Source organism: Astatotilapia calliptera, chromosome 7 (assembly GCF_964374335.1).
Source record: "Astatotilapia calliptera chromosome 7, fAstCal68.1, whole genome shotgun sequence".
In the NCBI taxonomy this organism is placed as follows: domain Eukaryota; kingdom Metazoa; phylum Chordata; class Actinopteri; order Cichliformes; family Cichlidae; genus Astatotilapia; species Astatotilapia calliptera.
Genome location: NC_137428.1, coordinates 67,346,622 through 67,490,800, shown reverse-complemented (window position 1 = coordinate 67,490,800; position 144,179 = coordinate 67,346,622). Strand labels below are relative to the sequence as shown.

Below are 144,179 nucleotides of genomic sequence, written 5' to 3'. Positions count from 1 at the left end.
TCTTTCAAAGTGAGCAGATAAACTTCAAAAGCACGGAAAAAATCCTTTTTTAGGGTAAATAAACAGCTGTCTGTGCCAACAGTCTCAGCGGGGTGATGCTACGAACAATGAAGTGCTGCATGAGCACAAAGCCGGTGCTCTTTAAACAGTGTTCTTATTGCAGGTTTTAAACATCCCATTTTGAAAAAGGTGATCAAAACTGAGTGAAATCCGATGACATTAGGAAAGCTGCTGCTGTGTGACTGTCAATCAAAGCAGGTGTAAACACATCACGCAGGCACGAGGCAGCAGCTTGGATGAGTTTTTGAGTGTTTAATGCTTGATAAAGTCAGCCTGTAATGTGTCACAGCAAAGGTTCGGGTGTAGTAGGTTTTACTGGTTACAGCTGTTTATCAGCACTCGAGTTCATCCGTTTGGACCAAAATTTCAGTGGTTCCCGGGAACGTAATGGCTGCCGAGCGGAAGGTTAAACGAATTTCATCGTGTTTGTGTTTCAAAAAATAATGACTTTTGCATTTTCTTCTCTTTCATAGCATTTTCTCTGCTGTAATTACCTTTGAGGGAGTCACTGGTGGATTGAATCTTACTTGGCATCTTTGTGTGTTTTCCACTGTGGCACAGAAAGCACAACAAATATTGGGCCGCACCAAGTTGGAATGGATTCGTTCGTGCTGTGCGCCAATGTTTATACTCTATAGTCCATAACATTTAATTAATCGAGCACTTCAGTGAAAAGAAATGACACGAGAGCATTCGAGGAGGAGAGAGACGCAACGCAGTGTTTTGATGATGTTCTGGAGATGCTGATTAGCACCCTTTCAAAATCATAAGCTGCTATTTAGTTTTACGCTTTCTGATGTATTTATAATAAAGTGCAACATATCAGAGTTTAAAAGTGCTACGCCCCAGCACTTATTTCCTCTGCTGTCCCTTTTAACTCCCTGTACAGAGAAGGACAAAAGGCTTTTAAATCTCAGGCCTTATCAGAATGAATTAAAACGTGAAAATACCACAGCCGCCACTCTCGGACTTTCCTGGTCACTGTGATGTGTAAAAAATGGATTAGCTTCATTTGTAAGGCAATTTCCTCCGAACGAGGAACAAGAAATGAAATGCCCCACTGCCGTGCGCGCGCACACGCACACTTCACATCTAGGGATGAAAAAATAAAAGGAGCTTCTGAATTACTGAATTATTTTTAGATGAGGCATGACTTTCCACAGCAGACAGTTTTGTAATCAATCGTAATTAGGTTCTCTGCTGGGTTTTTTTTTGGAGGGGGGGGGGTATTGGCTCTAAGATGTGTCAGACAACGGAGCAGCGCAATATTGAACTGGGCTGTGAATCCATTATCAACATGCGCAGGGGCTGGAAATGTGACAAAACTGCAATCTGATTAGACAAATATCAAGACTGGTCTGAGCACACAGCGCATCAGTGACCTGAATACTCGGAGCTACATTTGGCTTCAAAAAGTTCTAACCTGGAATTTTACTGCCAGATCTTCACCCCATCATCATCATCATTCTCTGACTTTGTTGCAATGACATGTTTAGTAAATCGCGTTTAATTTGACTTATTTTGACTGCCGCACAAGAACTAAACAAGCGAGCACAAGAAAAGTCGAATCTTTGCTTCCTTTTTGCAGTTTACTTAACTTTGAGGTCAAACACTAAGAGACAAAATGTTTTTTGTGGGGATTTTGGAACGTCGCCTCCACAACATGGAACAGGAGCAGAAAGAAATTTTTCAAAATAAACACTTTGCTGGACATTTTGTTCCAGCACTTTGTCTAAACAGACGCTTTGTTTGAGCCAGGAATCTTCACTTCAGTGGAGTTACATCAACCAATTTTTAAAATGTTTTATTCTGTTTTTACAGACTGAGTGTGCTTATGTTGTTCATAGCTTCATTCATAGAACATTTTATTCCCAAGAACCTGGCACTTTTGCAAAACATTGATTTTTTTGGCTGGTTGTTACCTGCAGTTTGGGGTTTTTGGAGTAAGGCTGTAGCTTTACCCAGGAGCAAGAGTCTCCGCTTATCAGAAGGTCACTCGTTTGATCCTGGGATCCTCCAGCCTGCACGTAAAGACACCAAAAGACGTCTGTGGGAATGGGTAAATGCGCTTTGAGTGGTTGAAAAGTATGGTGAAAGCCTCATAATCCCAGTGCAAGCACAACCCGTTAACCTTAAAAGAAAGTCTACCCAGAATCCTTTGTGTAAAACTCTAATATCAACAATCTGAAACCAGAGTTTTCATTCATTTTGATGCAGTTCTCTCCCAGGATCTGTTGGGGTAAAGCATGCATGCAGATTAGTCCACACTTACAGTTGTAATAATTAAACATACGCTGTCAGAAAATGTGTCAAACAAAAATAATTATCTTGATGCAAGTAATACGCTTTTAGGGCTTTACTGTGATATCTATTAGCTGTTGTTTTAACCCCACCGTCTCGTCTCCTCTTCAAACAATTAGAAGCCTTCAGATAGACTCGCAGCGTGAACCGACTCGTCCTCGAAACATCCTCCACTGACGAGGTTTGTATCATTTCATTTAGAGGCAACCCGGCGTGTGCGCAAATCAGGTTTCAGAGCTGTAGCTGCTCGCCACATGAGCAATTTGTCCTCTTACTCCAAGGGGAAATACCTGACTGACTACTTTTAAAAAGTCATTACTGTAAGACATCATTTATAAAGTTCGTAATTAAAAGCTAGTGGACTTGGACTGCTGCGTGCACAGTGCCATTGGCCACTCCTGGGCAAAGGTGACTCAAAAAAACCCTTAGCTTCCAGTGTCAGGTGTGGAGTATGTTGCTGTTGTTTCCGTGGCAACAACCACTATTTCCTCTATTGGGAGACAGAGGGATGGTCCCCACGCACATCTGTACACAGAGACGTATGCGTCTGCTACTGCCACAAATACCTCCAGAGACACTGTGTCTCAAGGGCATCCCTTAAACAACTGTCCTTTTTATGCTTCCTTATCCCCCCCCCCCCCCCCCCCACAACCGAACACCATCAATCTAGCCATTTACTTTAACTTTATTTCTCACTCCATTAGTTTCTAGGACACAGAGCGGCACAAAGAGAGAATAGGGTGGGGTGGGGGCTGGAGGAGGAAGAGTGTGAAAAAAATGAAAAGAAAGTTTGGCTCCTTGGAGAGATAAAATGTAATTTCACAGTCAACTTACTGTGATATATTATTTCACAACAATGGGGTGTGGGCTGATATGAGCCCTGCTTGGCACCTGTACAGAGCACTTAGAACATCAGCGATGGTTCTCCGGAGACGCTGGTCATATGTAATTGTGTGTGTGTGTGTGTGTGTGTGTGTAGGCGTGGGCTAAATTATCCCCAAAAATCACCTGAATGGAGCTACCAGGAGGGTCCAGCCCACTGGGTTAAAGCGAGCACAGTCAACTGGAAAATATAAGCAGTTGTAACAAACGCGCAAAACAAATCTAATTTTTTTAGTGTTATTTAATGTGAAATAATATTTCCAGTCTGTGATTTCATGTCGTTGTGTGTTGAGCTTTAGTGGGAATAAGCAGCAGGTGTAGATAAACCCAAGCGCAAGAAGAATAAGAGACAAACTCTATTTCTACCCCATCCTTTGACATATTTGCAACACGACAGTTCAGCCAAATGAAAGAATCCAAACATCATTTATTCCAGTAGCTGCGCTCCCTCGTTGCTCGCACTTTACACAGAGTCTTATCCAAGAACATGTTACAGCAGTGATGGATGCCTCGTGCTTCATTAGCTGCAGTCTGTCCTGGGAATCACTTACACAATATCAAACAGCTTTGGCCAGAAATCTAATGAGGCAAACAGCAGATGGCGAGAGTTACGTCACGTGAGAAATGCTCTCATTTCAATTCAAAACATAATATCGACTAACATCCGCTCAGCGGTTCTTCTGGAGCTGCTGGTCTTTGAACATTTATTAAACACGCCAAGTATCGAGGACGGATTTAAATGAAATTCTCACAAATATATAATCGATCGAAACAGCAGAACAACAGAACGGGTGGGCGTGTCCCCATCGCTTAATCACAGTTTGCTGGCCTTCTGAAACTGGGACACGAAGCCGAGCACCTGATCTGACGCTGCGATGACCTTATTCTGAAGGTAACGCGCGCTGTTTTTAGACGTCTCGTTCAGGAAGTAACGATAGTTCACCATGATGCCGCAGGAGTTGGCCACACCCCTGGGGCTGGTGTCGGCACGCCAGTTGAGCCGCCACATTGTAGCGCCATTTTGCAGGTGGAAGTTAGCCACTGGATTGAGAGCATAGCCGCGCCGCTTCTCCCCGTACAGGTACCAGGCGCACAGACGCATCAGAACAGGCTCCAGGACTCCGCACAGTCTCTCTGAACGCATCCACTCGTTAGAGCTGAGGAGCTTGCGAAGGGAATCCACGGTCGGGGTCCCCGGGGTCGAATCGGTGGCATGTTGTATCTCCTTCCACTCTTCCTCAGAGAGCAGATCAAATGCACGGCCCTCCTTCCTGCACTGGCTGAGCAGGCCTTGAAGCCAAGCGGAGAAGCCTGGAATGGGTGACAGGCTGGAGAACTGGGCCATGACAGGGAACTCGCTCTGGAAGGCAGAAGAGAGGCACAGAGTTATACCCATGACCTATTTACATCCAGTCGAATTTCATTCATTCAAAAAGGCCTGTGCATTTCAGGCTGCAGCACTGTTTTTACAGTATGTACAATCATGTGCATTAATGCAGTAAAAGCCGTAAAATAGCCTCAACTTTTCCAAACAGGCGGAAAGAAGAAAAAAGATCATTTGAAAATCCAAACTGGGGATGCAAAGAGGAAACAGAGAGACCACGTACGAGGCAGCACAGATCTTATCTTTACTACAATGTAAAGGTCACCAGTTTTACAGCAGTGGAAAAAGGAGTGATGAACACTCACCTCAGCATCAAAACACCCACCAAAAGAAATGTTTGTTCCCAGGCAGCTGCTCGGGCCTTTAGCTCCTCAGAGAGGGACAGCACTGCAAATCAGCTCCTCTGCTTCATGATCCTGCCCTCCTGATGGAGATGGATGACCCTCTCTGTCCTTACCTCCCTCTTATCCTCTGTCCCTTGCACCTTTAATACCTGTCCTTTTCTTTCAACAGCCGCCCCCGCATGTCTCTGCCTCCTGTTGTCTGCCCACACACGAACCAGTCACCCACCCACTCACCCATCTCACAAGTCCTCTTCCACCCCACTACCTCTCTACTTTCACAAAAACGCTCCCCCTCCCCTCCCCTCCCCGGCCCATCTTCGCGCTTCGGCGTCTAGGTTGATAAGTGACGGAGCAAATGTGGCAGGCAGAGAAGTGAAAGGCTGCCGATGAAAGTGTCAGACAAACCCTGGAGGGACACGTCGCTGTCTGTGTGCCTTGTTCTGCAACATTGTTTCTATTCCTCCCTTGATCTCGACCCCCTCGGCCCCTTTTACACTAAAAGCCAACCTTCTCACTCTCAGCGTCCTGCTGCCTTTGTACTTCTTTGCACTTCCTTATTCTAACCTCTACTTTTAACTACTGCCTGTTAGGAGTGGGCAGTGTTTACAGAACAGGAAGGTACCCGAATCAGGACAGAAACAGTAAGAAAGGAGGAAAAAGAAACTGGGAGGATAGAATATAGAAGAAAGGATGGAGCGGTGCCAGAACTACGCGCCAGGGTCCAATCTACAAAGACAAGCAGGGCGTCCTCTTTACCTTAAATCACCACGGTGACCTTTTCTTTTCCCCTCTGTCATCTATCAGTCATCAGAGTGCTCCCTCTGTGCTACGCCGCTCCTCTCTTCACCTTTACAAACGCTAAAGAAGCCAAGCTGAGAAACCTCTGCCACAGCTGGCTTTGAAGTAAAGCACTGCAGTCACTCGTCAGGGTCACGGGTACGATTCCCATTCATGGAAAACTGTCCAGAAGATTTCTTGAACCAAACAGAAGAATACATTCTGCCTCCCTGAAATATCATTCTATGTTAAAGCCTTTTATAGCATGTTGGAAACACCGACTCTGGTCGAGGAACCACGTGCAGATGAAACCAGTGCTTTCACGCTCTGCCCTGAACAGGCAAACACACGTTTGTGGTTTTTCTCCCTCTTTTCTGCCATGAAGCAAAAATTTCAATACACCAGAGTAAAGACTCCTCCTAGTTTTAGGAGACGACCTGACAAACCCTCACTCGGGCTTCTCTCCGCCGGCCCTCCGTAAGTTTTCAGAATTCATTTTGAGATTTTGCTTTGCACTTCTAAAACACATCTAGGTCTGGCCCCGAGCTACGTGGCAGAAATATTAACCCCATAAGAGCCCGTCTGCAGCTTTCAACTCCTCAGTTAGAGCTTTTCTGGCTGTTTTAAGGCAGCGGCTTAAATCCAACCGTGCTTTTGCCACCAGGGCTACTCAGCTTTTTCATGACCTGCCTGAGGAGATAAGGAGTGCTGAATCTGTGCCTTCTTTTAAATCACTTTTAAATACATTTTGTAGAGACTTAGTTTATAAAGTATTTGGTATATGAAGCAGTTGATATTATCATGATGATAAATAAAATCCCTAAAGCTAAAGACAGCTAGAGCTAAAAGCTTAAATTAGCTCAGGAGGGCAGTATGTATGTACTGATATTAAATTTTACTTAGTTAATTATAATTCTTGCTGTATACATTATTAAACAGCAAGATAAATAGCATAATTAGCCAATTGTGCCACCCACGACCCTGACAAGGATAAGCGGAAGGATGGATGGATGAAACGATATATTTTTAGACATAAGTTGTAACAGCCGCCGTTTTCTTTGTGAGTATTTATTACACGGCCTGCTGGGGGAAAAGCCTGTTCTAACGTTTGAGTCTAAGGTTTATTTTTTAGCACCTGAGGCCCTTTTTTTGCTTCTCATCCGTAAACACTCTGCATACTCGTTCATGGGATTCAGTTTATTTTGAAAAGTCTCAACAGGATCTTGAGCTTTATTGTGAAAGGTTTATGTGGAAAATAAACAAGCGGATACGCGATGGTGTTACCGTCGTTGTTGCTAACGACAACGCATAAAATCAGGCGCTTGTCTGTCCGCAGTGTGGTTATATTAAATATAAGAGAAAGAGAGAACTTTAATAAATGAATATAGCCACTACAGTCACCATCAAAACCATGAAAAAATATTACCATAAACAGTTTATTTTGTGACACCACGAAACAAACGATAGACGTTTTTATATATATCGTTATATCGAACAGTTATGAGATAACTAGTTACAGTGACACTGTAACTAGTGTCACTGTAACTATGGATTTAGAAATAATTTGGAACTTTTTTCGCTCTGTCTGATCTGTTGTCTGTTACAGTTCACACTAGGGCTGGGCGATATGACCCAAAATTCATATCTCGATATTTTTTAGCTGCATGGCGATATAAGATATATATCTCAATATTTTTTTTTAAAAAGCCATAAGTTAAGAACAAAAAGAGAGTTCTTAGTCACACTGTGTCCCAGATGTCACACGGGCATTTTCTTTACATACAGCGTAGATGTACATGAAGAAATTACTCATAAATAAATTATCAGCATTTATTAAATAATCATGGTCCATAAATAAAAGAAAACAATGTTGTTTTTGTGCATAACAAAAAGCTCACAATTGTGCAGTCAAAATGTAAACTAATAGACGCTGAGCACAATAACAAAGAGACAGATTTCACAGCTGCACCACGTCTCTGAACAGGAGCCGTTTGTGGTCCTTATACACACACAGTACGGTAATATTACGTTGAAGCACAGTACGTATCACTCCGCGAGGCGGCTCCATCAAGCGGTGCAGCTCCTTAGCTTAGCAAAGTCATATTAAAACATTTTTTGACAGATTGCTGAGCGCTGTGCACCACATAAAATCGGTTCGCGGTCAGTAAGCACAACCAGAATTCATACATAAGGCGCACTGTCGAGTTTTGAGAAAATGAAAGGATTTTAGGCCGTGCAGCCCCTTCGGGCTGCATGTCGTTAGCGCGGTTAGCTCGCTAACACGTTGACGCCGTCCAGCCCCACGCACGGGGCGATCCGCGGTAACTCGCTAACGGAGATTTTCCGCTTTCATCTTGTCATTGCCTGCAGGTGAAGCTATGGGGGAGGGGGAGTTGTGTTCAGTGAAGGAGAGGCGAGGCCGAGTAACGTTGCGTAGAGACAAAAGTGGACGAAAGAGAGGCAAACCTGCGGCTCCACAACGTAACATAGACTATATCGATATAAACGATATTGTCACATCTTATATCTCGTATGAAAATATATCGATATTTTTAAAAAACTCGATATATCGCCCAGCCCTAGTTCACACCCACCTGCTAACTTCCACCTGTTCTTTCTAATAATGCTTGATCTGTTATTGTTCAGTATGTTTAATAGAGTATACAGGCAGGCAAAGATGTATACATCTATAGTAGTTCACTGCTATAAACATACAAGCAGTTATTTCCTCATTTAAACTGCCAGCTCTCTTCTTCAACGTTGCTTCGTTGCTCTGGAACGATTCCAAAGCTCAAGATCTTTAAGATTGCTTAGTGTGAGTCCCGTTCAGACCACTTTCACTTACACTTCTGCCACAGTGGCTGGACATCCTTCAGCGTGTCAAGTTTAGATTTTTCCTCCAGGAGGAGGGACTGTATCCGACTGCCAGGGTGGGTGCTGAGTCAAAAAAGCCCCCACACAGACCACACAGCCACCATCTCAGCTCCCGTATTTACAGTAGAAGGTCAATAAGCAGTATCATTTTGCTAATCAACTTTCGTGTGCACAACCCTGTGAAGACCAAAAAACCACCTCCTGACCTGAAGGCCTGCATATCTGCTCGTATGCATGCGTGCAAATAGTCAGACCAGCACTTCCAGGTAGACATTTATAACTAATAGCAGCAGGAAAAGTGGTCAAGAGGAGATGAAAGGACAGAGACAGGTGTCTCACAACTGTTAAGCTACTTTCTCTTTGCAGATAGAAAGGAGACAGAAATCTGCATTAGGAGGCTGGAAGAGCTATAACAGCACAAGTCAGAGGAAGTGAAAGAGTCTGTGATGTACCGTTATTTATTTTGTTCCAGTTCCTGTTTCTTTCGTTTCTTTTGTTTCTTTACTTTATTAAAGTCTCATTTCTCTTACACGCCTTCACGAATGCAGAATCCGCATCTTTAAGGCTTCTACAAAACAATGCAATGTAACATCGGTGACGTGCGACACCCAAAGCCTTACTGCCGACGCAGAAAACACAAAACCATATCTGCGCTGCTCACTCAACCGTATGCTTCCATTAATAACAATGACAATAAGCAAACCACTTGCAGACATCAAAACAGTCACTTTGTATGGATAAATAAAATGAAAACACTTTAAACCTGATTTTCTTTTTTTATGAGGATACGCTATGAAAAGCTATTTCCCAGCTGTTGATGAGAGAAGCTTTTGATCTTCCATTCAGTGTTCCAATCGTTTAACAAGTGCGAGCTAGAGCGGTCCAACACAAAGAGCTCTTCTGTGCTTATTGAGAGGGATGGATGAGATGTTAGTACTGCCTGTCAGCTGAGTACTTCTCTCTTTATGTATACATGCATTCAGGCGCTATTGCAAGTGGGAGATTTATGATTCAGCACTAAGAATAAAAAAAAGGATGCTAAATGTAAGAAAGTAGGTCAGCTGGACAACACCTGAAGAAAGGGAGGAGCTCTGTGCTATGTGTGCGTTCACGATAAGGCGTTATTATCTAGCTGTAATGGAAAGGTTGAGAAGCGTCACTGATGTGCCTCGCTACATCCTGGTTATATTTAGATAACACATGTTTACTTAACCTTCCTTGCTGCATCTCTTTCATTGACACTTATCTGGAATGTCATCGGTATTTTAAACAGGTACCGGCAATTTAATTAGCAGAATTAACCAAAAATGTTTTGCTCTCATCCCATCAACGGGAACACTGAGGCATTTCCAAATAATTCGATCATATCCTCAAAGACAATTCAAGTTCTAGTAGCTGCAACTGAGCCAAGGTAAACTCTGTCAGGCTAAAAATGTGAAAATGTGATTGTTTGTTGTATATAAGCACTAGGGGTGCAACGATACACAAAATTCACGGTTCGGTTCGATACTTTGGTGTCACGGTTCGATATTTTTTCGATACAAAAAGAAATTTTCATGCCTTTTTAATTTGTCATTTATTAAAATTATAAATATATATTTTAACTCAAAAGTACAGTTTTTAAATTTAATGTTGCTGAAACAACAAAGTAATAAAAAAATTAATCTGATGGAGAAATCCCTCATCTTTGGAAAAGAGAGTTTATTACAGAGAAACGTCTCTTTCCAAAATAAAAGCTCTACTATACGCTTCTTCTGGGCTATATTCTCAGCAGCATATTAAACATATCAGGTCCCCATAAGGAGAATCCTGTGCTAACGGCTGTCTAAATGACTCGGGTAAAGTTTGTAGCATGCGTGCTTGTTGTTTTTGTCTGCTTCCACTTGTCTTTGCACTAGGATGATGTCGGCGTAAATGTGCAGTCATATTAATTTTGTTCCCACTAGTGCTGTCAGCGTTAATCTGAAATGACGTTAACGCCACAACACGGCAAATCTCCGTTAACGAGCTACCGCCGATCGCCCCGTGCGTGGGGCTGGACGGCCAACACGTTAACGAGCTAACTGCGCTAACACACTAGCTCCCACCCATGTAATTGAGCATTGCATGGCACATCCAACATACTGTTTTACTTTAGTCCATGACTCGCTTACCTTCAGGGTCATACGTCACATGAAAACCAAAATAGTTCCAAAGGCCAGATCTGAATGAGGGTGGGGGAGGTTCAGTTTGCTATGTTGCAACGAGCTTAGCTTCTGTCTCGCTAGCTTGCGCTGCGCTCAGTGAATCTGCGTTCGACTACTCTGCCTAGGCTGCACTGTCGAGCGCAGATCCACTGAGTGCTCCACACAGACAGCATCGTCAGAAGGAAAGTTGATAAAAATAAATTACAAATGTTGTATTGTTCGATACATATGCGTACCGAACCGAAAGCTCTGTATCGAACGGTTCAATATCGATACGAGTATCGTTGCACCCCTAATAAGCACCTGCAGCCCACATTCGCTTACCTGCAATTCACGCACCACCCTCTTGATGAGGACATTGCCCAGTTCCACCCCTTGCAGGCCAGCTTGTGTTGAAGAGATCGAGTAGAAGATAGCTGAATTGATCTTATTCACGTCTTCGTCTGAGTCCAGGGTGGCAAACTCACGAACAATACTCTGAGAAAAAAGAAAGAGAGAAGATCATTTTTTCTTTAGGCTGGAGTAAGGAAGACAAATCCTGCACTACTCATGCAGCTGTAAACCCATTTTCAGTGTTCTTAGCTGCTGAGCTGCTGTCAGGGCAAGTTTCACTACAACTATTTGAGAGCCGCTGGGGCAGAACTGTGGAAATCATTGCACAATTTTACACTGTGAAATATTCTTGGATTTTTCTTGATGTTTCTTCATACTGGTCACGTGACAGGAGGACCGACACAGTAAATCCCAGACGTGTAACTGTCTTCTACGCTTTAATAAAGGGACACAAACCGTTACAGCAGCCTCCGGCTACTGAGTCTAACCTGTATGTTATCAGAGATGTCTTCAGTCAGAGCCACGTGGAGTACAACCAAGGGCTCTCCCGGCATGGCAGCATGGGTGAAGGCATAGCAGCGTCGGTACGGTCCCACTCTGCGCTTCAGGTCGGTCCAGTTTCTTACAGGGTGCACTGCCTCATACCTGGGAGAAGGCAGGCTCATGGTTAGCTCCAAAGTCCTTGGTTACCGATATGAAATGTTATTAGTTACACGCCTCCAGCTTAAATAATCACAGCAGCTTAAAAAAACTCAGTGTCCTTTTTGCAGCACAGGATCCTTCAGCTCAGACGGAGGTCGACAAAAGCGGCGTCTCATTCGGGCGGCTCAAAGAACCACCACAAGTGGGTCTGATTAGCTGCGTCGAGCCAGTTAGCTTTGAATGACATTTTCCTCATTTTTCATTCAAAGATAAAAGTGTTGTGTTACTCAATTTCAAATATTACGTTTTTAATTGCAACGGTTTGCAAAAGACCTTCTTTTTCTGCTATTCTAACATAAAATAGCCAAATTAATATAAAGCTAAATACAGGCGTTACAAAGTTTTAATCAAAGTGATTACTAACATTTGTGTTTGCAAACTTTTACATCAAACTGGCTGCTGTGAAAGATCTTTATAGCAATAGCTTCACATGGGGCGCTTAATAGGGCTCCTATTTATATTATATTAGAGTATATCGTTGATTATATCGAACTTCCATCGTTGCACCATCGAGAGCATCCTGACCAACTGTATAACAGTCTGGTACGGGAACTGCTCTGCCTCGGACCGGAAGGCGTTGCAGAGGGTCGTGAAAACTGCCCAGCGCATCGCCGGAGCACCACTTCCTGCCATAAAAGACATCTACAGGAAGCGGTGTCTGAAAAGGGCTGGGAAAATCATCAAAGACCCCAGTCACCCATCACATGGACTCTTCACCCTCCTGCCCTCTGGGAGGTGCCACAGGAGCCTCCGGACTAAGACCACCAGGTACCGGAACAGCTTCTTCCCCACAGCTGTCAGACTCCTGAACTCTGCCTCCTGACATCTGACCCACGTTAAACTCATGGACTGAACATACACACCCCCACAATGGACAACTGTACCCTCAAACACAATAATAACATGGACTGAACCACCACTCACAACCACTAGCACTTTATATAGCCTCTGTAGGAATTATATCTCACTTATCTTAACTGCACTACTGTATAGCTCTGTGTAAATAATCATTCTGTACATTCGATAATTTTTAATCCTACAACTGTTTACAACTTGCATAGTTCCCATTTCTGTATAACTGTATATCTCAGATTCTGTAAAGTTATTTATTTCATATTCTGTATAGTTTTTCATATTTATATCCTGTTCATATCCTGTACATAGCTTGTACTCACTACAGCCCACATAGAATATAACTATAAGTTATATTCTATAACTTATAGTTATAGAATATTCACAACATACCTCATACCGTGTACATTATAACATAATAGACCCATTTCTGTAATATACTCACATATCTATATTATTGCTAATATATATTGTAATATATCTATATCACTAAAGCACTTCTGGATGGATGCAAACTGCATTTCGTTGCCCTGTACCTGTGCATGTGCAATGACAATAAAGTTGAATTCTATTCTATTCTATATAAACTATGTTGCGATCGTGGCTCAAGAGTTGGGAGTTCGCCTTGTAGTCAGAAGGTTGCTGGTTTGAGCCCCGGCTTGGACAGTCTCGGTCGTTGTGTCCTTGGGCAAGACACTTCACCTGTTGCCTACTGGTGGTGGTCAGAGGGCCCGGTGGCGCCAGTGTCCGGCAGCCTCGCCTCTGTCAGTGTGCCCCAGTGTGGCTGTGGCTACAATGTAGCTGCCATCACCAGTGTGTGAATGTGTGTGAATGGGTGGATGACTGGATATGTAAAGCGCTTTGGGGTCCTTAGGGACTAGTAAAGCGCTGTATAAATACAGGCCATTTACCATTTAGCTAATTTCACTGCAATATTTTGAGGACTGTCTCACCTGCTACCTTGTTTACCCGCCTTCTAAAGTGCACCTGATTTCTGTACAGTGGGAATAGGAAGTGAAATGACTCCCCCTAGAGCCTGGAGTAAAGCTACAGTTATATTCTAATACTAATCATTTCCAAAACCTGTAGCTGAATCTTTAGGTAAAGATAAAAGAGAGAAATGCACAGCTAGTTGGGCTGCTTTAAATACATTAATCAGCTGTAGCACCTTCTCCCAACAAGTACTTCAAACTTGTGTGTGCAAGCAGGTGCATGTGTGTGTTTTTACCTCCCTCTGTCATGCTACAGCAGCCCTGTCCACGTGTTTAAATGCTCATGAAGTTCATTTAAACACGTGGACAAGCCCGCTGTCCCTATGGTTACAGAGGAGGGGTTAAGTAAACAGTCATTTTTAAAACTGTGCTGTCTAATGTGCTTCAGGGAAGAAGAAAAAACAGCCTGCGATGCGATTCTACAGTTAAAGATGAGGAACAACACTGGGTCGCAGTGATGCCCTTACTGGCTGATCTTCTGCAGGATCTCGCAGGGGGACTGCCAGGTGATTCTCTCGAGTCGCAGCAGACCTACAGAGAACCACTCAGACAGCAAGCTCTTCAGCGCACCATTCAGGTCCTGTGGGAGAAAAAGGGGAGCGTTTAGCTGTAACAGCCACATCCAGCTGATAATTGAAACATTCGCCACATTCTTTCTGTTTCAGAGAGCAGCTCAGCAGCTGCTCTGTCAAGTAAATATAGTACAAGAAAAAGAAGGTCATCCACAATATTGAGTAATGCAAGCACTAACTAAATGTCATTTCACTGTTGCAGTGAAAAGCTGGAAGTGGAAAATAAAATACTGTCTTTTCTATTCCTATTAAGAACTGGATAAATACAGGCTTTACAACCCTGTGACCTGTTTTATTAGGAACTCACAAAGTAGAGCAGCGCAGCAGCTGAAGTTTGTCTGTGGCGATGAACAATTCATGGCCACATCTTGGACACTGTGCCTGGATGTGTGCTCCTTTGGGCGTCGGTATACAGTTTGAATGTTTTCACATTATGAATAGTGATTTGTTCGAGCTTGCAATAAGCGTAGAAGGGCCACTTCAATAAGCAACTTGCCATTTGAAAGCAGGCCTGTCCTCCAACAAAGGTCAGACTTCATTTAAAGCAAATCTCTTGCAAACACACAAACAAGCTCACAAGGTGCACACACTCAGGCACATAAATAGAGCTTATATTGGCTGTTTCATAGGATGGCTTCTCTTCAGGCTTACTTTAATGCCAGCTTGTCAATCATAATAAAAGCTAATACAAACAAGCACAACTACAGTCACGGTGTAAAAGCCAGTGGCTGAAATTCTCCACGAGCAGCGATCGAATCCAAAGCTAACAGCATTTGAAATTCATCCCCACATATAAGCATCATGCCCCGCATTATTCAGCTGTACGGTTGAGAAGTTTCAGACTAGAAGATTCTGTTGAGCAAAGAGCAAATCAAAAGTAACCCTGAAATACAATTTTAGCAAAACTTCAATTTCGACTTATTTCATAGTATATATGTGTTCCTCAGACTTCACAAGCTGCCAGAAGGGAAATAATCTACGATAGCTGATACGCACATCAACAACGCCGTGAGGGAATAGCAGCCGCTGGCTTGGGCGGCCAATTTTCACCCACACAAAAGAGAGGTCAAACTGGGATGTGTATTCCATTGACCCAGCAGAAGATGGAGTCTTTAGAAATGGAAGAGTGCATCACTCAAGGCCTCGAGTTAGGAGAGAGGGAGAGAGGGATGGCAGAAAGAAAGGGAAGGGGTAAAAAAGAAAATCCTGCAACCCATTAAAAAGAAAATGAAGCGACACTTTTGACACCGGAGCCGTATCAATGCAGCCGAGCGCGGATGCTGTAAGGTGATACAGCCTCTGCTACAAGCAGCCTCTCTACCTCGAGCTGGAGTTATTTTGTGACTATACAGTGAGCCAGCATGAGCTGCCTGCACAAGGCCAGATGACCACTGACTGTCCAAGTGTTTCAAAGGTCAGTCAGAGCCTGCCAGTACCTTTGCTCCAGCAGGGCGCGTGCCATTTGTAAGCTTGTGCGTTGAAGGGGAAAAAATAGTCCCGCTGACACGTGCACCCCCAGGGAGCCAACTAACACGATATCCTTGACATGTCCTAACCAGTGTTGGGCAAGTTACTTTGAAAAAGTCATTAATTACTTGAAAATTAACTATTACGTTACTTTAAAAAAAACGTTTAACCCCCTGGGCTCCAGGGTATAATTGGCCATTTTTCACTACGTTTGATTTTCCCTCCACATTTCACCTTTAAAAACTATTTCCTTTGCCTTGTTTATCATTGTTTTCAGCACAACCTCACGTGTCTGAATTTACAGTCATGTTTTCATTTTGACAGACTGTATTGATCTAAAAATCAGACAAAAAACATAAAATCCGAGTAGAAAAGGTGGATTTTTTACTGTAACAACCACAAACATGTTTAATGAATCATATTTCATAACTTTAAATGCAAATATAAATTGTCAATTTTAAAATCTATGTACAACCTATGTACAAGTTTTGCAAATAACAATGTTATTTGCAGCCATTTACCTTTTATTCCTTTTTCAATAAGATGTCACAAATTATTTGTGCCACTCCAAAAACATAATTTCTGTCCACTATAAAGGAAACATCACAGCCTGATACCTGCAGGTCTGACAGCAGCAGGTGTGTCACTCCAGTTTCTTCCTGGAGACAGCAGTCGCCTCATTGTTCTGACACACAACACAAAACTATCCACAACACTACACACTAACTACACAAGACAACACACTAACTACACACTCCAAACACGCTAAACGTCACAAATCTCTCACATCTCAAAACTCGCTCTCTCTCTCTCTCTCTCTCACTGTCACTCCTAAAACTTCTGCCTCTTCCTAAACAACCAAACGTCATGTTTCCATATCATTTCTTGATTGGTCGACATGGTGCATTTTTCCACCAACACCAAAGGGCTGTTTTTTGTTTTGTTTTTTTATTTGTTGCTCATAAGCAGAGAGGTCTCGAGAGGCACCTTGTTGCCTTGTCTTTAAGTGGCCATGTGATTGGCTTACCACGACTACTTTATTCTTCCTCAGTCAAACAGCAGCACTCATGCAATTGTTTTGCCCCCTGAGCTCCAGGTGTTGTGCCAAAAAGTGATGGTCGAGCAGAAAGTGATCACCGTCCGCGGGAGCGCGAAGCTGCTTAAAGCTGCAGCGCCCAGATTACTTACAGCTACTTCCTGCAGCTGATATAAGATGCAGTAAGCTGAACACAGCTTCACCCGTCTGCTTGTTGAAAAATAGTAACACGACCGCATTTTCTTGTTAGTAACGGTAACGGCGTTGTAACGATAGGAACAGTAATTAGTTAGATTACTCGTTACTGCAAAAAGTAACGCCATTACTTGTAACGCCGTTGTTCCCATGACTGGTCCTAACATCTTCCAGTTGCAGTTTGGGGCAACACAAATGAAAGGGCCTGAAGCAAAAAGGTGAGAGGGAACATCAAAAATCAATATGCAAATCCAACTAATCTAAATGAAAGAGAAACACAGCGACTCGGTCTTGGGTACATTTAAAAAGTGAATGTACCCAAGCCTTGTATGCTGTACTGTAGTTCTACAGTCATTACCATATTCTGATTGCAAGGTCTCCCTTGGTATGCACATACCTTCAACGCAGGTACAAAAAGCTTCACGTAGGCTGTGACCTTTTCTCATTTTTTAGCTCAATCAATGCAGGCGGTAACAACAAGCAAAGATTACGAGGCACCAACAAGACCAGATACAGTGCTGAGAAGAAGTCGGTACTCTGTTGGCAACTTAGACCTTTTTAAGCTACACAGGCTCTCAGTGGTCCTGGGTTATTGAGATTAAGCACATCTGAACCACGTTAGAGCAGGAACGGTGCAATCGGGGTCTTTAAAAAACATATCAGCCAGTAGCACTTAACACATGAAAACACATGATTGCAAGGTCAAAGGCATATGCACTTTCAGTGCTTTCCAAAGCAAAACGTAGAAGCTGAAGATGACTAAAGTAGGCTTTCATAAAATAGCTGCTTATGATACCAGAAAAAGACATTTTAGTTGAACTATAATAGCTTTTGATTGTGGTTTTCTAATTTTGATTCACATATTTCAGCACAAGAATTTTACAGATCAGCAGCTTCCTTTTTATGTAGTATGTTGGAGAATCGGGGGGGAAATCATTTTCATGAGCATAAAGAAAAATGTAGGTTTTTAACACAAAACTAAACAGAGATGTTAATGAGGTTTTATCAAATGTTGAGACTGAGAAAGATTTGCTCATTCTGAGCTTGATGCCAGCAAGCCAAACTTATAAAAGAAAAAGTGGAACTTATATAAAGGCTGGAAAGACGTGCAATGCTTAATAAAGAAAAAGTAGAAGTGAAAGAAAGTACCTCAGCGTGATGGCTTATTACTGAAAGGCATCCGTCTTTTAGCCCTTTAATAAATATAGTGAAGTACACTCACAAAGTGCCAGTACTTTCATTCCCATCTAGAGTTCTTTAAAATAGCACCTTGTGCGCCTTCAAAGACTTGGAGTTGAGAGCACTGCTACGCTGTATCTTAAAGGAAGAAAAGCACCTGTTGGAACATGATTGGATTAAAAAGGTGTCCCGGAGAGACCGTCTTTCATAAGTGAAAATGTGGAGAGGTTTACCACTTTGCGAATGACTGCACAGGCAAACAATTCAGCTATTTTAGAATAACCTTTCTCAACATAAAATTGCAAAGAATTTGCGGATTTCATCATGTTTGGTACAAAACCTGAATATAACAAATAAAAATAGGGTTGCAAACTATCAATTAATTGTGATGGCTGACTACAAAAACCAGTTCAAACTCAGGAAAGAAAAACGCTGTGCCTGAGCTTGTTTAACACAGACTAAAGTTAAATGCATGCCTGCGGTCTGAAATTTTATCTGATTGTATAGGCAGGCACTGGTCTACATCTATACCATTACTGCTGAATGATATATGCAGGTTTACTTCAAGACAATATCTTTCTTCATTGAAGACGTATGCCTGACCCAACGTTTTGGAATCTGCTGCTGGCATCAAGTTTAAAATGAGCACAAACTTATGTGACATTCTGTCTTTGGAATCCTGTAAATGAAATCCATGGTTTACGCAGTTTGAGCATGATAGCATGCTTACATAACACCAGTGGGTTATTTATAACTCCACTTTCACATCTAATCAGTCTGGGTCCAACATTGAGATCCAGCAGGCATAAGGGAACGCAAGTCAGAGGCTGACATGAAACCAACAGAAAAGTCATCCTGTAAACATACTGCAGTTGCAGGAACTGCCACATAAACAATGCATGTATGCAATTACCAGTACTTGTAACTAACAAAATCATTTTTTATGTTTCTGTTATGTTTAGTTCAGCAGCATGTGTAAGCTCTTTGATCAAGTTGATATTTTCTATGTTTAAATACGATTATTGTTGTAGTTTGAAATAAAAATGTCATCACAAATGTCAAACATTCTCTAGTTTCAGTTTCTTGGTAATCAGAATTTCCATCTTTACTTTTTCCACACCTGACCAGACAATAAGAAAAAGATAAAGCCGATGTTGTAACTGTGGAAAAATCATGAAGAATATGTTACTCTGACAATGTAAATATTCTAAAAAATGTAAGTTAAAAAAATCACAACTGCTTTATTTGTTTACATAGCACTAAGGTTCAGTTGATAGACTTTCTAGCACATTACACTGAATGACAGAACAGATATCAGAATCAAACCACTTGTGGTAATTTTATTATTGCTATTAGTATCAAATATGGGGCTTTAGATGTGAATACCTCTACAGTGTTAATATCTGTACTCTCAAACTAAGTGCACGAACTACACGCTGACAAACCCACTTAAAAATATTCCACTGTTACCACTTACAGCGTGCATAAGCACTGTTACACCCTAGTGTGAACTGAAAGGTGTGATTATATTGACGCCTGAATGATGAGGCCTGTGAGACTGCCTTTATGGTTAAATGCGCTGCCAGAAATGTACCATTATAAGTGGGCAAAGAACATGGGATCGGTGTAATGGGATCTTTAAGGGTTTCTTTCCGCCGCCTTTTCTTTAAAGTCCGTTTTAACTGTCTTCAAAGGATGCATTCAAAATATTGATTACATGCCTGATTAATATTCAGTTCTTTCCCTTTGTAGCTACGGCAGAGAAGTTCTTATTCAGCTATAGAATTAAAACATTTGATAGTCTTTTTTAAACACGAGAGATTTCCAACAACAGTGGAAGACAGCTCTGATCAGCTGAGCTGTCCATCCAGAACACGCAGGAAGTCTGAAGAAAGCTCTGAAATTGAGCTTGACAGTGTTTTTGTCCCAAACAAGCCCCCGTCTAATCAATATGTTAAACAATCATACACTAAGAAGGAATCAAAAAGGACTCGTTAATCACATGGTTAGTAAGGGGGAGTTAACTGGGGCAAAGGTGCACTGAACCCGTGATGAAATATGAACCGGGGGGGCAGCGCACAGGCTGCAGTGTGCAGGCGGCTATACTGTAGCTACCGTTGGATGCTGTCAGGTTATGTCACATGCAGTGTCTCTATATTGGCAATGTCAAACACATAAACGCGAAAGGTATTTCTTGAGCTCGAGTCAAGCGAGCACCCGTAGAAATGTGAACGAATATTACCCTGATGTGCGGGCTGTCGCTAGCTTTGGACGAGATTATTTCGAGCACATCCGCTCGCAGATCCACAAGAAACTTCACTCCCCCCTCGACTCTGCTTATATGACTGAACAGCTGTTTATAACGGGGAGTCAAGGTGTACCGGAGTCTGTCTTCAGCTAGCAAAATGGTCGCCAAGTCCCGTAATTGAGTGTCCAGTAGCTTCAGTGCGAGCTCCGAAACACTTTTGTGGTCCACCCCGAAGTCTTGTGATAGCTTCGTTAGGAAACAAAGTTTATCTTCCTTATCGAGACTTTTGTAGAAGTACATGAACTCCAGGCTGTTAGTTTCGGGTGGGGGCGGGGATTTGTCCCTCGTTTCGTAGGAAGGTAAAGGTGCAACGACCCTCGATAGTATCTCCTCCATACTGGAGACACCGCCGCGACTATGTGTAGAGTACCGGCGCCTGCAGCGGACGTCTGAGGCCTCCAGAGCCACTCTGAGAAGAGCCCGGTGTCGCCAGCACCTTACACTGCTCCGGAAAGCCAAAATCACGGGATGGGATGTCATTACCGGGGGGAGGTTAAGCTGTCTGGAACCCACGACCAGTTACCACACACAGGAAATCATTTCCGGGTCTCTTAAAGAGACAGTACAACAAATAAAACGCACTAACCCGGTGTTGTGCCAAAAAGTGATCCTATGGACAGAAGTTCAGTTTCTGATGGCACAAAGTTCTGCCTATAGTGACGCCTGCCAAAAACTGATGTCATATGTTTCCGTGTGTTTGTTATATGTGTAATATCTTTACTTATGTTGGTATTCGGTGGACTTCGGTAATCAGGGTTTACAAATGGGTTATATATAAATTACCTGTTTTTCAAGTACCTTTGTAACTCTATGTTATTGTACTTACATTATAACCAATCCGGTCCTTTTTGTCCACTTTAAATATGTTTACAGAACTATTATTATATTTGTTGCAATGTCTGCTGTCCTCTTGCCCAGATTATTCTTTAAAAAGACATTTTTAATGTCAACGAGATTTTTTTTTTAACTGCGTAAATAAAGGCTATATAAAAGTCACTACCAAAAACTGATTGCGGCTTGTACCTTCTTACAGGAATGTTGTTTGTGACTCAAGATGACTTGATATCATGAGGGATACATCTGACATATGTTTCACATATTTTAGAGCAGAGCTTCCCAAAGTGTGGGGCCCGCCCCCTAGGGGGTGGAGATATTAGCTCTTTATACAGTAAAGTTACAGTGAGATACAAATAACATCAGGCTGATCCTGCCATGATTTGTTCCCTCGGTTCAAATCACGGACAAACAGGATCCCACAGCTGTTTTTGTTTTTAAACCCATTTTGCACATAGAGACATTTTTTGAAAAATGTATTGATAGCAATGTTGAATATTATTACACAGGAAAAAAAAACAACTACACGTACAATAATCACACCGTGACGCCTCTGCCTTTCTAATGGAGGGAGAGTAACTGTGTGTATGTAAGCGTGTAAAACCTGAAGATAGTCAGATTAACAGTAACAGTATTTTGTCTCTATTTGCAATTCATCTCATGTAAACAATAACGTGCGCACAGCGTGACGTGAAAAAAGGCACATACCTTTGACTTGCCTGATGAACTCTGTATTCCTCGTCCACACGTAAACACAAAAAAGGAGTTTTAAAAGATCTCCATTTTCAGTGATTCTAAACGTCGTTTACGTGTAGCTGAAGGACCCGTCCCATCCAGGCAACAAACTGTTCCAACTTCTGCAATCTGGTAGAAGGTTCCGCATCTTCCGGGCAAGGACAGAGAGACTCAAGAGGAACTTCTATCCCCAAGCCATCCGGGCCCTAAACACACACACCCGCCCTCTCACATCATCTATAATTGACTGAGACAGGACTCTTCCAGACATTAAACCAAGGCACAATGTACATTTCAATTCCTTTAATTTTAAATATGTTTATATTGTCTATCCTGTAAAATAGTCAGATGTCTATTCATATTAATGTTCAGAATTCACCTGCTTGCTGCTACTACTGCACATTCACCCAGTGTATATACTATATATATATATATATATATATATATATATATATATATATATATAATGTTCTTCCTCTACCCCCCCCCCCCCCCCAAAAAAATTTTTGCACATGTCGAGGAGCGTGTCAGGCTACATTTCACTGTGTGTTATACTTGTATATGCATGTGACAAATAAAGAACCTTGAACCTTGGACCTAGCTGCATTTTCAAAAACACCGGTGTACGTGCGGACGTAGCGTAAGAGAGTTAGCAGTTTAATCTCTTACTACCTGTAATTTATTGCAGGTTACTTGTATTTGTTTAATTGTTTACTAAATGTTTGAGGTGTGAAATAAACCGCAATGGAGCAAAAGATGGGTGTGTGTGGCTGGAGGATGTGTTTGTGCGTGTCCGTGTGCGTGCGCGCACTGGGGGGGGGGCAATATTTTTCTTGTAAAACAAAGGGGGGCCCAGCAAAAAAAGTTTGGGAGCCACTGTTTTAGAGCAACAAGTTATTTATAGCACAGTGACTGGAACACAAGTGAAGAGAGATGTAACATCATACAAGACCATTGTTTCATCTGCCTCCATAATGACATCTCTCACCTTATCAACAAATCCAAAGTGTTTTGGATGCAGTGATTAGAGCTGCAAAGGGTTCATCTTTCACCATCTTACAATGCTTTGACTGCAGCCACTCCCCAGCTCTCTGTGAATGGTGCTCATGGCCATTGATCAATAGTCATCGAACAGTGGTCGCTGATCAATAGTCATGACAATAATGAGCAAGAAACTGACCTCACAGCCTGTTGTTGTCAGTGGTGCTGCTTTCAATCATTGTGCAAATGTCCTGTTTATAAGGTTGGGAAACCTGCAGTCATCTGAGCCTGAAGACGTCACCTGGATGATGACGAAACGTTTCTCCCACTGAAAATGTCCAGATGAACAGAATCAGCGTTCTGGGATTTCCTTACCTGGATGACTGAGCTTGTAATGACATTTCTGTGTCAAAAAACTATCCTTGTTTTCTTAGAAGACATAATGATACCATAAAAAGTTTTACTGTGTTTTTGTGGGTATTTTGTCGACTCCATTTACATATAGGGGATTTTCACATATTTCACTGAAGAGGCATGTGCCACCCTGCCTAGACCTCTTGCCCCTCCTTTGTCCCCCCATGTAAAAAATTCTACAGCTGATTCTGCTTTACTGCTTTGAGTCCAAGACTTGGCAATTAAGGGGATTCACAGGAAAGAACATAGCCACTGAGAAGTGAAAAGATTAATTTTAAAATTACTTTTATCCATCACAGTCAAAGGAGCTTGCAAAGAAAAGCGTCTGGACTTCTTTAAGTTGCTTGAAGACGTTTCACCTCTCATCCGAGAAGCTTCTTCAGTTCTAAGGTCAAATGGTGGAGAGTCCCAGATATAAACCTAGTGGGAGTTTCCCCCCACAGAGGGACAAAAGGACCCCTGATGATCCTCTAATCGCCTGAGCCAAGGTGTGAAACTGGGCGTGGGTCCCAATCAGCCAGAGTTTCGGGTGTGTTCATTGTGAAACCTGGCCCCACCTTATCATGCGAATTCCTGAGGTCAGATGGTCCAGGATGTGAGTGGGCGTTAAGGCGTCTGGGGAGGGATCTCAAAACTGGATTATAGATGGCAGAGAGTTGGTGTCGTAAACCCCGCCTCTGTTCAAAGATGGTCGCTCACAGTGGACATAGATGCTTCTTTCACTCCTCTTTCAAACCATCTGTCCTCTCTGTCCAAAATGTGAACATTGGCATCCTCGAAAGAGTGTCCTTTATCCTTAAGATGCAGATGGACTGCTGAGTCTTGTCCTGTGGAGGTGGCTCTTCTGTGTTGTGCCATGCGCTTGTGAAGTGGCTGTTTGGTCTCTCCAATGTAGAGGTCTGAGCATTCCTCGCTGCACTGTACAGCAAACACCACATTGTTAAGTTTGTGTTTTGGCGTTTTGTCTTTCGGGTGAACCAGTTTCTGTCTGAGCGTGTTGCTGGGTCAAAAGACTGTCCTTTATCCTTAAGATGCATTTATCCTTAAGATGCATCTTAAAGAGTGTCCTTTATCCTTAAGATGCATCTTAAGGTCAAAGGTCACTCTTTCGAGGATGCCAATGTTCACATTTTGGACAGAGAGGACAGAGGGTTTGAAAGAGGAGTGAAAGAAGCCATCTATGTCCACTGTGAGCGACCATCTTTGAACAGAGGCGGGGGTTTACGACACCAACTCTCTGCCATCTATAATCCAGTTTTGAGATCCCTTCCCAGACGCCTTAACGCCCACTCACATCCTGGGCCATCTGACCTCAGGAATTCGCATGATAAGGTGGGGCCAGGTTTCACAATGAACACACCCGAAACTCTGGCTGATTGGGACCCACGCCCAGTTTCACACCTTGGCTCAGGCGATTAGAGGATCATCAGGGGTCCTTTTGTCCCTCTGTGGGGGGAAACTCCCACTAGGTTTATATCTGGGACTCTCCACCATTTGACCTTAGAACTGAAGAAGCTTCTCGGATGAGAGGTGAAACGTCTTCAAGCAACTTAAAGAAGTCCAGACGCTTTTCTTTGCAAGCTCCTTTGACTACGATGACCTGGATGACTGAGAACCTTCACAGACTTTATCCATCACACATTCCTAAGCAAATTCAATCTACAAAAATGTATTTATTTGTATTTATTTATTTTACTAATTTTTAAACATTTAAAATAGAATTAACCAGTACTCTCAATATTTGGGTTAAATTAAATGAATAAAGAGAAGGTTCATATATGTTTGAGGGGTTTGCCACATATTAATGTATAATTTCACATGAACTGTGCTGTTTTGAGGTATTTGTGTTTGTGTGGCTAATGGTTCGCCCCCATCATGTAATATTTTTATTGACATTGTGTGTGTGTGTGTGTGTGTGTGTGTGTATGTGTCTAACACCTGGCTGTGACTATATGTGGCCCTGTCAAGAAAGTGCAGCGACAGCCTTCAGCTGTCTGCTTTCACCGACTTCTGTGGATACATACCATTATTGCTTTTTCCAACAGTATTTTAATGCAAATTCATGTCTTCCTGCAGTAACTGTATCCTTCATTCAAGCTGAAAACATGTTTTAAAAAAAAAAAAATTTTCAAATCATATCCACAAAGGTTCAGGAAACACAAATGATATACTCTAGCTATTTGCTTCTGGGTTTAACACAAAGTAATACATCCTTGTGTTAGTAAAGGATGGGCTAAGAAAGCAAAGAAAATTGATTGGACAGAATAGAAAAATAGACTCACAGTTGAGATATAATGATGCTGCAACCATGTGACAAAACCAAGTGTCAAGAGGTTAAACGGCATCCAAACTGGAAGATTTAAATGTGAAGTAGCTTGATCCTTACTTACTTAAACCTTAATTAGGTGCAGCCTCATTAAGGTTTAAGTAAGCTTAATCTTCAGTGAGTGTAACTTTTTTCTTGTAGTTTATTCAGATACAGTTCATAGTAATATATGGTAGGCTTAGTGCACCATGGATGCTTTTATTTTCAATGCAAAGCACCAAGAATTTCATTATTAACATGCCACATGGCAAGTGTCACAAGGCTTTGCATATAGCATTTTAAAATATTACATATTCATCTGTTACTCATCACTTTCTAATCATCTCGATTGTTGATGCTTCGTGCCATCCTTTCCAGTGTTGTCAGATCAAATAATGTCAAAGAACCCCAATGTTCTAACTCCAGGATGGGAACATTTTTCAAAAACACTTATCAAAGACTTTTAAGTAACAAAAAAAAGATACAAAGCTACCTTAATGCAAGAAAGGGCAGGGGGCAATACCAAGTTCAAAGTTTGTACAAAGTTGCAAACACTTAAACTTGTGACTATTTTAGCTACAGCAAAAACCATAGTTACATGTTACCAGCAGGCAGAGGTGGGTAGTAACTAATTACCTTTCCTCAGTTACATTTACTTGAGTAACCTTTTGTAAAACAATTACTTTTAGGAGTAGTTTTACTTTTTACTTTTACTTGAGTAATATTATTATAAATCGCTACTCTTACTTGAGAAAAATTGCTGGCTACTCTAGTCAGTGTGAGTAACTTCACTGAAACAACAAGCGACACTTGTTGTTTGTACATAAAGTTTGTTGATTTAATTCTATTCTATCTGCTGAGCCTGTTGTGCCATTTGGAGATCAAATCAATTAACACCATATATTGTCACTGGGAGTACTTTACCCAATTTTAATATATGTGTGTGTGTGTTTTATATTGAAGAAAAATTGATTTGGAAAAGTGTTTCTTCTGCTTAGATGTATTATTTTGTAATCATGTTATTTATATGTAGCGAAGTTGGGCTAAACTTTATATTTTTGTCTGTCTGATTGTCTCATTTTTGAACATTAAATCAGATGTTATGATCAGTTACTCAGTACTCAAGCAGCCCTTTTTTACTAAATACTTCTTTACTCTTACTTGAGCCATTTTCTACTTTTACTTGAGCAAAACTATGTTGAGGTAGTGCTACTAAAGAATACAATTTTTGGCTCCTCTACCTCTGCCAGCAGGTAAGGTAGGCTGCCCTGTAAAGAGAGTTCACAGGTGTAGCGTCACCAAACTTCGTCACCCAATCAGAAGTCAGCTGGGTGTGACGCGAAATAACCAGGCGAGATTCAGCGCTGTTTGTTGAGACCGCGTAAAATGTTTGTAGCCTACTGCACACGGAAAGCAACCCGTTATTTCCTAAAACTACAAGTGCTGAGGAAGTTTATTGATAGTACGAACTTCTACTGGCTTGTTATTAGTTTCTGAAGGGAAAATTCGCTGTAAGCTAACAAATGTATTCTTAAGTTCACCGGCGTTGCTGAAGCTTGCTAGCTAACTGATTAACTTCAAGGCCACGTTTTTACAGAACGACTAAATGTTGTAAAGCATGTTTTTTTCCTGGTCTATTTGTTGCAAGTATGCTATTTAATGTTCTCTGTACTCTGCCAAAGAACGTGTGAAAGATGGGGCGGGAGAAGGACGCTAAAGAAGACGAGAAGGCCAAGCACAAAGCGACGAAACTGAAAAGACTGAGTGACAGTGAACGCGCAGGAGCTGGGGGAGATAACATCAAGAAGAGGTGAGTGTTGCGCGTGTCTGCTGGAAAGCTATATATACACACGTATATGACAGGCACAGTTTAGCGAACACTTTATCATTATTCCATCATGAGAGACTGAGGGGCCATTATCAAATCAGCTCCCCGAGCCACCGTGTCCTGATTGCAGCTCCCTGATGATATATGCATGTGACCTGACTGAAGCACGTCCAACATCTGTTCAGCGTCGACACAGGGACCAGATCAAAGCTGTTTTTCGCAGGGAGCTTTGCCTTTCATGTTGTAGAATGTGGAGACAAATTAATTTGGATTAAAAAATGTTAATGAATAAGTTGAGCCATATGGCAGTATGGGTGCCGCTAAATGGGGGGAAACAGTGTTACTGGAAGACTGCTGTACTGGCTGAGCTGTCACGCAGGCTGATGCCATTGAGTGCATGCATTAATTTCACTGTGTACAGTGGGTACTCCATCTTCATATGAATAAATTAATTTACTTTGATATCTGATGCGTTTATTAGCATGCATATGTGAGCAGACAAATGAATGTGGAGTGATCTGTCATTGGCTTGTGTAATTGATGAGAGCAGAGAGATGAATAGACACCTGAAAGCGGCACTGGCAGCAGAGCAGACGGCTTTCTGTGACAGCTAGCCTCATGTTATTTCATGGCACACTGACTGAATTACTGATAAAGGATCAACTTATCCTTCTCAGGTACAAGACTCGGGGAACTAATTTTCCTGAGCAAGTGGCTCCTGCTTTAACTGGCGAACTGCCTCATTCAGATGCTGAGGATTTGTAATTTAAAAAAGAGAGGAGTAATTACAGCTCAGTTTCATTTGGCATCCTGCTCTGAAGGTTGGAAAGGTCACAACTCAAAAAAAAGCAGGCTCAGGGCTGTGGGAGGCTCCTCTGGGACACTGCTTGTCTGATTGGTGGCATTTTGTAGTGTTGTCTGTCTAGAATAATCGTATCTCGGCGTGGACACAAGTCTAACATCATCCTAATATGCCCTCAAGCCTTCACTTGATAACAGCATAGCTCTAACTGTCTGTTAATGCAGTGCTTCTCTGACTTGTCTTGTTTCAAAGACGGCATCATTAACAGCATTTTTCTTTTCCTTTCGTCTGTCATGGCATCCCGATGAACAGCCCAAATCCAACTAAAGCCACGGAGAACATGGATAAAAGAAAATCTCATAAAAAGGTAATTTTTAAAAAGCGGCCTATCAGCCACTGAAATGTGACCCAGTGGGGAGGGATCATTCGTGTCCGCCTATAACTCATGCATATTCCACATGAACAAATCCCACTCCATTGTCTAACTCAGTGGTTCCCAAACTTTTTTTGCTGAGCCCCCCTTTGTTTTACAAGAAAAATATTGAATCAAGAATGTGGGATACTGTCCGTGATTTGAACAGCCCAGCGCTGCTCCCGACGAAGGGAAAAGCAATTCTGCAGGGGAGACCTACCTCGGCACTTGTGCAGGTGAAGCCAAAGGGAAGATTTGCTTCACCATATTTTCTAGACTTTGGCTTAGAATGAAGTTGGTTTGGAAACATATTCAGCGATGCTTCATCTCCTGCTTTGCGTTTGTGTGGGCGCCCCGTGCTAGCAGTGTCCAAGTGTTTAGTTTTTTTTCTCCTTGGCATACGGGGGTGGGCCCCACACTTTGGGAAGGTCTGGTCTAACTGTTTGCATATTAATAATAGTACTTTGTATTACAGTGTGTAACATAACCCGATGCTATCCGGTCGTTAAGTGATGACGTGACGAATCCTACTTCCGGGTCTAAAGTAGTCTGCGTTTAATATGGCTTTTGTGTTGTTAACATGTTTAATGTTTTGTATTTTCTTCTATTTGATCTCAAAAAGCTCCTAAAACAGTCAGTGATCCCTGTTGACCTCCCTCGGCTTTTATTACCGCTAATCATTTATTTAAGCTCAGTTTTTAAAACCTTAGGATGTAACTACAGCCCAGCCCATGCAGCAGTATATGAATGACTAACCTCGTATTGTGGATGGATTATCTCAGTTGTTCTCCTGGCTGAAGTTTGGTCCTTTTACAGCATCCTGCCATGCGATTACATTTGTTCCTGACCACCGAGAACACTCATGTTAACTTTTATCGAGTGGAAAAAAGTTAGCTTGTTTATATTATGCTAACATAGCTGTGTCGCTAGCGGTCACGTAGCACATCATTATATACCAGCTAGCCAAACTTCAGTAACCCTACAAACGTCACTGCTGTTTAGTTTTCTGTCTTCATTTATGCTGGAAGTGATAGCAGAGCTGTACGTTTGAATTTGTTTCCAAAACCCCGCAGTCAGGACATGCTATATTGTATTTAGATAGAAGCTAGCGAGCTAACTTCCTGCTAACTTCTAACTCCGTTAAATGTCATAAATTCCGTTTTCATGGATGCCTGGATGTTAAACTCAGTTGTTACACCTGGTAGAGCAGAACGCTGATCATTTTATTAAAGATGAAAGACTTTAGACAGTTTTTCAACTCTCAGTAATGCCACAGTGATCGTTTGATATATGGACCTGCAGCGGAGTTTAGGCCCAGACACGGCTAGTGACGTCAGACTTAACGACCGGATAGATTTAAGGACTGTAGATATTGTTTCATTGTAAGGAATCTTGATTATTCTCGGAAAAAGTTGCTATTTAAGAAAAGCCCAAGCTTGTAACCTTGAGGTGCAGCACTGTTACAGAGATGTGAAAGAAATGAGTCGCACTTTTTTTTTTTTTTTTTTTTAACACTTCTGGTGCTTTGCATGAGATCAAGGTCCAGCTGTCTGTCCTTGAGCTTTAATCTATGTTATTCCCTTAGGTCAAGACACCAAAGATGGAGAATGTTGAATCATCCAGCAGCATCAGGTAGGGTAAAAGTCCTGCTACCAGCACTGGATTACTGTTGAAATGCTGAGATGATAATCTCACTAAGCTTTGGTGTAACTGTGCCAGAGTTTTCCTTTTTTTTTCTTCTCCCTCCCGAGGTGATGAAAAATTAATTCTTGTGTTTTGATGTTCAGGGTCCCTGGACAGAAGCATTCCCATTTTCTACAGTGTGTTATGTTGTCTTTCAGAAAATTAATTTTACTGTGCACTGACGACAAATATCTTTGGCTTGTCTGCAGTGAAATAAATGAGACTGCATAGTTTGAGTAGTTGGATGCTCAGCGGGGTGTTGCCAGGATGGCAGGCTGTGGCCGAAGGCCCGCTGCGTCAAATCTGTTTCACAGCAGTGTTTCCATAGAGTTGTTAATGGATTATTTCCCAGATGTGGATTTAGCCCAACCCAATGTTCTGAGTGACATTTCAAAGGAGATGTCATATGGAAAAGCGTTTTGTGAAATTCTGGCTTTTAATGTTTCCCTTTAGGGTTTTTTTTTTCTCCCCCCACAAAGGCTCAGGTGGTAACTGTGCTAGTTGAGTGGGTTTCGTGCAGAGAGCAAAGTTAAGGCCTTGCAGCAGAGTTAGTGAAGAAACATAAGGCTATTAGAACCACAGACCGTAAATGTCAGTGCACACAGAGACCCAACCTCCTTTTTATAGCTTTTTATGGATTTTGCTCAGTAGTGCAGTATACCACTAAAATATAACCGTTTCTACTAGCGCGACGTTTTTTTCCTTTCATTGAGCAGTTGAACTGAACATCTTGACCTCGGTACTCTTACGTTTGCAAAGTTTGACTGAAAAGAGAACAGAACGACAGATAAAGCGTTTTCCTTTCATCGTCTTTTTCCAAAGTGAGCATATTACACGTTACATTAAAAATCCCTCACTTCCTCCATAAAGCCTTACACAGAGTGAACCTTCACTAACTAATCTATTCAGCTCGGCTGCATTTGGCTCAAATCCTTCTCTTCCTTCTCATGACTTCATGTTAAGCGATGTTTCGGCTGTGAGCAGGTGGGAAAAAATCTTTGGGAATGATGTCTTGTTTTTATTTTTGTGATTTTAATATTGTTAAAATGTAGGAAAAGCTCATACATCATCTCTGCTTCAATGCCTGGCTTCCTTCTGACTCATAATAGCCAATCATTAAATTCACTAATTTTTAGTGCAACAATGAAAATGACTGTAGTGTCTGATTAAAGACGTGATGGACCATAAAGGTCAGTAATGACATATAAAGGTGTCTTATTGTCTACAGCGTGTACAACAACTGAAACGTCCATCCATTCGCTTCCGCTTATCCTTTTCAGGGTCGCTGGAGCCTATCCCAGCTGTCATAGGGCAAGAGGCGGGGTACACCCTGGACAGGTCGCCAGTCTGTCGCAGGGCCAACACACAGGGACAGACAACCATTCACACTCACATTCATTCGAACATTCACACCTAGTGACAATTTGGATTATCCAATTAACCTATCCCCACAAGCTGCATGTCTTTGGACGGTGGGAGGAAGCCGGAGTACCCGGAGGGAACCCACGCAAACACGGGGAGAACATGCAAACTCCACACAGAAAGACCCCGGCCTGGTGTTGGACTTGAACTCAGGACCTTCTTGCTGTGCGGCAACGGTGCTAACCACCGTGCCACCGTGCTGCCCACACAACTGAAACGTTACTGTAGAAATTAGCTTTGCAAATATGCCTAAAGTGTTCCAGTGATGTAGCTTCTGATTTGTCAAAGTAGCTACAATAACACAACTTATCATAGTAAGACTCACTAATACTAATGATGATAATTACTGGTTGTGTTCTGTTTCAGTGTTTCTGAAACTCACAACAGTGTGATAGGTTGTCAGGCACAGAGTCCACTTTTCTGTCACATGTTGTGAGCTGTGTGGATTCTCTCCAAGTACTCGGCATTCCCACAGTCCAAAGACGTTAGCTTGGGTTAATTGATTCTATATTTGTTTTATTCTGTGGGGTATACTGGTACTTTATTCTAATTGTATTGTAAAACAGATATCTTTGTTTTTCTGCCTGAGTTCATACAGTATTGGGTGCAGTGACCGGATGGAGTCATAGACCTGAGAACCCCAGGAATAGCTCATTACCTTCAATCTGAAAGCATCAGGGTCCTGCTGTAGCAGAAAGAACATTATCCTGATAAATGCACAGTGAATAGTTGCTACTATAGTGCCTTGTAATTTGGATCAGTAAGCCAATTTGGCAATTATGTGCTACGCTGCTTTACATTTTCCACATTTTGTTCATTTCCAGAATGTTGTGGGAGGAAAAGGAGAAAACTAATTTTTATTAGCAGCAGTGACTGTAATTTGTTGATTTCTTAATTTGGGCCATTTCTCTACCCATCAAATCTTCAGTCTGCAGGGAAATCCAGGCTTGCACTTGTGTAATTACTCCTTTTTTTTCTCTCCTTTTTAAAATCTCTAAACGCTGTCATTATGTCATTATCATTACTGTCGATAATTTTACTCAATTACCACAATTATGCTTGATTTCTTATGGTCAGTGAGTCATCACGGTGTGCTTAAAGATTTTCTTTCTACGCCAAACAGGAGGGCAGCAGTGAAAAATAAGGCATCAAGCTTTTATTCTGCATGTTAACTTTATTAAGTTGATACAAAACCATCTACTCAAGTGAGATTAAAAATGAATAAAATATAGAACACTTGATAAGAATTCAGAAATGTGTTAGTCTAAGTCTTAAAAAACTAAAATAAGGTCCGACTTGGGTCCAAAAAAATTAAAATTAAAAATTGTGAATTAAATTTTGAAGGCTTGCTGTTAAGACTAGAGCTGCACTTTGGAATGAGTATTTTAATAATTATGCTAATATGTCAGCAGAAATGTGTAACTCTGATGCTACAGAGTGGATACATTTGTAGCTAAAACTGTTCATTTTGTCGTTCAGTGAATCTGTGAAACAGGAACTACAGGATGATGCTTTTACAGCAAAGAAGAAAGGAGTGAAAAGGAAAAGAATTAAAGATGACCCCAAAGAAGGCACCAGTGATTCTGCCAATTCACCCACGTAAGTCTGACCAGGTCTAGAAAAAATCCTTGTGTGTCCTTCTTCATGTAGGATCACTTTTACTGAAAGCTGCTGCAGAAAAATGTACCTTTCATGAGTAATTCACTTAGTTTTGTATGCAAGCCATTAGTTTCTTTCATTCCCATGTTGCATGCAGCCTGAAGAAGAAGAGAAAGCAACGTCATCTCGAAGAAGAAGGTGATGGAGTGGCTCAGACAAAGACGTCAAAGAAGAGAACACAAAAGGTAAACTTCTGTCTCCATCGGGGTAATCTTGCACCTACAACAAGTTCAGCACGAGAAACATGGTTCATGGTGAGTTTTTTTCTCTCTTCTGCACAGATGGTAAAGAAGGAGGAAGAAGAGCAGGCTGTGTCAAAAAAAAGTAAGAAGACAAAGGAGGAGATTGAAGAAGCAAGACAGCTGAAGATCAAAAAGAAGGAGGAGGAGGAGCAGAATCGCTGGAGATGGTTGTGGAGTGCTCTTTTCATCTGGACACTCTTCCCACCCACACATACAAACACAAAGTGCAATTTTAACTTTCACTGATGCGTCTGTACTTTTTTATCATCTTGGTTTTTGTCAGGTGGGAGGAAGAGAAGTATGAAGATGGGGTGAAATGGAAGTTCTTGGAACACAAAGGACCCTACTTTCCCCCTGAGTACCAGCCTTTACCTGACAATGTTCACTTCTACTATAATGGTCAGTTGAGTGTGTGATTGAAACAAGGGTGACGGGTACAGGAGCTCTACTTTTGTGTCTTACAGATACTGTTGAGACAGTGTTAAATGATTTTACAAGTTAGATGCACTTCAGTGTAGGCTTCTCTGCTTCTATACAGCGCAGTCAGACATTACCGACATCATTTACTGATACGTCTGCCTCACTCTAAAAGCCAGAATCAGCTCATGTACGAAAAGCATTGTGTGGGTCTCATTTATGGAGAGCGTTACAGTTGTCCTAGAAAAATTATGAATAAATAATTATACAAGAATTTCATTTTATGCCAATAATTTACGTCATGATTGTCTGTATTCCTAATCTAGGATTACCAGTTATGTATCAAATCAATAAAAAGTAAGAGTGAGTTCAATCTTAGACAGAAAAAAGGTTCAGTGTCGATTCAAGAGGCTGTGATGGATAGTCTGTTAATGTTTCTTCAGAAGCTTTTAAAAAGGTTTATTAAACTTTCTTTAAGAAAGATTTTAGACTGATTATCAAACCTTCATGAGTGTCCTTCCAGAGCCAAGGCCAAAGCTCCATCCTCTTTAGTTTAAGTGCTGCTCTGGTCACGGCTTAGTTTTGTAGAAGAGCAGTCCTTTCCAAGAAACATCATCAGTTGCTGTTGGAAAAAAAAATAATGAAATGTTACATTGCAGTTCTGAAAGGTATTCATGCAGTCCTGTGAAATTTTCTTTATGCAATACAGATATTTAAACCCCTCACATTCACACACCCAGACTTCAGGCCTGCATCAAGATCACGTGTAGAAATGAACACGGCTCTCACACTGATACAAAAAAGGAATCCCTCCCTGCTCATGAATAACCTCCACTGCCTGTGATATCCATGTATGGCTTCCAGATATTCACAAAGTGCCGTTGTTTGCCCATGGCAATGTATGAATCTGTGATTTCCTTCTTCCAGAGTCCCATGGAGGCTGCATCCATACTTGTCCAGCATAGTGCAGTGGCTCCTCAGGCTCGAAGCAGTCCATAGTCCAGTGATTTAGTCTGCTTTATCAGTACACAGTTTAGCCTTTAAGGGGATTTTAACCTTAAACACTTCAGACAAACACTTGGTGACATCTTTCCAGAATTCCTGAATTTTAGGACATTCCCATAGACAATGGAGAAGAGTTCCTTTTTCTGTATTTCGTACAAATGTCCAGAATGTCATTGGACATATGATGGAGCCTGACGGGTGTTATATAGGTTCTTATGAGCCATTTATATTGCAAAAGTTTAAAGTGTGTGTTTGTTTGTTCAGGTTACTTTATAAAGTCGCTTCAGCTCATTGGGCATAAAGGTGCAGCCACACAGTTTCGCTCGGGATGAGGTCTGAGCTTGGACTGTAATTTTAAGACAATCTTGTGAACGCTAGCGTACACACATCCTGACTTTGTTTGCTCACACAGAAGACATAGCCGCACGCTATTGGGCCTTTAGGATTCAAGACGTGTTTGAAGCTGGATACTGATTGATGGCTGTAATTGTTTTTGCTTTGTTTAGCAGTCCAGCTGCAAACGGGGTCCTACGGGGACTTGGTTTGATCTGTTAATTCCTGCACGTGCATGTTTTTAAAGGTTGGTCCTAGCAGTGGACTTGAATGTAGATCACTGTCCTTGCCTCTAATCCTACCTCCCTCTATCCACGGGCTAGTCTGACAGCCTGGAGGAGCTAAGGTGGGGGTGGTACTGGGTGGTGGATCTTCAGAGGACCCCGAGCTCCCAAAGGCTTGTGTTCTTGACTAGTACGGCTCGATAAACGTATAGTTCTGACAATAAGGCTTGGTTGGTTTAATGCTGTTAAAAATGATCTCAGTGTAAGTGATGCTGCTTGTGTGCAGGTAAAAAGGTAAAGCTGAGCCTGGCGGCAGAAGAGGTGGCGGTGTTCTTTGCCCAGATGCTGGATCATGAGTACACCACCAAGAAGGTGTTCCGCGAGAATTTCTTTAAAGATTGGAGAAAGGTAAAGCCAAATGCATCATGGAAGTTGGAGTAAGTTACCTTTAGGTGTGATTATGAGTTTAAAATGTGCTGCAGTAGACTGGTGGCTCCAAAGCCAGCTGGGGTTGGTGTCACCACATCTGCAAACTTTGTCTTCATGTAACAGTTTTGCAAAAGTTGCGTATGTTCAAGCCTTTTGTTAGTGTGAGTGCATCATAAATAGATTGTATGTGTGTAAATACAGGACGAGTGTGACTGGTACATGCTCGCTGGTGTCTGTCAGGGTGTCCTCTGCATGGAAAAAACACCGTGCCAAGCCCCTAGGCATATCATGCAGAATTAATTTTGCGCTGCTTAGTGCTCAATGCACTTGAAAATACGATTTATGTGAAGGCATTGATATGCTAATCCAGACAACTAGCTCTCCTGCATATGAACAAATCCAATTAAACTGTTTTATTATAGCCGGAAAAAACTCTCCTCGGTCCACTGCCCTCAGTGCCCGCCCACTGTCGGGTGTCATTCATGCTTAGACACGCAGGCTGACTGCCTGTCCACGCTGTCAGTGTTCCTGGAGGTGTGTGTGTGGTTATGTGTAGGTCTCTATTTGCATCTCATCTTCTATGACGGTAGATAACAAAACTGGGCTGTATCAGTTTGATGGATGAGAGTCATTTCCTTTATTCCTAAAGTTTGTGCCCATGATGGATTGTGTGTGTGTGTGTGTGTGTGTGTGTGTGTGTGAGAGAAACATTTAACCATTTTGTGTGCATTTCAAATTACGGTCAGTATTTTTGTGTGATTATTACTGCACTGTTTATAAAAAGCACCTCTGTGGCAGTAAGTGACGACTTATTAATACACTTGATCATTAATTATTATTAGCAATATGTCATGAAATACAGATTCTTTCCCTACAGCTAGACAGCACATTGAAAGCCACTGATGATATTTCAGCATCACAACAGCTTAGAGCTGCAGCTGAAACAGAGTTGCTTTGCCCTGTTGGTCACCTCTGATATGACCTCTGGTGACCCCTTGTGAAACAACTTTTGGCAATTAAAGTTGAAACTCAGCTGCTCCGCCTGGCCTGTCAGGATTCTTTATTTAGCCTGCTTAGCAGTGACCTTACAGTGTTCACACTCATAGCTACTGTAGTTCTGGGAGTGATGCGGTGTTAAAAGTGTTAAATACTGGAAAGCTGTAACATTTTCTTATGTTTCTGTGATGCAAAACTGCAGCTTTGACTGTCCCCACTTTTTAAATGGCTTGTTAGGAGAAAGTACTGTAGCCTTTTATGACAGCACCAGTTGTTTTTTTTTCGACTCTGCTTCACCTCCGTAAAAATGAGTAATTAAAGGAAAGGTCGGTGATCTGTTTGAATCCTCCTCATCTAGTTTTTCTTTTGTTTGTTTTTAATGATGCATTATTGCGTTAATTTGTTATATGAATAGACAAATGTTATGCACTCTGTTTTCATAGCTGGTCAGTAGGGCTGCCACGATTAGTCGACTAGTCGCGATTACGTCGACTATCAAAATCGTCGACGACTGATTTAATAGTCGACGCGTCGTTTGAAGCTTTGTAAGATCACAAAAGACGCAGGAATAAGTGGCAGGATTTAAGAGTGTAATAACGGACTGAAACAGAAGATGGCAGCACTGCATGTACAAGGATGCCAGCTGCCGTTAAACTCAGAAGAAGAAGAAGCTGTGTCCCAGAATTCATAGCGCGGCCCAGCTCAGTTTCCAACAATGGCGGCAGCTAGTTAGTTTTAATATTACTCTTATGATTCTTTCTGGGTCACAAAATAAACGTTTAACATATTTTCAGGCGAGAATGTAGCTGTGTAAACCTCAAATATCTGCTCAGTTTATCAAGACACCACATACTTTCAAAAGCGCGCCGACGTTTTCGGAGATGTCTGTTACCCACTAGCTCGATAGCTAGCCGGGGGCTAGGCTAACTAGAGCCGTGAGAACACCGGACTCCCGGCAAATCGTTTTCAAACCCACCGCAGTCTTTTGCTACTCAGGTTAAACATGATATGAGTCACTTAGATAATTTAAACATGTTATTGTTTGGCTTTTTTTAGTATTTTATTTGTTCCTGAGTAAATCGGTTTGGCTGAGATTATAGTTTTTACACAGCTGAATAAACATCAAGCAGACAGCTGATTATCAGAAGTGTGAGATGCTGGACTATATACTATCATGTCTTTATTTTTAGTTAGCACATACCGTAAACACTTAAAGCTGTAAGCTAATGATAGTTATATAAGAGCAGATGCTGCTGGTGCAATAAGCTGTACGTTTTACGTCCAATGGATGCTGATCTGATTAGTCGACTAATCACAAAAATAATCGGTGAATGGTCGACTCAAAATAATCGTTTGTGGCAGCCCTACTGGTCAGTGAATATAACAAAGCAATGCTCTGTACAGAACTCTTAAGAGCTTCTTCTGCTGACTTTATCACAACACCGTCTTTGACCCCTTCCTCATTTCTTATTTTTTTTTGCATATTTGTCACACTGACATGTTTCTGTTTTTATTAAAGCTACATTCTAAATATAAAATTTAGCTTTTAAATGAGTTCATCTATTCAGGTGATGAAAAAACTATCCCAACCTGCCTGGCCTAATGTGATTAAGTTACGGCCCCTTAAACCTAATAACACAGTTAGTGATGATTTCATTTATTAAAGGCAGAAAAGCCCAAACCTAATCTGAAACTGCTTGTGGCACCGTTGGCAGCGAGAACTGCAATCAAGGGTCTAACTGTCAGTCTTGGTGTGGAGGAATTTTGGCTCTTTTTTGCAGAATTGTTTTAATTCAGCCACAGTGGAAGGTGTTTGAGCACGAGTGCCAAGAGCATCCTAACCGGCCTAACGTCCGGACTTTGGCTAGGACACTTCAAAACATTCAGTATTTTATTTTTGAGCCGTTTTGCTGTTATGTTTCCAATCATCGTCCTGCTGACTGTGTCTTTGGTTTTGGGCATGATGTGTTGCTATGTATTTTTAAACACGTCTGGCAGTAATCTGCAGTGGGTGTGGTCAGTGAGACTGAACTCAGCTTTCCAAAATTGTGGTTAATCAGATTTAACAGGTGGGTGTTCGTCTTCACAAGAAACTGGTAGGTGTGGATAGTTTTTTTTTTTCTCCTTTCATCAGCTAAATAATATAAAAAGTGCAGTTTTTAATTGCTCAGATTATCTTTCTCTGATATTTGTTTGATCTGAAATGTGTGAGAAACTAAATGGATAAATGGAGGTTGTTATAATTTTTACAGCAGTGTAATTGCTGTTTGCATCACTAGAGGCGAAGACACACGATCAGTTTCTGCAGTTATTCTATCATCACTTTAATTGGAACCATTTACATCATGTTAATTTTTTCCTGTAAATATAAAAATAAAGAATAATGCTCACTACAACTTCCAGATTGTTTTGGTTAATAGCTTGCGTGTTCTTTTTGTTGCTGCTGATATTCTCAGACTTGAAATGAGACTGTATGCCTCAACACACTTTGTGCTTGTGTAGGAAATGACCCATGAGGAGAGGTCACTGATTCAAGATCTTGATAAGTGTGACTTTGGAGAAATCCATGCCATGCATAAAGCCAAAACAGAGGCAAGGAAAAATATGTCCAAGGAGGAGAAACAGGTAAAGCTCGCGTTCCCTTCTTTGTATTTGTATGCTGCTGTCTTCATAATGTGTAGCGTAATAACTGGAGTAAGTCCAGAGGAGCACCCTGTCCATTTCTGAGGTAACGCGATCTGTATCTGAAATCTTTTTGTAGGCTTTGAAAGAGGCAAACCAGAAGATAGTGGATGAATACGGCTACTGCCTTCTGGACCACCACAAAGAACGCATTGGCAATTTTAAGATTGAGCCTCCGGGGTTATTCCGAGGTAGAGGCGAGCATCCCAAGCAAGGCATGCTGAAGAAGAGGATCCAACCAGAGGACGTCATCATCAATTGCAGCAAGTGAGAGTGTGATTGTGAAATCAGTGTATAGTTGAGTACAGCTTTAGTTTCAGTCCCCTCCGTGTGCCCTTGTGGCTCAATGCAGAGCAGTGACATTTTCACTCAAAGAAACAAGTTCTTAATACACAAACTGTTTAAATGTGTAGAATCACAGGCTTGTTTTGTTTTTTCTGACAGTGTTCAAATCAACATGACTAATATTATTTTTTTTGTTACTTTTTTTTAGGCTTAAATCTGTATTTGAGCTGTGCATCAGTGCTGGTCATTTACATACTGTATTGCACTTGTTCTTGCTCTGGCAGAGAATCTCGTATCCCCGCACCACCCGCTGGGCACCACTGGAAGGAAGTTCGACACGATAACACCGTGACATGGCTCGTCAGCTGGACTGAAAACATCCAGGGCTCCAATAAGTACATCATGCTTAATGCCAACTCAAAACTGAAGGTGAGCTATCTGTTGCATAATGGGGGGGATGCACATACAAGTGGGTACAAAGAAACATGCTGTCAGAGCTGCAGACTTTGGGTTCAACAAAGTTCAGACTACTTTGGCAGCACAGTTCTCAAACTGGTTTTGGAAAAAACTAGTATCTCAGATTATTAGAATATTGTTAGATTTGTCTGCCAGTCCACAGGTGGTGGTCCCCATCTTTAAGAAAGGGGACCGGAGGGTGTGTTCCAACTACAGGGGGATCACACTCCTCAGCCTCCCTGGGAAAGTCTATGCCAGGGTGCTGGAAAGGAGAGTTCGTCCGTTAGTCGAACCTCGGATACAGGAGGAACAATGCGGTTTTTGTCCTGGTCGCGGAACACTGGACCAGCTCTTTATCCTCTCCAGGATACTTGAGGGTTCATGGGAGTTTGCCCAACCAGTCTACATGTGTTTTGTGGACTTGGAGAAGGCATTCGACCGTGTCCCTCGGGGTGTCCTGTGGGAGGTGTTGCGGGAATATGGGGTGTCTGGCCCATTGCTACGGGCCATTCGATCCCTATACAACCGTTGCAAGAGCTTGGTTCGCATTGCCGGCAATAAGTCGGACTCGTTCCCGGTGGGTGATGGGCTTCGCCAGGGCTGCCCTTTGTCTCCGGTTCTGTTCATAGTTTTTATGGACAGGATTTCTAGGCGCAGCCAAGTGGCGGAGGGCTTTCGCTTTGGTGGCCTCAGAATCTCATCTCTGATTTTTGCAGATGATGTGGTTCTGTTGGCTTCATCGGGTGAAGGCCTCCAGCTCGCACTGGAACGGTTCGCAGCCGAGTGTGAAGCAGCGGGAATGAGGATCAGCACCTCCAAATCTGAGGCCATGGTTCTCAGCCGGAAAAGGGTGGAGTGCCCACTCCGGGTCGGGGATGAGTTCCTGCCACAAGTGGAGGAGTTCAAGTATCTCGGGGTCTTGTTCGTGAGTGATGGGAGAAGGGAGCCGGAGATCGACAGACGGATTGGGGCTGCAGCTGCAGTAATGCGGACGCTGCACCGGTCCGTCGTGGTGAAGAGGGAGCTGAGTGTAAAAGCGAAGCTCTCAATTTACCGGTCGATCTACGTCCCTACCCTCACCTATGGCCACGAGCTGTGGGTAGTGACCGAAAGAACGAGATCGCGGATACAAGCGGCAGAAATGAGCTTCCTCCGAAGGGTGGCTGGCCTCTCCCTTAGAGATAGGGTGAGAAGTTCGGCCATCCGGGAGGGGCTCAGAGTAGAGCAGCTGCTGCTCCACATCGAAAGGAGCCAGCTGAGGTGGTTCGGGCATCTGACAAGGATGCCCCCTGGGCGCCTCCTGGGTGAGGTGTTCCAGGCATGTCCCACCGGGAGGAGGCCCCGGGGCAGACCCAGGACACGCTGGAGAGATTATATCTCTCGGCTGGCCTGGGAACGCCTTGGTATTCCCCCGGATAAGCTGGAGGAGGTGGCTGGGGAGAGGGAGGTCTGGGCCTCTTTGCTTAGGCTGCTGCCCCCGCGACCCGGCCCCGGACAAAGCGGATGAAGATGGATGGATGGATGGATGTTAGATTTGTATTGTTGATTGTCATTTATGCTTAGAAATATTTACTTATATACTAAGATCAATTCATACATTTAAAATACAGAAACATCCAACTTCTGAAGCATGTGTTCAGTCACTGGTTGATGATTCTTTACCATAAATGACTTCATTGTGTGCCGCATGGAGTCGATCGGCTTGCTGCTTCACTGTTATTGGCTGCTTTGATAACAGCCTTTAACTTGCCTGTTTCTCATTTTCTTTTCTGACTAAATGATAAATTCTCTATCGGCCTCAGGTCGTCTGAGTTATCTGGTCTATCAAGTACAGCAGTAACACCGCTGGTGTGTCACTGCATCAAACTAAACTGAGATAAGCAGGATCAACATAATATTTCATTTTCTCAAACTTGAAATTTTTTTCACAAGCTGTAAGTCAGATTAAAATGACAAAGGCTTGAATCATTTCACTTTACATGTAATGGACATGATATAAATAAATTTTTGAGATGCATTAGTCAAAGTGCTTCAGTTCTGATATTTTCCTAGCTCGCATTATGCCATTTTAAATAGAAAAGAATAAATAAGTATAAAGATATTTTGCTGTGTGTTTCGCTCATCTTCTACTGTTGTTCATGTGGTGAGCAAACACTTAGCCACTGTCCTTCAAAGATAACTTGATAAATGTTGGAATTCATCATTCAGAACATTCAAGCTTTGTTTGATCTGTCACCAAACATCTCTCTATTCATTCTGTGGACTCCTTCAACCAACATTGTGAATGCTTTAATCCCACATTAAAAATATGAAATGTAACAGAAGCGTCCCGTTTCCAAAGGATTTACTTTTTCTTTCCCTCTTGAACGTAAGAAGCAAAACCAAACCGACTGGAAAAGCAAAAAAGCAGAACTTCAAAACACCATTTTCATCATCACCAAAAACTGCATGTGCACCAAACGTTTGATATAGAATATTTAAAGTGAAACTCCTAAGAACCTGTTTACAAGTCATGGGTGGAACTACATGTGAAATAAGTTGTGGCTTCAAAGTGAGTAGAACTGATAAGTTTCTTCATTTGAACTAGTTTGATTCTGCAGACTGCAAGTTTGGGGAAAAAATGAAAAAGAAGTTTGTAGAATTAGCTGCTCGTGCAACATCCTCCTCCAGGCTAGAGGCTGGCTGTAAAATTAGACGAACTGTTGTGCTGCAGAGTTGCGTAGTAAGTAAATCAAGAATCAAAACCTTACAGAAAGAATGCAGGGGAATGCAAATAACATTATAACCAAGTTATAATAAAATAAATAATTTCAATGGTTTGCATTTTGTCAGTTCAGCTCCAGATCTGCCAACTGACAAATGGTTGTTGTCCTGCTTCTGATATTATTCACAGAGCTGATTTAAATGAAACGTTAGCATAAACACAGCACAGATTTACAAACAAATCACAAACCTGGACACTTTTACACATTATGTTGAGCTATAATGCATAAAATGTATATTCTTAAACAAAATTACTTTTGCACAGCATGTCTTTTATCCCGCCTTCCTTCTCTCGCCCCGCCCCTCCCTGAGCCGGAGGTTTCTTCCTGTTAAAAGGGAGTTTTTCCTTCCCACTGTCGCCAAAGTGCTGCTCATAGAGGTCGTATGATTGTTGGGTTTTCTCTGTATTATTGTAGGGTCTACTGTACAATATAAAGCGCCTTGAGGCGACTGTTGTTGTGATTTGGCGCTGTGTAAATACATTGAATTGAATTTGATAATCCAATATGAGTAAACCTTTGCAACATGTTGTTGTTCTGTGCTCTGTTTGCTGACTCGTCTTCCTTTCCATCTTTCATGCATAAAGGTTAAGTTATTCCGCAGTTCTCCGTGACTGTATCGGCACGTTGACTGATGGAGGGTTTAATTGTATGTAGATAGCAATAAATAACCAGAAGCAAACAGCAGACACAGAATGTTGTCTTATAGTGGAAGATCCTGTGTTAGTGATTGTTTCAGGGCTTTTAAAGGAAAACCACTTTTTCATCATTTTATTTTATAATTGTCATCACCTGTCACTTTTGCTTCGTGTTTCCGTTTCATGTTTAGTCTTTTCTCTCTTCCTGCTTATCTTGCCTTTCTTTCTTGCAGGGAGAGAAGGATTGGGAGAAATATGAGGTTGCTCGGAAACTGAAATCACGCGTGGATGACATCCGTTACCAGTACCTCCAGGATCTAAAGTCCAAACAGATGGTTACACGTCAGAGAGCTGTGGCGCTGTATTTCATAGACAAGGTTTGGGTTGCACAACTGATATTACAAATTGTTACATGTTCACACAGCAGAACTAGAAAGAAACTTTCACACGTGAGCTTCTCTGATATCTGTCCACACGGCCTCTGTCGTAGCTTTGCTTGTGATGTTTGCATGAATGTCGAGAAAAACTGACGACTGCAGTGGCCGTGTAAATAGGCTGGAGCAAAGTGAAGATATTGGAAATCAATTCAGTATGTCTTGATTGCCTTTTCTGTTTTCCAACATAGTTGGATGAAAATCTTTTGCAAAGTAAATGGATTACATGTAGCCATTTTCTTCCAGAGACTTCAAGCTAATTATCTCAGTCTGTATGAAGTGAAATGATGGATTGAGGACGTGATTGCTTTTGGCTCATGCCAGAAACTGTTTCAGTTGCCATTTTTGTCTTTCGTTTGTCACGAAGGTCTTTTTATTAGTACGTGTATATATTTTAACGGTTGTCTGACTCGCATGCGTGCTGTGTACCTTGTGATGGAAAAGCTCGGCGTGTACTTCTGCATCTGTGGTAATCTCTGTATCCTCTGACCCAAAAAGCTGGCCCTGAGAGCTGGCAATGAGAAAGAGGAGGGAGAGACGGCGGACACGGTGGGTTGCTGCTCGCTTCGTGTTGAGCACATCACTCTGCATGAGCAGCTGGATGGCAACGAATGTGTGGTGGAATTTGACTTCCTGGGTAAAGACTGCATTCGTTACTACAACAAGGTTCCTGTCATCAAAAAGGTAAAGGAAGAAATGACATAAACACGTTGGCACTTAAACGGGTGGATGCTAAACAGTGTTCTCATGGGTGCACAGTGGTCAGCGTGATCGCTCTAAGATCACAAATGGAGGCAATTTTTAGCCTGGTTTCTCATTAAGATAATCATGTGCGCATCTTTGCATAAACCTGTACTTGTAACACACACAACCACACAATGTTGGCAGCTCTTTCCTCTTTGAAATCATGGATGTGTGTGGGGAGCAGCTACACTAATCTCATCATCAGAAGAAGGAACAGGAGGGTATCTTTGTTGATTTGATTTTAAACTGGAGCTTAATCTATCTTAGTTTATAAACTTGTGTGTAGGGAATTTTGAATGGAGGAGAGACGGCTGAGCCGCTTTACACACAGCAAACAAACTGCCTGAATGACTTACTGGACTACAGACCCGAGCCAAAACAGAGCCAGCCAGATGTTGTGACAGATACTGTTTTAATACTTTATATGGTCACTAATTATGGTGCTTATGAGCAATATCATTACCTTAACAAGTACATGCACTTGTTAAGTGCACCTGCAGTGATGATTATATTGATTAGAGGTGCTGTTTGTTTCAGTAGCTAACACTCTGGAAACTCTGGGTTTTCTCCTCCAGAGAGAGTCAATTACTGGGGAAAGACTCAGGTTTTCTCCCCTCTGACCTCTGCTTCTACTGCACCTGAACCAGCTGTTTTATTTCGTCATTCATAAAATTGCTATCAAACGGCACAGCAGAGCGAATTCATTTGTAGAAGTTTTAAAACCCCTGTTAGCTGTTAGTTCACTTTTTCCTTGTCTTTTTTGTGTGACTGCTTTTATAGTTTATCAGTACTCAATATAAGGATAGAGATCAGCTTAGAATAAACTTTGTAAGTTTCTAATTGTGTGACTGTGATGCAGCTAACAGCTAATTCCTGCACTGGAATCACTGCCCGTAATAACGTTTCTCTGTAAAGTTGTAGGCGAATCATAAAATCAAACACTGACGTCACACAGATAGAAAAATGACTATTGGGATCCTGGAGATGATGAATAGTATATAATATTTGAGAAAAGTTGAGGAGGAAATCACTTTAAAACAGAACCTAATACATTTTAAAATCACTTTTTAAATACACGATGCAGGAGGTCTGATTGTAATTTGATTACATTTCATGTTGAAATGTGTTCAGATTGAGATTTAGTCCTTGTACAGTTTCTGAAAACTCAACATAGTTTCCACTGAAACTCTAAATCAGAACTGGATCCGCTAACTGTCCAGTTTGGAGTCCACATGCATGATTGTTCCAAAATGGGTCAAGATTACAAACTGAGACTGGATCATACCTGGATCCAGTCTGGCTCCGGGCATTTCCAAGTCTTATCCCATCAGGATCCATTCATAGTGGCTTATTTAAAACGGCTCAGCCTTCGTCCAAAACTGAGCTGAAATGTCTAAAATCTAGCCGATCAACGTGTCGATGGCTCTTTAACAGCCCGGACACTTCTTATTATTTATTTGTTCATTCTGCGCCCCCCCCCCCCCCCCCCCCCCCCCAGTTAAATGAGAAATAGTCATTTTGAACTCTCGCAGGCTCCCAGTTCTGCTGTCTTACAGCCCTACCAATCAGCTATCAATGAAGTTTGCTATTACATGGTTAAATATTATTAAATATTAAGTGGTTATACTGGAAAACATCCAACATTTCATCCAGTAATGACAAAGATAATGAAATCTTCTGTAAGAACTTGAGATTGTTAAAGATTGTCAGTACATTAAAGTTTACTAAATAATGTTTGAAACTAAATTTTAAATGAATACAATCCTCAGCGCTGAGACATGTTCATATATTTTGATCTGCTTGATTAAAACGGAGGCTCTGCTCTTTATTTACCCGTTGCCATGGTGATTCATCACTGCCTTCGTCCACTCGTGCACATGCTCGGTTCAATTAACTGTGTTTGTTCACTCTAACTCTGCTCAGCTGCTCAGGAACCGAAAACTATTACAGAGATTATCTTAGTCACTCAGCTCGGTTTATTTTTAAACTCAGTTTGTTGAAGATGTTTCCTGGAGCAGCGCCCTGAATCTGCAGTTTGTAAACAGTAACGCTGTTTTGGAAAAGTCTTTACTAATGTAGTTCATGTGAGGCAAATCTGTCCATTCTCAGTAAGACAAGACATCAGCAAAAGCCACTGAGTCCAGTTTATATCATTATAATAATCAAGGTTTTGCCCTTTGGTTTTTGGCACAACTCACTGTGGAGAAGGTCACACGTGTCGATGTGTGCAGAGCCCCAAGCGCAGAGGGAACTGAGATTTGTCCGAGGGATGCAGTTGTGGATTGGATCGCTGCGTTGGTTTAATTTGTCAGGCTGCTTGAGTAGTTCAGTCTGCAGCTCTCGGATCCAGAACCACAGCACGATGCTTACATAAAGTGCTGCTTCTGTCATCTGGACGCTGCACTGATACGCATGTAGTTCTGGGAAATAGATGGTATTGCAAGTTTAAGCTTGTGTTGCCATGTATTTACAGATAAAGGTGTATTCAAGCGATTTATTATTGTGCACACATACAAATGCTTTGTTTTCAGGAGAGAAAATAGAAACTGAAGGCAGCAGATAACCTGTACTTTTGCTCCTAGTTCAAAACACTTGGTATTACATTTGCTACAACGTAGCTTAATAGGATCTGTCAGCAGACCTCATTTTTAATGTCACCTCACATGACTATAAGTCCTTTTTTTTTTTTTTTTTTTTTTTTTCGAGCCTTCTTGATGATAAATCAAACAGCTTACTTTCAAAGTCACCAGAGAGCCGTTTTACAATGTAGCGACAAGAAACCTGCTCAGATTGTTTCCAGTTCGCTGTCCTGACACATAACAGGCAACGTTTGTGAGAGAGCACTTTAGTAAAATAACTGAAACTCACTTCTGATTGATTACAGTTAAAAGAAGGTTCATCATGTTTTGTCACAAATGATTGCGAAATTAGTCTCGATGTTTGTTTGCTGGACATTAGTGCAGAGAATTGAGGGGCTGCCTCAGACTTGCAGGACCTTGACGTGTCTGTATCTGATGCACTAAATGATAATGCAGACTTAATGAGCAGGTTAGCAAATATCACAACAGAAGAACAAAATGTGACTGAAAACTTGACAAAAGAAAGAAGTCTAGAGTCTGTCAAACAGCTGTCTCGTGCGGATGTGTGTGTCTGTGTGCGCACACGTGCATATATGCATATGTAAATTTTTAACTCCTCCTCTGGTGTCAGCCAGTGCTATCATCTGTTGCAGAGATGGGAAAAGAAATGTTAGCACCTGACAGCCAAAGTGTTTTGTTTCTTGGCAGAATGTATAATTATTCAAATGAGTGCATTCAAAAGCATCACATGAGCTAGAATTAATTAGTCCCTGCATATTTTAGCATCATCAATTCCATGGAAAATCAGTAAGATTGCTGCTAAATGTCACCAGGAATAAAATGGAACAAGAATGGAAGAGAGGAATGTTTAGTTCTAATATCTGGAGATATCCCAACACATTGAATGCTGTCATATGTATTTCACTTATCCTGTACATTTTGCATTGACAGTTTTTCTCAATTTTTTCGAGTCATAGAAAAAAGCACTGGAATAAATAACCGAATCATTTTAAAGGGAAGTCCTGTATGTTGTTCGTTAGCATCAGGCTGTCAGTGCGTGGCCACCGCTGTATCAACTTGGACGACGGCCTGACTTTTTCAAAGAACCCAGAGTGTGAGGACACATGTGGATGCGTAAATACAGACACATACTGATTTACATCTCACGCCCAAAGCATCGGTGCTTTGCTTTTTATATTTGCAGCTCGTCTTTCAAAGGAAACAAAATTGACACACAAATCAGCCGGTGAATATGTCAGCGTGTTTTATGAGGCAACACATCTGTGGCTCGTAATTGGTGTCTTGCATATTTTAGTAGTTTATTTGGGGAAAGGATGCATCTGTGAAACCCACAGAGTCACTTGAAATGTCAGATTTAATTGTGCCAGTTTTAATCCTCTGGCTTTGAGATGGACAAATAAAGCGAGGCTCCAAACGTGCCCCACAATTGCACTCTGATGTGTGTGTGTGTGTGTGTGTACCTGTAGTTTTGTGGTATTTTTAGACCTGTCAGAAAATATTTTCTGTTTGGTTTTTTTTAATTTCATCAGTTTTTTTCAGCCAGAATCCACCAATGAAACATAAACCCAAGAAAAATCTAGTGCAGCACCTGTGCAGATGTATTAAATGTTCTTATTTCTCTCTATACATGTTGATGTACTTTACCTGCATCTCTTTTCAGGTGTTTAAGAGTCTTAAACTTTTTCTGGAGAATAAACAGCCCGGAGACGAACTCTTTGACCGCCTAAATGTGAGTCTGTCTCAGCATGCATCTCCTCCAACATGTTGCACCTTTTATATGATCATTGCTATTAATGTGTCACAACATGGGACATTATGGGAGTTTTTTTGTTCACATTTTTAGCTGCTACACAAATGTTGGTGTCAAAAGCAAGCAGCTGATTTGATTTGAGTGTGAGGTTGTTTAAAAAGGGTGAGGAACCCCCCCCCCCCCCCCCCCCCCCCCCCCCGAGTAATATTTTAAGAAAACAGAAAAAAATGGTGGAAGCAAAGTAGAATTACACTTTTTATATTTTCTAGGGACAGAAAGCTGCAGTGAGGGGAAAAGTAGGGACTAAATTGTGAGGTGTAAGAGATGAGATTGAATGAGGATGAGCCGTTGGTGTGGAGAGATGAAAGGGCTAAATTAAGGAAATGGGAGGTGCAGAGAAGGGCTCGAATATTGGAAGCAGGGGGGAGACTGAAAGCAGAAAGGGAGTTTCAAAAGGGAGAGGGGATGGACCCTGGCAGATAAAAATGAAACTGTGCGCGTGAAAATTGAGAGTGAACATGTTGGGCGGATGAATTTCCACACATCAAAATGTGGCATCCTCTGAACCTTCTCCTCTAGCTTCAGGCAGACGGCAAAGCCTCACAGAGTGCTCGGCTTTCTCGAAAACGACCTCACTCATCTGTTTGAGACAATAACCGATTTCTGAAAAATACCTGACTTTGCGATATGTTCAGAGTAACAGTGTTGTATAAAAACATACAGAAGAAAATGCAGATTAAGATTCATGTGCAAGATTAGAGAGCCAGTCACGTGTTTGGCATATTAAGACTGACAGGCAGGAGAAGGATGTTGCAACACAGGACAGGAATGTGAGGAAGAGATGAGAAAGATGGAGCAATTGAAGGAGGGAGTACAGTGCTTCTGCTCTCTGCCCTCCTGTGTGTGTCAGGAAATGTCAGTGTCTGTTGGAGGTGGAATGGTAATGGCTGCAGAGGGCAGGCCTGATTGACACCTGGAAAGGCCAGGACACCGAGAGAGCAGAGGCAGAAGAGGTGTGTAGTAGTAGATGAAGCAGTAGAAAAGTGCCAAATGGTCCAGTTGAGGGGTGGTTTAGTAGAGAGGGTGGATGATTGGTAGAAAAAAGGATGGGGAAGGTGGTGGGAGGGCAATTTGGAGAGGTGACAGGCAGGCAGCTGAGAAGAAAGGGAGAGTGGGGATGGAAGATGGGTAGAAATGTAAGGAGGGGGGAGATTCTGACATATACCCAAATCAGCTTGGCTCATAAGTTTGCTGTTCATTATTGCAACACTGATGATATTATACCAGCACGAGTTTTCTTCTTCTATAGAACACGCAGCCTAAACAAAAGGGCAGAATAAGAGCATTGAAGCAGCTGCATTTGTCGATTAAATGATGTATTCTCAAACACAGACTCAGGAGTGCTGAGTTGTCAGCGTCCCCAAAACAAGCTAGTTAATGTTGTGTAGTTCAGCCGCATGGCGAGGTAAAAGTGTTTGTTTTGAATGCTGCGGCAGACGGCTGGGTGAAAAGATTTCTATGGCAGAAATGGTGCAGATCGTGATAACGACAAGTACTTTTTTGTGCTTGGAAAGTGCCTTAGTTGAAGCCTGCAGGCACAATTTAAACTTGTTTTTATCTGCTTTTTTCAATTTTAGAAAAGCAGAAAGTTTATTTTTCTACATCTGCACTCAGCTACACAGACTGGAGGAAAGACATCAGGAGACGAGGCTTATGAGTTAGACATCAGTGAAGATGAATTTCAAGGAGTGTGTGTGTAGCTGCCATCACCTGTGTGTGAATGGGTGGATGACTGAATGTAGTGTGAAGCGCTTTGGGGTCCTTAGGGACTAGAAAAGCGCTATACAAATGCAGGCCATTTACCATTTGCACACTGGTCGTGGGTGACAAAGCACATTCATTATTTCATTATTTGGAGATTTTGTTTAAAAGCTGCACATATTGATGGTGAAAGAAGAGCTAGAGTCTCAAATAGGACAAAACATCCTGGGCAGATGAACTTAAATACTTTATTTCAGTGTTTTAGTTAAATGCATTCACTTAAAGGAATCACTGTTAATTTTGTGGAGGGTGAAGCTGAAGGAGAACAGGATGAGTGTTTCGGGTTTTTTCATCGGCCTGCTCCTTCTTATGGTGCTGCTTTGTAGGCCGTGAGATTTCACATCTCTAAGCATTCAGTGTCGTGTCTCAGTGAATAACATTTTAGAGAAAGACGAGGAGAGTTGATGCTCATCAATATGATTGCAGAATGCCTCGCTAAGGTGATTGTGGGTTTTATGAGCATGCACACAGATAAACACACACATAGACAGACATTATGTTAAGGTCTGGATGTCTGATCTGTTTTGAAATTGCAGGTATTTTCAGCTTCTCTGGAAGCCTCTTTACTGAACTCCACATCATTCAGGTTAGCTGTAATAACTACATCTTACAAAGATGAATTAAATTACAACCAGCAGTGTGTTGTGGTCCTTACGAGCTCCTTTATTCGGTACATTTTCCCTCCACTCTTTTGTATCATTTACCCATCTATAGGAACCGGTTTTGTTTTTTGGCCGAGGAACCGATGCACGCAAATTAGACCCAGTGAGAAATGAAAAGCACCTCATCATAGGCGGTGTAGAAAGGCAATAGTCGATATTTCCCTGGCATTAGTAGCCATCACAACAAATTGGATAGCAGTATGTTAATGAGAAAGTCCAGTATGTTGCATCCTGTATTATAGATAGGAAATTAGAACTGTGGTAATGACGCATTTTAATAACGCCTTAGGAGAAGACATGGATGACACACACACACACACACACACACACACACACACACACACACACACACACACAGCGCACCATGCCGAGGGAGTTGGGGGTGTGAGAGGTATCGTACTCGCCCCATAGACTTGCAAACTCCTTCATTAGCATCGTAGGGCCAGAGTTAGGTAGCTCGTTAGCAAGGCAGCCACAGCAGCAGATGCTTCTACCTGCGTGCTCGTGCTCCAGCACACGCATGCACACATACACTATATGTATACATGGAAAAACACCCACTCAGCTTGCAGTGAGACACAGTGATACAGGCCTGTGGCCCCAGTAGGTCCTGATCCTGATGATTAAACCAGCATCATTATTATAGACTATCAGAATTACTTCTGCTTCACATCTGAATGCTTTCATCCATATTCAAAATGCATGTGACGCCTTCCTCATCAAGTCTATATTTGCACCTGAAACTGCCGTGTGTGCATGAGCATATGGTTTTTGCTCTAACTCCAGTGAGTCCTCTCACACTGTTAACTCTGTTTCATCTGTTTTGTAAAGACTGCTGTTTCTCAGGTGTTAATGGAAATGTAAACTAGCTATATACAACTTAAACTTGTTATAACACCTGCAGAAATGTCAGTGAGACATAGAATTATGATCTGTTTTATTCTCCCTGATCTAATGGATGATGATAATGAAGTCAGAGATTCTATTTTGATTTATTTGTAAGATGGAGATTCTTTGCCACCGCAGTGGCACATTACCACAGTGCCACCTAGTGGTAGATGGCATGTGTTGATTTATGTGTTTTCTTTCTTGTTCCTGTTTCTCGTTGCAGACCAGCGTTCTGAACAAACACCTGAGTTCTCTAATGCCCGGTCTGACTGCGAAAGTCTTCAGGACATACAACGCCTCCATCACTCTGCAGCAGCAACTTAAGGAGCTCACAAACAGTCAGTCACACCTGCTCGCTGCACTGTAACAGTCTAAATTGACTTTAAATGCTCTGCACCACACATGAGCATTTTAAAGCGGTGGCTCGTGTTCCTCAGGTGCTGGTGCAGGGCGGTTAATAATGTAACTTGCCATCAGTTCAGCTCATTGTGTCACAGGGTCCAGTGAAAACAATGCAGTGACCCTCTTTTATATTTAGCCGGCTTAGTTCAAGGTATCCTGATGTCAGTCGGGTTTCTCAGTTATGACAGGAGTACATTATCACTAAACCCAGAGCCGTGCATCTCGGTCTCGCTCTTATCAGAGTCCCATTGGCTGCCTCGGCCATGATTTTTCCCTTTCAGAGATAGAAGTGTCATACTCGTCTCATTTCTGGCTTGCCACTGAGAGCCAATATGCAGGCTGACATGTGGTTGCAGGCAGTGTTGTGTGAACCACAGGAGGAATAGATGAAGTTAATACACGTGTATAAATGAAATAGGAGAATGTAATTGTATGAATGTGACTTGAAGCTTGATGTTTTGTCGCTGTGTGAGGTAATGGCATTAGGCGTGTCAGCGTGAGTTTCTCTTTAATAGTTTCTGTGCATAATTCTGGTTTGATATCTGTTCTCACTTGGATTTTTTTCCTTGTTTAAATACAAATTACTTTTTTTTTTTTAAATTCCTCAGAGTCTGACAATGTGGCAGAGAAACTGTTGTCCTACAATCGAGCTAACAGAGCAGTTGCTATTCTGTGTAACCACCAGCGGGCGCCGCCAAAGACCTTTGAGCAATCCATGGCTAACCTTCAGGCAAAGGTAAGGGCAGCTTGATTGAAAGTTACTTTAGTTTATATTTTATTGGACACAGTAATTTAAATTAGATTAGAAAGGTCAGCATCATACTTTTTTGTATTCTTCTCATTGTTAATTGACTGAAGAACAGATGAGAATTCAAGTGACAGTGGATCCACAGCCTGTCCTGTCACATTTTGAATTTAAATGTGGTGCCTGTGTGAGAGCTTGTATCCATATGTTCTCCACCCAGATTGATGCCAGGAAGGAGCAGCTGGCCTTAGCCAAGACGGAGCTGAAACAGGCCAAGAAGGAGGCCAAGACGAAGGGGAGTTCGGACCCGAAGTTGCAAGCGTGAGTGTCAGTAGTGGTGCGGCGGACAAAAGAGAAGCTTTGGTAACATTTTGTCCTGTCCATGCGTTGGACTGAGGGCTACCACGAAGTAGCTTTAACCATTTTGGCAGATACCTGATATCCTCTGTCCTGAACATTTTTTTTCTTTAATACAACCAAAAAAAACAAGAGCATGAAACTTTACAGGTGTGTACCCGAGATCAGAATAAAGGTTTTAAAATGGTTGCGGTGGAATCCACGGTGCACTGCTGGAGTTACGTCATCGTTCTTTCCTTTTTCTTGTATGCCTCCTATTTTTAGAATATAATTCATTCATTCATTCGAGTGACCCTCAGGCAATGAATGGTTTCATGATATCTAATATTTTCATCACAGGGTAAATAGGAAAGCGCTGAACAACTTTGAATGCGTTTGCAATGACAGCATCAGATTTATTTCCCCCCCAGTAAAAATGTTTGTTTTCGGGTCTTTTCTACTATTTTCAAATATTTACACAAACTCCTCTTTAATTGTTACACTGTGAGAGGAAGTGATACAAAAAGGTTCTTCCATCCACACATATCTGTACCAGTGATGATTCCTTCTCTGTCAGGCTGGTGGAGCGGAAAAAGGCAGCAGTGAAGCGTTGTGAAGAGCAGCTGCTGAAGCTGGAGGTCCAGGCAACCGACAGGGAAGAGAACAAACAGATCGCTCTGGGTACCTCAAAGCTCAACTACTTAGACCCGCGGATATCCGTGGCCTGGTGAGTGAACACTACCAGCTGTTAAATATATAACACAAGATGTATACTGATATTTTCCCTCAGACTCAGAAGTGATAGCTGGTTTGTTTCAACTTTACCGTCTGTGTACCTCTGTTTCTAGGTGAAAAGATCTAAACCTGAATAAAGACGTTTAGGCTCATTTTTAATATTCCTCCCATCTATTCAGGTGTAAAAACATGGAGGTACCTATAGAGAAAATCTACAATAAAACCCAACGGGAGAAGTTTGCCTGGGCCATCGACATGACAGAGGCAGACTTTGAGTTCTAACCTAAAACTTGTTCAAGTCTCTCGTCTTAAAAGGTGACATAAGCTGCAATTCAGGAACCACTCCGTTAATTTTACATACAGTACTTTAATGCTGCATTTATTGTATTTTCAAAGACTGCCCATGTTGTACTTATAACTGTGTGGTACGATCGAGCTGTGCTTAATGTGCTTTTGCTTAGTGGTGTTTGTTTTTGTTCAACACTTTCTTTGGAAAAACTGCTGTTATTTGCTGTTTGTATGTTTTTGTTTGCATTAATCTGAATAAAGGTTCCCATTAGGCAGTAACGGGCCAAAGAAGCTGTCACGAGTTCTTAAACACCACTTTTGGGGAAGTGTTGTTTCAAATGCATAATTCTGCTGGTGTCGGTTTGCATTAACAAAGACAGTTTGTATAAGACTGAGGGCCAGTTCATTCTAAACACAGTGCTTTAAAATTAACAATGGGAAACACTGATTAGAATGCAAATAAAAAGGCAGTAACTTTAAAATCCTTTAAACCCCATATTTAATTAAAATGGTACAAAGACAACAGATTTTGCTTTTTGGAAAAAATCAATGAAAATATATGCATGCGCTGATTTTTATTTAAGGGCAGAAATACATTTAAACAAACTTTTCTGACCGGTGTTTTCCAGCGTGTTGCGTGACCTCTTCTTGAACTGATGAGACTAAATGTTGTAGTTTTTAAAGTAAAAGTTGCATTTTCCAGTTCATAGCACACTAAAGTTTACAGTAGATAATTTCATCTGTGGATGCGATGACAGAGTCTTTAATGACAATAAGTGCTTCTGAGCCCAGTGACTGAAGATTCTTATTTTTGTGCCGTGTCACTCCATACATCTGAATATATTATGCACTGTCCATGATGGGCTCACATACTTATTTGCTGTGTCATTGTCCTTATTAATTCTGAAACCCTTGGTGTCCCTGTGGTGCTCATGATGAAGTTTCAATATGCAGGGTTTAAATGATTATTTACATTTTACAAACTGTCCTAACCTAAGAGGTTGATTATAATTTCATTACATTATAAACAATATAGATTTAAAAACCATGCAACACTGAGACGTTCCACAGAATTTGCATCTGAAAATACGATTCTGGTTTAAAAAAACAAAACTACAGAAAAATGCAGAGCACCTCGGAGTTGGATGTATTGTTAAAAATTCTGTCAGCACCAGAGGGGTATGCTACGAAGAACATTCAACACAGGCAGGCTCTCTTTGCTGTAGCTGGCTTGACAAAACGTAAAACTCCAGTAAGAGATTTGTTTTCAGCTCAGTGCGCGCTCGTGTAAAAAGGGGTTTCATGCATCGTGACTCTGTGTCCACGCAAAATGATCCAAGTGCCATCTACTCCAATCTCAGACGTTATCAGATGGTGTAAAAACTGGATTTGGTGCATAAAGTGGTAAACATTAGAATTTATTATGTTATTGCCGAGTGTAATTTCAGTGCTGTCACCTTAGAAATAGTTCTGAGTCTTTTAGACTGGATACATTAAATGTGCCTGATGTAAAGGAAATGCACAAATCGCTTTCATTTGTCAGCAGATTGCAAAATGAATTTCACATTAGTACTCTTTGTGTGGGTTCTGTATGCTGGACTAAATCAGGGGTGTCTAACTCCAGGCCTCGAGGGCTGGTGTCCTGCAGGTTTTAGATCTCAGATCTCACCCTGGGTCAACACACCTGAATGAGATGATGAGGTCATTACCAGGCCTCTGGAGAACATCAAGAGATGCTGAGAAGGTCATTTAGCCATTTAAATCAGCTGTTTTGGATCAAGGACGCATCTAAAACCTGCAGGACACCGGCCCTCGAGGCCTGGAGTTTGACACGGCTGTACTAAATAGTTGGGATAGGCTCCTGCCCCCACACACACATCTTAACTGGATAAGCAGGAAAGAGATGGAATGAAGTTTAACATTTATACTTTTTTTTTTTTGCTTCACTAAAATAAACATGCACATACATAATGCAATTTCCTGACGATGATTTTAGTGGTTCCACTAAAGTGCAGCTTAACAACTTGTGACACATAAAACTTATTCCCCGAACATGCGTATAAATAACACTTTTTAAAAATGCGATGGATAAAAAAAAAAAAACAAACTCTGAAAATATGGATTTTTAAAACAAACTCTGAACATAACCTGCGGCCGAGCGGCTTACGTCTTCAGGTTAAGTGACCATAGTGACTTAGGTTAAAAGAGCCGCTTATCTTAAAATCAGTTTTCATTACAGAAAACTGATTTTAAGTTTGACCAACTCCAATAACTCACTGATCTGACTTCATAGTGCACCCCTCTTTCCAAGTATTGACCATACATGACAAACAGCCGTGTATTAAATAGCTTTAATAGAAGACTATCAGGATTGGAATGCATCCCACACAATGGTTGTAACAGTGCTCACTGTGAAACACTGCTAGCTTTAGAGATTCGCTGCACCGTGTTGGTGCGGACACTGGGTTAGAGGTTTGTACTAACCTGTTAGCCTGCAAGTTTTAGTCCTCGTCAGAGGCTAGGGCAAAACCAACACTGTCTGCTTTCGTGTCAAGGAATTCAACTACTGATATACATGTATATGAAAATAACCTCCAGGTTAGTACGCTAAATCTGCAATCCTGCACATGAGCACTTGAGGTGCTGAAGGGCATGTCACACTACTCTAGCTTACAAGTAACGTTCAAATTTTCAAGTCATTACATAACCATTTCACAATATATAAAAAAGCATTTCACACAACGACACACCAAATCAATATTAGTCATTTTCAGAATGGAAAAAGTCTGCTGCTCCTGAATACAGGACCGACTTCACGCCTTGTGATTTAGGAACCTGTGGGACAGATTTAGAAAAACATTCACTATTAAAGCTGACATTCAACATATTTACAGGAAAACTGACAAAGCTAGATGTGCCGACTACTTGATTACCTTCATTATGATCCTTGACCCTCTTTAGCTTTTTCTGGTGTTGCCTCGATCTCCTCGACACCAGCCTGGGTCATCAGGTCAGCAATGTTTTTTTCCAAGTCATCAATACGTGTGCTCATTTCATCAAGTGGAGAATTAGTTAAGGCTGGTAATTACAACTGGAAATCACAAAGTCAGCTAACACGGAACAAATGACCCAGCCTACAATTATTAACTTTGATGCATATAATCAATACAATGTTTTAGATGATTATTAGGATATTCCTTCCAATGATCTGGTCTGACATGGTCTGGAACTTGTCCTGCATCTGTTGCAGCAGAGTCTGAACCTGTGGAGGGGAAAAGAGCAGAAATTATAAATGAAACTGGAGCCACTTAGTAGTTAAAGTTTATGGAGATATAAAGTGAAGTCATAACACTGCCAGATACAAACACTTAAGCATATGGTCTGTGAATCTGTTTCTATGCCAACAACTTAAAAGCTTGACTATGGATCTATGATTTACTGTAACAAGTACACCTGCAGCGCCCCCCCCCATCTCTTCATTCTGCATCTCCTTCACATAACAGTCAAGTTAATCCTCAGCTTCTTTAAATCTGTGTGAATACGACTGTAGGAAACTAGGTAATGCATAACAACAAATGACTCAAACTAGCGGAGGTGGTTTTTAAACGTTTGCGAGGTTTACTGAAGCTGAACGTCTCTCACTGACCCCCATCTCTATGGCAACACTCAAACACTGCCTACGCAGGCTTTGTCGTATAGGAAACACTAAAAGAATCATTAACATATAATCTGTACATTTTAAGGTCTGTGTGAAACTGCGCGATATTCAGTAGTCAGACACTGATAAGGGAAACCTACTATATATAAGTGCCAGGTGAATAAGGATAGAAAATGTACTGCAGGTAACTTTTACATAATTCTGTGCAGTTTACTCGTTGGAATTTGGTGATGCCATTTACATGACCGGTTGACCATTACATAACATTCTGGAGCTAAAGTCTGGGATTGTGGTTTGAATGCAACAAGCTCAACACACACTTTGAATCTAGAGTTTTACACACCAAACAAAATCCAAGAAACACCGCATAAGTGCTAAAATTTGCTAGCTCAGATAGCTTGCTATCGTTAGCATTGTTATTGGCTTTGCTAGCTAAGGCTAAGCTACTGTGGCTAAAGCTAGCTTGCCTCGCGATCACGACTCACCACATTGGTAAGGTCCTGCACCGATTTGGGGTCCGTCTCAGCCATGTTGTGATGTAAATGATTATCAGCGCCTAAACAGCACAAAAATTCAAACCGCTATCTAGCGACTGTTTTGCTATCTACTCGAAGTAAGCAATCTCGCACAACACCCACAGCACAGTCAGCTGTTCCAAAGCACAGAGAATCTCGCGAGAGCTGCTCCAAAGTACAGCGAGTTTTGAATGGGCAGTACAGAGTTGTAGATTTTATTTACCCCACGTAGCTTCATAAAACTCCTGACATTCAGATATTTGTTCAGTGCAGTAGTCTGCCTCATTTAGGCGTCCGGGTCATAGAAACATGCACACAAAAGCCTTTGTTAAATCTGTATTAACTAAAACAAAAGATAGAAGTCGATGTATCCGTGCGAGTGCGTGTGCGCCTGCCTGCGAGTGCGTGTGCGCATGCCTGCGCGCGCACGTTTCTCCTCATCTGAACGAGCTGGATTTGAAAGTTGGAGCTGCCGGGAGCCCGGTGTGTTTTGACGCCGAAGAATTCGTGTGCGGGTTTTGTTTATGTTACAAACGGGCGGAAAGTGAACGACGAGGCTTGGTAAGTAAAGCTTGAAGTTTTAAGTTAACTCTTAAATTAGGGAACTTACTGGGGTATAAAATCCTTATAAGGGGCGATACAGAATCAGCCCCAGTGAGCTCGCTCTACTATTATAGAAAACGGTAGACTTTCTTTGGTGATTTAATTTTTGCCCTTAAAAGTTCTTATTTGCACAGGCTTATACGAAACCTTCATCTGTTTATAACAATGTAACCACTCGCTGTGAATGCTGGGCCTCTGTGTCTTGTTACTCTGAGGCTGGCACAGTAGCCTAAAATTGATGTCTGGAAGTTCAGGCATGTTAGCCCAACCCAAAGAAGCTATGCTTTGCTTACGTAACAAAGCTCGTTGTGTTATCAGATGTAGTCCATCACATTTGGGCTGCTCTCATGTGATGGTTAACTTCTACAGCAGGCGGAGGGAAGTAGCTGGAGACGCCTTGGATTGTTAAATTTCCTGAATAATATTTAACTTTGGAAAACACGTAGAAACCTTTTTATGGAATGTGTTAAAGGTCTGCTGCAGGTTTTCATTCACTTTGCATTGTTAATCATCACACCTTTAAAATGCTTTCTGCAATGTTGGTGTTTTTTCAGCCGTTATGTCCTTATTACAAATAAATGCCCTCTGATGTTAATCAGGCTGTACACAGGAGATTCCACTCAATGCATCTGCTGTTACGTTGAGGAGAAAAGGTTAACAGCAGCAGTCTTACAAGAAGAGAACCTGTTGGTGAGGGTTTTGTGTTATCACGACAAAAGTGTGTTGACCCAGTGCTGACTGGATTTCCAGGTTTGACTGATTCGTCAGCTGAGCCTTGTGACCAATCAAAAGAGCACATTCATTCTAGCGCGTTTCAAGGTTTGATAATGAAAATATTACACAGTCATTACTGAACAGGAACACAACAGTACCCACAAGCATGATGCCACTGCTCACTGTTGTTCAGCATGTGTAGGTCAGGGTTTTGTGTACACAAAATACGTTTGTTTTTGTTTTGTTTCTACTGAAGAACAACAATAGGGAACTGGAGTTTTAGGGAACTGTATGAAATCAAATTTACTGAAACATATTGTAACACTGTTTGGAGGGAAAAGAGAACTACTGTGACCATTTGTAATAAAGTAAAATAAAATTCACTTCCTGCTGTGACAAAACAAATTTCCCAGTGTGGGACTAATAAAGCTTATCTTATCTTATCTTATCATGCCAAGTAGTCACAGTAGTCACTTTGCATTGCTAATAATAATATTAATTTGAAGATTTAATTTAAGAAAACATTTTGAATTACCAGGACCTTTGTTATGAAGACAGCCTGGTAATAGAATATGTTTAACTAAACATTTAAGCTAAGAAGAAAAAAGAAAAGCTGGTGTATGCAGTTTGACAGAAGTCGGTGCAGATATGCATTTTGACTTGTTATTTAAACAGTGTGGTAGATCCCATACTGGTCGCCTTAGTAACGCCCCTAGCTTCACCAGCCGGTGACTGTTTAACCTCTCCTGGCAGTCCATGTCCTCTGTTGCTGTACATTCCCAGACCTTTGACTCCCACTTGTGATCCCTGTTCTGATATGTGGCCACTATAAAAGACAAGAAGTTTAAATAATAGAAAAGTAGTTTGCTACTTGTCTGTCCTCCTTGACCTATTTATGTAATGAATTAAAGTACAGTATACTATTTCCAGACAGTCATGGGTCCATTTATTGTAACTGTTGGGAAACCTGAATAAAAATGAACATTTTCTTTGCTGCACCTCTGTTTGGAATCATTACTACGCCTGCCTGTAACAGCAGAGCTTGCCTAAGATGTGTTATTGAATGATTTTGATTGATGGAAATGGATGTAAAACGATTAGAAAAATAAGATAACTGCCAACATTTAGAAGTTGTATTTGGACAATAATGAGCCTTTTGTACTTTAAAAAAATATAAAAAGATAAACATTTAACAGCTGTTTTTGACTAATCAACCAGCAAATATGTGAAACTGTAACAGACTATGCAACAATGACATAGTTGTCTACTTCAACATTATGTTCTGCATAAAGAAGCTTAAAAGCAGTATTATGCCTGCCTTGTATGTGTGCATTGATAGGCCAGAATCAGCTGACTGAGATCATTTTGGCTCTAATATGAAAGTATATTGCTTCATGTTTTATGTAAGTTTGGTTGTTTTGGTCATCATGCACGGGCTACTTTCCTGTAAGAGATTTAGTGCTGGAAATAAACATGAAAATTGTGATGTGAGATATAAGAATGAGGCATTTAATTGCACTCGGGCAATGTTAATCTCTGGTTAGTGACTCTGGGCGCCTCATAATGCCCATTAATGATAACGCTGCTGACCTCCCATTACTTTGGCTCTCTGACAGTGGCCTGCTGTCTGTCAGATCTCCTACTGCTACTCATCCACCTCCTGAACACTCGTAATATTCCCTTGCTGTGATGGATGCCGAGGTGGTTCTCCAGGAGGAGGACATGGAGGGCTCGTGGACGCTGCTCTCCTGGCTGGCATCATTCGTAATGGTGTTTGGGGGAGCCCTGCCTTATGTGCCGCAATATCAGGAGATCCAGAAAAGCAGCAACACTGAGGGATTCTCCACCAGAGTCTGTCTGGTGCTGCTCATAGCTAACATCTTGCGTATATTTTTCTGGTAAGAAAGCATTTGTTCTTTACTCATAATTTTTATCCTTTTGCTTTTCTGTTTTATTCCTTTTAAAGGTGCTAACCTGTCATGTCGGCCTTGAGGCTCTGTATTTAAATACAGCTGATCCTACCGGACTACATGCTGATCTATAAGAGCTCTGTATCTAAAGTCCTGATTGATTTTGGTTGCCTTGGTCTTGTTCTTGCAGGATAGGGAAGCAGTTTGAGCTGACCCTGCTGCTTCAGAGTGTGGTCATGATTCTCACCATGTTTGCCATGCTCCACCTTTGTTGCACTGTGCAAAACGCCAACAGAGTAAGCACCAAGCAGCATCGCCTTTCAGGTAACCGCAGCTTACCATGCAATCACTGTCATGAGCATTTACAATTACAGCAAGTGACGCATCCAACATTCAATGCTTCCCTGTGTCAGCAGTTTTAGGCGAGAACTCCTGCTTCTTTCCAAAAGAGGGAGCTAGTGGAAAAGCTAACATTGCAAGATTGCTGTTCTCAAAACACCTTACCTATGAGAGCTACTTTTTTATATTCTGACTTGTCCTCTGTATATTGAATTCTTCTTTTCAGTTTCCAGTGTGACGAATACGCAAACACACTGAACACAGTAAAGCTTGAAATATCATTAAAATATCACGTTAAAGAATGTGTAAGAAGTGCAAAGCCAAACAGAGACCATCCACTATAACTGCAAACCCTTCTTTAACCTTATGGCATAACCTGAAGTGCACCTCCCTCAAAATGTAACTACATGTCATGTTCATGCAGCCTGCAACTAGTTTTTAATTTATCAATAATCACTGTCTCAATGTAAAAAAATGGAAACTAATATAAAAGCAAAATTCTGGAGTGAGATCACTGAAATTGTCCAAATTGATGTGAAGGGATGAACAAGGCACTTTATTTGTTTCTATTTGCTGGCACTGCATGTAAAGCACCAGGACTCAACCATAAGGTGAATATGCACCAGCACAAGTATAAATGTCGGCAACAACGTCGACCACTAAACGTAGGTTACGTCGTAGACGCTACCGCAGACGTCTAAAACAGCCATTAGTCAGTTTGTGTGGAAATAAGCCGGGTTACATGGTGGCATTGTGACAAATATGTCTTCATAACATGAATTATAGAGTACAGCAAGGTAAAGATTTGATTTAAGGTGCACAGGCAGCAGGTCTGCAGAATGTCGGCCCATCCCACCCTGTGAATTACAGGATATCTCTTCTTAGAGTGCGTGTGCACGAAGTATAAGAAATGTGATGGAAACACAAGCATGTGAATGTGTTTCTTAGGAGGCTGTGGATGACGTATTGGTACAGAGTGAGAGCAGATGATGTGAGCTAAGATTAAGCGCACCAATATCAGTGTCTCCTCTGAATTGTGTGTGTGTGTGTGTGTGTGATGCCAAGACGGGGAACCCAACCAAGATTATTTACAGGGTCTATTTTTATAGGCTGCTGTCTTTTATAGGTAATTGTGTTTTTTACAGACGCTCGAGTTGATTGGCAAATATCCTGACAGAAATTCAATCTTAGTGCAGTTTTTCTTTTTTTGTTTTATTAGACAACGAAGTAAAACTGAATAATGGAATCTTGTAATAGTCTGATCATGCAGAGCACAACGTGTTATTAAAGACATAAATCACGATAACTGATTTTAGGTTGATGGATATGAAACAGGGAGAATATTTCTTTGTAAAGACGAGCAGAAAGCATGTCTGTTTGTTAGGCTGTCAGAGGCAAATCCCTCTAAATGAGTTTTGATTGAGGAACTACAGACTGAGTGTGTGTGTGTGTTTAGACAGGAGAGTAATGATCATCTTTATGTTAGACTGTGCTTCTCTTGCCTTTACAAAGAACTGATCTATTACTCATCAGCAGCCCCCTCCCCCCTCTGTTTATATTATTTCAGCCTACGCCAAACAGTTTTTGTGGTGAATAAAATAGTTTATTGTAAGTGGAGGTGGATCGTCTGATTTCCATATAGGCTGTTTGTGAACGTGTAGCAGTGAACAACAATTCTGCCTGCAAGCCACTGAGGCGTAAACTGTTAATCAGAGGAAACAGAGCGATTGATTTAAAGCGATCTTTATTTTTTAATCACACTATCAGATAAAACACATCATGAACACTCTTTCACATTAAGCCCCTCGCTCTCTCTTAAGGGCAGCTCTGAGGTCCAGTTGCGATGGGGGATGGTGGGGTCGGGACAAGAATAGATCAGAACGGCTCTTCTCCCCAGCTGCCTGCTCTTCCCTCCACGTTTCTTGTGCAAAGTCTTTCCAACAGATCAGGGTCATCTCTATGTAAAATAGTTACTTCTAACCATGATGCATGTCGGCGTGGTTTACAAACACGGAGCTATTTTTGTGGCTCCTTCATTTCTTAGCTCCTCGCTCAGAAGTCCTGACTGCTCTTTATTTTTCTCTTCTTCTTTTTCTCACACCTTCCTCCACTGTTCTTCTACTCTCCCATCTCCTCCTCCTGTCGATCCTTCTGTTGCAGTTTCAAGGGCTCCCACTTCTTTTCCTTAACTTCTACTTTTATGAACAGATATCTGAGACTGCCAGAGTCCATGCTGAGGTCATCTCTGATCCACTTGCTTTAATGCCAACTTCTGTCATCTGCCTACTAACCTCATTTCCACTGCCTCAAAGCACACTCGAGCAGAACATAACCTGACTGACTGAGGCCAAACAGAGAACTGCATGTCTCCTGTGAGTGTCATTCTCCCACAGTTAAAAAAAAAGATTAAAATTTTGCAGTGCTGAAAGTTTTTTTCTTTCTTTTCTGTTGGCTATACCAACACATTGTTGTTGCGTTCCTAAATACATTAAGATATAGTGAAATGTTTCTTTTATAACATTGCTCTTATTACAATATTACATAGTCCAGTGTATTACTTACCTTTTTACGCTTTATAGAAAGTAATTTATGAATTGCTCATTACATTACTTTTTGCATTACTCCTCAGCATCACATAGGAAGCACTGTCACTTAATTGCCTATATAATATGAAACTTTCCATCTACATGTATATATGGATATCCTGACAGTGAAGACTTATCAATGATCTCCTTTCAGTATTTAGTTCTTATCACAAAGCTGAAAACAGCTGGGAGCACTCGACAGCTGCTTCGTGTGTTAGCACGCTGCCATTGAAGCTGGATGCTGAGATTTGATATCGTGCACAGGAGATGAGTTTGTTTTTTCTTCTGGATTTCACAACCTTGTGTCCAAAACATTAGCATAATGTGCATATCTCCACCCCTGAAGATCTGTAGACCACTGTGCCATTTAGGCTATGGTTCACTAATGATGTTTTACTCAGAGCTGACTCTGGTCTTCTCAGCCTTCCTGTCCTTTTGGATCTGAGTTCAGCCTTCGACACGATCTCTCCTTCTAAACAGACTTTCCTCTCTTGGCGTCTCCGACACACCCCCAGCCTGGTTCCAATCATATCTCCTTGACCGCTTCCAGTTTTTTAAACTCAAATCATTCCGCTCTCGTCTATTCCCGGTCAGTTCTGGTGTACCCCAACGTACAGTCTTAGACCCTCTTCTCTTCATAACATACATCCTCCCTCTTGGTACCATTTTCCATAAATTTCATCTTTCCTTTCACTGTTTTGCTGATGACACCCAGTTAAATCTCTCCTGCTGGCCTGATTCCTCCCTCCCACCTTCTCTTATAGAATGTTTATCGGAATTAAAATCCTAATTTTCTAAAGCTCGATGAGGATAAAACTGAACTCCTTCTTGTCGGCACTAAATCCAGCCCACTGAAGGCAAATCATTTCACTCTCACTGTTGATAACTCCACAGTTTTCCCTTTTCCTCAGGTTAAGAGCCTTGGTGTCATCCTAGACAGTTCACTGTCCTATAAATCTCACATCAGTGATCTCACCTGTTCTGCTTATTTCCATCTATGCAACATTAACCGATTACGTCCTTCTCTTTCCACCCAGTCTGCGTCCATTCTTGTTTAATAGTCTCGTTACCTCCCGCATTGACTATTGTAATTCTCTCTTGCATGGTCTCCCCCAAAAATCCCTCCATAAGCTTCAACTGGTTCAAAACTCTGCTCCCGGCATTATTACCAGAACCCCCTCCTTTTTTTTTTCTTGCGCCTGTCCCGTTTGGTTCTTTTGCCATCAGAATTATTGTCTAAAGGCAAAGAAAGATGCCCAACGAACTTCCTCCTACAAGCGCATCACCTGTCATGTGATTACTGAATTAAGGAAAGTACCACTGCTTATGAGAATCACAGTTAGGCTTCTCCAAATAGGTTTGAAACTGGTGACTGGGAGTTCCTTTTTGTGTTTCTGTCACTAAGATGTGGTTAATAGTAAAAATTTGTAATTGTTTTGTCCTCAAAGGGTAGGTGTAAAGCCATTGTTGCCCGGTAACAGTGCCTCCTGCTTTTGTATTGTATACGTGAAAACAGGTAATTGTATAAAGTTGTTGCCAGAATGGCAGGGACAAAGAGAAATGTCAGTCAGATGAGCAAGCTCGCTTCTTTCAAGGATGAGCTTGTTGTGCAAGTTTTATGCCCACACTTTTTTTTACTCCGGCTTTCTTATAAACAACCAAAGAGTGCCAGTAACTACATCATGGCATGTGAAAAAGGAAGTGCTGTTTTTGGCTTTATGCACAAACTGTAGCACAGTCTGGAAGTTTCTTCAGACTATCTCACCAGGAGTGCTCAGACTTTAGAAGTGAAGCCAAGCTAAGAGATAACAAACACAACTACACAGCCTGGATTTTCTCGTCAGGTCACCTTCATTATTATTTATTGTTTTTGTACTAGATGTGTAAGGTGTGTCTGTGTGTGTGTGTGTGTGTGTTTGCATCCTATACAGTAGCTCTTTCTGTCTCCTTAATCCATTGATGATGCAGTGATATCAGGATGAAAAGTCAGCAGAAAACAGAATCTGTTTTTCGTCTGCATCAGCATTGTTACTCTGCCCATTTTGATGCCCTCTGCATAATCGTTCATAGAGGTGAAACTTCATATATTTGTGGTTAAAATGTGTTCTTGAGTCTTTGTCATAGTCTCTGCCTGTGCTCACTCAGAGTTATGACTTTGCAAAGTCTTCAGTACCTGCCCCAGGGTGCCACATTAGCAGTCCTGGCCTTATAATGCAGGAGTTTGAAGCCAGATAGAGGAGTAAGGGGTCTGAATATATTCAAAGACACACGTGACCTCAGGCTAAGTGTCAGATTGGTGCAGACAGTAACTCTGAGTATGTGAAAGAAGAGAATTCTGGGGCTGGATAAAAAAAACTTGATTTAAAACAAGTCAAGAATATCTAATGAAGTGTAATTACTGAGCTACTGTGAGGTCACTGAAAGTGGAACACCATAAAAGCTGAACAACATCCTCCTCTGTTGGCTGAAACGGGTAAAGCACACACATTTAACGTTGTACTTACAGCTTACGTTTGTGTGAAGAAAGCGCGTTTGAAAGTTAGCAACAGCTGCTGTTTAACATTCTGTTTGTTACCTTACCTCACTATAAACAGAAGAGGCGGGGCTCTTGATAACTAGCGTTGACCCTGTGGTCTTCCCTAAAAGCATTATCACTCAAGACAGTGGAAGCATGATAGGAATTGTTGAAGTGTTCACGAATCACCGTCTCTAATGTGATAAAATGAACTGCTACTCTGTCCTCTGTTGCCTCATAAATTCAGATCATAGCTGCCAGATGCAGCCGCAGTTCTTTGAAACAATACTGCTAACTTGATTTTAGAATGTAACAATTTCAATGAATTAATAGATAGAAATTAGACACGAGACACACCTGTGGGTTCAGCGCATCAAAATAAAAAGTGAAGGAAGCTGAATATTTGACTTATTTTTGAATTTCCACATCAAAGTTATGGTCGTGTTGTACTTAAATTGCTCGTGTTAACATACTAATATTAATTCAAGTACAACTTTAACATATACTCATAGTTTCATACAGTCCAACAGCTCAGCTTTTGCTGACAAAGGTTTTAATGAAGTTATTGATGAAGGCCACAGTTAATGAGACTGATGCACTGTTGTCTCTCTAATAAATGAAGTGTGTGTGTGTGTCTTTGTTGTTTTCTAGCATCTGTTCATCAGGTCTGCTGTAGAGCTGGGTGAGTGTATATTTCTGTTCCCTCGAGGAAGTGCACTGTTGAATTTAAATTATTTGGATGAGCGGTCCTTGTATTTTAGCCAAAAGCTGTTATCCTGTCACAGCAGTTAGACACAGGTCAGACTTAGTGTACTAGTAAGCCTGTGTAGCGTCAGCTTGTTGTACACTGTCTGTGTCCAAAGCTCTTCTAATCTCCGTCTTATGTCTCTGCTACATATCCAGCTCATACTGTGCAGCTCTTTCTGAACTATATGCAGATTTGTCACTTGATGTGAAGTCGCTGTGGATGCTATCTGTAGTTATTATCAGCTGTCCAACAACTGAATCACTGTGGTGGTTATCTCAAAGAAAGAGACTAATGAGGGCTGAGGTTGTGTTTGATATCAGGAGTAAGCTTGAATAGTTTTTTAAAGTGACATCAAACCTTTGGTTTTATTTTATTTTTTTAACTAGCCACACATATAGTCAAGGTAAAGGTACCAATGTTTTATGTATCAGGACACAATGATGAATCATGTGGTCCTTAGTGTGTCTTAAAATAATTTCAATAAAAACCCAAATGAACAACATTTGAAAACTAAGGCTAAATACAGAAGCAGTATGGGAAAGTTGAGCTTATAGAACTACCTTAAGCAGCTTAAGCAGCTTATAGAACCACCTTAAGCAGCGATAAGTTGTTTTACAGTTTAGAGTAAAATTTCAATCATATATATTTAATCTCTGTAGTATTCTGGATAAAGCTATTTCTTATATTTTGTAACTTTGTAAAATATTGTATTATTTACCCCAACTGGTCACAGCAGATGGCCCCGCCCCTCCCTGAGCCTGGTACTGCTGGAGGTTACTTCCTGTTAAAAGGGAGTTTTTCCTTCCCACTGTCGCCAAAGTGCTTGCTCATAGGGGCTCATATGATTGTTGGGTTTTCTCTGTATGTATTATTGCAGGGTCTACCTTAAAGCGCCTTGAGGTGACTGTTGTTGTGATTTGGCGCTATGTAAATAAAATAAAATTGAAGTGAATCGAATTGAATTGAGTTCAGTCTGTTGGAGCAACTGTAACCACATAATTTCCTTAGAGTAAAGTATTCTGTATGACTTCAACAGTCTCTCACATTGTTGTGGAGGCATTTTGGGCCACTTTCCTTTACAAAGTTGCTTTAGTTTATTGAAGTTTGCAGGTATTCATTTATAAATTGCTAGTTTTAAGGTCTGGCACAGCATTTTAATAAGTTTGAAGTTTGGACTTTGACTAGGTCATTGCAGCTCCTTAATTATTTTCTCTTTCAGCCAATCTGTTGTAGATTTGATGCTGTGCTTGGTTTCACTGACCTGTCGCTTGACGGCTAAAGCTCGGCCCATTTTGGTGTGCAGAGGAGTTCAGCGTCAACTCTGCAAAGTGCCCAGGTCCTGTATGGCTGCCAAATCATCACCTTTCCACCACCGCTGTGTTTGACAGTTGGTGTGAAGTGTTTGTGCTAATATGCTGTGTTTAGTTTTCCTCCAACTTGGCTCCGTACATCATGGCCATATATCTTCACTTTGCTACTTTATCAGTGTCCAAAGGACATTGTTCCAGAGGTCTTGTGGTTTGTTTAGGTGGAATTTTACAAGCGTTCACCACGCTGCCTCGTTCTTTTTAGAACAAAAGGAGACTTCTCCTGACAACCCTTCCACACAAGCCATGCACATTTAGGCTTTTTCTAGTTGTACTGTCATGAACTTTTACTTTTTACATGCTAACTGAGACCTGTAGAGTCTCAGTCTGCAGCTCTTTTTCTTTTGCAGTTTCTCTGAGCATTGCATGTTCTGTCCTAGGGGGGGAATTGTTATGATGTTCACTCCTGAGAAGACTGGGAACTGTTTTCCACCTGTGAATAATCTTTCTGACTGTAGAATGATGGACTGGAAATTGGTTGGAAATTGACTTGCAATCCTTCCCAGGCTGTTGGGCAGCAACAATTGCTCATGTGAGATCACTGCATTGTGTTAACACACAGCCGGAACGCTCCGGACCACCAAACTGCCAAAACGTCTGTTTTAAAAAAAGGTGCTCACACTTGCTCAGGATCAGATAATCATTAGCAAGCACGTTCTGTTAACAGCAGTTGGCTGCTACTTAACATCCTAATTGCTATAGAAACAGACACTGATTCTATATTTTGGCATAAACAATAATAATAATAAAAATGATAATAATAGCACAATCTAGTATGTCTTATGTTGTTGCAGTGACCTAACTGTAAAACCTGCTACAGACCAATTTTCTGTTTGTTTTTCTAATGTACTGATATGTGAAATCCTGGATTTGAAAGAATGCATACTTTATTTATTTAGCATGACTGTAGACACATGTATGGGTGGGCTCAATGTTAGCCTGTGCATGAGATTCATCTGGATGCCCGTTCAAGAGCAGTGCAACTGAATTATTGCAGGTAAAAGTTGGCAGCCCTATTCCTCCTGCAGTAAATGACTTCTGTTCACTGTTCTCTGGTGTAAACCCTCAACTTGTTTTCATTATCATATTGAGAAAGTATCTTTTTTCAGATAAAAACTGTGTGGTCTCAAGACTAATTCTACTGTGTACTGTCTTTATTTTCCTATGTTCGTTTTTATTCACCTATAAGGGCACACAAGCTGAACGACCAGACACCGTCCAACGATGGACTCTGTGTGTCGTTCAGTATTAAAGGTGCTTCACATGATGTGCTGAACAAATAACTTGCAGTTTCAGGCTCTGCCCAACATACCACAACAGTAACACACTCACAGAGCAGTGCATTAAATGAAAACCGCTGCTCACGCACATCTGCATCACTGCGGTGGCACAAATCAGGTGTAACAAACATTGACCGAGATTATGTGCAGCCTAAATTGAATTTACATATCCTGCAACAGGAAAAAAGTGTTTTGCTCACTTTCAAAGTGATGTATTTTAATTAAAGCCCCGATAACAGCTGAGTTTTATTAGCAAGTCAAATGAAGTCAGCTAGGTGAGAGGTGTTTTATTAGCAGCCAGGCATACTGGATTACTCCAACAGGATAGATAAAAATGCAAATAAAACGAGGGGGGGTATTTGCAGTGATAATTTTTGTTCCCGGAAGCTCAAAGGAAAGTAGCAATGAGAAAACATTTTTGAGACGAGAGATAAGTGTTATAATTAGTTTTGGATTTGATAAGGCTTTATTCATTTATTTTTATATATTGCATTTGCAACAGGAGCAGTAGGTTTTTGGTTGGTAATAAAACCAGAACATTGGCGACTCTTCCATTGGTCTCATGGACCAGGCGACGGTTCATCCCTCAGGGGCGGTTTGTTCCCAATCATGCAGCTAGCATTTTTCAAAGTTTATGGGCTTTTTAGATTTGTACCATGTAACACATAAACCTAGCAGGAACAGTACTGGTGCAACAGGCTTTTTCATGGGTCACATGTGCACATAAGAAAGTCTTTGATAATGTGGCTCTTTCAGATCAGTGCTGTGATATGGAGCCTGGTGGCACTGTCGGGAATAATCATGCATTCATATGGCTTCAGATGATTCCATTTACAATATTGGCAAATTGTCTGTGACAGTGTGAAGTTTTTTCATACTCTGGGGGGAAAAAAGGATTGGTTCACCACTCAGGACCTGACTTTTTCTGATTATTTCACACCCATGTAAAACTTTTCAGCTGCAACAGGCAAAAAATGTTTTTGTAGCTCTTTTATACTCCAGTTGTACGCACGCATTAGCCTGCTGTCCGGTCAAATTGTCAACACGTCTTACGCGGCATCCACTCTGAATTTCTTCCGAAGAGAGGATTTGGTTCTTCTAAACCAGGGGTAGGCAACTCCAGGCCTCGAGTGCCAGTGTCCTGCAGGTTTTAAATCGCACCCTGGGTTAACACACCTGAATCAAATGATTAGTTCATTACCAGGCCTCTGGAGAACTTCAAGAAATGCTGAGGAGTCATTTAGCCATTTAAATCAGCTGTGATGGATCATGGACACATCTAAAACCTCCAGGACACTGGCACTCGAGGCCTGGAGTTGCCTACCCCTGTTCTAAACCAACATGTCTGCCCATAGCTGTGCCTCAGTGTAAAGTTTACAGCAGCTTGTCAGCTGGTTTGATTCTGCCCATGGAGCAGCTCCATCAGTCTTCTTTTAGAGACGTTTTCTGAAACTTGGATCGAGTTTAAATCAGAATGCATGTTTTAATTGAACTACCTGATGCCCTGCAGGGCTTTGCTAACAGAAGAGAAACCCCTCTGGTCTGTCCTGATACCTTGTGGTTATTTATGGATGTGGGTTAGTAATTCACAGAGTTGTCTCTGACCCTGTTGACCTGGTTGTGTCAGTCAGGACAGGGTGTCGCCTCATTAGACCAACACTACGGAGAAGACCTGACAAACAGATAGCATCCATCACATCCGTCTCCACTACATAACCTGACAAGTGTGTGTGCCTAAAGAGAGGTTCGGACATCTACCCATCTGTTAGTGTGGTCTGCTACGTGTGTGTGTGTGTGTGTGAGAGAAGGACAATCTCAGGGGGTGTTGTACATCTGTGAGGGTGTGTGTGTGTTATGTCAGTGACGACCTCCATCTATCAGTCCAGGTAGATGCTAACTGAAGATGAAGGCAATACCATGTAAGTTAGGTAAATGAGATGGTGCTCTATGAATTACAAAGAATGAAATATAAAATTACCACTCGTGTAAATGTTGTTTGTTCTGATTTATACTCAAGAAAGAACTGAAACCACTTTTCTTTATCATCTTTTTCCTTCTCAGTTTTCCGTCATGGTGCTAGCTCCTGATACGCTCTATGCTGTGTATCCTGATCAGCCAATAGCTCTCATCTGTCTGTCTGAGATGTCTGGAAAGAAAGATTTGTTTTAGTGGCTCGTCTGAGTCAAACTGATTATACAGATATAAACACACCAGACTCACAAATACAGTTAGCTGGAAAATTATTTTTCTGTACTCGATTTCTTATTTTTTTGCAAATTTGACTATGAAACAAAGATATCCCAAATAAAAAGTTTCAAAATTATGGTTTATGTATTAATGAATGCATTTCTGAATGAATTAAGGGAAAAAGCAACCCGAGTCTACCTGGCTCTGTGTAAGTAATTCCCCCCTAAACCTGATAACTGGTTTTGCCACCCTTGGCAGCAACAACAGCAGTGGTGTTTGTGATAACTGGCAGTGAGTCTTTTGCATCACTGTGGAAACATTTTGGCCCACTCTTCTTTGTAGACTTGTTTTAATTCAGCCACACTGGAGGTTTTTCAAGCATGAAAGTCTGACTCTGACTGGGCCTTTCCAAAGTTTTCATTGGTTGTTATTTTTTCTTTTTTAGCCATTTAGAGGTGGATTTTCAGGTGTTTCCAAACTTTGTCACGCTGCAGTACCTGAGTGCCTTCGAATTTCCAGGGTATGAACTGATCGCTGCTCATTCTCCTGGTATAAAATACATTCATGGTTTCATCAGTTACGGGAACTTTCAGGTCCTGAAACAGAAAGCAAACATCACACTATCATCAGTGTCCACGCTACCATTCTGAGATCATGTGAACTGAAATGAGTGAAGTATCCTTTTCAGTCATCGGTGTGCTTTTTGCCTTGGAACTCTCCTGTGGATGCCATTTGGCTCATTTTTTCCCACCTTTCTTTAAGACTGATCTTAACTGAGGCAAGGTGATGCCTGCAGTTCTTTTGTTCTTGGCTCTATTTTGGCCTCCTGGATCCGTCATTGATGTGCTCTTGGAGTAATTTTCCCTTCCTGTGAAGGTTCACCGCTGTCCCTCCAGAGGCTTTCTCTCCATTGTGGATAATGGCTCCCACTGTGGTTTGATGGAGTCCCAAAGCCTTAGATGTGGCTTTGTAACCCACTCCAGACTGATAGATGATGCTGATAGTTGTTTTTAGTTAGTGGCACGATGTGTTGCTTTTTCGAGATCTTTCCTCCTTCACTTTGTCAGACACGTAATGTCTTGATTCATCATGTCTAACAGTAATCAGATCCAGCCAATTGGAACTCAGTTTTATAATAACAGTTACCGGTAATTCATGATTTTAAAAGGGAGGAAATGACTTTTGCACACTGGTCAGGCAGCAGTGAAATCGTCATTTAAAAACTTCATTTTTTGTCTTTAGTTGAACGATATTTGTTTGATGGTCTGAAACATGTAATTGTGGCAAATACGCCCAAAAACGTATGACGGGGGAAATGCGTCTTCATAGCGCTGTACATTAAAAATGCTGATCATGGACAGCTGGCACCTCTAAGAATTCCTTCTATGCTGCTGCTACAAACACCTCACAGTTCTTCGTGGGTCCGTATTAGTGTTTTAGTCATTTGCTTCCCAAAGACAATGATGCTGCGTAATAAACACTGATTGCTGTGAGGTTTAAGCTCATTATTTCCTCATCCAGTTGTGCTGAAATGCAGTTGGCCTCAGCCGTTCCTCCTTCGCGCTCTCACCGCTCAGGTTTTGCGCTCTGATCAGGCGTGATCAGAGGGAATATGAGTCAAATTTTAAAAGCCCTCAGGCTCTCTCATTAGAAAACTTTCTGCCTCTCACTAAGACCGAACCTGCTTTTACTGTAGCCCTGAACTTTTTTTGACATTCCACTGTGGGTGTGAGGACGCAAATGTCTGGACATGGAGTCGTTTTGAACAAAGTGTTCGGTGGTCTCCATGTGAGGAGGGTTTTGTCCTGAGAATATTCACTCTTCCTTATCAGTATCCACATTTATGTGGATATTTGGCCAAATATGTCATTTCTAGCCTGTTTTTGAAGTTTGTGACACGATTTAACGCGTAGTCCTCGTGTCAACCACACGAGTCACAACAGTTTGAGCTCCACCTCAAACTTGCCACAAAGTCAAATCTGCCAAAGTTTTCAGTGTTAACTCTACAACAATTTAGAGATAATAATTTTTGCACAGGAGCAGGAACTTCCAGTGGTGTGTAGTAGATGATGTAGCAGGGAGCTTTCCTGCTGTCCTAATTGGAGAGGTGATGCTGCGCCCTGGGCACTCTGCCATCTACGAGATGCTAGACTCGTCTCCAGCATGTCACACAGCGCTTCCTGAGAACATCGGTGCCTGGAGGACTGCCCTGAAACAAACACACACACACACACACACACACACACACACACACACACACACACACACACACACACACACACACACACCACTAATATCATAAGACAGTGATAGAAAGATAGACAAACTGCAATGCCACTGAGGAAACAGGATATCACAGAGACAAAAACAGACAACCAGGTGATGCGAGTGTCATTATTGTTTGTTTATGCTCGTTCTTGTTTGGATGAGTAATTTTTAATCTCTTGCTGCTTCCACAGTTTTCTGAAAGCAGGCACTCCACAAACAGCTCCGGTTTATCAGAAGCGATGGAAGCACAGACAGTGTTAGTACACACTGATGCTTAATAAGGCAGCGATTGGCAATGTTTAATTATTATTTGAATGTCGCGCGAGTCATTTAACACATGGCACACAGTGCAGTGCGGCCATGATTTAAATCTTTTCGAGTTCACGCTGTGAACTTTACGCCGTGCTGTTATTGAGTTTTCCGTTCCGCTTTTAGACGATTGATTTTCTTCTCTTAGATTTAGGAGAAAAAGAAGTTTTGAGTCTGGAAACCAAAATGCTGTTTGAATGTTTGGATATGTAACTTGGCTCTGCAGTTAACGTCAGAGTCGCTCTGTCGTAAGCAGGCGACACATTCAATCATCAGCTGAGATTCCTCAGAAAAAGTAAAATATTCTCTCTACAGTAAGTCGTCTGTCTGTTTTCCCCGACATCCTTTTTTGCATTATTTGCACGAACTTTTTAATTTATTTTTACTTCCTGCTCATCTCTCCAACCCTATAAATCTTTCTTCATTCATCTACTCTGTTGAAACAAGTGGACACTGATGCAATCTCGCAGCAACTGCCCGGCTGCTGCTGCTCAGGCTTCTGTCCGTACCGGTATGACAACGAGCACCGATGCACGTCGCCTGTTATTTAGATCAGTGTCTGACAGAGTGTTGAGTGATGACTTTTGAGAAGATTTTTTTGCGGAAATCTTTTCGCCGTCGGCTGAGGTCCTTTAGGGTTCGTATGAAGCGCTATGTTTGCACCTAAAGATAAGCCCAGATTCAGCTTATTAGCCTTTGGCAGTCAGTAGTCGCCCATGTTTTTCTCCGCTGTGTAGAAATGTTAAAAAAGCCAGCTGAAGCAGATAACCTCCCTCTGATTGACAACATCAGGGCTGCAAACACAAGAACATAACACAATTTCATGCTTATAAGTGTGTATTTGTTATGTACTTGGCATATCTGCTGTTGTTTGCTGCAGTAGCAGAACATCTGCTCTGTGGACACCTGGTATCAAGAGCTGCTGATAAACGCTCATTAAATTGCTGTGGGCGCTAACTTTGAACAATGTTTCTCAGCGAAATAATGACTTAATGTTGCTGCTGTGCTTGTAATTGTGCTCTCTGACTGAGTAATGTGATAATTATACCTGTGTGTGTGTGTGTGTGTGTGTGTGTGTGTGTGTGTGTGTGTGTGTGTGTGTGTGTAACACTGTGGATACAGACGTCCTGTGTATCTCGCTAAAGTTGCCAACTCGTGTATCACTTCCAGTCGACGCACGTCGTTGTTATTGTTGTCTTTGTTGTCTTTGTTGTCTTTGTTGTCTGGATCTACGGAAACATTTTTTTTTAAATTTCTTTGCTTTTGAACATGAATGCACATCTGGCAGAAGATCACACTGTCAGGTACGGATTCTTCTTATTCCTTTACATCTTTGTACGAGCTGTGAGAGCATTTGGATTCATTTATAAAATGATAACATTTTTATTGCATTCTCCATCTGCACGCTTCAAGTACTTCTGACAAAAGTGCAGCTGTACAAATATAACGCTGCATTTGTCAGCCTATTGCAAAACATGCCTGATTATATTTTCATGCATCAGGTCTGTGTTCCTGCTGCAGGGGGGTCGCGGCGGTGACGTAGATGGAGCTCTCGCCGCTGTTGCTCATGTCATGTGATCCACGCAGTCACGGCGTGCACGACCTCACTCCTAGCTCTGTGACCGAGCGGGGAATGTGCAGGGCTGTTCAAACATCTACGGCGTTAACCACGCTGTATCAGCTTCCTGAGTTTGCAGGCATGTGAATCCCAACATGTTTACATGCGTCATTGGTACAGATTTGCATAGATCAGCTAAAAGTCGTCCTGCAGCCTTAATGCTTTTGCGTAGCTGCATGTCTGATATTTTCCAGTATTTCAAAGGAAAGTCCAGTTATTTAATGTGAACAGAGTTTTTAGACATGTGGGAGGGTTGAACGTGGTTTATGAACGCTCCTAATTCTGTTGCTTAACATTACATGACATTACATAATGTTGTAATGTCAATACATTCTATTTTTGCAAGTGCTGTGAAGTCTTTGCCCTGTAATGCTGGTCTGTGTATATCATATGTTCACTTAAGGCTTTATTCCCCTCCAGGAATCTGCACATATTAATAAAGCACAGCATTAAAGCATTAAGAGGTCTTCTTCCAACATAACCCTTAGACTAATACACAGACACGGCCCACGTAGCACATCTCTGCCATGAAGGTCATGTTGTTTGGTCAAGAGAGCTTTTGTCACACCCAGTGGTCTGCAGCAAAGAACAGTACTGCTGCTTATCTTTGATTAACACCTGCTTATCTGAACAGAAAGAAAGCCTCCCATTGATAATGTATCTGCCGAAGTAAAGCTTTAATAAACAGTGTGTACCTTTTTCCTTATTTGGACCTCCTGATTCTTCCATCTGGTCAACAGCTGATTATTATCAGAACAGATCACCTTCACACACACGCTTAGCTTTGACTGCATTAGAGCGTCTGTGTGTGAGTGAATCTGCATTAAGCGGAAAGTTGGGAGAGAAAAGAGGAAACAGGTTGTGTTCTACATATGTGTGCACCGTGTATGTGCATGCACATCATGTGTGTGTTTGTGTGTCTGCGAGAGACCGTCAAGACAGGACGAGAGAACAACAGAGCCAAAGTGTAGTTAATTTGATCTCATGCTTCTCTGTGTCTGTCATGCTCTCGCAGTGTGGATTAGAGTGGGTAGAGTGCTCCGCTGACACCACACCTCCTCGCTTCTGTTCACTCCGCTCCTTCATCCTCAGCACCAAGGTCACAGCATTTCAGTGCTTCGGCCTCAATGCTGGTTGTCATCCATCAGACACTCTCCATCCTAGACAATTCCAACTGTTCAGTCTTTCACAGCCCTTTTGAATCTGCTGTGTGGACACAGAACGGAGCTGCTTTAGAGCTGTGGAGCTAATGGAAGGAGCCTGAGTGATCCAGGACATTTGGATGTTGTTGTCTGCCTACATCCACTTCAAAATGTCTAATAGCTTTGCCTTAATCTGAAGAGTTTTTAAGCAGAGATATTTGGTGTAACGTGTAATGACAGAAATGGGTAAAGAGAGCAGACGCTTACTAAATGCCACATAATTTGCTAAAATGCAGCTCCTGAATATTTTAACTGATAGCTCAGCGGTCCCCCGCCTGTCCCCAGCCAGGCAGTATTTTCACGGACCGGCCTTTAAGGTGTTGCGGATAAATACAACAAAATAAAATGATCCGACCAAGACAAAAAATGTGGTATTTTGTAAATATAATAATAAACATGAATTCACTGTGTAACTTTATTAGCAGCGTCCTCCTGAAATGCGCCTACAACACTGAGTAACATCCTCCGCTCTGCCCCATAATGCTCTCTGGTCGCTATGGTCATGTGTAAACATTTCTTTCAAAATGAGACACACAATTACAACACAGGAAAAGACCCCGAAAACCATAAATGTCACACCCGAGCCTCAAGTCTCGCGGCCCGGCGCCAAACGACTCACGGACCGGTACCGGGCCGTCGCCAGGGGGTTGGGGACCGCTGTGATAGAAGATATATTAATAGTAATAATTGTGTAGTACTGTTTGAGACAGGTATCATAACTCTAAAATCTTCACCATATAAGCCCATCGGCGTGTCTGGTCCAAATGAATTCCTGTCAAACATCAGCATTAGGAACTGTTTTTTATCGTAAGCTACAAAGCTGACGTTACACGGCCGACTCTGTCTGGGAGCAGGTGTACGTGAACATCACACAATCATAGACTCACAGATGTGTTTCTCATGCAATGTGCTGAGTGCAGCGAGAGCAACAGAAACATTGTTATTCTTGTACTTATCCTGGTGCATGAAGGGACATTAGCACAGTCAACTTTGCTGGACTTTGCAGCTCAGCGTCAGCTCTGTGCTTTGACGTATCAAACAAGTCCTCACAGCTCAGGCTCGTGCTACTCTGACAGCATGAGCTGCCAACACTGGCTGAAAGTGCCAGTCTGCAAAAAAGTAGAAGCGAGGCCACGGATGTTTTGCTTCATCTGAATCACCTGAAGTTGCTCCTGCTGAAAACAGACTCCGATCCATCTGTTATTATCTTTAAAGTTTCTGAGAAGAAAAGAATGAATAAAAAATGACTACTTTGGAGAAACTGAGGACTTCTTGTCTTTTATGTCAGTGTGTTAGAAACGGGCTTCGGTGTTTGGGATTAGAGGGTGACGGCTTATCAACTGGCATCAGTAACAAAGCACAGCTGCTCACTCAGCCTGTATCTGAAAAACATGTGAAACACAAGAACAACAGCACTTAATTTGAACCAATGTTCTGCTTTCATTTTGCTGCAGACAGCAAATTCTAAGCAAAAAAACAACTTAAAAAAGAACTTGCTGAAGTGTCTTGAGGCCAAACTACCTTCAGACTTACCCAAATTTAGGAATTTCAAAAAGGTTGAAGACATTTACGGATTGAACGGGCATGCAAGGTAAGATAGAGGATTATGCAGCTGCTGTTGGGGCAAATGAAGGACAGTGGCAGCAAAAAAGCTTTTAAATTTTGATTTTCTCTGCTTAACGGATTTTACAGTGTAAGAGAAACACAGAAGGACTGAGGGAGGATAAGAGTCATGGAAACATGTGCCAAGTGCTCCTTGTGACTTGAGGTTGGTTGCACAGTTTAGCTGTGTTGTACTGCTTCTATCGGATAAAGTGAGATATCAAGGATATCTCACTTTATCCGAGCCGACTGTATATAATTTTGTTTCATTTCATTTTAAATGTACTCGTACTTATTGTTCTAAGGCTCGTCATGTTGAACTGAATACAATGAAATAATCGCACAAACACAAAAATTGCACTGAGTCTTGCGAGAGCCTGACTGTGGTGGCCTGTGCAGACGGGTCATCGTTTTTGAGCACAGCATGCACAGCTGACTGACTCACTCTTGTTTATCTCACAGCTGCAGGTGGAAGCCGTCCGCCGACTTTCAGGGAGGGAGACTGACAAAGGAACTAGTGTAAGAATGAAAAGTAAACTGGATTGTGGCGAGGATGTGAGAGTTTGAAAGTACGTTAAAACTGTGAGCGGCCCTGAAGCTGAAATAGAAGTTGCAGGTCGAAGCGACTCTTTGCATAAGTAGTGAAGGAGCACATGCTGTGATATGAAGCTCTTACAATTACTCTTCTATGTTGCTGTGAGTTATTAATGCTAATACAGCTCGTTAGTTAGTCCTCATCTCAGTCAAAGGTTAAAGAGAACACACACACACACACACACACACACACACACACACACACACACACGCCTTCATCTTCAGTTAGCATCTACCTGGACTGATAGATGGAGGTCTTCACTGACATAACACACACACACAATCTGGTACCCACACACCCTCACAGATGTACAACACTCTCTCTCACTCTCACACGCACTCACTCACACTCACACACACACACACACACACACACACACACACACACACACACACACACACACACACACACACACGGGGTGTAAAAACAATCACTAGTGGAGAAATCAGTCATGGATCACAGGAAGGTCAAAGCCTCCCACCTTCAAAAAAGTGCTACTGCAGCAAAAATGCTGTTGACAAATGACTGTTTGCTAAAAACCACAAAGAAAAGACTTTCAGCTCCTTATTTTCTTAAGTATGTTTCAGAATGTGTCTTTCTCTTGTAGTAGCCAAAAGGACTGTAAAGCAGAATAACTCATTTAAATGGTAATATTAACGTTGCACTCACTGTTTATTCATTTTTAGGAAATCATTTTATTAAGTCTCCCGTTGTATCACATCATAATCTTTCATGTAATACCTCCTGAGTGTGCTGTTAAGGCGACAGAATCAGCTCTTGCTGCGTCGGCTGTTTGCCCTTTGTTGCACTGGCTGCTAACATTAGCATTGCTAATCTCTGTTGTACAAAGAAAAAGTCTGACCTTTGCCCTTTGACCCTTCACCCCCGGAGTACAACTTGTTGTATTATCTTTTGCACACACAGGAACAGCTGTTTGGTGGTTGATTTGGAAACTGAAAAGTCCAACACATCCCATCAGACGTTAAGAGCTCTTTATCCTTCCAGGTCTAGTGATGCCTGATTTGAGAATGCACCACATCACAGTGTGGGGTGTTCACTGATTGTTGGTGGGTATATTTTGTATCCTGCATGCTTAAGGCAGCACCCTCACCTAACACAGAGGTAGAGACGCGGACTCACATGTGGTAAGTCAGCTGTTGTCCTTATGTTGCTTTATTTCAGGAAGAATCGGCTGTTTGTTCCACTCGGTTTAGATATTCCACTATGACGATTTCCATGAGGGAAGAGATTCAATTTTCTGAAACCAGTTGCTTAATGCCAGTGTTCACATTTTGACGACAGCTCGGGGGCATTGATATTCCAGCCCATAGATTTGATTGGCTATCATTAGCCATCTTATGGCTTTCCCTTGACTGATTGCTTTTCCAGCCAAGTAATCTCAGTTTCAAGTAAGAGTGCCAGATGACGCTCTAAACCCAGAGAATTGGAGAGATTCAAAAGTGTGAACCCAAGTGACTCTCTTACCTTGCAGCCTTTCAGCTTACGGCACCTTTTTAAAAACGTTTTCCTTCATAAAGCCTCTGTTAAAAGGCTCACAATGCCTTAGCCTTAGGCATTCAGGCAAGCCACTGAGAACTATCGACTGCTGAATGCATTACTTGGATGTTTTTGCATGAATGACTTTGATGATACACAGAACATTATGCAAATTTGTGTTCTTTCTGTGAGTAGATATTTATAAAAAGATGCACGCAGGCTTTTTAGCTTTGCCAGATGTGGCCATGCGGGGATGAGAGACTTTACCGCTGTGCTCCGTGGGATTATAGAACAAGTTATTTTATTAATGTGCTGGACATAAAAGATTAAAATAGAAGACATACTTACAGTAAATTGGGCACTGAAGCAACAAATAGAAAACTGTATTAAAATGAAAATTGAAAAGATGCTGCAACAGAACACAAATTGAAATTAAAACAAAACATTGTTAAGGTATCGCGCAAACAGACAGAAGCTAATGGAAATTAAAAAGATTGCATTAATTGCAGTGGACATTGAGAATTCCCTCGGTGATGTACGATGATGAGATTTAACCTCTTTTCCTTTAAAGGACCAGCCTGAAGCAGTCTGTTAAGTAATCATGCTGAAAACGACCTAAATGGCATTTTCACAACTTACGCTGTTTCGTTGTTTATTATATTTTTTACGTGTCCCACATACTCGGAACAAAAACATGTTTACTTGGAGCTTTCCTGGCAACTGGAAACGTCAATTAAGGAGCCATCCTAAAGGGTCGAATGTTTTCTGTCTTGAACGACTGAGCACGGATGGTAACGTTCTTCAGAAAATCACCTCATATTTCACAGAAATAGCCCCTTTTATTACCACAGATAACTCTTGTAATGCATAGCTACTTCAGAGCGTCCAGTTGCCCGCTCTTCTGTACTGTTGCATCTCAGAATTGTTCTTCACTAAGAAGAGTTTCAAGTGTGTTAAAAAAGGACGGTGAAATGAAGCTGTTGATGTGGATGAGGGTCCATATGAAACATTACTGGTAATATCTAGAGTCATTTCAAATAATGGTGATCGCTGCTTCCTTTTTATATTCTGCTTTTTATTACTTTTTTTGACTGAATTGTTCTGTGCTCAAGTGAAAATGAATTTTAAATAGATTTTATAATCTGTGATCTTCATCTCAGTCAGCGTGACTCGACTCAAATATAGTAAAAGTTTGACCACAGGCTGTGTGTTCATCCATCGCGAGCAAAATCTAAACTAGTTCAAGACATTAATCTGCCGGGAAGGCAGTTTATTTATTTATTTATTTATTTATTTATGTTTGTAGATTTGTGTGTGTGTGTGTGTGTGTGTGTGTGTGTGTGTGTGTGTGTGTGTGTGTGTGTGTGTGTGTGTGAGAGAGAGAGAGAGAGAGAAAGGGAGAGGCCCAGTGTGTTTTACATTCTCACTATATCCTAACGAGTGGACATTTGCATTATTCAGAGAGCTTGCAGAGCAGTGGACCCTTTCCTGTCTGTCTTCTCTCAGTCCTGTTCAGTTAGTGAACCAAGCTGGGAAAACAAGACCCCCCCCCCCCCCCCCCCATCCCACCCCCCTTTATGTGGTATTTCTGCCCATCCAAATGATTGCAGAGCTCCTGCAGCGTCCCCATTAAAACCTATGAAGGAGGCGTGTCTGTTCCTCGTGCTGTCAGTATTCTGTGGAGCTGTGTTGAGGAGACAAAACCAAACTGCGGCTCAGTTCGCGGATTCTGACACGACCGCCGACCACAGCTCCTGGATTGGATTAGAATACGGTGAGGAAGTTAGTTGCTCGCATTGCCTGCGTTATCTAAACCGTCTTTACCCGGGCGACCGTGGCTCAGCGGGTTGGGAAGCGCATCTGTAACCGGAAGGTCGCCGGTTCGATCCCCGGGCTCTCTGTCCTGGTCGTTGTGTCCCTGACACTTTACCCTACCACCTACTGGTGATGACCAGAGGGGCCGATGGCGCGATATGGCAGCCTCGCTTCTGTCAGTCAGCTGTGGCTACAACCTTAGCTGCCTCCACCAGTGTGTGAATGTGAGAGTGAATTAGTGGATAGTGGAATTGTAAAGCGCTTTGGGTGCCTTGAAAAGCGCTGTATAAATCCAATCCATTATTACCCATTACAGCGATCTCAAAAGTCCACTCCACCCAACACAACAAGAAGTCCCATCCATCCGCAGATTAGACCAGCGAGCCGAGCGGCGAACGAGACAGCCTACAAGAGATGTCAAACAGCAACTTTCACACATCTTAAAATACACAGAGCTAAGTCGTTGTACACGCAGACTGACAGTGCTGAGTCGGCACATCTCAAAGCTCTCTAGCTGTCAGTGTCAATTCCCATCTCTGTCTCTGCTCTTGGTTCCACGCTGCTCTCTCTCTCTGCTAAGCCTGATGGGAAATTAGTTTAGCTTCTCTGCTGTATATCTCAGGACTACTCTTTGACTCAGGCACCTTCTCCAGTTATATATATGCTTCCATCTCTAATCATCTTTTCCAGCCTCTGTGCAGCCTGCATCAAACAGCCATTGAAATAATGTCTGGAGTTGTACGCTGTAGCTCCTCCTGCCGAGACACTTCCTCCCAGAATAACGTCACACGCAGGTATCGACATGTCTTTTACTCATTAAATTGTCTCATCTCCAATGACCTTTGTGTAAACAAAGACTCTGTGTCAAGGAAGAGTGCTTCCTCACCTCCTGGCACTTCGGAGTCTCTGGGGTCTTTGAAGTGCGCCTCTGGTCTTCAGGCCCACCAGACAAGGAGGGAGCTCTTTGAGAAAGGCGGTCACTTGCCCTTCCCGACGAAAGGATTCCAATATCGTGAGGGAAAAGGTGAAGTGGTCAGAGAACGGTGCAGGAGGATAATAGAAGCGACTCCATAAAAGACGTCGTCTTCTCTTTTGGTTGTACTTTTTAAAGGCTTTACAAAAGAGAGAGGGGGGTGCAGGGATAAAGAAGGGGAAGTCGGCGTGTTGCTTAATGTATGAAAATAGATTGCAGCTCTCAGGAAGAGAACAAGAGAAGAACATTTTTTGGCATCTTGGCGTGTGTGCTGCAGATAAGCAGAAGGAAGGTTAAGCTGAGCTCAAAAATTGAAAATGTAACATGTGAGAGGCTCAGAAAGGAGTGCTACACAGAGAGGTGACACTGATTTTCACTACTCTCATTGGTGCAGCGCCTCGATACTTCACCACCTCGGCCTCATTCTTAAGGAAATGAAGCAGCTTTTAATTTTGTGATAAAGGCCAACCTCTCCTGGCACTTCCCTCCCTCTGCCAAGCGCCGGTGGCTGCAGTAGCTCAAGTCAGGTCTGTTTATTCGTGCGGAGCATGAAACACAACAAATGCTGTCTGAGGGGCTGCACAAAATCAGACAACAGCCCAAAGAAATTAAGCTATTAAGAAGTAATTAAAACAACAAATTAACCCAGTTAAAACAATTAAGACAATTAAGGTCTTTAATATTGTAAACAAAAGATAAGCTTGAAGCTGGGACTAATCTGAGAGTAAAGGAGGTTTTTCAGGTGAGGGGGAAGCTGGAGTGACTGAAGACTGTTCTTCAGTCACTCCAGCTTCTTCTAGCCCATACCGCAGATAGTTCACGTTGAGCGTAATAGAAATCTGAGTCACTCAGTCAGTGATTGAAGAAAGGAACAGTTTACGTTGACCTTGACCTGAAGTCTGTGACAGCAGATTTAACCTGCAGGTTTAATTTATGTCTTACCCGTGGTTTTCAGCATGATGCCCAACTTTATCAAGTTGCACTTCCTGGTTTATTTTCAGGTTGACAGAGTTTTGTGAGAGCCAAGCAGGGTTTTAATAGTTTTGCAATTTTCATTAGTTTTTATTTTTATTTAGTTTTGACTTCAGATTTTCAATTTTATATCAGTTTTGATTAGTTTTTACCGATTGTTTGCTAGTTTAGTTTAGTTTTTATTTTTTTGAAAATCCTTAGTTTCAGTTTAGTTTTGATTAGTTTCAGTTATAGTTTTAGTCGTGTTTGCAATAATTAAGTGCAACAAAATCCCAGTTTCATCATATCACGCAGAGACAGACAACTCACATTCCCACCTATGGGTTCTTTAAATAAATAAATAAATACATAAATAAATAAAGGCAGATGAACAACCATTGATACCAGGCAACTATAAAATGTATATCTTGGCCCCAATGAGACTATTAACTCTTGCAGCACCGGGTGTTCGTAATTTTGGTTCAAGTGAATTGATAAACTTTTTGAAGGCAATTGACTCACAGTTATGTAGATGTCCCCGTCCTGTTGTCTCGGGATGCATCACGCTGCCTTGCCTGGGGTTAGCTTCTGTTTCTGGGGATGAGGGTTGAGTGTGCTCCCTTCTCAAGGTAAGCTAGGTTAGCCTTCTTGTGTGAGCTTTTCAAGTTCACTTTAAGGTTTGTGGGATTTTTTTCCCTTTAGAAATGTCCCTCATAATTTGTCTCTTCCCACTACAAGACACTTGTTTTATCCAAAACACAGTCATATTCAAAGTAATCCCAAATTGGACTCTGGCGCTTTCTCCCGACGGAGCAGCGACACAGATGACTCGACTAACGTGCTGCCACCTGCTGGCATAATGAGACACAGCAAGAAAAATCTGGAAACTAAACTTCATTTTCACCCTCGACTATTGTAGGACACGCACACATCAATGAAACTAAACACATTTTTGCTATAAATTCAGTTAATTTTAGTTAGTTTTGTGAACACTCATTACAGTTTTAGTTAGTTTTCCTTTTTTTGTTTTTATTTTTATTTCCGTTAACGAAAATGTTTTTTCACTTCTAGTTTTTGTTATTTTGTTAGTTTTCGTTAACGATAATAACCTTGGAGCCAAGCACATTGAGGATATTCAGCCGGTTTAGAGAAGTCCTTCAGATGAAAATCAGACACAACAATAAGGTCCAAAACCAGCACATACACTATTATTATATTATTATATTGTTATATTAGATTAGTCTTCTTTAGGAGCGGATGGACTTTTTACTTCTCCCCTCTCAACTTGATTTATTTATTTCACGGTCCAGTTACGGAGGAAAGAGATATTTTAGTCTTACGTTGGGGGTTTCAGCTTAGTTAAAGCTAACAGGGAAATGAGCCCGCTGGCGTTCTTAAAGATATTATTGACAGATTTAATGGTGTTAATTATAACGATCTGCTTTGTTAAAAGCTTTCTAATTTCTGTTCATCTCATAGTTTGTGATGAACGACACAAGTCTGTCCAGAGAGGCGATATTTGTCCTGTCGCATGTGTGTAAGAAAGCTGCGAACCCTGTGTGGGGGTGATGTGTCTGCTGCAGTATGTTCTAATAAAGCCATTAATCACATTTGCTGTTTGCTGCAAACATGCAGCACTTGTTGCAACACGTCTCATTCTGTGTGTCCCAAGACAGCGCAGCAGATGCAGCGTACAAGAGTGAAATCAAAAATGTCCCAGTCAGGTGTTTGATGCATGTGCGCGCTTATTCTGCGCAACCACACGTATGTATCGCGTGTACGGTTAGAAATGGAAAAGTCCTTGTTCAGACGGAGGAGCTGGAAACATTTCTCTCTGAGTGACACAGAAACATTGACTCCTGTATCTTTGTCACCACCGCAAGAAAAGCAAGAGTCGTGCAAAACCGTCGTCAGGATGCGATCAGAAAGTTCTGCGATTCCACACATAAAAATCCAACTTCCAGTATTTTGGTTCTCATTAGCTCATTTCCTGGAAGTCCCATTCTGACCACTCATGCATCTGCAGTGTGCACTGAATTTCCGTTTTGGAACGAGGACATTCAGCAGATGTGGCATGTGTGAAACTTGGTGAGGAAGGTAGTGATGGTCCAGCCAAAAACCCCACAAAACAGTTCAGCTTGTCTGAAATGAGCCACCGCAGTGTGAAGTGTTTCCACTGAATGTGAGATGGAAACACGTCAGGATGAGATTTTTAATAAACTATGAAGAAATAAAAGCCACTAATAGACTTGTGTTGTTTAATATTTCAGAAGAAAGTTATCATATAACTTTTCTACATGTATAAGCTGATATTTGTACTCTTACTGTGTCCTTAATCAGGCAGTACAAGTGGAGTCAAATGTATATACAGTAGTAACAGAAACTTGCTGTGTTTGAATCGTAACAATAAGTTTGACTCTCAGCATGTCTGATCTATTCATCTGACACAAGTAAAGAAAATGCAGTTTAATACCTTTAATAAGTTTCTAATGAATGTTGTGAGTCTGCGATCATTTCTTTTCTTATAGCATTGCTGTCTCTAATTCTTATACTTCGATTATTTTAACTGGAATCAGGACTGATGTCTGTTGATCTTCCTCAGATTTCTTCCGTTGTTTTCTCTTATTTGATTTGATAGTCTGGGGTCGGAGTGTGAATGCTGGGATGTTTGCTTATACAAATGAAACTGAATTGAAATGATTCATTTTTAGTTTAGCTGACAGCAAACTAAATGGTTAATTCCACCTTAAGTCTTAGTCTGGATTATTCTTAAAAGATGAATTGATTAATTTGGAATGAAATAGATTCTTCTTTTTCGTTTGTGTCATTTTGAATGCAGTATCTGTATTTTACCGTCTTGGTTGAACCAAAATGCAATTTGAAGACATCTGTGTGTCTGACGTCTTCTTAATGACTGTTTTCTGTTCATCGAGTAGATCACAGTAGACACCAGGATAGAGCACAGAAGCATCATTCAAACCATACAAGTAAAAAACATCAGCTGACACAGAAACGTCAGTTTGTGAGCTTAAAATCACCTACATCTACACACCTACACGCCCCTATTTTTGCTCATGAAGCGAGCGTACTTGGACGTCTGAAAAGTATCTACCTCAGGTGGAGAGGTCAGGTGCTTCACAGCACACGGCGTGCTCCAGTCTCTACACTAACTAATGTGCTCTTATTTAGTCATCAATCCCCTCTAGCTGATGTCAGCCGGTTTTCCACGGTCATACATACACAATGAGAGATTGTCCATCATCTCATATAATGGTCCACTGGTACAATACTGATGGTTGATGGGAATTCAGCTGTAGTGAGCTCATAATGTTCCCGCTCATAAGATTTCCTTCTGAAGCACGTGGAGTCGCCGCTGTTACTGAAGATGGCAGGACAGAAACTGCTAGACCACAGTGTGGCTGTTCTCGTGTTCAATTTTACTTCACAGTCACACTGACTCACTTTTTCTTTAATGTTTCTGCAAGCTAACAAACGCTGTGGTCTTTTAATTTTCCTCTGAATTGTAACGGCACACGTGATAAATACGCTTGTGTCAATGAAAAGGTTTAAAGGTAATAAACGTAAATGTATAGCTCAGCCTCGCTAAAGTTCAATTTATTACAAAGTCATAGAAATGTTAAAAATCTCGTTTTTCTTTGTTACATTCACGTATGCATGTGCTCAGTGATTTTAGTGCCGTCTTTGCAGAATTCTATGCATCCTGTAATGAAATGTGCTCATTGGTCCTTCTTTGTTGCACCTGTCTCAATCACTCCTCTTTTCCCATCCTCACATAGCGTAAGCATGTCGTTACCCCTCAGCAGCCACACACACGCTTACATTTATCTCTGTTTCATCATCTCTGCTTTCTGTTTCTGACTCTTTTTCAGAATCTTTCATTTTCTCTGTTCTGCTCTCGTCACCATTTCTTTCATTTTTGACTAGAGTCCAAAAACCGTCGATTACCAGTAAATGTTTGTCTGCGTTTCTATCTCCCGATTATAGACCTGAACTTGCATTACTTCTGGAAGTGGAGCGCCTTTGAGGACTACCTCCTCTTCTGCTTCGGCTTCACCGTCGTGTGTGCAGTCATCACCCTGCTGCTGCTGGACTCTGTGGTGTTTGTGGAGACTTTGGGTTCGCTGGCCGTGATGTTCGAGGCCATGCTGGGCGTCCCGCAGCTGCTGCAGAATTTCCATAATCGCTCCACAAAAGGCATGAGGTACAGTGTGCTCCAAGGTCAAACAGAGCTCTGCTCACTGCCCTCACACTGGCATACAGAGGCACAGTCAGACTTCACTCCTGTCAGGGAGTCTCAGCAGTGATTTATATTCTCATGAACACATTATGCTAATAAGGTCATTTATAGTTACTGAAGTCTCCATGAAAAGAAAATGGAGAGTCACATGCATCTTAATTTCACTAATGAAATCATTTTTTAAATGTTTGAATTCTTTTAAGACAATAATTATAACAAAATTGTTTTAATTTATTTTATTTAACAATTCAAAGCCAAACAGAAAAATTCAAAACCTACAAATTAAAAAATTAATAATTTTTTTCCCTACTAGTCTTAGGACTGTGAACTGCTTACTAACAGTATGTGTCAGCACAAAACTATCTCATGGCTTTAAAAGGTTAATGCCAGCATCATGTTTGTGATGTATTGTTTGTAGTTGGACTTATCGTGTTTGCTTTGTAAGAGTTTCAGATCAGATCATGCAAATGTGCTTTATTTTGGTTCGCAGCACACAAGTTTGTGAAAATTGTCCTGAATTTAGGGTAAAAAGAAGAAGCATGTGTTATTTTGTGTCCCACTTGGTTGTGATAGTTGCTGCTTAGGAGTGTAAATTTACTTGGAATGAGAGGCTTTTAAAAACAAGTGTGTAATCAGCGCTGGTGGATCACTCAAAGGTGTGAGGATCGTGCCCAAGCTCTGGCTGTGCGTTGTAGCTCTTCACCCTGCATTCTTAGAGCCGTGCACGACATATTTCCAGTCTTCAAGAACACTAGTATTTGGATGAAAACAGAGCAGATCTTAACTAAACCGACTGTCTGAGCTGAGGCAGAAGGAGAGTCCTGATACGCGATGTATAGCAGAATGTGTCTGCTTGTACAGAGAACTGTTGCCACGATCTGGAAGATTATCAAAAACTTATTGTCATTCAGCTGCCTCTCATTGATCTGAGTTACCATGTTTTCCATTATTTTGGTTAGTGGGCTACTTGCACCCTCTTCAACTTGCTGATTTGGGGATCTGCTAATTTGCGGTGCTCTCGGTAGAATGCTGGCATTATTTAAATGGACTGTCTGAGTCTTTGTAAATTAGCATATTGTTAGTAGATCATCTGCAGAACTTTTTACTCCCATCAGAGCATTTTTGTGATTGCAACCTCACTTAATTTGCTCCACTAATGAAATCTGGTCCTTAGTGTCCTACAACATCTGCAGAGCTGCACACTACAGCTTCTGATTAGTAAAGGTTTCAGTGAAAGATCAAAGATCTGTTTAACATATATACTCAGTTCCACTTGCACTTGTTGATTTCAGTTTGTGTGCCAGAGGCTGAAAATAGTGTCACAGTCTACAGCGTGTACCGGGACGTCACTTTGATTCTTATTGCACGAAAGGACGAGAGCACGAAGTCGCATCACGGATAGAAACAACTGGGTTATGCTGCTAACACAACATGCTAATGCTAAGCTAGCCAAGACTGAGTGTCTGCTGATCCCAGCTCAGTAGCCAGACCCTGAACTTCAACATGAGCTCTCAGGCTCCAGGCTCTGCTTCTAGAATCACCGTGATGATCACATCAAACTCTCGCTGCGCTGGTTTTTATCTTTGGTTTCTGGTGTCAACTTTGTCTTCATACCTCAATACTAAGAGAAAGATCATATGTGTGTCATTAGGGATTTGTGTTGTGTGTATCTGTAGCTTAAAGGTTTATATTGTTAAATGGTAATTTTGAGACAATGTGTTCAAGTCGTTTTATGGAGAAATGGGAAAGTAATGAAATGAGATTTGTGATGAATTACTTTCTGTATTTGATATGTTGCCTAGCGATGGTGGTGACTCTCAAAGTGGAGCCAGTGAGAACCAATCAGATTGATTGTCTGCTATCCTGTCTTCCTTCTCTCACCCCAACCAATCACAGCAGATGGCCCCGCCCCTCCCTGAGCCTGGTTCTGCCGGAGGTTTCTTCCTGTTAAAAGGGAGTTTTTCCTTCCCACTGTCGCCAAAGTGCTGCTCATAGGGGGTCATATGATTGTTGGGTTCTTCTCTGTATGTATTATTGTAGGGTCTACCTTACAATATAAAGCACCTTGAGGCGACTGTTGTTGTGATTTAGTGCTGTATAAATAAAATTGAATTGAATTGAATAAGCAATATCAATAATGGAACTGGAATCTCTAAATTCTATCAATTCACATCCCTAACAATGAAGAATTTAAAAATCCAATGTTGCTCTAATATTTAAAGTATATTGCAAGTAAAGGGGATTCAGCTTTAGCATTAGTTTCTGTCAGGTATCTAAAACGTCACAGAGAAAGCTAGCCTAGATGCTTTTAGTATGTGACCAGAGCAAATGCAGGTTTTCTTCAAAAGACTAAAACTAAATCAGTCTCATGCCAAAATCGACTGTCTGTTTAAAGACAGGAAACACCAAAATAGAGCCTTCAAAAGAGTGAACACCAGGAAAGCAGCAGGACCAGACGGCATCCCAGGTCGTATCCTAAGAGACTGCGCATACCAGCTAGCTCCTGTGTTCACTGAGATATTCAACATCTCTTTATCTCAGTCGGTGATCCCCACATGCTTCAAAGAGTCCATCATTGTTCCTGTCCCGAAGAAACCCCACCCTGCTTCTCTCAATGACTATCGCCCTGTAGCCCTCACCTCAGTAGTGATGAAGTGCTTTGAACGCCTGGTCAGAGACTTCATCATTTCTTCACTACCAGACACACTGGACCCACTACAGTTCGCTTACCGTCCAAATCGTTCCACAGACGATGCCATCTCTCATCTCCTCCACAGATCACTCACTCACTTGGACACTAGAAGGGGGAATTATGTTAAAATGCTCTTCATAGACTACAGCTCTGCATTTAACACCATAATTCCCTCCACACTCACCACCAAGCTGGACCATCTGGGACTCAGTTCATCTATGTGTCTGTGGATCTCCAACTTCCTAACTGGCAGACCACAGGCAGTAAGGATGGGCGGACATGTCTCAGCCTCCACCACTCTCAGCACTGGAGCCCCCCAGGGGTGTGTTCTGAGCCCCCTGCTGTACTCTTTGTACACATATGACTGTGTGGCCACTACCAGCTCCACCACCATCATCAAGTTTGCTGACGACACCGTCGTGGTGGGCCTGATCTCTGATAACAACGAGACGGCCTACCTGAAGGAGATTAGGAATCTGGAGAACTGGTGCCAGAGGAACAACCTCCTTCTAAACGTCAGTAAGACAAAGGAGCTGATAGTGGACTTCAGCACTAAGCAGGAGAGGAACTACCAGACCCCCGTCATCAACGAGTGCCCAGTGGAGAGAGTGGACAGCTTCAAATACCTCGGAGTTCACATCACGCAGGACCTGTCATGGTCCTGTCACATCAACACCGTGGTGAAAAAGGCCCGACAGCATCTCTACCACCTCAGACGCTTGAGAGACTTCCAACTGCCCTCCAAGGTGCTCAGGAACTTTTACTCGTGCACCATAGAGAGCATCCTGACGGGAAACATCTTAACCTGGTTCGGGAACAGCACCATGCAGGACAGACGAGCTCTACAGAGGGTTGTGCGGTCAGCTGAGCGCACCATCCGCTCCGAGCTCCCTGACCTGCACTCAATCTACAGCAGGCGGTGCTGGACCAAGGCCAGGAAGATCGTGAAGGACCTCAGCCATCCCAACAACAGACTGTTCTCTCTGTTGAGGTCAGGAAAGCGATTCCGCTCCCTGAAGACCAACACAGAGAGACTGAGGAGGAGCTTCTTCCCGCAGGCGATACGGTCTCTCAATCACACCACCACACAGTACTGACCCACACATATGGTTCTTACACACACACTGGACTTTCTGGACTTTGGTTTTGCACAACACTGGTCACTATATTCTTCATTTCCAGTTAATACTTGTACAGCTGCTGTTATTGTGTATATATTTATTTATATTTAGATTTCTTCATACATTCTTATATAGTTCTATATTGTGTATTGTGTATTTTGTTGTACAGTTATTTTATTTTCAACTTTAATTTATATATTTATCTTTATCTTATTCTTCCCAGTTAAATTTACCCTTCATTCTAATTTGTGTTGTACAGTTATTTCATTTTTAACCTTAATTTATATTTTATTCCTTCCTAGTTAAATTTACCCTTTTTAATTTTTCATATTTATTTCCTATCTTATTCATAGCCTTTTCCTTTTTTGTTTTCTTTAGGTCATGAGCAGTTGTCCAAGCATTTCACTACATATCGTACTGTGTATGACTGTGTACGTGACAAATAAAATTTGAATTTGAATTTGAATTTGAAATATGAGTGACAGTTATTAGTATTAGCATTAACATTACCACTAATGAACAGGAGTCCACAGATCCCTTAGAAAATATAGTATAGAATTATTTTTAAACGCAACATTTAAAAGGGATCCCTTAGGTTTGGGTCACCCCCCACTTAAAATTCAAGGTTTCAAGGTCACCTTGAATGAGAAGAGAAAGCAGAAGGTGGAAACGGGAGGCAAACAAAACCCTCAGCTTACGTTATGAATGCTTTCCCAGTTAAGATTGTGTCAGAGTGAGTTAAGGTCAGTGAGCATGCTTATTAGCCTCTCAGGTAAATGACTGTGAGATCAATTACACTCCTAATGGCACAGAACCTCATGCTAATTATGATCATTATTTCCTTATTATGTCTGTCGTCAGTATAAAATCTGTGTGTTTATTAATATGCATTTATAAAAAAATACTTTTAATCTCTAGGAAACAACTGGCATCTTTTCATGAGGTTTTCAGGAAGTTACTGAAGTTGGTTAACATTCATACCAGGGGAGCGTGGTGAAGAAAGAAGAGCTAAAATTAGGAAATTACAGTGACGTCAGCTGGAAGTAGCAACTCTCCTCGGCGCGGGGTTTGTTTTCCTTTAGTCGAGATTCCTTTTTGTAAAAATGCACAATGGATACATAACGTGTGTGTGTGTGTCTGTGTGTGTGTGCGTACGTGTGTGTGTGTGTGTGCAGATTGTTAGCTATAGCAGTAGACTTATAACTGATGTTTTGATCCATGTGCACTTACTATAAAAATGAATTAATATTTCAAATATCATGAACTGATTGGTTTTGCTGTGTAAATATTTGCATTATATTTTCCAACATGAAGAATTATGGAGCTATTTTTAGTGTGTTGTGAGGTGAGAGGGGACCCGTGATATACTGTCAATGTTTTCCTATTAGAGACGTTTGCTTTGTCTGCACTGAGCAGCAGAGTGACCAGTGTGTACTAGGGCTGGGCCATATTATACCGTTCACGGTAATACCGGTATAATGTTAGGCAACGATAGGAAAATGAAATATCGCGATAGAATGGGAGTAAAACGCGCATGCGCAGTGCCTTTGTTTTCATACGCACATGGCCGATTGTTGAGTGAAACAGATGAACCAGAATTGGTTTGTAAAAATGGTGCAACTTCCGTGATGTGGAACTGGTTTGGTGTTTGTCCGTCAGATACACAACAAAGCACATTTTTTGCAGAACATGCAAGCGGCCGTTGTTATTGTCGTATTTGTCGGACTAAGATGCTCTTAAATCTGGGAGTAATCTGGGTCCTAAACTCCGTACGTTTCCGGTCAAACAACACTGCAGCATCACTTAGAGTTAAAAACTGTCTAAATTCTTTCATCTTTAATAAAACGATCAGCATTGCTGCTTTACCAGGTGTAACTATAAAGTTTAACTTCCAGGCATCCATGAAAACAAAAGTTATTACATTTAACGGAGTTAGAAGTTAGCAGGAAGCTAGCGGAAGTTAGCTCGCTAGTTTCGCTAGTTACCTAAGCATGATATAGCATGTTCTGACTGAGAGATTTCTGAAAAAAATCAAACGTACAGCTCTGCTATCACTTCCAACATAAATGAAGACAGGAAACTAAACAGCAGTGACGTTTGTAGGGTTACTGAAGTTGGGCTAGCTGGTATATAACGATGTGCTACGTGATCGCTAGCGACACAGCTATGTTAGCATAACATAAACAGTGAAGCTGGAGGACGAACACTAACACTTTTCCACTTATAAAAGTTAACGTGAAGGTTCTTCATGGTTAGAGACAAATGCAATCGCATGGCAGGATGCTGTAAACGGACCAAACTTCAGTCAGGAGAACAACTGAGATAATCCATCCACAATATGAGGTTAGTCATTAATATACTGCAACAACATGGGAATAGAGCAGCTGCCAGAGAATTCAACATTAATGAATCAATGGTACAGAAGTGGAGGAAGCAAGAAGAATGAGTTTAATAAAGTTTGATTTATCTGACTGCTTTGTTTCGCTTAATGTGCCTTATAATCCTGTGCACCTTATGGTCCGAAAAATACGTACTGCACACTGCAGTTTAATGTTGCAAAGCACCTCTTTTTAACTTCAGTGGATATTATACATGGTTATGCTCAGGATATGTCAGCCCATTTCTACTGGAAATGCCTTTTGGTTAAACTTTCAGCAAGGAATTTGCATTTGCACTGTTACATTTTTATAAAGCTTTAATGTACATAAAAACCAGCTTCTTAAGTGAAAATAAATGGAAGGTTGTCTTTTTGCGCTAGTAATGTTGTGGAGTTGTATTTTGTCTCGCATCAATTATATCGTCGGTTATATCGTTATCGCAAATTTTCAAATATATATCGTGATAAATATTTTTGGCCATATCGCCCTGCTCTAGTGTGTACCGTATATCTTTATATCTTCAGTATGTCCCCACTTCCACTTCAGATTGCCATCCATGCTTTCTGTAACTACCTGCACATACTGTGTTACACCACCTGCATCTCTGATTGCATTTTTATCTTCAAGTTGCTGTTTTATGATTTACTGTTCTCTCGCAGTTATTTACCATTTCACATGTCCTCAGGATCTAGGCTTGAACCTGAACATCACACAAAGATTGGCAACACAAAAGGTCTTTGAAGTTGGGAACATCAAATCCTTAAACTCAGATATGTGAAAGTCCCCAAAAATAAAAAAGGAAGTCAGCTGTGTTTGTGTAGGAGGTATGAGTTAATCATAGAGTAATACTGCACAGTATTGGATGACTCATTCCACAAGATTATGCATTTTCAACAGGAATATTTCATAATTTCAGTATAGATATTGGCTTTATGGCACAAATGTTGCTGACGGTTGGAAACGGCACAGATGATCCCTCGCGATGCATACGTGAGGATTTTCCAGTTTCTAGATATTAAACACTGTTTTCCACACGACGGTGTGGCACACAATCAACACTTGCTCTAATGCTATCCCAGGTGTAACAGTAGCTTGTTTTTGTGCACTCACATTCCCCTGAGCCCTATTACAGAGGTGTGATGCTGAGTGTATGGATCTGTTTCATGAAGGACTACGCACCTTTTCCAGGTCACCCAAATAATGACTTTCCATGAGATGCATGGAAAAGTCAAGTAAAGGATGTGAAAGAAGCATGGAGTATATTTGACAGTTTGTTTAATATGTTTCCAGGCAACATTTTTTCATTTGTGCATATGTGTGCACACTCATTCTACTACTACTAATACTAGGAAAATTAAAGAGGTGACAGTTCAGTGAAGAAAAAATCCAACAAAAAAAGCAAAAGACTGGATGAGCCTGACTGACGTGATTGGCAAGGAAAATTAGGTGTAGGTTTGAAAAAGTATTAATCCAAAGGGTTAATGTCATTAGCAAAATCTAATTAGTGTCAGGTATCAAGAGACAAGGTGGAAGCTCCAAATCAATGAGGATGAACTGAAAGCACAGGTTAGAGACACTTGTTAAAAAGAGGAGAAACGTGAGAGGAATTGATGATTAAAAAGAAATCCATGTTGTACTTCATGGCGTCCCCCAAGAGACCCTGGTCTGCACCTTGAATTTAATGTGTAAACTGTTGTTTGTCTCTGGGGTCCAACAATCAAATGAAACCCGTTTTTTTTGCTTTCGTCGTCTTCTCCTTTTCTTCCTCCTCCTCCTTTCAGCTGGTCCCTTTAAGGGTTGCCACATTGAATCATTTGCCTCCATCTCATCCTATCCTTAGTGACATCTACTGTCACACCAACCCTCTGCACGTCCTCCTTCAATACATCCATGAATCTTCTTTTCTTCTGCCTGGTAGCTCCATCTTCAGCATCCTTCGCCCATCATATACACCGTCCCTCCTCTGCACGTGTCCCAGCCATCTCATCTCACCTCTCTTTGTCTCCAAATTGCTCAACCTGAGCTGTCACTCTGAAATAGTCATTATTAATCTGGCTGGTGACTGTCTGAGTATCAGAACTCTGTAACTGCTAGCTCCGTGCTCTGTCTTTTTGTCAGTTCCACCATCTCCCAAACCATACCTCACAGCAGGTCTCACTAGCATCTTGTCATCCTCCCCTTTCACTCTTGCTGCTGTCCTTCTATCACAAATCACCTCTGACACCCACTCCACCCTACCTGCACCCGTGTCTTCACCTCTCTTGACTGCTGCCTATTGCTTTCTGGTAATGTCAAGTTGACCCTTAAGTGTTTAAACTCATCTACCTTCACCACCTCTACTCCTTGCACATGTATTCTGTCCTTTCATTCCTATTTTCTCCAGAGCATACCTCTACCTCTCCAGGCTCTCTTCCACCTGCTCCCTACTCTCAGTACAGATCACAGTGTCCTCTGCAAACATCATAATCCAGATGGCAGTCCTCATCTGTTAGTAGGGCTGCCACGATTAGTCGACTAGTCACGATTACGTCGACTATCAAAATCGTCGACGACTGATTTAATAGTCGACGCCTCGTTTGAAGCTTTGTAAGATCACAAAAGCCGCAGAAGTAATAGGATTTAAGAGTGTAATAACGGACTGAAACAGAAGATGGCAGCACTGCATGTACAAGGATGCCAGCTGCCGTTAAACCCCGAAGAAGAAGCTGTGTCCCAGAATTCATAGTGCAGCCCAGCTCAGTTTCCAACAATGGCGGCAGCTAGTTAGTTTTAATATTACTCTTATTATTCTTTCTGGGTCACAAAATAAATGTTTAACATATTTTCAGGCAAGAATGTAGCTGTGTAAACATCAAATATCTGCTCAGTTTATCAAGACCGCATATTTTCAAAAGCGCTCCGACGTTTTCGTAGACGTCTGACTCCCGGCAAATCGTTTTCAAACCCACCGCCGTCTTTCGCTACTCAGGTTAAACATGATATATAAGTCACTTAGATAACTTAAACATGTTATTTTTGGCTTTTTTTTTGTAGTATTTTATTTGTAGTAAATCGGTTTGGCTGAGATTAAAGTTATAGTTTTTACACAGCTGAATAAACGTCAAGCAGACAGCTGATTATCAGAAGTGTGAGATGCTCGAGAATTTACTCCGGTGTCCTGTTATATTTTAGATAGCAAGGAGTTTATTAAACTTCACCGAAACAATCTGCAAATGTCATTAAAATTTAATAAACTATCATCTTGTCTTTATTTTTAGTTAGCACAGACCTTAAACACTTAAAGCTGTAAGCTAATGATAGTTATATAAGAGCAGATGCTGCTGGTGCAATAAGCTGTACGTTTTATGTCCAATGGATGATGATCTGATTAGTCGACTATCAAAATAATCGTTTGTGGCAGCCCTAGCTGTTTATGTGTCCATCAGCACTGCCAAACCTATGAGAGCCATTTTTCATTCTTGGATCTATATAATGTCAGAGAGAGGGGACTCCTAATGTAGTCAGGCATATAGCTTTGGATGTGCTGACAGCCAAGCAGGTGATACTCTAGATGTCACTTGAATTATGGCCTCAGTGAGCGTCTGTTCTCAGTAGCTTCAAGCTCCCTTCATGCAGTAAACGTAGTCATATTGTATTATTGTGTTATAAAAAGCAACACAGACTGCAGTACTTACTGGTATCTAATGTTTCAGTGCTCGGCTACGTTTTGATTGACAAGTTGCTGCTGTATGTGTGTACATAGTGTGCAGATCCACTTTGTGTTTGTACAGTTCCAAAAAACCAAGACAGCAACAGACAAATGCCAAACCAACAGCTTCAAACTAATAAGTGGCTACGACTGTCGTTCCTACACAGGTATGAAAGCAGTCTTAAATATTTAATGAATTTACTATTTTGCATCTTTCAAATAAGTAGAAATTGCATAATCATCAGTTTTATGTGCTGTTGATGTCTAAGAATAAACTGGTTTCTTGCTGTTTAGTAAACACTGACTATGTAATGTTCTCAGGTTTAGATCTGATGGTGTTTGGTCGTTGAATGAAGCTGCCAACCGCTCGGCTTTTTAAAAGCCTTCATTACTCAGGTGGATGCTGCAACCGGTGCTGGAGTTGCTATTTGTTTATGTAAACAACGTGTGTGTGTGTGTGTGTGTGTGTGTGTGTGTGTGTGTGTGTGTGTGTGTGTGTGTGTGTGTGTGTGTGTGTGTGTGTGTGTGTGTGCGTGTGATTGCTCAGCTGCCTGGGGAGTGTGTCTGTTTTTTTCTTTCGTCTCATTAAAGTTTATCACTTTTGCTTCCTGTCCCATTCTCCTTTGCTAGCTCTGCACCAAAGCCTCCAACCTTCACAATGTCACTCTGTGACAGTAAAGGGAACGCTGACGCTGGCCGTCTCTCTCACTGACAGTATGCAGACAAATACAGTGCTGGGCTTTCTTCTACTCTTTTTCTCTCTTAGTTAAATTTTCTTTATTGTCATGAATGTGAGCTATTATATAACACGTACATAACGATCCGTCCCTTATTCCCCATTTTTATCACACACTCTTACACATACACTCTAACACCTTGTTTCTTGCTCTCAGCTCAGGTTAACACTCTTCAGGCGTTAATAACGCTCCTACTGGGGATGGTAATGGGACCGTGGCCATTACCTGTAGGCCATTTCAACCAGTACCTTTACCTTTACAGTCTGGCCCTCGGGGGCAGCGCTAAGACCTCTAAGCAATTTGTGACCTGTGTATTAGAGCTATATCCCAGAGGAACCAACGAGTGTAATGTTGTCACTCTGTGTCCTGCTTCTATGCTGTTGCTACCTTGTGATGGAAGATTTAATAGAAGCAGAATGCTCATCTACCTCACAATCAATCTAAATTCACAGGTTATTGCCTCTAAAACAAATGACACCTTAACCCTGAGCTTGAGCACAGTTTGAAGACCCATTAGGTGATCGTGGTCTGTTATTTGAATAAATTCTTACCTGTGATCTAAGGGAAATAGCGATTATTGTGAATAAATGACCGATGTCTCTCCATGACATAAGATAATTGGTCCAGCAGCCCGATGAGCGACGCTAATAAGCCCGATATGACGGTAATTCTAGCTTTTAATTATCTTTATTTTTACCTGGACACATTTTACTTTACTTATTTGTATTTGGAGAAGAGTGATTTAGGAGATTCAGCCTGCCCTTTGTTGTTATTGCTCTTTCTTTTGTACGCATCATTTCAATGTCCGAAAGCAACTGTGTTAAAACTGTCAGCGAAGGTTCTCAGTCATCCAGCTCATCGTAGTCTAACCATGTGCAGTGCAGCGAGGAATGCCCAGACCTCTACATTGGAGAGACCAAACAGCCACTTCATGAACGTATGGCACAGCATAGAAGAGCCACCTCCACGGGACAAGACTCGACTGTCCATCTGCATCTAAAGGTCAAAGGTCATTCTTTGAGGATGCCAATGTTCACACAGGCACACACCACAATTGAAATAAAAAGATGGGGGCTCCTGTTATAGCAGCTTGGCTTGTTCTTAGGACATGTTTTGTCCTCTCACACAGATTTCCTTTAGCAACAGTTTAACTTAAACGGTGATGAATATGAGCCGTCGCACTCTCACTATTCTCCTGTGGTGTATATTCGTAGCCCCGAGTGCCAGCACACTACTGCAGATGGAAAGAAAGAAAAGATGGTACTCAACCAACGCACAACACCTGTGTCTCACTCTGCGCCTGTCAGCAGTTCCCACTATCTGTTCCTCTTGCTGCTGGGCTCTGATCAGGCCCCCTACCACAAACAGTTTTCAGCTGTGCCAGCATAATTACGAGAATTATTCTTAATGATCAATTAGCCTCTTTACGTGATAAACCTGCACTGGGTAATGCAATTTACCATTGGAATGATTGCTGTGCTTCTGTACACCTATTCAGATATTCCATTTAAAAACATAAATGTTTTATAATAAATAGAGATTTTGTTATTAATTAATGATTATTTATAACATTCTTTATCAGTTAGATGCTAAATTAAAAATGTGCCTTAGAAAGGGAAATTTCTGTGAGAAACTTTTAAGCTGATTTGTAAACTTTCCAGTACTGTGAATAAAGTTTTAATTACTGTGATGACAATAAAAGTTTCTCATTTTTAATAAATAAAAGCATTTTTCTCACCGGGCTCCTCAGCCTTCACTTTCTCTGCTCTTCTATGCCGTCGATGCTGTTATCATAGTGACAGAGAAGAATTTATTATCAAGGTAAAAATAAAACAACAATAAAATGGAGAAATTCTGGTGAAGTTTTTTAGAGATACAGTGGTCCTTCGTTTAACGCAGGAGTTGCGTTCTAAAAATAACCCACGATAGATAAAAGTAGCCAACTTTATGTTTTTTACAATTATTCTAGATGTTTTAAGGCTGTAAAACCCCGCACTACGCACTTTATACACTTTTCTCAGACAGGCAGGAACATTTTCACACTTTTCTCACTTGTTTAAACTCTCAAAGTTCAAACCTTCGTAAAAAAATACGTCCAGTATTATAGAAAGAAACCAAAGATCAAACCCTGTTTTCAGGTTTGATTTCAAGAATGAGTTGAGTAAAATTTGACTCATCTGACTCTTTTGTTTCGCGTTATGTGCCTTAAAATCCAAAAAATACAGTAACTTCTACCTTCCTTTAGGATGTCCAGAAGTCCAACTTTTTGTGCGATGGTTAGCATCTTCCTCTGGCTTTTGGGTGCCAGCGCAGGAGCCTCTGACGGTGCAAAACGTTTCGTCGACATTGTTGTGTTTGTTGGGGAGAAAACTTACAAACATACAGAGCAGCACTTCAGAGTCACACTGCTAGAGATTGAAGATTTATGTAAATATGACAAGCTGAACGCATCCTGTACTGTACAGGAGACACGGCGCGAGATTGATTGACAATGGTCTACAGCCAATCAGGACGCAGGAGACAATGCGCTGCAAAAAAAATAAAAAATCTGCGAAACAGCGAGGCTGCGAAAGGTGAACCGCGTTATAGCGAGAGATAAAGGGTTGAGGGTTGAACAAGGCTGTTCCAACATTTAGCAGCTACAGCTTCAAAGACGCAGTCACCTCGAGACTGGATGAGCTTTGAGAGATTGTGAGAGTCAAAGTTAAAAATAAACCCACAGTTGGTAGCAGAGGATTTGATGCAGGGCCCAGATCTCAAAGCTTGTGTGGACCATAACATTTAGTCTGAATTTCAGCCTCGCACTTTATAAAATTTAAAGTCTCTTCTGTGTGTGTCTGAAACCGCTCTATGACATCTAGAAGTCAAAGCTGTTTTAGCAGCATGACGTGGTTTAATATTCTGGCACATCTTGTTTTTTCAAATATTATTTAATTATTTTCAAACCGTGTTGACCGATTTTGAAAAACATACTTGCATTTATAATTATTAATGAATGAGATGTTTCTCATTCATTAATAATGTGTGTGTGCCACACCAAGGTTTAGTCACTGTGTTTAATCTGAATGCAGTGTGCAGTGTCTTGACAGCCTTGCATGAAATACGTTTGTTTAGCTTTGAATCAGGTGGTATTTGAAAAGCAACGCTACAGCATCCTTTCAGATTACACAAGATTACACATGTAATAAATATATTTAAATAGCCAGCACCAAAAAGCTTCCCCATCTATTCTGTCCTGTTGACATACTCCAATGAGGGATATAAAATATCCGTAGGCAAACTCTGTGTAACACCCCTTCTTCTCCTTTCCTCCCTTCTGCTTCATTTTGTTTAGCAGAATCCATCTTTTTCTGGCAGGTTGGGAACTTTTCGGTGTTTGCCTGTGTGCGATCGATCAACATGCATAATTCATAGTTAGTGCGTTAAGAGCAGCTAGGCTCCTCTCTCACTGGGCCCTTTGATTTTCGTCTCTATCTGCCCCCCTCGGGGAGATCTGCAGCCCCGCTGCTAAATCACCTCACCAGCATGTGTGGGTGCACATGTGAACACGCACTTAAAACAGCATGTGTGGACACACATTTTAACCCAATGCACACATGCATGTTTGCTTTAAAAAATAAAGATGGAAAAGGGGATCTGAAGCTCTTCAAAGCTTTTAAGCATCAGCCCCTGTTTCTCCAGTGGGCCTTTTTCCACAGAGCTTTGTACTGGATCAGCAGTTTCTGGGACCTTCTGAACCCCCCTCCCATTGAGACTTTTTTTTAGGTCTCAGATGCAAAGTGTGATTCCCAGCTCAAAGCTTAAAGCTGTTGTGGGTTGGATCAGCTGCTTATTTATCTCAGTGGCAGCAGCAGTGGAAATGTGCTGTTTTTCTACTGAGATACCGAGGGCAAGATTTTGGCTCTTCGTTGTGGAAAAATCTACAGACAAATCTATCTAAATCAAGGACAGTTAGCGGAGAAACAACTGTGAAGGCAACTATTAAGTGTGACTCAGTTTCTATTACAAGTCACGTGGCACTTTGCCAATGACTCTACTATTATCTTCACTGTTATACACCAGCTTTACCAGCATTTAGAAGAAGGGCAGGAGGTATACATATAAATATATATTCCCCCCTCGCCCCTGTGGGCGGTCTATCCTTCTAGCTCGGGTCCTCTACCAGAGGCCTGGGAGCTTGAGGATCCTGCGCAGTATCTTAGCTGTTCCCAGGACTGCGCTCTTCTGGACAGAGATCTCCAATGTTGTTCCTGGATCTGCTGGAGCCACTCGCCTAGCTTGGGAGTCACCGCACCGAGTACTCCGATTACCACTGGGATCACAGTTACCTTCACCCTCCACATCTTCTCGAGCTCTTCTCTGAGCCCTTGGTATTTCTCGAGCTTCTCGTGTTCCTTCTTCCTGATGTTGCTGTCATTCGGAACCGCTACATCGATCACTACGGCCGTCTTCTTCTACCATCACTATGTCCGGTTATTTAGCCACCACCATTTTGTCCGTCTATATCTGGAAGTCCCACAGGATCTTAGCTCGGTCATTCTCCACCACCCTTGGGGGCATCTCCCATTTTGACCCCGGGACTTCCAGGCCATATTCAGCACAGATGTTCCTGTACACTATGCCGGCCACTTGGTTATAGCATTCCATGTATGCCCTGCTTGCTAGCATCTTGCACCCTGCTGTTATGTGCTGGATTGTCTCAGGGGCATCTTTACACATCCTGCACCTGGGGTCTTGCCTGGTGTGATAGACCCCAGCCTCTATGGATCTTGTGTAGGGATGGGTATTGTTTAGGTTTTATCCGATACCAGTACAAAACCGGTACTTTTGAAACGGTGCTGGTGCTCAAACGGTGCTCAAACCGGTGCTTAAAGAATGGAGAACACAAACTTGTCCAAAAACCTCTCATGTTCAGCTGTTTTTTTGTAAAAAGATAACAATGTTAGCCTTTTCTGCAGCTATGGGGTATATGGGATCACTCTTGGCTGGAAGCAGTGCTTAAACAATGGAAAAAACACAAACTTTGTCCAAAAACCTCTCACGTTCAGCTGTTTCCCACTTTTTCTTTGGTCATTTTAGCCTTTTTAGCCAGGGTGAAGGGAGCATCTGCCATCAAACAAGAAGACAGCCGCATGTAACTATGATGATGTTTGCTAGTTCACCTTACCTGCATTAATGTAATAACGTGGTTAGCCTACTCAACGTAAATTACACACCAACAACATTAAGCTACTCACGCAGAGAAGAACGGCTGCTGCTGCATCATCATCCTCATCATTTCTGCTACACTGGCAGGGCTAGGGGCCAGGACTCTCCTCTTCGGGTTCTTGGGGGATGTTGCTCCGGGTCCGATAACAGGCACCACACCCGCAGTAGATGTGCTCGGTGTGAGGTCTCGCAGCAAGCTATCAAATACGGCGCATTTCTCAGCTTTGAAAAAAAACGCTATGCGTCGCCAGGTGTTTCATCTGATTTCAGGTGTTACCTCCTTTGACAGTATCACAGTATCAGCTTAAAGCACTTGTTGCTGCTGAGTTTGCATCTTTTGCTGTGAAGTACAGCCAGACTTTTGAACGCTTTGCCTTGGACATTTTTAATCTGTAGCTCTGTTCTAAAAGAACATACGTACCTGGGCCCGCCTACTATCCTCAGAAATGTAAAACGTAAAATGATTGAAAAAAAAAAAAAAGCACCGAAATGTGCGCTGCTTTTCGGTCTGGTTACTACCGTTTATGTCAGATACCGGTACCCATCCCTAATCTTGTGCTCAGAGCTTGTTCTTGTGCTGCCATGATTAGTGCCTCTGTGCTGTCTTTCAGTCCGGCTTTGTCCAGCCACTGGTAGGATTTCTGGATATCAGCCACCTCCGCTATCTGCCGGTGGTACATACCATGCAGGGGCCTATTTTACCAAAGAGTAAAACAGTGAAATGTGGATTATTAAATATTAGGTCTCTCTCCTCCAAGTCTCTGTTGGTACATGACTTAATAATTGATCAACAAATCGATTTACTCTGCCTTACAGAAACCTGGTTGTAGCCGGATTTTTTTTCTGCTCTTGACGAAGGCGGTCGCACTTTTCTCCTCTCGTCCTCCTCCTCTCCCTTAGCTTCCCCTTTGGTTTGGCTAAAACCTAAAAGTAGTCAGGTTCTATTGGCTCCATATACATTCTGATGTCTGATTACTTATTATCTTTAAAACATCCATCAGACTCAGAAGATGGGATGTTTTCATTGCATGTAATTAAAAAACTGCCATTGTTGCAGGGCACAACTGCCTGTCCCAATACAGGATGTTTTGTAGAAGTGGAGTCTGTCGGTTTTTGGCTTCTACACTGAAGCTGGTTTAGACTGAAGTTTTATGACACAGTATTTCCTTCAAATAGTCCTTATTTAGATGTTAATGGCTGCCCATGTATAGGTAGTAACTCATTTAATCATGGTTATTTTCTTCATTCCTCCACTACCATCAGCTGCTACAAATACAATATTAAACACTATTTTAGGCACGTTCCATAACACAACCATTACTTTCCTCTGTAACAGTGACATTAGTAATGGGTGTACTCACTTGCAGTTTGATGAACAAAATATTTGCGGTTTTGCATGTTTGGAGTCTTCAACTAAATGAGTTGAAATAACTTGATTGACACTGTTTTTGTGGTCGTTGCAAGTGTTGTCCAATGTCCTCACCTTAAAATTCACCTTGCCACATATTTGCTTTGGGCATTTAACACCTGCATGAATTGAAACCCAGACCGGTGGGAATGTTTTGGTTAACACAGGGCCTGGAGTCAGCTTCAGTTTTCACTGTAAGGTTTATTTCTCTGTCTTAAACATCGTCATTGAGTTGTCACAGATAAAACTGTCTGCCGCCAGCTTTGAGGCGACGTTACAGTTTGTAATTGATTTTAGCAGTTGCAAAGGAATTCAGAAATGAAATGCTAAGATTCTGTTTCACAGAGTGACATTTAAAGATGCACCAGGCGTCTTTGTAAATATTTGGGACGTGAAATTAGAAAATAGCACAAACTGACTCGTTGTCCTTTTCATTCTCTCTCCTTTCATCCTTCTCTCTCTGTCTCTCTTTCTAAATGTCACTCAGCCCTGCTTCCTGTAGTAGCGTTCCACTTGTCCACTCTGGGTGCTTAGAGGAGTTAATAGGTGGCCTGGCAGCGCTCGTTCAATACACAGTCCCATTACTGCGAGGCTCACATACCGCACTGCCACAGCAAAGTGCAATCAGACTCTGTTTCTCCATCTCTCTCCCCTCTCCTGTCGCTTCCATCACCATCAGGGTGGCTTCGCTTCTCACACCTCTTCAGATTTATCATTCCTCTGCCTGGTTACGTCATCATCCATCTCTGGGAATTTTCTTCATTTTGTCTCCCGTATCCTCCTGTGTCCACGTCCACACCTGAAACACACAGTTCAAGATTTCACCCTTTCCTCTCCCGTTTCTAGCCTCTTAGCTCAGATGAAGGTGTTTGGTCGTTGAATGAAGCTGCCAACCGCTTGACTTTTTAAAAGCCTTCATTACTCAGGTGGATGCTGCAACCGATGCTGGAGTTGCTATTTGTTTATGTAAACAATGTGTGTGTGTTTGCGTGCGTGCATGCGTGTGTGTGTGTGTTTTGGTGAGAATGTGAGAGAAAATGTGCATTTTAGCACACCCTGTTTCTGTTTCCCTTTTAGTACAATTTAACACAAAGTGGTGATGTTGAGTTGTGCGTGTGTGCGTGTGACAAAGCTACTTAGTATTCTCAATCAATAGCATAATCACGCCTTTTCCCTGCGGGCACTCAAAGCCTTAATCAGGACCAAGTTCAATTGTTCTGTAGGTCTTTCATCAACTGTCGAGTGAGCCACAAACGGCGTCTCTGCCAGATGGACCAACATGAGAGTAGCATGACAAACAGTAACACGTGGGAAGCATGTTTGTGAGTTTGTGCGCGTGCCTGCGAGACACAAAAGACCTCAAATTGGTGTTTTGTCTTCATTTTCCCACTCTGTTGTGCAGACTTCTTCTGTACAGATGACCCACTCTGCTTAATTACATTGTTAATGACTCTTCCTCATTAATGATGTTTGCTGTCTCCTGAGCAAAGAAATGAGTCAAAGCGGGGCTCGGAGTATTCGGCAGGGTGAGGTTTAGGCTCCGGCAGAGAGGCTTGCCGGAAAAACCGAAGCTGTGATTAGGCAGAAGAATAAACGAGGACAGAAATAGACATTCAGTGAAATAAACCAAGAATAGTTTGTCGTCAGAGATGCAGCAGGTGATGTTTTTATGTAAAATTATTTTGACCTCTAAGAGCTCTCGTGGGTGTAGTTTTCAACTTTTTTACTCTTCTTTTTTCCTCTTCTTCACCATGAGCTGCTCACTTGTCTTGACCTATACCCAAATTTGGGTGCAGAGTCCCATTGAGCATATCCACATGACCATATACACTCACTGGCCACTTCGTTAGTTATATCTAGTATGGGGTTAGGGCCCCTCTTACCTTAAGTACTTCCTTAATTCTTTGTAGCATTAATTCATCAAGGTGCTGGACAGAGATACTTTTTTCAAGTAACGAGTAAAGTAAGGGATTACTATTGCAAAAATGGTAATTAGATTACCGTTACTTTCCCGTAGGAACGCTGCGTTACTACGTTACTAAAACCGTGATTTTTTGCAAGAATGTCTCATGACAGTGACGTAAGCGAGTGCGACGTTCGTGACAACAGCTGTGTGCAGATCAACAATGGATCATATATGGAGTGCAGAGAGAGTATGAGCGTGCAGCGTTTAAAGCGTGGAAGTACTGACCTTACTTTGAGTTTGATTCCATACAAAGTGACAAAAACATTAGTGTCCGCTGTGCGTGGGAAGAAAACTTCTTTTTACAGCAAAAAAACCCCTAAACTTCCAACAAGCACCGAGTAGCTACGACGTAATGGGAAACTCACAGAGAAACTGCCGTATCCTTCCACTGACGGCTGCAGCACACCTGCACTAAAGCACACCTCCGCCTACCCCACTCCTGCTTTACAGGTGAAAATAGAGCAACAGGAGCGCTGAGTCTTTGATTTTATTTATTTTCTGCTGTGTTTTACTTGCATCTATTTGAAAGACTGAGTGTAAACACACAAAAAAATATTTTATTTTATGTGCTGGAATGTGCAGAAAATAGGTTTAAATGTTAAACTAATTTCTTCCAGTCAGAGAATGTTGCAGATAATTAAATTTTTGCTTGATGCATAAAGTTAAAAGATTAAAACTAATAAAACAAGTTTTAAAAAGAGACTTTTCCATTTGATTACATTTTGTATGATGGATTATGCAGAAAAAGTAGAATTGGGCTGAAAGATCTATCACTTTATCACCTATTCAGGTTGTAAATCGTGTTTTTAAAAGTAACTAAGTAACTAAGTAATTAATTACTTTTGAAAATAAGTAATCAGTAAAGTAACGGGATTACTTTTTTGGGGAAGTAATCAGTAATTAGTTACTGATTACTTTTTTCAAGTAACTTGACCAACACTGGTGCTGGAATCATTTCTCAGAGATTTTGGTTCACACTGACATAATCGCCTCACACACTTGCTGCAGATTTTTCAGTTACAACTCCATCATGTAAGTCTTCCATTCCACCACATCCCAAAGGTGCTCTATTGGATTGAGATCTGTGAAAGTCATCTGAGTGAAGTGAACTCATTTTCTTCTTCAGAAAACCAGTTTGATATGATTTGAGCCGTGTGACATGGCATATTATCCTTCTGAACATGGCTACACATTCCCAGATAGCAAAATTGGTATGGCCTAGATCTGGCCCACACAATGTGCTTACACATGGCCCACATACCGCAAAGAATGACGGCCCTTTGGTGGCCCAGATCTGGTTTAACAGAGGTGGCCTACACATGGGCCAGCACAAGGCCAGTTGCAGACACACTGCTGGCCCTGTGCTGGCCCAGAACAGTTTCAGTTCTGGCCCCAGATGTCAGCCTAATGTGTACCTTAATCAAGCCATGTAATAACAACATGTGCCAGAACATAATAGTACATAATAAAGTGTACACTCACAAACCTGCATTTGAAACGTTGGCTACCATAGCAGTATAGAATTGCAACATGGCATTTGGGTCTTCTAACAAAAATAGGAAAATAGGAACATAAACAGTGCCATCATTGAGATACATGACACCAGTCAGTCAGAAGTACCAGCTTGATGCCAGATCTGGGCCAGACCCGTTTCCTATGAGCCTGGCCACATAAACCAAACCACAATCGAGCCAGATGTGGCATGCCATCACATAGACAGTGCCATCTATGCCAGGCCTGGCCATATCTGGATGACATACCACTCACCATGCCAGAAGTCAGGTAGCAGTGCTGGCTAAATACCAGCTCTGGGCCAAACCTGGACCAGGCAGTGCAAATGGTTCAGAGTAGCAGCTAATAAGTCTTTTAAGTCTTTTTAAATACTAATAATGAGATAACACTTTGTTCCTTTTTATGCTATGGAGAGGAGCAGAGTAAAGGGAAAGACAGAGTCAGTAAAAACAAAGATGGCAGTTGTGCAGGACAATGGAGAAAAGGGAAAAAGTGGCTCAGTGAAAGGAAAAAAACAGCAGAGATAAAACAGCAAAAGAAATCTCAGCGTCACTTAAGAGCCTTCTTTGAAGAAAAAGAACTTCAGCTGAACAAAAACCAAGTATTTTCCCTGAGGAATACTGGCGTCTCTGAGAGAGAGAGTGAAGTAAAAGCACAATGATTTAAAATTCCTTAGCTTGCCTATTTTTGGAGCAGTTCAATCAAACCGTTGAATGTTTACCCCGAAAGTTTAAATTGTTAGGGGAGCGTAACACACCGCTGACACTCCCTGATCAGCCTGTGGGAGCAGTGGGAATAGCCTGGTTCTTATGAGCCTGAGCTGGTTAAACTGGATGAAGCCAAGTCAGCTGGACACTGGAATGTTTTTAAAGCTTTCAGAGTGAAGTTGGTAATAAAATACATTTTGTGACTTTGAAACTTTGCTGAGAAAAAAAACTCAATAGAAATGTGAAGAATCCTTCAGATCCAGTCAACAGCCTGAATGACAAACCTCTTAGAAGAGCACGTTGTTGCACTGATGCATGGCTGGCAGACTTCTTGTTACTGACTGAATGCTGGATTGTGCCATAGATTTTGCGTAACTTTACATATGCATAGTAAAAGTGTAACCTTCTAAAATTTATTTTAGACAGAAAATTCCCAAACTTTTAAAGCATTTTTTTAATCAGTACCTATATGTGCAATTTTTATGTCCTGCTGATGATTTAAATTACAGCTATTACTCTCTCCATTCAGATAAGTTAGGGGTTTCAAAAAAGCTGCCTATAGAGTAATGAAGTTGGAAACAGTTTCCAGAGGGACTCGGGCTATATCAGAGCATAAAAAGAGTCACATATTTCTCCAGACATAAAAGTGTCCAAAGGAATCGAGTCGCGGTTGGATTATCACCGCTCTAATATGAGTGAGTCATCTGAGTTCATTGTAACAATAGACCTTTGGTAGGATCCTTTGTGATCTTACGAGCATGCATAGGAGCGAGACTGTCATCTGCAGCTGATCTGTGACGAATTAAAAATGAGAAAGTTTAACCATTCGTGTGTCATTGGTAGCGTAGTGAACTGAAGCTGTCATCTGTGTACAGTAGACTCGTGCATTCTTCCGGTTCTTATATTAGAAATGGCTGAGATCATTTTCACTTCCTCTGGCCTGTTTGTCAAAATAAGAACACTTGGTTTAAAGGAAGTCACCTTTAAATGAAGCTATTATTTAAAAGGTGCTCAAATTGAATCATTAAAATGCGTCACTGTGCAGAAGAGTCACAAAGACATATAACCTGAACCATCTACATTTGGTACAGTTACACATATCTTGAATAATTTCTATGGCAGGGCGAGCTTGTTTGTGTTCCTCATCAGCCTGAAGGGAGCCCAGGGGAGAGTTTGATGCCGCTCTGCAAGGGTAGCTGAAGGATAGTGCAGGACTGCCGTCCCCACGGTCATTAGGCTGCCTGTGCTTGACACACACTCATCATCCATAGCGATCTCGCAGAGGTCTCCGTCCCGCTCGCAGAGATCCCTCACTTTCTCTCTGGTGGTTTGACTCGTCTTAGCCCCGTCTCTTTCTTGCTGCATGCTGGATGAATTCTGTTTTCCGCAGCCTCTCTGTCTCTGTCTCTCTGCACTCCCTCACCCCCTCCCGTGTGACCCTTTTACTGTATGTCTCACTGATGACTGATTGTCCTGGCCCAGCCAGCTCTAATAAAAAGAATAAACTCATATTACATTCATGCCTATGGGTCTTTGCTGTTCACAAAGAAAGAATAAAAAATAGAGGAGAGAGCAGAGAGTAGGTGGAGTGGGAGTGAGGTGCTGTAAGAGCATAGAGCATGAAGGGTAAGAGTTGAAGGAGCTTGACAGTAAATGAGTCAAGACTGCAACAAAAAGGAGAAAAGGGTGGGAAGGAGGCAAAAGCTTGAGAAGGCAGTGTGAATAACTGATGGAAGAGTGCAATAAGCAGTGATGAGACGGTGATTTCTGTACTGTGCTTTTCGCAAATTTTCAGATGACTTCTTCAAGGTCCCGTGTTAGGAGCAGGCTGCCAGCTTGGCTGATGACTCGAGTCTTTCTTTTCAGCCCCGTGTCTCCGACAGTCTTTCCTTTGCTTTCTCTAACTTGCTCTGATCAATCAGAAGCTTAGACTAAACTTCACTCTGACTAATGATTTTTCACTGCCTCTCCTGCTGCTTCTTAGACAACGGGAACTTAATCAAGAAAATAAAAAAATCAGTTTAAACTTTTCAAATGAAAACAAAAAGCTACTTTTGGCTGATAGTGCTGTTATTTTGGACTCTTTGGGAGGCCTAATCAACAGGAGGATTGTTTGTGTGCTGTATGAAAGAAAGCATTTTAAGGTAATAATTTAACATTTTGGGAAATAAAAACTTGTTTGCTTGAAAAAGCATTCCCTCCTTTTATGCCTGTGCGATAAATATTCACCTGAAGTCAGCAAATTAGTTAGTGATAATAAGCAACTCCAAGGCCAACTGACAGAATAATCATCTGCTGCATCTGCACAGCTGAACTGTGAAACTGACATGCATGATTTTAGGTTAGAGTCACGTGAAAAGAATTTTTCATTAAATTCTGTGTTGTCTTGTTAAGAGGCTGTGTAGCAGCTAGATGCTACTAATCAAATGCACTGGATTAATTAATCATGAGCTGATGTGACCACCTCTATAAAGCAGAGGGTTAGGCAGTTTGCTGGTCTGGAATATTAAGCTGTGTGTTAATAATACAATGCCACAATCTTCCCTGGAGTGGATGTCCCAGCAAAATCACCCCAACATCAGACTGCGCAATACTCATTGCAGCAGTTTCCTGCACCTTAACAGCGGGCATGTTGGAGGGTATACTGGTGCTTCCTGGAGTCTTCATTGGTTGCCAGTCAATACATTTCTCACTCATAACCCTTCCTAACGTGGAGTTGTAATTTTTACACTTGTTGTTTTCAGTACAAATTTAACAAATGATTTCTATCATGTTTATGAGTGATGGGTTAATAAGCGGGTAGGTACAATCCAGCAGAACCAGACTAACTGTTCTCGGTTTGACGTTTAGCTTTATGCTAAGTTATGCTAACTGGCTCCAGTTATGCTAGCACACTAGCATCTATCTTCTGTCTAATGCTGAGCAAGAAAGCCAGTTTGCAAAATGTCAGTGCTTTGAGGAAAGCTCACACTTGTCTCTTTGTGTTTCCATTGCTCCAGTGTGAAAATGGTGCTGCTGTGGACAGCTGGTGACGTCTTCAAGACCACCTATTTTGTGATGAATGAAAGCCCGGCGCAGTTCTGGGTGTGCGGTTCAGTCCAGATCCTGATTGATGCCGCCATCCTCCTCCAGGTCCTGTTTTACAGCCAAGACACAAGAGCCAAGCTGGGCTGAGCATGGCTCTTACAGTGACTAACACAAAAGCCCGAGTGTTTGAGTAAGTTTCGAGGACTCTGATGACTTCACGCCCTTTACAACATGCTGCAGTGTTGATAACATTTAATGTTTAGTGCCAGAGTAAGGACAAATCAAAGTCAAATAGTGTGTTTGTTTTGTTTTTCTTTGGTGTGTTTGTTCACTTCTTTTACTGTTCATACTATCCTAGTGTCAAAGAGACCCAACCGAGTGACCTGTAAACGCCGTAAAGCCAAAATTCATGCATTAGCATCTTTAATCATGCCCTAGCACCTAAATGCATTTGCCTGTACATTTGTCCTTATTTTGCTACGTGTCTCCTGAAGTGTAGTGGGCATGGAAATTGTAAGGAGGATGCATTACTCATATTGGCAGCTCACTAACGACAAATATGTGCTTCTGTAACAACCGTAACAACCAGTCCTGCACTGGTAGGCCTCCACTGGACCCTGCTGCCTGACTGATGGCTCTCCCACTTCACACTCCTCACTTCACTGGACTGTTTCTCATGATACATAATATGTGAGCTTGTCTGTGCCTTTGCATGTGTGCGAGGTTGTCGTTCTCTCTGGTGTGTTAGCACAGCTAAAATTGATTTTCGCCGTTGGCATCGAGAGCCAAGCCAAAGCTTCAGAATGTACATGGAGTAATCTACACAGGCCATCAATCTGTGTGTTATGTATGGTGGTTTGATTGACGTGCAGTACATGTCTCCACACAGTATACATAGAAATATGAAAAATGTGGGCAGTGATGGTTTGCACTTTTCCTCAGCTGCAAAATGTGTTACGGGCATCGGAAACACAGCAGACTTCAGGGCAACTAAACTTCTCGAGGGGACAGTGTTACTGAATCTTTGTGCTATTGCAATTTCTGCCAGTGTATTTAGGTTAAGCTGTTTTTTGCTCATCTTTTCCTCATTCAAAAGGAGGTTTATATATATATATATTTACCTTGGTTATTGACTAGATGGTGTCCACACCCAGTAAATAATAAGTGTGCTGCTAACAGATATTTAAAAAAGGTCAATTGTTCGTGTTCAGTTTTCTTAAACTTCATCATTAAGTCAAATCCCTTCATTATCAAGCCCATCGTTAAAATCAAAGGTGATTTTATTTTCAGCAACAGGAAATAACTTTTCTTTTAACAATCATTTCCTTTTCTGATTGGCTCATTAATACACTCGCTGTGATTTTAATAGGTCACTTAGTCTAACTGCAGGTGGCTGATTCTTCGCTTTAGTCCAAGAGGTGAAGTGGTGCAAAAATTATTATTTTTTCTTCCGGTCTCGTTGTTCCAGATCAATTATGTGTCTTTCAAATTTTGTTTCCTCATTTTAAAACATAATCAGGCTTATATGCACTGATTTACCTGTAAAACACTTAAAAATAGCTCATTAAAATCATGTCTAAGATACTAACTGAGGGTCTAAAACTGAAGTTAGCCGATGCACTGAAAACAGGCGGATGCTGTGAAAAGAACCGAAAATGCTTCCAGCTCATCATTTCCACAGTCTGAATGACATTTAAGCGAAACCATAGAAATCAAAATCAAAAACAAAGACCCCTTTCAGACAGCTTAATATTTCATTTTCATTTAATCTAGGGTCAGTTTTTAAAATATTAGAAAAGCAAATTCTAGCAATATTTAACCTCCTAAGACCTGAACTCTTCCACAGCAGCATTTTTAATTTCTCTTTGCTATTTGGGCTGATTGGGACCTGATGAATGTAAAATTTTATTATTATTTTTTTAAACCTGACTTTTGGTTCTGAATAAAATGAGATCCACATATGAGGACATTTGTTTTAAATTTCGATAGAACAGTGGCAGTATAATGTCTTCGTAAGTGGATTTCAGGCCCTTGTAGAGCAAAATCTAGTATTTTGGTCTAGACGACCCAAAATGTGATGTCCACATATGTGGACACCAGGTTCTAGGAGGTTAATGAATGATTTGCTTCTTAGTAAAGCTTAATTTAAGACTGGTTTGCCCTTATTTAAGTGGATTCGGGCCAGTGATTCAGAAATCCAAAGTTAACAATGGATTCTGCCAAAAATCAGCAGATTCTGAATGCAGATGTCTTGCAGTGAAGTTCGACTCACAGGAGGAACATCAGCTGAAACCTCTGGAACAGCCCTGCAGTCTCTCAACCTGAACAACATGCCGTGTGAGCCCTGTCTCACAAAATGATCTGCAAGAAGACGGGCTGACAATTCATGTGTGAAGGATGACTTGTAGCTGACGACATCTCTCAGGGATGCCCCGACTTTTATATAAAACTGTACATCAACTAATGGCTACAAAGAAGTCAATAAAAGAGAACGACTCCCTATTGTCTCTCAGAAAGTCAGACCCACTTTAGTGTCTCCACTCACATAGAAATGTGCTGCTGGATGGGGCAAAGGTTATGTAATGCACGGAAAACGTGCTAACCTTTGGTTTAGTTCCTTCATGCTTCCGTGTAAAAGCTCCGATGAGCTCGGCTTTAGAGGCAGCAGCGGCTGGAGTGTTTTCCACGAGGTTCACGTTTTCACATCTTCAGTTTGAATGCGCTCTCTGTTTAATAGGTTTTGGGGAAACCTTGCAGCCATAACAGAAGCAGTTAAACTCTGCATTCTCTGCAGCTTATAATATGCAAAACAGTTCACATGTACTTTATTCAGAGGCTCTGTCTATAATTGAAACAGCAATTTAAAAATAGAGCCTTAAGGTTAGTTTTGGTTCTGTTACCTACTGCTTGATAGTTTCCTCCTACAAAAACACTGCAGGGTCAAATACATCAGTCCCAGCAGCTGATCAGTACTCGGAACAGGTTTCTTTTTAGTTTTCCACTTGCATGATTTAATTAAGTAATGAAGTTTCAAGCTGATTAAATCTTCCACACTTTTACCTCACCAGTTTCCATTAGTTGATCTACACCTGTTTATCTCAGTGAACATCATATTTAAATTACCCGCTTTTGCTGTTATGGTTTTTATAATGAAGGCAGCAGCAGCAGCCTGCAGCAGCCAGCATGTCGGTACCATTAGCTCAATAATAAAAAAATATTGTTTGGTCTGCTTTGGAAACAGACCAAGTTTGCATGCATTCTTTAAATCCACATATCTCAGATCTGTTTGCCATGTTGTAAGCTGCATGTGGCTTATCGCCTCTATCCTGCACACCACAGTTGTATTTTGTTCCAGTTCTGTGTCATGTATGCTCTTATCATCAGATGTGTATCTTTATATTGTTTTTCCTCTGCAGAGGCTCAGAATAGCACCCACACCGACTTTAGTTTAACATTTGCCTGCTCTGTAGCCTTTTCCTCTCAAGGACAGCAGGACAAATGAACACACACACACACACACACACACACACACACATACACACACACATACACACACACATACACACACACATGCGCCTCAGGTGTGATAATCAGTGAAGTTCATATGATGGTAAATCTACTTGTTGCCTTTCTGCATGCAGAGGGAGGATATGCTGTGTAACAATAATAAGCCAAAAGATCCTTTCTGTTGAACCAAAAGTACAAACAAAGTAACTTTTCACTGGAATATAATGAATATAATGTAACTGTGATGTAAAATGTAAGAGTTTGTGACATCAGGTATGTAAAAATACTACAAAAATGTTAATGTCTGAACGTTTTACTGTCTTATGGCAGCTCTATGTATGTATGTGAAATATTTATCATCATCAAATATAAACTATTTTGAGTCCATGGTGTAGTGCTGTGTGCTTTCTGTCTCTGTGAACTCTGTGAATGTGAAGCATGTGAAGAAGAAAGAGTTTGACAGACAGAATAGAAGCCTGGTAGTCTGAGTGATTAGCTTTAACATGGCTAAGATCTAACATATAACATTTCCAACAGCTTAGCTAGAAACACCAGACGTGAACCACATATATGTTCTCTACATTCCCGTACAGTAGATATATCTTTTCTACAGAACAGGTCCCAGTCGAGCTGTCTTGCAGTGAGATAAAGTGCAGAGGGAAAACCTTGAATTCTTTTATTTAAAAGGATTGAGCACCAAATAAATAATGAAAAAGACTGAGGTAGAGTTCAGACTTTTCTGTTGCTGAACGCACGGAATTGAAGATCTGCGGGTTAATTAAGACTCGTGTCCCTCCAAGGCTTTAATCCCCTCTACCTAATTCAACATCACACACGCAGATGGTTGCGGCATCGCTTGGTTCAAGATAACTCACAGCAATAAAGAGGAGCGCTGCAGCGTGGATAGTAAAATATTAAGGAAGCTGGCTATAGTTTGAGTGTTGGACAAGGACAGAATGTGTGCTGCACCTGTCGGTCTCTAGCATATCGAGACTATCTCTCCACACGTTACATGTTCCATATGCACGGGGTACGACCCCCTTGGTCGTGGCGTGTGGATATTTCTTTAAGACACTCCGGCACACCCGGCTACGCCCCACAGCTCACGTGTAAAACAGCTGTGCTTTCAGTGGATTCATGTTTTGGCCTGGCTTGTACATCCATTAATAATAGATAAACTGGAATGCAGGCTTGAACTTGAACGCTGTATCTGATCCTGATACCTGTAACGTGTGTCTCATTGGTATCACATAGCATGATGGCAGTCATGACTTTGTCTATGGGTTTTAAAATGTTTCATCATAAATCTCATAATGGATCTATCTGACCACCTGCCATCAGCTACGTCTTTCCATCCACCCATCCATCAGCTGATAATTCCAACATGTCTGTCTTTACAGTGGCTTGTTTTAATGATGGATGAGGTGGGCTGAAATAGTTCACCTGCACCCCATGTCCACGAGGTCTGCTCTGCTCCGGTCTGCTCCATTTATTAATGATGGCGTGTCGTCATGCAGTAAAAGGAAGTGCACTTTTCATCCCCATCAAGTGTTCCAGATTTCATCTACTAGGCACAGAAGTTATTGGCAGCATAGGTGACGAATATTGAATAATAATGAATACACCATGTTTCTTAAAACACTGATTCTTGTTTATGTGTTCCAGGATAACTGTCCTTATTGTTTCTACCCTCATGTTCATCCTCTAGTTCTTTACATATGCTTCTCCTGGCTGTTACACAGAGTTCCTGCTTTATTTTGGTAATTATTTTCTTTGCTTTTCTTCTATTGTTTTACTTCCTGTCTTTGTCCTAGTTCTCTGCTGAGGTTAGTTTCATGTGTCTTGTGCTAGTCATTCAGTTTCTATTTAAACACATCAGCCGCTTAATTAGCCATACACCTGGTTAATTGCTTGTTAAATATCTAATTAGCCAATTACATGGCTGTGACTTTAAACATGGCATGGTTTTTGGTGCCAGACGGATTGGTCTGAGTATTTCAGAAACTGCTGATCTGCAGGGATTTTCCCATGCAACCATCTCTACGGTTTACAGAGAATGATCTGAAAAAGGAAACTATCCAGTGAGCGGCAGGGCTCTGTTAAAAACCTTCAAGGAGATGGTCTACACCAGCAGACCACAATTGGTGCTTCAACATGAAGGCAGGAGGAAGGAAGGCAAGAGTAACAGTAACCATTCTAGCCAGAACGGGAAACTGAGACTGGCACAGGCTCACCAAAGTTGGACAAAAGAAGAGCAGAAAAAATCTGCCTGGTCTGATCAGTCGCAATTTCTGTTGCAACATTCACATGTTAGAGTCAGAATCTGATGTAAACAACTCTGCCTTGTAGCAATAGTTGTTGGCGTAAGTGTGTTGGGGATATTTTCTCGCCACACCTCGGACTCTTTAGTACAAACTGATCATTTTCTAAACACCACAGCCTGCTGAGTATTACTGCTGAACATGTCCATCCTTTCATGACCACAGTGTACCCATCCTCTGATGGCTGCTTCCAGCAGAATAACACGAAGCTCAAATCATCGCAAACTGGTTTTTTGAATATGACAATGGCCTCCATAGATCTCAAATGGACTCCATAATCACCAGGTCTCAATATTTCTTCATATTTCTGACATCTTTCCTTCCACTTATCCAGTTTAGGGTTGCAGCAGGGCTGGAGCCACATGCATGTCTTTGGACTGTAGTAGCACGCACACGCAGGAAAGCACAAACTCCACAGCGTTTTCAGCCAATCAGTGGATTTGACCTTCTTGCTGCGCTATCAACCCTTGTGTAGCTGTGTTTTACTGCAGCGGTCCCCAACCTTTTTTGCACCACGGACCGGTTTATGCCCAACAATATTTTCACGGACCAGCCTTTAACGTGTCAGAGATGGGCGTTATTGTAATCCGATTACTTTTTTCAAGTAACGAGTAAAGTAAGGGATTACTATTGCAAAAACGGTAATTAGATTACCGTTACTTTCCCGTAGGAACGCTGCGTTACTGCGTTACTAAAACCGTGATTTTTTTGCGAGAATGTCTCATGACAGTGATGTAAGCGAGTGCGACGTTCGTGACAACAGCTGTGTGCAGATCAACAATGGATCATATATCGAGTGCAGAGAGAGTATGAGCGTGCAGCGTTTAAAGCGTGGAAGTACTGACCTTACTTTGAGTTTGATTCCATAAAAAGTGACAAAAACATTAGTGTCCGCTGTGCGTGGGAAGAAAACTTCTTTTTACAGCGAAAAAACCCCTAAACTTCCAACAAGCACCGAGTAGCTACGACGTAATGGGAAACTCACAGAGAAACTCGCGGATTCTTCCACTGACCGCGGCACACCTGCACCAGGGTAAACCTCCGCCTACCCCACTCCTGCTTTACAGGTGAAAATAGAGCAACAGGACCGCTGAGTCTTTGACTTTATTTATTTTCTGCTGTGTTTTACTTGCATCTATTTGAAAGACTGAGTGTAAACACAAAAAATATTTTATTTTATGTGCTGGAATGTGCAGAAAATAGGTTTAAATGTTAAACTAATTTCTTCCAGTCAGAGAATGGTGCAGATAATTAAATTTTTGCTTGATGCATAAAGTTAAAAGATTAAAATTAATAAAACAAGTTTTAAAAAGAGACTTTTCCATTTGATTACATTTTGTATGATGGATTATGCAGAAAAAGTAGAATTGGGCTGAAAGATCTATCACTTTATCACCTATTCAGGTTGTAAATCGTGTTTTTAAAAAGTAACTAAAGTAATTAAGTAATTAATTACTTTTGAAAATAAGTAATCAGTAAAGTAACGGGATTACTTTTTGGGGGAAGTAATTAGTAATTAGTTACTGATTACTTTTTTCAAGTAACTTGACCAACACTGGTCGCGGATAAATACAACAAAATAAAACTAGTACCGGTACCAAAAAAAAGAAAATTTATTCATAACACACGTGAAAAGACCCAGGAAAACCGAGTAAACGATAAAAACGATAACAAAATAACGCTGAAAACCGATAAAAACCCTGAAAACTATACATTTCACACCTGAACCTCAACTCTCGCGGCCCGGTACCAAACGACTCACGGACCGGTACCAGTCCGAGGCCCGGGGGTTGGGGACCGCTGTTTTACTGTATGTCTATATTGGTTGAGCAGCATAAAGATGCAGTTGTACAGTTCTCTCCCATAGTTCTCATTCTGAAATTAAAGTTTGATAGATCCTAAATCTTTATTTCTTGTCACATTTTGATGTATAATGTAGCCTAATGATTTGGCTTAAAATAACCTACAGGTTCGACTGTTCATCATAACACTTAAATGCTTCCTCGACCGTAGCCAATAGTTTGATGTAATGCACGATCCAAACTACCATCAGCAGCTGCAGTGAGCGTCTCCTTTCCAAAGTTATCCCTTATTTGGATAACGGTGTGCACTTTAATCAGCAGCAGCCAGATGTGTTTGTTTTGAAAAGCCTGTCTTACATCAGCTCAGCATAATCCCTAAAAGGACATGTTGGAAAATGGACAACATCCATGTGAAGGTTCCCCACTGATTACTACAGAGGATTCATAGGACGTTTTCTTCATCTTTTACCTTTTCTTACGACATAAATTAGGCCAAAAAAAGCAGAGCAGGAGAGAGAAAGGGATACAACTCGCTTCTGAAAATTCAAGCTCAAAGCAGGCTGATGGGCTCATAATAATAAGCCCAGGTATGTGACACAGGAGTTTTGAGAGCTCTTCCATTTGAGAATGACAAAAAAAATTCAGCTTCTTATCCTGTTATCAAGACTAATAAAAGCATTTCACTGCTCGTTTCCTGTACAAACAATTTCTGAAAATGACCCTTGGCACTTCTTTGGTCAAAGAGTGGAGGATAATGCACCAAGACAAGAGTCTTCAATGACAGATGGACAGACAGAAAAAATCTTTCTGTATTTTGTAGAATTTAATAAGCAGATGGTCGTCCAGTCTGGGATGCTCTATAGCCTGGAGATTGAGCAATAAATTGGAGGAAAAAATCAGAGTAAAATGGAAAAGAGGAAGAGAACGATTCTCTGCTGGCTGCCCTGTCATCACTCACAGAGCTGATGACATTGAAAACACAAGAGTAAAGTGCACGATGTATGAGGCACCTGAGGAAAAGACAAAGCACGAGTCAAACTGTATACTTTTGGGAAATGCAGCATATCCAGATGGCTTGGGTTTAGGGCCGCCTCATGTTCCTGCAGTACGGGACAGTCAACCCCCCAGGTATGTAATGACAGGCCGGGACAGGATCAAACCCTCAAGATGGAGGAGGTTGTTCCAAGGTCACAGACTGTGGAGAACAGAGGAGGTGTAGGGGGGAAAAGAGAAGGACAAAGTGAAAAAAACACTCAGGAATCTTTAAAAATTCAGGTGTTGGAGAATTTAATGAAATCAAAAGCTGACCTTCTTCCACCCTTCGTTTAAAAAGATCATCTGAAACGTCCACGTGAGGTTTAAACTTGTACTCCGTGACAGATTGGAAGTATCGACCTTGTGTTTATGTTTGACGGTGGAGGCATCTCGTGGATCATCACGGATCGAGTGAATCGTGTCTCCTGATATGGCAGAACAACATCGCTGAAAAAGAAGTAGGAGATCCTCAAAATTATGATCATACTGAACACTGTATCCCAACTTCTGTGCAGATTAGATATGGAGACAGCATCAGTTTGGTAAGACTCTACCATGTAATCCAGATTGTGGTTACTCTTTTGGTGGCTGATCGAAATAAAATAAGCAGGAAATGATTTAGTACACTTAAATTCTATGTAATAACTCTGGGAATTTTTAATATTAACACATTTAAACAGTTTGCAGTGCAAACAATCTATTAATCAACAAAATCATCACATCAGATTTTCAGTGCAAAACTAGTTGCTGCTGCTTATTTTGACTGTTTTGAACAGTGCTGCTCAAAAGTCTTGAACCACTGCTTTTTCATATTTTCCAAGGAGCCAGACTATGGATTAGTTTGTTAACGTGGTCTTGAGCAAAGGTTTGCTAGGTTTTCTGCAGTTTTTCTTTGGACACTGGCTGGTTTTCGACTCATTTTCAGTTCAGCTCTTTTGTGTTCCTTCCTTTGTTAATATCACTGATCTGTGAATCATTTAAGCATAAAGAGGAGTCAAACTTATAGGATGAAACGGTGTCTGTAGCACCTTAGCAAATAAACTATTTTAAATTGCATGCTTAGGCACTTTGTCACAAAATCATAGGGTTTGTTTCCATTTCTTTAGTAAAATTTATGAAAAATTCCAACGATCAAAGAGTTTGACGGGCATAAAATGCCAAGTGCCACTCAGCTCAGCACGACCAGGAAGAAATGACCCGAAAGACTGAAGCTCAAAGTCCTGATCTCATGGACTCGTGTGGAGTATTGACTATGTGCACGTTAGCATATGCTACTTCTGGTGCGGAAACTCCTGTGGGGAGCTGTGTTTCCGGTGTCCAATTCGCGCCTTGTTTACGGTCCAAAACAAGTTTTGCAAATGAATGAATCAAGCGGCGATTTACATTTCTATAGATGTCTCGGGCATTTACCCAATATATCTGTAAATGATGTTCATCGACTTGTCGATATTTTTCCCCGCGCCTCAGAGCAAAAGAGAAAAGGGATTCAAATGTTAGGTTTCTCAGCTGTCCCTCGTTTATCGCGGGTGTTATGTTCTAAAAATAACCAGCGAGAGGTGAAATCAAGTAGCCAATTTTATTTTTTGATGGTGCAAAACGTTTGGTGGACATCGTGGACATACAGCGCTGCACCTCAGAGTCACACTGCTAGCATCGATGCAGCGATTCTGTACTGTACAGGAGAGACGGAGGAGATCGTCTGCAGCGATCAGGACACAGGACACAATGTGATGTAAAAAAAAATAAGCATGCAAACTTGCACTAAAAAAAAATCTGCGAAACAGCGAGGTGAAAGGTGAACCGCGTTATAGCGAGGGACCGCTGTAATTTTGAAGGTAAGTCACAACATACCCTTCGTACATACTAATGTATAGAAACCGTTACAAGCAGTCGTTCATTTTTTGTGTGGCTTTTTTCACGGTTTGTTAACATGCTGTGTAGGTGTGTACTTGACTAGCTGATCTCGACATAACGGGAAACATCTGGTTTGACTGTTCTTCACCTGTAGTTTGAATGCTGAACATTTGCCTGTTTAAATCATAAGACCAGTCACTACACAGAGATGTGCTTCTGAATGTGGACGAGGTGTCTTCTGCTGCAGTGATGCAGTTCTGCTTGTGTTGAGTGATGTAAACAACTGATCGATCTAAACGCTTTAAACGTCAAAATTGATCATTAGATTTTTCATGACACAACAGCGGTGAGTGTTCCCACCTTCTGCTCTTTGTAACTTAACGCCATCTTTCCTTTTTTCGAGTTTTGGACATGATTTTGGAGGATATATCTTCACAGTAGCGATTGACCGCAAAGTAAAGCTACCGGAAATGTACAACCCCACATCCGGTCTCAAACCAGGAAGTTAGCATTTTCTCGTGCACAGGGTCAATTACAGCAGCCTGGAGGTCAGAACCAAACAGACCAAAGTGCAGGTCACACAGTAAATCTTGAAAACACTCTGATGGATGCTTTATGCACTGATCTCTATATGAGACGGGATGCTGCAGTCTGTTTCGTAATAGAAAGGCTTATTTTTATCAAAGTCTCCTTCGGGATAAACATTGCCCTTGCTCACCAACTGTTCCCCTGTGGAGTTCATGTTTTTCTTTGCTCTCACTGACATTTCAACATCTGAAGATCGAGTCCACAGATGGCCAAATAGCTCTTTTTTGCATCATCTCCTTCTCACTCAGATTTATTTTGGAATCATGAGCCCAGCATAGGGGGCAGGTTCTTTTTGCTGGTGACGCCAGTTTTTTTCCTTCATATGGTGTTTTGATGCCTGCAAGCTACACATCGCGCGAGTGTGCACTCATGTGGGTGTGTGCTGTCTATCATGATGGAGAATGCAGTATAGCAAGTGTCATGTTAGTAGAACGAGGACATTAGTTACAGTGGAGCCAGACGATAAACAGATACTTCATGAAAGGGACGATAACAGAAGAAAGTGAAGTATTCAGCAAACACACAATTTCGATGCACAAGAGCTGGAGAATGTCAAGCGGAAAGTTGTTTTCCTCATACAAAAGTTTTTGACACTGGCTTTAAAATGTGTGACTCAGATTGTTCAGATTTTTTTTCACACATCCCAAAAGACATGAATTAAGGCAGCTAAACAGAGCAGCAGCAGCTTCCAACAGAATAAAGGGCAAACGTAGAACTCGCAGTCAAAAGCAAAGAACTAAATGCTCGGCTTAAAGCAATGAATAATCAGTAACAATGAGTTTTAAGGAAGATGGCACATCATATCAGTGCTAAGAAGAAGTCAGTTGTTCGTTATTGAAAACTCGCTGACTTATTGGTTGTTTCATATCTAGATAATTGGCTCTATTCTCACGGTTCTGGGTCATTTTGACCCAGCATTTTGAGTTCCTATGTTTTGGTTTAATTTTGGATTGTATTCTGATTCTTGTGCTTTGTTGATTATTATTAGAATTCTATGTTTCTGTTTCTTCTTGTTAAGGGATTCGTTCTTAGGTTTGGTGTCTCATGTTTAGTGTAGGTTTAGTTCTGTGTCTACTCTGCGTCTTTGTGTAGTTGTTTCTTGTTTCCTGTTTTCTGTTTTATTGTGAAGGTCCGTGTCTTATGTGAGTATATTCAGTTTTGCTTCCCTTGTCTTGTCTCGTCAATTACTTCCAGCTGTGTTCCCCACCTGTGTGTAATCTCCCTCTGTCATCCTGTGTTTCCCCCTGCATCTGTCTACGTCTCCCTGCATCTCCGTTTGTGTCTCCAGGTGTTTTATTCTTAGTTTTCCCAGTTAGGTTTTTTCAGTTCTGTTCTCGCCATCCTTTGCCTTTTGTTGTACGTCATCCTCCTCAATAAAAGTCCACTCACATCACTAGTGCCTGCGTCTTGGGTCCTTTAATAAATTACACACGGCTCGCCCCGCTGGCCGTGACATCTATTTTTTAAGTCAGTAGTATAAGAGATTTCTTACTGGCTTTTACTGACTGTCTATATCAATACAGTTATAGTTATGGTACAGTTTTTTGACGCCTGTCAAAGTGGAAAATTGCAGGTCACCAACAGATATACAGATTCTTGTGTGATATGAAGAAAATTACCCCCACAAAGAGGAAACAATACAGTAAATAATGGGATCAAAATGGGTGAAATTGATGGAAAGTGATTGTCAGAGACCTTTGTTCATGTTTCCAGTATTTCCTGTCATGTTGATGGATGCACTTCACTGAAACCCAAATGACTACTAAACAAAACGGCAACTAAATAACAGCTTATACAAGGACAGGACAATACATGAGAATAAAAAGACTTTTACATAAACGTCAACTTCCTTTTACTCACATAGAGTAGGCAGAGCGTTGAGAAGGTCACGCCGCAGTAAAATATATATCTAACGACACCGCTTTTGACAAGCCATGCCACTTTTTTCCTTCATTACTTTTCAGGACTATTAAAAACACATTTCTGAAGAAGAAAATGAGATTTAAGCTCTGCAGTAGTTCTGCTCTACTGGTATATTGTAACATAATTGAGTTTTTTAGTAAAAGTCTCTCTCTGACTTTGTAATGGGCATGCACAGATATGACAGAAAGCAAAACATCACTGACTCTGCAACTTTACCATTGCATAAAATCCCCCATTGTCATTAAATTGTTGGGTTATGCTAAATCATCCTCGATCAGAACTGAGACTAGGACAGACAGTCCGTCCATCCATCCAATCTCCATCCGTCCATCGATCCATCCATTTGTCCATCAATCCATCCATTCGTCCATCCATCCATTTGTCCATTCATCTGTCTATCCATCCGTCCATCTGGTCCTCCATGCATCCATCCATCCATTATTCGTCTATCCATCTTTCCATCCATCCATCTATACATCCATTCGTCCATCCATCCATCCATTCGCCGTTGAGATGGTGGTGGGTCTGGAGCCTATCCCAACTACCATAGGGCAATAAGCGGGATGCACCCTGGACAGGTGGCCAGTCTGTTACATATTGGATTGGATGGTTATTAGTAATTAAAAATAAGTGATTAGAAAACATAACTGACTTCAAGCGGTTTTTAAATTATCAAGCACCCAACATTTGTTGTAACGGTGTTTGTGTAAACTCTCTAAATTGCATTTCTTGTGTTGAGGATAAGCTGGGCTTATAGAAATAATTCAATAAAAAATGAACAAGTAATAATAATAACAAAATACTTTTAGTTCACTGCAATCAGGAATGCATGCTATGCTATGCTTTCAGAAAGCCATTGTGGCTGCTTCCCCCTCTTCCACCAGCACCAGCACCCCGAGCCACTTCTGAGCCACATTAAATGACTCCATAAGTTAGTTTAATAGAGAGGAGTGCAGGCCCACAGTGAAATATCCACCTTGTCAGTGTGCCACAGCTGGCCCTCAATTTAGGACTGAATAGCTAGCATTTCATGTTGTTTGCCCATATGTTCTCTGGCTCAGAGGAGTGTGTGTGCGTGCTTGTGATTGTACGGGTGTGTTTGCAGTTCCACAGGCTCTTTTGCCTCATGATTGCTTCGGCAGCACTCTACTGCTTTCTCTCCTCTATTTGCAATCGGCATGGAAGGTCACGCATGCAGCACGCTCATACAAACACACACACACACAGATACATTCACGCCAGCTGTTTTCTCCTCTCTAAGACAAACTGCGAGAGAAAAAGCAGCAGACGGGGGAAGATTTCCTCAAACTTTCAAATGTGTTTTTAACCCAAAGACCTCTCAGACTTGCTCAGTGTTTTAGGGTCAGATGAAGACAGCAGGGCTTTGTGCATTCACACTCAGTTCCTCCATTCCCTGAGCAATTAGCTCAGGATTAGATTGAGGTCAATACCTTCACCTTCGTTGCAGTCCCTCTTTGTGGAACATTTTAATCAATCCAGCCCCTCTACACACAAATCAACTTTCTTTTTCACCTCCCTCCCTCTGTTTTTATGCCTCAATTGAGATTCAAATTAAACCTCATCTAATCTGGCAGTTAAGCAGAACATTATTTTCTGCTCTCAGGTGAGGTCGTTACATTGTCTTTTTATGCTGAAAGACATGAAACAAAGGGGCCGCGTGTACTGTACCACTGAACATCATTATTAGCCCCCAAACTCTCTTTTGAATAGGTGATTTAAGCCAGAATAGAAAGGAGGATGATGATGATGAGGAGGAGGAGGACAGTGCTAGATGTGACAGTGCTGAAGGTGATGATGATGATGATGATGATATGGGTCAAAACCCTCATGACCATCAGCAACAAACTGATTTCCTCCCACCGTTACTTTTGAAGGAGGCAGAGTGGCTGTCTGCAATACTTTACAGTCCATAGGTTTTACACACCATTACTGACTCTCACTGGTGGGTATTGAACTCATTTGCATGTTATGATACTGCATTAGTGTGATGACCTCAAGCTTTATAGCACATCGCAGAGCATGTGGCTGATGAGGATTTATCCAGAGGTCATCTGTGTGATGTGCACGCCAAGATAACATCAACTTCTGCAGAGCTTCCCGACATTAAGTCACCGATAATCATTAGTCACGTGCTGGAAGTCAGAGCAGATACACAAGTTCATTAAACTACTCTTGTTTTTAATTTCATAAATTAAAAGGTTCTCCCTGGATAATGAGGAGAGATGTTCAATGTCACTCAAAGTGTTCAACAGAAAACATCAAATTTACAGAATATTAATTCATCGAGACAGCTGAGTATGTGATATTAATCTGCTTTGTTTAAAATACATTAGTTCCAGAAACAATTGACCTTGTTATAAACCCATCAATAATGAAATAACTGAAATAATCACATAAGGCATGACTCTTTACTTTGGCCTAGTCTAAACTAACAATAAATACTAACAGAAATCATTGAGATTCTTATCCCAGTGTCTTTGTTTTCAGTATCTCTGCTTTTACAAAACAATATGGTTGCTACACACTTACCTCAATAAATGTCAAGGACCCTGTGGTTCAGTTATAGCACAGTATGGCACTGCGAGGTAGCGGCTTCCTGTTATGATATGATGGCATTAGAGAATCTCCAGACTGCTTTCCTTTAGTAACAGGTTGAAGTAGGTTATGATAACTGTGTCCTGCTGCTCTCTGCTGCCTGTAATGCTGTGGCTTTGTTTTGACATTGTAAAGTGAAGTAAAATAAAGCAGCAGTGTAGGCATTCCTATAACGTTGTCCTCTGTTCTCGAAGCCAGCTAACTGTGTGCTGCCAGTACCTTTCTATCTTTATCATATCATACAGCTTTATTGCAACTGATTTTTTTCCAGTAGTGGTTTAGCATGTTTTTGGCAGCAGTGATCAGAATACTGTAAGGTCTGAGAGTGGCCTCCTCTATGCTCTGTACTCAGGCCTTGGAAAACCTGGCATGTGATGGGAGACTTTGTCCAATTGCCAGATGAGGTGATTGTTGTAAAGAGTGATGCATGAGGTTTGAATACCACGTTTTTATATGCATTCAAAACGCGCTCATGTTCAAACATCTTCTAGATTTCTGCCTACTGAGACTTTCAATTCTAAAATCTATTTGAAATATTTGAAAATACAAATACATTTTCTTTTTTGAATAAATGTCAAAAAAAATATTTTGAATCAGCTGTTTGTTTGTTGTTATGTTGGCAGGAAAACATACCAAACAAAATACAAATAAACAGATACAAGTTGCCTTTGTGTCATCAAGATGATGCTTTTTGAATGCAAACTTTTATACATGTCATATAAAGACATTTTCATGATTAATGGGACTAACAATGATTGCTGCTTCAGCAGGGTCATTGTGAAAGCCAAGCCACTGTCACTGGATACTTGGAGAGTTAAATAAACAAAGGCGTTGTAAAAAGACAGAAACCCACCTGTGCTGCTGTGACAGTGTTTGCACTTGATCTCTAATCACACTTATGAAAGTATTAAACATGAGATTATTAGAAATTTTTCAATGGCTTAAATTCTATTTATTATCTTTCTGGCTGTGTAAAATTACTGTACTCACTGATGATACATTGGCATTCATAAACACATTATTTTGGCTTCGATGTATTCTAATGTAGCCATACAATGAATAAGGCTGAAAAACCGCCGCCTGGCATCAAACCACCAGAGAGGCAATAAGGTAAGTATCACTGCCAAGAAAGCTGGTGAGTCTATTAAAGGGAGACAAACTACAAGCGTAGTACTAGCGCTCAAATATGCTAAATGTAATGTTCTGTGAGGCAAACCAACAGAGATGTGTAGTTTATCTTTCCTTACCAAACTATTCAACTCTGGAGCCATTAAAGCATTTTAGGATAGGATATGTTTCTGAAGGTGGTTGGTGTGCATATGTGATGCTTCACAGTGTAGTGAGTTTACAGTATGTGGCAAGGGGTGAGTGACATTTTTACACAAATTTTGTCAGTCCTTCAGAAATCCAAAGGTGTGCTCCCCTGCTTCACCCCGAGAGAGAAACCTGATGGTTGGAGGATGAGAAAACAGAGTAGGAGATGTGAAGGAGGGGGAGGGAGAGTCGAGGGGATCAAGGAGCAGTAAGGATGAATGTGCAGAAAGTGGCTCGGAAGAAAAGCAACAAGACAAAGACGGAGGAAAATAACATAAAGATGAAATAAAGCGTTAACAGGCTGTGAGGATATTTAGCGTGCACGGCTCAGGTGATGAAAATCTTTTGGCCTCTCCATCACAGTAAACCTTTATTCTGACACAATAAAATAACAATTACCTCTTTCACACCTTTCTTTCAAACACTGTCCTCCACAGACGTATGCACGGCTGTCATGTTTGATGCTGTCGGGAAACTGATTTTACAGCAACATGTGCCACAGTCTGTATTTCCTGTAATGTAAATCGAATGCACGTGTGTTCAAAACTATTTCTGTGTACTCTGTATAACGCCTGTAGAGCTTTCTAAAAGGCCAGATGTTAACTGATGCATCTTGGATTAGATACATCAGATAACATCAGATTAGAAATGTAAGGAAATTAAGTCGACTCGAATTATTATTTTTACATTTCTAGTGGGTCAAATAAAAATGTGAAATGTAGAGGAAACCAAAAATACATCAATAAGAGAGGGAAGATTAGACTTAATGCACCAGGAGACAAGAGTATCTGAACCCTCTGCCTGAATATTAAAATAGAAAGAAACGCTCAAAAACATCTTACTTTACTGTTATTTGAGACGGACTGAATCAAATACATTATTACACAAAACCCATATTTATTTTTCCCGTTACATTGCTTGTTATCCCTGAAATGTGGCAAAGAATGACAAGGTAAGGTTACAATGTTTCTTTTTGTGTCATCAATACGAGAGCTGGAAGAGAGGCAACCAATCTGAAGGTGAAATCTGGGAAAAGAGGAATGAAGGCAAATAGGAACGGGGAAAAGCAAAAGAAAAGATGTGGAAAAAACACAAGCACCCAGAGAAATGGCTCCACGGACAAAATATACTTTTAAATGACCATGTGGTAATATACACGGTAAAATGAAGTAGGATGGAACAGGATAATTACTGAAAAAACAAAACAAGACAAAAAACAGTCAATTTCATAATTTCACAACATTTTAAGTGGAGATATTGTCTGAATTACAGGAGCGGGACCACTCCTCCTTCACGCCCCTTCCAACCTCAGACTATGTATGCCTCCTTCTCCAATACCTGCTGTCATTTTCATGCCCCCCCCCCCCTTTCCCCTCTCTTCTCCTCTTCTCTCCTCCTACCTTCCTTCATTCACCTCTCATTAGTACATGGGGTTCTGCCCGGCCCGGGAGCCTTCGCCAGTCCCCTTCGAGGCCTTCCCCAAACCGCAGCACCAGTTCATACTCCCTCATGCCTCCGCCCATCGTTCAGAGGATGTGATTCCAGCTACTGAAAGTGAATTTTAAATGTAAGATGTCATCATGAAACTTTCCCAGTTAACTCCTCACACTAAGACAGTTATTTCCTGTGTATTAGGAGGTTTTCATTAATATCCAAGAACATAATAATAATTCCTGGTTTTAAATCCTTGTTTGGTTTTGGTGACATTGTGATTTCACAGAGGAACCTTTTTTTTTACACTCAATACTCTGAACTGGCACAAAGAGTCCATCCATATAATGCTCTATGAATCAGGTGTTGACAGAAGTCCCACTATAATGACATTGATAAACTTTTGTTTCGTAAAACTGAAAATGTTCCTGCATGTAAGTGTTGAGAAAACGGGCCTTAGAGACATTCAGTTGTGGTCGTTTCATGGTCTCATGGTCATTTTGGACTCTTAACGCTTCTTTTATAGAAAAAAAGAACCTGCCCACAGGGAGGAACAAAATGTTTTATGATTGAGATATTTGGTCACAATGACAACCTGTATGTTTGGAGGAGTGAAGGTGAGACTTTAAACCTGAGAACACTGTCGAGCATGGTGGTGGTAGCATCACACTCTGGGGTTGTTTTGCTGCCAGCTGGAATAGTGATGATGGAGGACTCTACCTCCCAGTTCTTGAACTTCACATGAAAACAAAAGCTCGATGGTTAAAACAACACAACAGGACAATAATCCCAAACACATGTAAAAGCTGAGTTTGGCTAACGTTAAGTTTCTTGGACAGCCTTCCCAAAGCACCGATCGCAAACCACTCAACATTTCTAACTATGCTTAAAAGCCAGTTCTGCCAAGAAGAGTGGTCAAATATCCAACCAGAAGTATTCCACAAGCTTGTTGGTGTTACCAGCATCATCTATTCAAAGTACAGTTTGCTTGTGTCTGTTTGGGCCTGTGTGGATATTTACTTTGTGTGTGGAAGAGAGAAAATCCAAAATAAATTCAGTGTTTGAAAACACAAAAATGACCAAAAATGCAAAAAAAGCTTCTTTACAGATCACATACTGTACACATACATGTGCTTGTACAATGTTATTTATACACGGACACACAAAAGCACACTTAGTCACCATTACAAAGCCCCCCCCCCCACACACACACACACTCCTATCTGCTGCTGTAAACAACTCCTCAACCTTTTTCCAGTCTCAAATCCTCTGTGTGATTTACCTGCCCACATGAACAGCTTGCATGGAAGCATCATGAGGTCAGACACGCACAATTGCACACTTACTGTCTTTCTTTTCTCTCGCTCTCCACTGATGTCAGCGACGTGCAGCAGAGAAAGAACGAGCGGCTGAGTGAAACGGACAGAGTGGACTTCTCCCTCCCACACACCTAGCTTTCTATAACAGTCTCCTCTGCTGTATCACTGCAAGCCTTTGTGGACCTCTTGTTCCCAGTGTGAATCATTAACTGGCTCTACAAGCCCAGACAGGCGAGTGAGAGGAGAAGAGAGCATTTCTCAAACACTCGGCTTAAAAGCAGAGAACTTCTTTTGTTTTTTTTGCTGCACTTTTCGCTCTCACTTTCCAACAAGTCATGCAAACACAATGAAATGCGCAGGGTGTTTTGGTGAAGTGGGGTAGTCATCGTGCTCGATCATGAGACACATTTACATTTACGTGGCCTTTTGTCGTGCTGCTTCCTTTGCTTTGTCTCTTATGAACGTTGAGCCAAAAGAGAAATCTAATGCTGGGCAATTGAGAAGATGGAAATCAATGAGAGATACCACAGGTGAGTGTGTGTTCTCATGTATATTTGTGTGTGTGTGTGTGGAGCATTGGAGCATTAGGGATTATCCTTTTACTGCTACTCTGCTTTAAAGCATCAGGCTCTGATTTCATTAAGCTTCTCCAGCCAGAGTCTGATCGTACTGAGGAAAAGGCTGAATGGGTTTGTGATCTTCCTCGCTGCTCTCTGCACGACAGTGGAAACCTGACTTACTAATGGCGCGGTCTGAGTCAAAGGACTGACAGCAGGGGTAACCACAAGGTGATTAGCACACACACCAATTCAGGCATTATTCTCATTAAAAATGCTTATGATATACGGTAGTTTGAATAAATCCCTGAAATGGAAAACATTTAATGGGACATCCATGCAAGTAAATGACAGCTCCAACGGTCAGTGTGCTGAGCTGCATGTTGGGAGTCATGGTCAAAACCATAAATTATGCATTTGCTGTATGTTACAGTGAGACACTTATTCAGAGAGTGGAAATCCTTTCATTATCTGATTATTATGGATCCCTTGTTCTTTGCAGCATGTGATGTTTGACTGTTCTTCTATCCACTGGTGGCCTCTTCCGTGCAAGAATTGGTAACTTGGCTGTTTGGACTTTTAAATCATCAGTTTTTTAAAAATCATCCTGCTGGTAGTACTGTATGTGCAACGAGCCACACACTGAATTTAAACATATGTGCATGTGGGTGACCATCTCTCCATATTTTTTGGTTTGTCGTTTGACCTGGATCCTTCACCTCCTAAACTAATGATCCAAAGGCTCTGCTGTTTGACTCGGGCATGGCTCATAGTGTCATCAACTCACTTATTTTGTCTTTTAACAATCAATGCAAATCTATTTTAGATACAGTGGCACCTCTGAAACAAAGTGTTGTCCATTCTTCAAATTTCTGTCCTTGAATAAATGAAACTAATCAAACTTTTAGGCGATATTGTTGCAAGTTAGAATGTTTATGGAAGGCTTCCAAGCTTGAGGTTCATCAGGTTCATCTCAAGGAATCAATTTTCTCACTTAGCGACATGATAAAAAATGCCAGAACTGAATATTTAGCAAATCTTATAGCTTCAAAAAAGAACAATCCTAAAATGTTGTTTGATAAGAATATTGTCTGATATTCCTCGTGTACCAGTTTCTACTAAATCTGATTGTAATGAATTTTTGAACTATTTTGTAAATAAGGTCGCTGCCATCAGGTCTAATATTTCCCCATCATCCTCTCATCACGCTGACACTTTGCTTACTTCTGATACCTGGACCTCTTTTGCTCCTGTTACCTTACCATCAGTGCTCTGCTCGGGCATATGAAACTGACTTCAAGCCACCTTCATGTACTTTCTCCTTCAATTTTTGTGACGGAGTGACCCGTCTCAAGGCAGAGTCCGCTGAGTATGGCACCGCCACCATTAGATCGCCACCATTAGTTCGATTTGGCACCAGGGGCGGCGTATCTTCCTGTCGACCGAGTAGAGGAATAAAAGGGGTGAGGAGCAAGTTGTGAGCCGTATCGGGGGTGGCTAGATTTTGGTTCCCACTTACTTGTTAAGGGCGTCGGTCGGGGAGACGTGCGGGGGATCGCCAATCGTGCAGGGTGACGAAAGCCGATGGTATGGGGGTGTGGGGTTTAAATAATGAGTTCACGTGTGTCTGGACCGTCATGAGAATGGCCTCATTACGTGGGCCGTTAATGTGTATATGAAGTCGGGTAGACTTCCGGGAAATAGTTGAGAGCCTGTATCAATGTATATGTTTTGTGAGTGTATAATGAAAAAGAAATTCTGGGGGAGGGAGACGGGGATTAAAGTTAGAATAAAGAATTGGTGGTGACGCCAAGGGGGAGGGGTTACGGGATATAAGAGACGGCGAGCCGGATATGAAGGGGAGTGTGTTGTAACATACAGGCTGTGTAGCGCGGATCTCAGTTTTATGTCTTTGTAACCATCTTTTTATGCACTGGGGAGGCCGTTTCAAATAAAGTATCCACACTAATACCTTACCGACTACGCCTGTGTTTGTCCGGGAGAGGTCTGGAAGGGGACCCCGTGACAATTTTCATTAGTGTGTTTGACTCTATTGGTATTGTGGAAATAATTAATACTTCTCTTTAAACTCCCTCTCTCCTGCATTGGCAGAAAACTGAAACCACTATTTCTGAATTCCTTCACAGGGAAGCCAAAATAAGTGAAGAACTCACTACAATGCAGGACTGTCAGAGGCCAATGGTCAATCAATGGTCAATGGTAACTTTATTGTCCCTGATGGGAAATTGATTCGCAGTATGTCAAAACAAACAACAAACATACAACCAACACATCACGTACACTCATTAAAAAAATTCTATAATATAATATAAGCCTGATAAAACAACCTAGATATTCCATCGAAAAAAGTGCAATGTGCGATGGCAACAACACTTACAATTTAGTGTTGTTAATTAAGATAATAGCACTAGGTACAAACGACAATTTGTGTCGCTTTGTCTTCACTGCAGTCATTTTATAACGACGACCTGATGGAAGCAGTTGAAAATCGTTAGAGAGAGGATGATCTGAGCACAACAGGACAGAAGTTGCCTTCCTCAGCACCTGCCTGTTATAAAAGTCCACAAGCTGGACCTGAGACCTCCCTGAAATCTTGCCCGCCACTTTAACCAGATTGTTAAGTCTGGTCTTATTATCCATGGACATACTACCGTACCAAGCAATGATACAGAAAGTTAAAACAGATTCAATAAAACTTTTATAAAAGAGAGTCATCATTTCAGATGAAACATTAAAACCTCTCAACCTCCTTAAAAAGTACAGTCTTTGTTGGGCCTTTTTCACTGTAGCAGCAAGATGTGACTCAAAGGACAGAGAGGCACACTTATCTTTACTGGTAAATTATACTGGGTTTTTACAAAAGCTGGGAAAACTGAGTAACTACTGCTCTGCTGAGTGGTCTTTCAATCTGAGCTGGTTGAGCCACAGGAAAGTGAAATAAACCAGAATTATCCTTCACGCTTAGTTAACGTTGTATAGAAATTTCACCAGTGGCAAAAAGAATTTATCATTATTTGCCATATTTCAGATATAAACATGAATATCTGGCAGTGGCAGAGTTTATGAAACTGTAATAGATTGAATGATTTTCTGCCCTTAATATAAAGAAGGACTCATACTGGAACCACTTGTTAACTAAATTTATTGATAAAATTATTGTTTCTCTATTTGGACGGACTTCAAAGGCTGTGTGAAGTTTTTAAACTTTTCAAAAATGTATTAACATCAATACAAAATAGAAATTATATTAAATTCAGTTATCACAATAAAAAAAGAACGTATTTCTATATTTTACATTTGTGCACACAGTTTGGTATACAGCGCTGTCACAAACCTTTTCCCTCCTTGCTGATTTCTTTTTTCAGTATTTTTTTTTTAGTCGTATTTTGAATTTTTATTTTCTTTTTTGCATATTTGTCACGCTGTTTCAGATCAAAACTAACTCATGTAAATATGAAATGGAGTTGTTGAAATATAATTTTATTTATTAGGATCTACCTCAGCTCAGTGTTCATGGTTCAACAATAAGGACAACAGTGGGCTAAAATGGCATCCATGTGAGAGTCCCAAGGCAAAAACCACTGCTGACCAAAAAGTGCACAAAGACTCATCTGACATGTGCAAAACAAACAAAAAAAACCAAAACCCAAAACATCTTAATGATCCCCAAGACTTTTGGGAAAATATTCTGTGGACTAAGAAGACCAAAGATGAAGGAGGGAGGCTGGTTTCATGTTTTCATCTGGCATAAAACTAATGCAGAACACCACACCAACAGTCAGACACGGCGGTGGTAGGGTGATGGTTTGGGGCTTCTTTCCGGTTCAGAACCCGGGTGGCCATGAAATTTGCTCTCTCAACTGCACTCAAGATATGAAGCAGAACAATGACCGTAACTCACCAGCAAGTCCACCTCTGAATGTCTTTAAAAACCAAAATCTGTCATGTTGAGGCTGTGTGCAGGCAGGAACGCTGGACCCAGAGTGCAGACTCCGGAGACAAAAACAGCTTTAATGCTGAACTCAAAGTAACAAACTCAAAATACAATGAATAAACTCAGGCAGCAGAACACACAGCATGAATGAGGGTAGATCGCAACACAGACAGATGAAAACACAGGGCTTAAGTACACAAAGGGAGCAATCAGTGAATGCGAGACAGGAGGGAAACACAGCAGGGACAAATCAGGCCTAGCGAGACAGGGGAAGCAAAACAGGAAACATAACACAGAGACGCTGACTTGACGAGGGGAGACAGCAACTATGGATCACAGACAGAAAACCAGAAGACTAAAACTGTAACAAAACCCACACAAAGAACCTCCACTTAGAATAATCCAATAACCTATAAAACAAAGAAAGCTAGAATCTAACGAAATAAACTAAATCAAAGAACCAAAAACACAAAACACTGGGTCGACGCCCCAGGCACCCTAACAAGATGATGGTTTTGGAGTGGTCCACTAAATGCCTAGACTGATTGAAATTCTTTGGTGTGATGTTAAACAGGCCGTTTGTGCTCTTAAAGCAATTCTGCAAAGACGATTTGGCCAAAATTCCTCCACAGCAACGTGAAAAGCTTGTTGCCTGTTATCACAAAACACTGATTTGAGTCCTTATCAGTTTTAAACAGACTGATTCACATAAAGCATTTTTGTACTCAGTCACTCAAAGTGCTTTATTCAACATGCCTCATTCACAGGTTGATGTTTTCTATCTGACATTCGCCGTCCAATGAAAACATCAGAAAGCAATGTAAGGTTCAGTATCTTTGTCCAAGGATGTGTTACCATGCAGACTGGAGCAGCCAGGAATCAAACCACCAACCTGTCAGTGAGCAGATGACCTGCTCCACCTATTATTATTTTGATTACTGACGATTCTTTTGTTGTCACGCAGGGTCGGGACTGTTTGGATCACCTTTTTGCCTTCATAATGAAATAAAACATTTTCTTTACCTGGGTTATCAATATCTAACATTGAAGGGGATGATCTGAAACATGTAAGACAAATATGCAAAAAATAGGAACTCAGGGACACAGCACTGTATATGCTGATAAGTATGTAGGAGATCAGGTCTTTTTACTTTTGTTCTTTCGCTGTATTTTTGGTTTAGTTTGTTATTTTTGCCTCATTTTAGACATTTATTGAATGTAGACAGCTTATCATGATGAGTGACAAATGTTGGGGCAGAAGCTTCTGAGTGGGAGGAGGGCAGGATTATATATAGTATAGACATAAATATGTATATATGTATATAATTCCCTCTTCAAAGTGAAAAGTTGTGAATCACACGCTGAAAGGAACTCCGCTGGCATTTGAACATGACGTTCAGCCAGCTTGTTTATTTCTTCATATAATATCCACAGAGAAAAATAAAAAGTCCACTGATTAAACTAGAGCAACATGATGCATTATTCTGCATTTGCATCTTTTGATTGTCTATGCGAACAATCAGAAACTGCAGATGTAAACCAGAAGGTTACAAATGAGCCAATTACTGCATCCTATAAAATTGAAGATATTGTTTACTTTGGTAAACAAAGATATTGTTATATTGAAGATATTGTTTACTTTGGAAAAGGAACAAGACCTCGTTTGTTTTGTAAATAAGGATAAAAGGAATAGAAATTATAGACATTTGTTGAAAAAATACCAGGACATCATTAAAAGTTGTTAAAATTCTCTTTTTCCTCTTCTTCTTTTCTTGCTTTCTGACTCTCGTTGTGAACAGTAGGTTCTCTGCTGAACCATCGAGTTTGCCCGTGGCACCGAGTTGCCTTCTTTGGAGTCTTGTGGCAGAACAGCTGCCTCCCTAGAATAGCTCTGCCCATCCATATGTTGATGCACTGTGCAGCATTTTTGTACCATTCAACAGTGAACAATAATCATAGGTTAATTATAATTAAATATGCCCTTGCTTGATGTGTGCACAGTGTAATTTGAGTAAATGAGAACAAAAGCAGTGAGTAAAAGGAAACCTGGAAAGACTGATTAAAGGAGCGTGAGCGGGGACTGTTTTATCACTCGAGCTCTTCTTCTCACACATGCATGCACAGCTGTTTTCCTCATAAACTCTGCAGGCATTGAACATTGTTTCCTTGATGAGTTCCAGTGCCAGAGTTTGAAAGAGCAAACTTCAAACAGGCAAAATTACACGTATTGTTCCCACGCTCAAAAGCTGCTGTCATGCATGCAAAAAGAGGACGATCCCATTCTTACTCCCAGGGTGTCAAATGGTGACAGGTGTTGTGCATCAGGTTATGCAAATAGTAAGATAGGTCTACACATCTGAACTCTTGGTCAGGACCCTGATCTATGATGCTGGAGTCAACTTAGGACAAAGAACGAACACTTCACAAAAGCACTCAAAGAAAGCCAAAAGAAAGGCAAAACTCGGATCAATCGTTTCCACTCTCCTGTTTCCTGTCAAGGCTTTCTGTTTGGACCATTAATCGCAATCAATTTTAAAACAGGACTATATGTAAGGTATGATACATTATTGATGGCTGGGCCTCAAAACAAACATTTCACTCAAGCAGAAACCCACTGGGCTGAATGAGTTTTTGAATTATATTGATTGTTGTCCCAATTGGTGTTGAAGCTGCAGTTGATCGTACTGTTTGGTTGAAAGAGTCACAAAGAAAGGTGAGAGACGACTGAGAGGAAGACGTCTTTATTTTTCACCACCTTTGACTTGTGTTGTTATTCTGTTTGCGGCTGACGTGTCTGCCTCTGCCTGTTCCACTCTGCTCTTCTTAGATTAACTAGTGTTTCAGTTTCGGCTCAGAGCTAGAGTCATGAATGTATTGATGAGGACACGTGTGCATGTCCTTTTACTGGTGAACACACGCAAACACACTCTGAAGTCTCAAGGCCTCAGAAACTCACAAAGCAATCTGGTTTCATCAGGAATTTAGTGACTGCTGACTGAAGCGTCCCACAAATCTCAAATCCACAAACACAAGGTGTGCTCGGAAATATTGTGAGGCCTGATTCAAAGGTAGTTGTCCCCCTTAACGTCGTCATCTTGTGCACCTCTGGATCACCTTTACCTCTGTAAGCCTTTTTCACCACTTTCATGTGAACGTCTGCTGTTAAACCACCAACCTTACAGAGATCAATCTTGATGTCCTCACGGCTCAGGAAAGCGTAGAAGTAATGGGATGCGACCAAGAGCGAGGTCCTTGATTCCTTCAACATTCCCCACAGTCAGACTGTCAGTGCTTAAAGGAGGCAGACTTCCATCATGTATGTGTTTTGCATTTTTGATGGGCTCGGCTTAGCACCTTTGCACAAAGCTTAGCTTTAAAACTGTAAATCTTTACGTAAATTTCAGTTTAATTTATAACTTTAGAAACTTGTTTCTTACTGGGTTTTGCTGATACTGATGCGTAATAATCAGCAGGTTAATAAGCAGCACTGTCCCAGGTATAATGTGGAACCTGAACAGTCGATAACATTATGGGAAGCACTCTCTCGTACTGGGAGAGTGGATCTCGTCAAAGAGAGAGGCCATTAAGATTACATTTCCTGTTGATCTTATCAAAGGATAAAAACAGAGGAACTATATTTTCACAACTCAGGGCACGTTATACCACAAAGCAAAGTGAAATAATAATGGCGACAAAACACACTGACTGCTTGTTAACCTTTATATTCCAATTCAATTCAGTTTTATTTATACAGCTCCAAATCACAACAACAGTCGCTTCAACGTGACGATAATTAAGGCATCTAAATTATTTTAGTTTTAGTCGATCATATGTACCAAATATCATTGTCGTAGCAGACGAAACCTAAAACTGACTAAATATAAAGTGTAAAAGACTGTTATGTTTTTACCAGTGACAGTTGCTCCACATAGCAAAGTTTCTTATTTTTCTATACAGCGCATCGTTTTTTATCCTCATGCATTAGTTTTTATTTAGATATCGTCTTTTTTTTAGGATGGAAGGAAAACAGTGAAAATGTCTGTTGTTGTTGTATAATTATAATGTGTTTTGAATAAAAGCTGCATTATAATATACAGAACTAGAGTGAAAGTCAATGTCGACAGGTCACGTGTTGGAGATCTTGTCAGAATTGGTGGAATTAGTGAAGACAGAAAAGTACCAGCCAGATGTTAATCTATCATGTAATGCCATCTGGAAAGTGTCTGATTAGCAATGGCTTAATTTCTCAGCATGACAGTGATCCCAGACACACTGCCACTGCAGTAAATGTACACCTGAATGGTCCCAGCATCGAAAAACACCGAATGTCCTTTAAGCAGCCTGGAGAACTGTTTTAGAAGACTCTTAAATAAATGACAAGTACTCTTACTTAAGGGGAAGATGGTCATGCCAGACATTGACTTTCAAGCTTGTTAGAAGCGTACAAACTGTGCTTTTGCCTTACAAACTGTTTTCCGATGTACCGTCTCACATTTCCAACTAATCATTGCACCAATGTCTTGCTTTCCCAACAAAAGATGAAGAAATGAGGAGCGGCACTGTGTGCTGATCCCTGCAGCCGTGTGCTGGTGTGAAGCTAAGACTGAATCC

At 41.4% G+C, this 144,179-nt stretch overlaps 4 protein-coding genes across 10 annotated transcripts; 2 read left to right on the top strand and 2 right to left on the bottom strand.

Annotated features, from left to right (window-relative positions):
• Positions 1-3,650: 3,650 nt before the first annotated feature.
• mlycd (malonyl-CoA decarboxylase) lies at positions 3,651-21,444 on the bottom strand. Its single transcript, XM_026176712.2, has 5 exons — positions 20,379-21,444; positions 14,155-14,267; positions 11,630-11,786; positions 11,133-11,285; positions 3,651-4,603 (listed from the first exon to the last, which is right to left on the bottom strand). Exons 1-5 carry the CDS (start codon positions 20,922-20,924, stop codon positions 4,058-4,060), a joined length of 1,515 nt encoding a protein of 504 aa, XP_026032497.1. The 5' UTR covers positions 20,925-21,444; the 3' UTR covers positions 3,651-4,057.
• Positions 21,445-26,963: 5,519 nt separating this feature from the next.
• Positions 26,964-55,684, top strand: LOC113027146 (DNA topoisomerase I, mitochondrial). Of its 4 annotated transcripts, none has more exons than XM_026176711.2 (20): positions 26,964-27,064; positions 27,396-27,523; positions 28,656-28,710; positions 30,341-30,387; positions 33,340-33,459; positions 33,617-33,704; positions 33,801-33,928; positions 34,045-34,160; positions 36,027-36,148; positions 39,668-39,790; positions 39,927-40,114; positions 40,417-40,561; positions 44,222-44,365; positions 44,921-45,106; positions 49,427-49,495; positions 53,111-53,225; positions 53,898-54,025; positions 54,255-54,355; positions 54,948-55,097; positions 55,285-55,684. In XM_026176711.2, the coding sequence occupies exons 2-20, from the start codon at positions 27,408-27,410 to the stop codon at positions 55,385-55,387; spliced, it is 2,244 nt and encodes a 747-aa protein (XP_026032496.1). In that variant the 5' UTR covers positions 26,964-27,064; positions 27,396-27,407; the 3' UTR covers positions 55,388-55,684. The 4 variants fall into 4 exon arrangements, with proteins under 4 accessions (XP_026032496.1, XP_026032495.1, XP_026032494.1 ...); XM_026176710.2 differs by having other exon boundaries at positions 26,965-27,101; XM_026176709.2 differs by having other exon boundaries at positions 27,035-27,175.
• Positions 55,685-57,730: 2,046 nt separating this feature from the next.
• Positions 57,731-59,778, bottom strand: hsbp1b (heat shock factor binding protein 1b). Its single transcript, XM_026176707.2, has 4 exons — positions 59,537-59,778; positions 58,589-58,655; positions 58,327-58,453; positions 57,731-58,228 (listed from the first exon to the last, which is right to left on the bottom strand). The coding sequence occupies exons 1-3, from the start codon at positions 59,579-59,581 to the stop codon at positions 58,332-58,334; spliced, it is 234 nt and encodes a 77-aa protein (XP_026032492.1). The 5' UTR covers positions 59,582-59,778; the 3' UTR covers positions 57,731-58,228; positions 58,327-58,331.
• Positions 59,779-59,974: 196 nt separating this feature from the next.
• On the top strand, positions 59,975-119,240 carry LOC113027144 (solute carrier family 66 member 2). Of its 4 annotated transcripts, XM_080303966.1 has the most exons (6): positions 59,975-60,127; positions 62,500-62,781; positions 62,984-63,117; positions 90,650-90,866; positions 100,864-100,948; positions 101,103-103,205. In XM_080303966.1, the coding sequence occupies exons 2-5, from the start codon at positions 62,573-62,575 to the stop codon at positions 100,916-100,918; spliced, it is 615 nt and encodes a 204-aa protein (XP_080160092.1). In that variant the 5' UTR covers positions 59,975-60,127; positions 62,500-62,572; the 3' UTR covers positions 100,919-100,948; positions 101,103-103,205. The 4 variants fall into 4 exon arrangements, with proteins under 4 accessions (XP_080160092.1, XP_080160090.1, XP_080160091.1 ...); XM_080303964.1 differs by lacking the exon at positions 100,864-100,948 and having other exon boundaries at positions 102,398-103,205; XM_080303965.1 differs by having other exon boundaries at positions 100,864-103,205.
• Positions 119,241-144,179: the final 24,939 nt, after the last annotated feature.

Excerpts from the sequence above, each read along its gene's own strand:
- LOC113027144 (XM_026176706.2), top strand. The coding sequence starts at position 62,573 with ATGGATGCCGAGGTGGTTCTCCAGGAGGAGGACATGGAGGGCTCGTGG. Across the intron at positions 62,782-62,983 it reads ATCTTGCGTATATTTTTCTG|GATAGGGAAGCAGTTTGAGC; the intron begins GTAAGAAAGCAT and ends TTGTTCTTGCAG. Across the intron at positions 90,867-115,318 it reads CGCTCCACAAAAGGCATGAG|TGTGAAAATGGTGCTGCTGT; the intron begins GTACAGTGTGCT and ends CCATTGCTCCAG.
- hsbp1b (XM_026176707.2), bottom strand. The coding sequence starts at position 59,581 with ATGGCTGAGACGGACCCCAAATCGGTGCAGGACCTTACCAATGTG. Across the intron at positions 58,656-59,536 it reads TGCAGGACCTTACCAATGTG|GTTCAGACTCTGCTGCAACA; the intron begins GTGAGTCGTGAT and ends TCCCCTCCACAG. Across the intron at positions 58,454-58,588 it reads AGACCAGATCATTGGAAGGA|TTGATGAAATGAGCACACGT; the intron begins ATATCCTAATAA and ends CTAATTCTCCAC.
- mlycd (XM_026176712.2), bottom strand. The coding sequence starts at position 20,924 with ATGACATCCCATCCCGTGATTTTGGCTTTCCGGAGCAGTGTAAGGTGC. Across the intron at positions 11,286-11,629 it reads ACATCTCTGATAACATACAG|AGTATTGTTCGTGAGTTTGC; the intron begins GTTAGACTCAGT and ends CTTTTTTCTCAG. Across the intron at positions 4,604-11,132 it reads GGGTGGTGCGTGAATTGCAG|AGCGAGTTCCCTGTCATGGC; the intron begins GTAAGCGAATGT and ends TCTGCCTTCCAG.
- LOC113027146 (XM_026176711.2), top strand. The coding sequence starts at position 27,408 with ATGGGGCGGGAGAAGGACGCTAAAGAAGACGAGAAGGCCAAGCACAAA. Across the intron at positions 33,705-33,800 it reads CAAAGAAGAGAACACAAAAG|ATGGTAAAGAAGGAGGAAGA; the intron begins GTAAACTTCTGT and ends TCTTCTGCACAG. Across the intron at positions 54,026-54,254 it reads TGGCTAACCTTCAGGCAAAG|ATTGATGCCAGGAAGGAGCA; the intron begins GTAAGGGCAGCT and ends TTCTCCACCCAG.